The 144,179-nt window shown below is 40.0% G+C and overlaps 1 protein-coding gene across 6 annotated transcripts; it reads right to left on the reverse strand.

The window, feature by feature from the left end:
* Positions 1 to 22,608: 22,608 nt before the first annotated feature.
* On the reverse strand, positions 22,609 to 109,132 carry PAXIP1 (PAX interacting protein 1). Of its 6 annotated transcripts, none has more exons than XM_064275120.1 (21): positions 108,783 to 108,806; positions 104,098 to 104,232; positions 99,882 to 99,925; positions 97,436 to 97,499; positions 89,740 to 89,853; positions 81,970 to 82,596; positions 57,946 to 58,714; positions 57,364 to 57,458; positions 50,333 to 50,428; positions 48,527 to 48,664; positions 47,683 to 47,804; positions 47,016 to 47,200; positions 45,544 to 45,587; positions 43,097 to 43,167; positions 41,386 to 41,488; positions 38,330 to 38,498; positions 30,245 to 30,345; positions 28,918 to 29,052; positions 28,754 to 28,829; positions 28,601 to 28,665; positions 22,609 to 26,072 (listed from the first exon to the last, which is right to left on the reverse strand). In XM_064275120.1, exons 6-21 carry the CDS (start codon positions 82,300 to 82,302, stop codon positions 26,061 to 26,063), a joined length of 2,514 nt encoding a protein of 837 aa, XP_064131190.1. In that variant the 5' UTR covers positions 82,303 to 82,596; positions 89,740 to 89,853; positions 97,436 to 97,499; positions 99,882 to 99,925; positions 104,098 to 104,232; positions 108,783 to 108,806; the 3' UTR covers positions 22,609 to 26,060. The 6 variants fall into 6 exon arrangements, with proteins under 6 accessions (XP_064131190.1, XP_064131188.1, XP_064131187.1 ...); XM_064275118.1 differs by lacking the exons at positions 104,098 to 104,232; positions 108,783 to 108,806 and adding exons at positions 92,539 to 92,703; positions 94,048 to 94,111 and having other exon boundaries at positions 22,616 to 26,072; positions 99,882 to 99,927; XM_064275115.1 differs by lacking the exon at positions 108,783 to 108,806 and adding an exon at positions 108,925 to 109,129 and having other exon boundaries at positions 22,617 to 26,072.
* Between the last annotated feature and the right edge of the window lie 35,047 nt (positions 109,133 to 144,179).

Below are 144,179 nucleotides of genomic sequence, written 5' to 3' on the forward strand. Positions count from 1 at the left end.
TAGCTTCCAGACTAAGACACTAGGAAGACGGACCTGGCAGTCTACTTCTGAAAAGAATTAGCCAGTGAAAACCTTATGAACAGCAGTGGAGTAGCAGTGGAACATTGTCTGATATAGTGCCACAAGAAGAGCTCCTCAGGTCGGAAGTCACTCAAAAGATGACAGGGGAAGAGCTGCCTCCTCAAAGTAGAGTCGACCTTAATGACATAGATGGAATTGTACTTTCAGGTCCTTCATTTGCTGATGTGGCACAACTCAAAATGAGAAGAAACAGCTGCAAACATCCATTAATAATTGGAACATGGAATGTACAAAGTATGAATCTAGGAAAATTGTAAATCATCATAAATGAAATGGAACACATAAACATCAATATCCTAGGCACTAGTGAATTGGGTAGTGAACTGAAATGGACTATTATTGGCCATTTTGAATCAGACAATCATGGTTTCCTATGTCAGGCATGACAAATTGAAAAGGAATGCCATTGCATTCATCATCAAAAAGAATATTTCAAGATCTATGCAGAAGTACAACACTGACAGTGATTAGATAATATCCATATGCCAAGGAAGACCAGTTAACACTACTATTACTCAAATTTACCCACCAACCACTAAGGCCATTAAGGTTTGAAATTCATCAAACATCTTTGTTTTCAACACTTAAAAGAGGTCTTTTGCAGCAGATTTGCCCAATGCAATACATCGTTTCATTTCTTGACTTCTGCTTCCATGGGTGTTGATTGTGGATCCAAGTAAAATAAAGCCCTTGACAACTTCAATCTTTTCTCATCAAAAGCCCTATGGAGTACATTCTCCTCTGGCACACATGAGGTGTCCATGAGTTGGAACTGGCTTGAGGGCAACTGGTTTGGTTTTAGTGGCTGAAAAGAGCACAAGTGTATTATCTTACAGTTCTGTAGGTCAGTAGTCTGGTACGGGTCTTACCAGACTAAAATCAACTATCAGCAGCCTGAGTTCCTTTCCAGAGATTCTAGGGGAGAATCAATTTCCTGCTTATTTGAGTTGTTGCTTTCCTTGTGGTTGTAGGACACATGTCCCCATTTTTGAGCTGGCTGTAAACAAAGGGCCATTCTCAGCTTCTTTAGACTTAATTTTTAATTTTTTTGCCTGTGGCCCTTCCTTCATTTTCAAAGTCAGTAACATGGGTTGAGTCCTTCTCAAGTTGCATCACTCTGACCCACTTTTCTGCCTCTATTTCATGTTTAAAGACTCATGTGAGGCAGCCAATTTCACAAACAATATATGTATTAATTGTTTAATGAGAAGCTAATTTGCTCTGTAAACCATCTGAAGTACAATCAAAAATGTTAAAAAAAAAAAAAAAGACTCTTGATTAGGTTTGGCGCGCCAACATAATCTCCCCATCTCAAGGTCCTTGACCTTAATTATATTTGCAAAATCTCTTTTGCTATGTAAAGTAACATTTACAGGTTGTAGGGATTAGGATGTGAAAATCTCTGGGGGCCATTTTTCTGCCTACTGCAGATACAAAGATGGTACTTACTACCCCCGTTTTTGAGGCTTTATCAATCCAATGGAGAAACAGATTGCAAACAAGTAACTACATGCCTCTAAGGCATTTTTTACATAGTATCAGAGAGGGGTAAATAATCAAACAGAAGGAAGCTCAAAGAATGCCATCAAGAATCAGGAAAGGTGGGTGAAGCCAACCTGGCACTATAGACAGAAGCACCACGCGGTCCCTCCACAGCAAAAATACAAAAAACTAAGTAAAACAGAGACTAACGTCAATTCTGGAACCCTAAGTGTCAAATGAAGAGATGAACTCAACCAAGCACCAAATGGAATAAGAAACGGACAGAGAACAGAGAGTCAGGGGAGATACGAAATAGAGGTCCCCTATCAGCTAATGGGGCACAGATTTGCCATCTTGGATTCCTCAGCCACCCAGATCTGCAGACAGGAAAGTATAGGAAAGCAGCCTTACAGAGCTCCCAGCAGGAGACAGAGCACCCGGTAACCGGCGATACACACTTTCCCACTCCCCATCCTTGTCTCCCTGGTAGGCCTCTCAGCCATTTCCCAGTGGGCTGTGGTCGTGTGGCTGGGGAGACTCTGGCTCTGTGCCATTTGGATTCACCCCACTCACACTGTGGGGCTCCTTCAGTGCCATTTTTTTGTTGCTGTTGTTGCTTTTTTTGGCTTCTGGTTTCTTCTCTCCCTCTCACCTCCTTCCCTTCCTTTCTCTTGAACACCCAGCTCCGTGTGCTATCTCCGCTTCTTCTTGACAGGCTGTGAAGTGCAGCATGGATGGGGAACCACTTCCCTAGTCTGTGCTGCCACCCAGGGGGGATCTGTGGGGGGCATTTCTTTCATTTTTTTTTTCTTTTTTGTCTTCCTTCATTTCTCAGTTTCTCATCTTTCTCAACTTCCCTTCTTTTTCTATCTCCTGAATACTTGGCATTGTGTGCCATCTCTGCCCTTTCTAGATGGGCTGTGCTGCGAGGCTTGGAGCCACTTCCCTGGTCCATGCCACCAAGCTGGTGGGATCCCTGTAGGCATTTATTTATTTTCTTTTTCTTTTTCTTCATTTCTCGGTACCTCATCTCTCTCTCTACTTTCCTTATTTTCCTGTCTCCTGAATACCTGGTGCTGTGTTCCATTTCCACCCCTTCTAGATGGGCTGTGTGGTGCCTAGTGGCTTGGGAACCACTTTCCCAGTCTGTGCCACCAATCCAGTGGGCACCCTTGGGTTTTTTTTTTTCTTTGCTTGATTTTTTGTCTCTACCATCCTTCCCTTCTTTTCTCCTGAACACCTGGTGACATATGCCATCTGTGCTTCTTCTAGATGAGCTGTACTGTGCCACACAGCTGGGGAGCCTCTTGCCCACTCCATGCCACCACACCAGTGGGCCCCCTTGGCGCATCTTTTTTCTTCCTTTTTCCCTTGGTTTCTTGTCTCTCTCTACCTCCCTTCTTTACCCTACTCCTGAACACCTGGTGCTGTGTGCCATCTCCACTCCTTCTGGATGCATGGTGCAGTGCTGCTCAGATGGGGATAGCTTCTGGTGGCCTCACTTGGGGCATTTTTTTTCTCTTTCTTTTTAATTTTATTTTTTGGTTTCTTGTCTCTCTACATTCCTTTCTCCTGATCACCTAGCTGTGTGTGCCTTTCTCTCTCCTTTTAAAAAAAAAGTTTCTTATCTCTTGCTCCCTTCCTTCCTTTCCTTTCTCCCACCCATCTAGCTGTGTGTGCCATATCTGTCCCTTTTTGATGGGCTGTGCCTCACTGCCTGGCTAGAAAGCCACCGGCACATGGTTTCCCTGGATCTGTGCCACTCCAACAGCAGGCTCACTCAGCAATTTTTTTTTTTTTTTTGGCTCCTGCTTCTCTCTGTTCTTTCCCACACCCATTTAGCTCTGCACATCACAACCTCCACCCTCCCTCCTGCCTATCTGAACCATGCACTGAACATCACACCCCCAAGCAGCACAGGCACAGTCTGCTGGAACCTGCCCTGCACCGGCCCCCAGCCCCACCCTGTTGGCCCCAGTACGTGCCACAAACAACCCATCCCAGACCTTCCCCTTCTGCTGGACCTGCCCTGCTGCACCACAGCTGAGTGACTGGCCCTGCCCATTGGACAGGGTGGTGAGAAGTACTGTGCCCACAGATGAGCAAACAGTGAAGAACATCCAGCCCGCCTGCTCAGATATAACCAAAAAAACACAACAAAGCAGGACAAAACAAGTCTACAATCAATAAATGAAAAAAAACAAAACTACTGAATGTCCCAAAGACAGCAGACAATATCAAAACATTAAAAAAAAAAAAAAAAGGACAGGATAGTTTCAGTAGGCATCCAAAATAAAACACCAGATAACCTTTCAGCAGAAGAAAAGGCACTGGAACTACCTGGTAGGGAATTCAAATTTCTAATATTCAGAGCTTTCCAAGAGTTGAAGGAAAAAGCAGACAAAAAATGAGGAAAAAGTAGACAAAGTCATGGAAGACAGACAAAACAAAGAATTCAGGAAAATAATTTAGGAAGAAAATGTCAAAATAAATTCACAACTAGAAATAATACAAAAACAGCAATTAGAAATCTCAAAGATAAACGACAAGATTTCAGAAATGGGCAGTGCCATAGAAAGTTCAGGAGCAGGCTTGAAACAATGGAAGACAGGATCAGTGAAATTGAAGACAAATTCTTGGACACCACTTTGAGGAAAAATCAGAGAAAAGAACCAAGAAAAATGAAGAAATCCTGAAAATGATGTAGGATAAAATCAAAAGCAAAAATTTTTGAGTGATCTGAGTTCCTGATCAGGGAGAGAAAGCAGAAAACAGAGAGAGGATCATTGAAGAACTGCTGACAGAAAACATCCCTAATATCCTGAAAGATGAAAAGTTGACCATCCAAGAAGCTCAATGAACCCAATATAGGATAGACACCCCCCCAAAGAAAACCACCAAGGCATATCATAATCACACTCACTAAAACCAAAGACAGACAAAATCCTGAGAGCAGCTCAAGAAAAAGGAAAAGTCACAAACAGAAGGGAAACTAAGACTAAACTCTGATTACTTGGTAGAAACCACGCAGGCAAGAAGGCTGACATATATAAAACCTTGAAAGAAAAAAACTGCCAACCAAGAATAATATATCCTTCAAAACTCTCGCTCAAATATGATGGTGAAATTAGGACATTTCCAGATAAACAGAAATTAAGGGGATATGTAAGAACCAAAAGGGAGTCTTTCATTTTGACAGATCAATCTTGGCCCGTTGGAAAGCGGTGGAGGATGCATAGAAAGAAGAAGGGTGGTGGTGGGAAAGTGTGTATCCCTGGTTACCAGGTGCTCTATCTCCTGTTGGGAGGTCCATAAATTTGCCTTTCCGTACTCCTTTTCAGCTGCTCTTGGTGGATAAGGCCCAAAGGGACCTCCACTCTATAGCTCTCTTTTTTCTCTGTCAGCTTCTTATTCCATTCGGTGCTTGATCAAGTTCTTTATTCCTTCATTTGACATTGAGAGTTCCAGGATTGAGATTTGAATGTTTTACTCAGTTTTTTTGATCTTTGCTGTAGAGGGACAGCATGGAGCTTCTGTCTATAGTGCCATGTTGGCTCTGCCTCCTCAGATATTCTTAATACTCTCTCATGAGACCTCCATCCAATCCCTCATCCCCATTGTTGTTGTCGAGTAAACAAACTAGCTTCTGATTAAACAACTAGTACACGTAATGTTCTGTGACATTTGTTACCCCTTTAGTCTCACTGTTTTATGGACCTGTCTAATCTGAAGGCTGGAGGACAAACCTCAGGAGTGACTTAAATACTGAGCTGAAAGGGTGTCCGGGGCCACACTCTCAAGGTTTGCCCAGTCTTTGTCACGCCAGTAAGTCTGGTCTTTTTTTGAGAATTAGAATTTTGTTCTACATTTTTCTCCAGCTCTGTCCAGGATCCTCTATTGTGATCCCTGTCAGAGAAGTCATTGGTGGTAGTCGGGCACCATTCAGCATTGCCGGACTCAGTCTGGTGGAGACTGTGGTCTATCATTCCCTTGGACCAATCTTTCCCCCATGTCCTTGGTTTTCTTCATTCTCCCTTGATCTCAACAGGCTGAGACCAATGGAGTATCTTAGGTGGCTGCTCACAAGCTTTTAAGACCCCAGATGCTACTCACCAAGGTAGAATGTAGAACATTTTCTTTATAAACTGTGTTATGCCAACTGATCTAGATGCCCACCAAGACCATGGTCCCCACAGCCCTCGCCCCAGTAATTCAGCCCCTCAGGGAGTTTGGATGTATCCATGGAGCTTCCATGACCTTGCCCCAGACAAGTTGTGCTGGTTTTCCCAGTATTGTGTACTGTTGCACTCTTCATCAAAGTTACCATATATCTATTTTCTATATAGTGGTTTTCCATCCCCACCCCTCCCCTTCCTTGTAACCATTAAAGATTGTTTCTTTTTCTGTATAAACCTGTTCATGAGTTTTTATAGTAGTGGTCTCATACAATATTTGTCCTTTTGTGATTCACTTATTTCACTCAGCATAAAAACCAAACCAAACCCAGTGCCCTAGATTCAAACTCATAGCGACCCTATTTCACTCAGCATAAATTCACCAATGTTGTCAGATGCTTCGCAGATTCATCATTGTTCTTTATTGTTGTGTAGTACTCCACTGTGTGTATGTACCATAGTTTGTTTATCCATTCATCTGTTGACGGGCATCTACGTTGTTTCCATCTCTTTGCTATTGTGAACAATTCTGCAGTGAACATGGGTGTGTCTATGTCTATTTGTGTGATGGTTCTTCTTTATCTAGGATATATTCTTAGGAATGGGATTGCTGGATCATATGGTATTTCTATTTCTAGCTTTCTAAGGAAGTGGCATGTCATTTTCTAAAATGATTGTACCATTTTGCATTCCCACCAGAAGTGCATAAGAGTTCCAATCTCCCCGCAGCCTCTCCAATATTTATTATTCTCTGTTTATTTATTTATTTATTATTATTATTCACACCAGTAATGCCAGGATGAGATGGTATCTCACTGTGGTTTTGATTTGCATTTCTGTAATGGCTAGTGATCACAAACATTTCCTCAAGTGTCTGTTAGCTGCCTAAATGTCTCCTTTGGTGAAGTGTCTGTTCATATCCTTTGCCCATTTTTTAATTGGATTATTTGTCTTTTTCTTGTTGAGGTGTTACAGTATCTCGAAGATTTTACAGATCAGACCTTTGTCAGATTTGTCATAGCCAAAATTTTTTTCCCAATCTGTAGGTTCTCTTTTTACTCTTTTGGTGAAGTCTTTTGATGACTGTAGGTTGTTGATTTTTAGAAGATCCCAGTTATCTAGCTGATCTTCTGGAGTTTGTGTGTCATTAGTTATGGTTTGTATCCTGTTAATGCTGGGTATTATGGCTTCTAGCATTGATCCCACTTTTTCTCCTATGATCTTTATACTTTTTGGTTTTATATTTAGGTCTTTGATCCATTTTGAACTAATTTTTCTGTATGGTGTGAGGTATGGGTCCTATTTCATTTTTCTGCAGATGGACATTCAGTTACGCATCATTTGTTAAAAAGAGTGTTTTCTCCCATTTTTTGGACTTTGGGCTCTTGTCGAAGATCAGGTGACCTTAGGTGGTGGCTTTACGTCTGGGTTCTAAATTCTGTTCCGTTGGTCAATGTATCTGTCATTGTAAAAGTGCCAGGCTTTTTTGACTACCGTAGCTGTATAGTAGGCTCTGAGGTCAGGTAGTGCGAGTCCTTCTACTTTACTCTTCTTCTTCAATAGTACTCATTTATCCAGGGCATCTTCCCTTTCCACATAAAGTCAATGATTAGTTTTTCCATCTCTTTAAAGAATACTGTTGGTATTTGGAGAGGGATTACATTGTATTTGTAGATTGCTTTGGGTACAATTGACGTTTTCACAATGTCGAGTTTACCTATCCATGAGTATAGCATGTCTTTCCATTTATGTAGATCTCATTTGGTTTCTTACAGTAGGGTTTTGTAGTTTTCTTTGTATAGGTCTTTTACATCCCTGGTTAGATTCCTAAGTTTTTTATTTTTTAGGGGCTATTATAAATAGTATTGTTTTCCTGATTTCCTTTCCCTCTTTCCTTTATTGGTGTATAGAAATCCAACTGATTTTTGTATGTTTATTTTGTACCCTGCTACTCTGCTGAATCTATTATTTCCAGTAGTTTTCTCATGGAGTCTTTTGGGTTTTCTATGTATAGTATCATATCATCCACAAATAGGGACAGTTTTACTTCTTACTTACCAATTTGGATGCCCTTACTGCTCTAGCTAGCATTCCCAGCAAAATGTTATATAGAAGTGTTGATAAAGGGTATCCTTGTTTTGTTCCTGTTCTCAAGAGGAATGTTTTCAGCCTCTCTCCATTAAGAATGATGTTGGCTGTTGGTTTTGTATAGATACCCTTTATTATGTTACAGAATTTCCCTTCTATACCTATTTTATCGAGAATTTTTATCAGGAATGGGTGTTGGACTTTGTCAAATGCCTTTTCTGCATTGAGATGATCATGTGATTCTTCTCTTTTACTTATGTGGTGGATTATATTGATTGATTTTCTAATGTTGAACCATCCTTGCATACTTGGAATGAATCCCACTTGGTTGTGGTGAATTATTTGATATGATGCTGAATTCTATTGGCTAGAATTTTGTTGAGAATTTTTGCATCTATATTCATGAGAGATATTGGTCTAATTTTTGTGTGTGTGTGGTGTCTTTTCCTGGTTTTGGTATCAGGGTTATGCTGGATTCATAGAATCAACTTGGAAGTATCCCTTCCTTTTTCTATGTTCTGAAATAGTTTGAGTAGTACTGGTGTAAGCTCTTCTGTAAATGTTCGGTAGAATTGTCAAAGGAAGCCATGTGGGACAGGGCTTTTTTTTGGGGGGGGGGTGTTTTGTTTTTTAAATTACCTTTCAATCTCTTCTCTTGTGGGTCTGTTCAGATTTTCAATATGATTTTGTGTTAGTTTGGGCAGGTAATGTGTTTCTGGAAATTTTTCCATTTCCTCTATATTTTCAAATTTGTTGGTGTAGTTTTTCATAGTACTCTGTTATGATCCTTCTTATTTCAGGTTTTGTTTCTTCTATCTCCCTTCCTTTCCTTTTTCCTGCCCAGTTAGCTCCGTATGTTATCTTCACCCTTTCTTGATGGGCTGTTGCACACTGCTTGGCTGCAGAGACACGGCCACATGGCCTTCCAGGGTCCATGCCACCCCATCAGTAGGCTCTCTTGGTGCCATTTTTTTTCCTTTGGTTTCTTCTCTCTCTTCTTTTCTTTCTCCTACCCAGCTAGCCCTGTGTGCTGTCCCACTCCTTCTTAATGGGCTGTGCCACAGCAGTCAGCTAGAGAGTCACTGGCAAATGGCTTCACTGGGTCTGGCTCACCCCACTGGCCAAATCCTACTGCTTCACCATTTTATTATTTTTTTCTTTTGCCCTTTTTTTTCTTTTTTTGCTTCCGTTTCTCTCCCTTCTCTCTCTCACCCACTTAGCTCCATTCATCACATCTTCTCCCTTACCTCCTGTCTATCTGGATTGCCCACTGAGTGCCATGCTCCCAGGTGGCACCAGCATGGACCAACAGACCCTGCCCTGCACTTCCCCCTAGTCCCACCACATAGGCTAAAGCATGTTGCCAGAAACGATGCTTCCCTATCCCCTGTTGGACCTGCCCTACTGCACCACAGCTGAGTGATCAGCCCTGCCCACCTGAGCAAGGTGGTGAGAAGTATCATGCCCACAGACAAGCAACAAAGCACACCCAGCCCGCTTGCCCAGACATAACCAAATAAAATAAAAATGCAGGATGAAAGAAACAAATCATCAATAATCGAAAAAAATAATTCCTGAATGTCCCAAATACAGCAGACAATATAAAAACATATTAAGAAAAAAAAAAACAGAAAAAGATGGCTCCAGAAAGCAACCAAAATACCAGACATCCTTTTGGTAGAAGAAAAGGCACTGGAAATACCTGATAATGGAATTCAAAACTCTGATATCCAGGGCACTCCAAAAGAAGAAGGAAAATACATACAAAAATAACGAAAAACAGACAAAATTGTGGAAAATACACCCAGAATTAGGAAAAACACAGACAAAACAATGGATGAATTCAGGAAAACAATACAGCAACAAAATGTAAAAAATAACTAGAAATCATACAAAACCAACAACTGGAAATCTCAAAGATAAACAACAAGATGTCAGAAATTGATGGTGTCATAGAAGGTCTGAGGAGCAGGCTTGAAACAATGGAACACCAGAATCAGTGAAATTGAAGACAAATTCTTGGATACCACTTTGAGGAAAAATCAGAGAAAAGAATAAAGAAAAATTAAGAAATCCTGCGAATGATGTAGGATACAATCAAAAGCAAAAATCTGTGAGTAATCAGAGTTCCAGAACAGGGGGAGAAAAATGGAAAACACGGAGAGGATCACATCTGTCAAGATTTATTGACAGAAAACTTCCCTAATGTCGTGAAAGATGAAAAGCTGACCATCCACAACACTCAACAAACCCAATATAGGATAGACCCCAAAAGGAAGTTACCAAGTGTCTTAGGCTGGGTTCCCTAGAGATGCAAAACCAGTAAAGCTATGAATATATATACGGAGAGAGATTTATATCAAGGAAATGCACACACAGTTTTAGAGGCTGGAACATCCAAAGTCAGTGGATCAGGATAGGGGCTTCTCCTGATTCACACAGCCGCAGGGGCTGGCAAACGCAAGATTGCCAAGCAAAATTGCAGGTAAGCTGCTGGCTCAAGTCCTAAGAGCCAGAGGTCAGACAGACAGGAGCCATCTGCAGGATCCAGGGCAGGCAAAAGCCAGAACTTCTGCTTACATTTGAATGCAGGCCACATGCCCAAGGAAAACGCCCTTTCAACTGATTGACTACTCACAGTAGATCCCATCATGGGGGCCAATCACATCAGGTCTCAACAGAGGAATGGTCACAATATTATACGACTGCCAGAACACTGAGAATCATGGCCCAGCCAAGTAGACACACAATCTTAAACCATCACAGTCCACCCCTTGTCAACTTGTCACCTATACACATCTCCTTAAGCCATACATAATGTCTGAATAAAGACAATCATAAAGTCATACTTGCACCTAACCTGATATAATGAACATACATTCAACCCAAAATGCACTAGCCCCATTTACATTTTAGATTTTATAAGTGAAGAAAACAAAACATTTAATGCACATATACAAGGCAGAAACACACATAAAAATTACAGTCCTTGTTTTTTTTTTTTTTTTTTTTGTTTCTACAACTGGTCACATGACTGTAACTGGTATTTACAGCTACCTTCTTCCACCACCCATTCCCTATTCCCTTTGCCCTCAGCAAGCACCTTGGCTCGTCATGGTTTTTTACCAGGGGGTTTGACCCAAGACTTCATTCCTGAAGGATCTGGCCCATTAGTACTCACATTGGAATTGGGTTGTTGTAGTTTTCCATTGACTTTAATCACAGGGCATGGTAGTACTAAGAGATGCCCTAAGGGATCTCCTGCATTCCAGACATACTCTTCTTTACCACCATTATGTAATATCAATCTGATTTCCTCTTAGTAATCAGCATCGATCAGGCCAGACAGTATGGTAACTTCTTCTTTGCGTATTGATCCACAGGGACAAGGAGCCCCAAGTGGCCAGGTGACAATCTTTGCTTCCAATTCAATGAAATCAATGAAGTTTCTCCAGGTGGGAGCATTCCTCCCTTTGGAACAAAGACCTCTAGACCTACAGAACGTAAGTTTGCAGGGACAGGAAGCAAAAATCTTGTGAGTGTGTCACTACGGGTAATAGTGAGTGGTGCCACTCCCATTTCCACACCTTGATTCCTGGACCCATGAATCTTGGCTATGGGAGAAACAGCACCAAATATTGGATGCTGGTTTAGAGCATATACAGTCTCCTGGAGAACACTGCCCCAATGATGCAAGGCACTGCCACCTAGCTGGCACTGAATTGATTGTGTCTTTAGGAGGCCATTTCATCGTTCTATCAAACCAGCTGCTTCAAGATGATGGGGAACATGGTAAGACCAGTGAATCCCATGAGCATGGGCCCACTGCTGCACTTCATTTGCTGTGAGGAGAGGCCCTTGATCCGAGGCAATGCTGTGTGAGACACCATGACTGCAGATAAGGCATTCTGTAAGTCCACGGATAGTAGTTTTGGAAGAAGCATTGCGTTTAAGGAAGGCAAATCCATATCCAGAGTAAGTGTCTAAGAAGAACAAAACGCTGCCCTTTCTATGATGTAAGTGATCCAATGTAATATACTTGCCACTAGGTTGCTGGTTGATCATCGCTAGGGAGGGTGCCATATCGAGGACTCAGTGTTGGTCTCTGCTGCTGGCAGAATGGGCACTCAACAGTGGCTGTAGGAAAGCCGGCCTTGGTAAGTGGAAGTCCATGTTTCTGTGCCCGTGCATAAACTCCATCCCTACCACCGTAGTCACTTTGTTCATGAGCCCATTGAGCAACGATGGGAGTATCTGGGGATGGATGAGTGGTTTCCACAGAACATGTTATCCTATCCACTTGATCGTTAAAATCCTTCTCTGCTGAGGTCTCCCTTTGGTGAGCTTCACATGAGATATAAATATCTTCACTTCTTTGGACCATTCAGAGAGGTCTATCCATATACCTCTTCCCCATAAATCCTTGTCTCCAATTTTCCAATCATGTTCCTTTCTAGTCCATAACCATACAGTCAAACCATTGGCCATGGCCCATGAATCAGTATACAACTGCACGTCTGGCCATTTCTCCTTCCAACCGAAGTGAATACCTAGGTGCACTACTCGAAATTCTGCCCTTTGGGAAGATTTCCCTTCACCACTGTACTTCAGCAAGGTCCCAGAAAGGGGCCTTGGTGCTGCTGCTGTTCAAGTGGTGCCTGCATATGGGGCAGAACCATCTGTAAACCAGGTATTAGTTTTCTCTTCTTCAGACAACTGGTGATGAGGAACTGCCCATGAGGACATAGGCAGACTGGGAGATGGAAGGTAATGTGACAGGAGTGGAGACCATGGGAATTTGGGCCACTTCCTCATGCAACTTACTTTTGCCTGGAGGTCCTGCCTGGGCCCGATCTCAAATAAGCCACTTCCATTTAAGGATGGAGTGCTGCTGTGCACCTCCAACTTTATGGCTCTGTGGGTCAGACAACACCCAGTTCATGATGGGCAGCTCAGGCCGCATGGTGACTTGGTATCTCATGGTGAAGCATTCAGTCTCTACTAAGGCCCAGTAACAAGGCAAAAGCTAAGGAGAGTATTTATCTGCAGAGGATGGCAGGGCTTTGCTCCAAAAAACTAAGGTTCCGTGTTGTGATTCACCAATGGGGGCCCGCCTAAGGCTCCAAACAGCATCTCTATCTGCCACTGACACTTCAAGCTCCGTTGGATCAGCCAGATTGTATGGCACAAGTGGGAGCAGCTTGCACTATAGCCTGAACCTGTTGCAGAGCCTTCTCTTGTTCTGGCCGCACTCAAAACTAGCAGCTTTTCAAGTCACTTGATAAATAGGCCAGAGTAGCTACACCCAAATGAGGAATATGTTCCCTTCAAAATCCAAGAGGCCCACTAGGCACTGTGCCTCCTCTTTAGTTGTGGAAGCAGCCGGACAGAATAACTTATCCTTCACTACAGAAGGAACATCTCCACATGCCCCACACCACTGAACCCCTCGAATTTTCACCGAGGTGGAAGGTGCCTAAATTTTTGTGGGATTAATTTCCCACCCTCTAGCATGCACATGGAAACCCTGGTGGTGTAGTGGTTAAGTGCTACGGCTGCTAACTGAAGGGTTGGCAGTTCCAATCCAGCAGGCACTCCTTGGAAACTCTATGGGGCAGTTCTACTCTGTCCTATAGGGTCGCTATGAGTTGTAATCAACTCGACAGCACTGGGTTTGGTTTGGTTTTGCTTTAGCATGTGTATGTTTTACCAGTAAGTCCAGAGTCATTGACACTTCTTCCTTATTAGATCCAATCAGCGTAATGTCATCAATGTAATGGACAAGTGTGACATCTTGTGGAAGGTAAAGGCGATCAAGGTCCCTGCAGACTAATGTATGACATAGGGCTGAGCTGATGTAGTGCTGAGCCAGGCAACTGAAAGTGTACTACTGGTCTTGCCAGTGGAAGGCAAACTGCTTCTGATTGTCCTTCAAAACAGGTGTGGAGAAAAAGGCATTAGCCAGATCAATAGCTGCATACCAGGATATATATGAATTGGCTCAAGCAATGAAACATCTGAACAGCAGCTGCAACTGGAGTCAGCACCTGGTTAAGTTTGCAATAATCCACTGTCATTCTCCTAGATCAATCTGTTTTTTGCACAGGCCAAATAGGTGAGTTGAATGGGTATGTGGTGGGAATCACCACCCGTGCATCCTTGAAATCCCTTCAGGAATGCAATATTGCTTTTGGTTTATTATTTTCCTAGGTAGGGGCAGTTCTAATGGCTTTCACTTGGCTTTTCCTACCATAATAGCCTTTACTCCATTTGCCAGGGATCCAATGTGGGGGCTCTGCCAGCTGCTGAGTGTATCTATTCCAATTATGTATTCTGGAACTGTGGAAATCACTACAGGATGGGTTCAGGGACCCACTGGACCTATTGTGAGATGGACATGAGCCACGGCTCCATTAATAACATGACCCCCATATGCGCCCACTCTGACTGGTGGGTCACAATGATGTTTTGGGTCTCCTGGAAGTAGTTCAGAACCACTGTCCAGTAATCCTTGAAAAGTATGGTTATTTCCTTTTCCCTAATGAATAGTCACTCTTATAGAAGGCCGCAGATCCCTTTGGGGAAGGCTAGGAGATTAAAAGTATAAATTTTCCTCGAGGGGATACGGCCTCCGCTTCATTCAAGGGATTGTGGGTCTTTAAACTTGCTCTGGTCTGGGAGCTGATTGAGGGACCACGACTATTCTGGCGATTCAAGCTAGGCTGCTGTTCACCTGACCTGGAATGCATCTATTTGTAGAGATTAAGGAAATACTTAGATTTCTTACATTTCACTCCTAGGGACACCATGACTAAGTAGTCAATGTCTTATGTCCATATGAGTCAGACTATTCTGATCAGTGCTTTGACTTCACTGTGTATTACTGTAACCATGCTGATCTTGTCTTTGTCGACTGCGTGCAGCACTTGGCCCCTACTACCACAGGGTCCAATCAGTCCTATTGTAGTTCGGTGTCTTAGTTCAGTGAGGGCATTTCTCACTGTCAAATCTGATTTATATAAAATAACAATCACGGCGGTCTTTAAGGATGCTGGGATTCCCTTCAGAAATTTGTTCCTCAACAGTTGTGGCAAAAGGTGTGTCCTCTGAGCACTCCATGTGTGGGTCTGTAGGTCTAACCTGATAAAAACACTCTAGCATGCCAATCTGCTAAACCTTTGGATATCTTCTTCTACAGTATACCAAGGCAGGTCTGGCACTTCAACTAGATTTAGTGTGGTCCACTGTGCCATCCCGCTTCAGCAACCCAACCAAATAAACTACTAGATCCTTTCTGGAGCTGAAACATTGAATGAAGAATTTGTGCTTAGTGGACTCACATCAATAAACACAGACTAATCCATCTTTTATGTTCCTTACATCATTATCCCACAGCCTTAATAGCCATTCCCCCCGCATAGTTCTCAGGTTTCTGTTTGTACACATTAGAAAAGTCAAGCAGTTGTTTTGGAGCGCAGCTTATCTCCTTCTGGGTCACACTTTGTACTTCACCTTTTGGGGCTTGCTGAGACTTAAGTCTCATTATAGGTCTAGAGGGAGGCCAGAATAGTGTGGAATTATTTTGAGAACATTCAGCATTGCCTTGTAAAGCATCTGCCTCAGGCGATGTCTCAGGCAATGATTCAGACAAGGGCTCTTTAGAGGCAGCTGGGCTAATCTTATTAGACAGGAATGGAGAGGCTAAGGGTTTCTCTGGGCAGACAAACATGGACTATCTCTTCAGATGGGACTGATTCTGTTGGCAGGTGTGACTCAACATAATTTAGGGGCTCAGTCTTTCCAAATTCCTGATTATCTGCTCATATGTCCCCATCTCAAGTTTCAGGATCCCATTTCTTCCCAGTCAATGCCCTCACTTTAACTTCAGACACGTTTTAAGGTTGGCAGTTGAGTTGGTGTTGTAATTCAGCCACGCTTACAATAAGACTCTGGGTTTGGTTTTTGCAATATCAGCTCTGTTACTACAAGAAATAAGGCTTTCTTTCAAAGCACAAGTGGAAACTTTGAGGTCATTCATGCAGCACTTGAGCTTTGACTCTGAAGCCCTGAGCTTATCTCTTTCTTTCACCAGTATGTCTAGCGAAAGAAGGACCAACCAACCAGCTTCCTTATAATTCTCTTTATGACAAAACTGTAGAAAGATATCACACATGTGCTCACCCCAAGCCTCACCTTTCACCAATACCTCATCTATTGGTGGTGATATTTTGCATATTTGTACTGGCACCTCATGCCAGGGATTAGCAGCACCCTCTTTACTACTGGAAGCAGAGTCATCAACATCTTTAAGACTAACCGGACTTGAAACGAATTTAGAAAACTCATCCTCACAATTTTGTTTCTCTAGAACCATTCTTGGTACCAAATGTCTTAGGCTGGGTTCTCTAGAGACGCAAAACCAGGAAAGCACATAAATATATATGTATCAAGGGAATGGCTCACAACGGTTGTAGGGCTAGAACATCCTAAGACCATGGATCGGGATAGAGGCTTCTCCTGATTCACGTAGGTGCAGGGGATGGCAAACCCAAGACCGCCAGGTCAGAGAATAGCGTTCTTGCTCACAGGCTGTGAAGATTGATGAACCCCAAGATCAGCAGGCAAGACTTCAAGGGTTTTACTGATTCACATAGCTGCAGGGGCTGGTAAACCCAAGATCAGCAGGTCAGAAAGCAGGACTCTTGCTCACAGGCTGTGAAGATCAAGGATTTCCAAGACCGGCAGGCGAAACCACAGCTAAGCTGCTAGCTTAAGTCCCAAGAACTGGAGGTCAGAAAAGCAGGAGCGAGCTGCAGGACCCAGAGCAGGCAAAAGTCAAGACGTCTGCTTATATTCAGATGCATGCCACATGCCCAAGGAAGCTCCCTTTCAACCGACTGGCTACTCATACCTATCAATGACACTGAACATAAATGGCTCAAATGAACCCATAAAGAGACACGGTGACAGAATAGATTAAAAAAAACAGGACCCATCAATATGCTGTCCACAGGAGATACACCTTACAAACAAAGACATAAATCTCTTAAAAAACATCTCTTAAAAATTAGAGGGTGGAAAAAGATGTATCAAGCAAACAGCAACCAACAAAGAGCAGGAGTGGCAATACTAACCTCAGAGAACACAGACTTTAAAACAAAACCCACCATAAAAGACAAGAAAGGACATTATATATTTACGCAGAGGACAATCCAACATGAGGACATAACCATAATAAATATCTCTGCACCCAATGACAGAGCTCCAAAACGCATAATACAAACTCTAATAGCACTGAAAAGAGAAACTAACAGTTCCACAATAATAGCAGGAGACTTCAACACACCACTCTTGGTAAAGGACAGAACATCTAGAAAGAAACTCAAAAAAGACACAAAAGATCTAAAGCCCACAATCAACCAACTTGATCTCAAAGACATATACAGAACACCCACCCAACAGCAGCAAAGTACACATTCTTTTCCAATGCACATGGAACATTCTCCAGAATAGACCACATCTTAGGCCACAGAGCAACCCTCAACAAAATCCAAAACACTGAGATAATACAAAGCATCTCCTCTGATCACACCGCCATCAAAGTAGAAATTAATAACAGGAAGAGCAAGGAAAAAAAAAAATCAAATATATGGAACCTGAAAAACACCTTGCTTGAAAACCACTGGGTAATAGAAGAAATCAAAGATGAAATAAAACAATTCCTAGAATCAAATGAGAATGAAAACATATCATTCCTAAACCTTTGGGACACAGCAAAAGCAGCGCTCATGTCAATTTATAGCAATAGACGCACACATCAAAAAAGGGACAAAATCAAAACATTAGTTATACAACTCAACCAAATAGAAAGAGAATAGCAAAAGAAGCCCACAGCCACTAAAAGAAAGGAAATAATAAAGATCAGAGTAGAAGTGAATGAAATAGAGGATAGAAAACCAACAGAAAGAATAAAAAAAAAAAAAAAAGTTGGTTCTTTGAAAGGATCAACAAAATTGACAAACCAGGAAAGAAGGCAAATAACTCAAAAAAGAAATGAAATGGGGGCATTACAACAGACCCAACAAGTAAAATGGATCATAACAGAGTACTATGAAAAACTATACTCCAGCAAATTTGAAAACTTAGAGGAAATGGATAAAATTCTAGAAAACTACCTACCTAAACTAACACAAACTGAGGTCAAGAACGTGAAGAGACCCATAATAAGAAAAGAGATTGAAAAAGTAAAAAAAAAAAAAAAACTCGTGACAAAAAAACACCCTTGCCCAGATGGCTTCACTAGAGAATTCAACCAAACTTTCAGAGAAGAGCTTGTACCAGTACTATTCAAACTATACCAAAAAACAGAAAAGGAAGGGCTACTACTGAATGCATTCTGTGAAGTCAGCATAACCCTGATAACCAAAACCAGGCAAAGAAACCACAAAAAAGGAAAATTACAGACCAATATCTCTCATGACTATAAAACCAAACCCAGTGCCGTCGAGTCGATTCTGACTCATAGCGGCCTTCATGACTATAGATGCAAAACAATTCTTAACAAAATTCTAGCTAATAGAATTCAGCATCATATTAAAAAAAAAAGACCTGACCAAGTGGGATTTATACCAGGTATGCAAGAATGGTTAACATTAGAAAATCAATCAACGTAATCCATCACATAAATAAAAGAATCACGTGACCATCTCAATCGATGCATAAAAGGCATTTGATAAAGTCCAACACACATTCCTGACAATAACGCTCAATAAAATAGAGAAGGGAAATTCTCAACATGATAAAGAGCACCTATAAAAATCAACAGTCAACATCATTCTTAATGGAGAGATCGGAACACATTCCCCCTGAGAACAGGAACAAGACAAGGATGCCCTTTATCACCACTCCTATTTAACATTGTGCTGGAAGTCCTAGCTAAAGCAATGATGCACGAAAAAGAAATAAAGAGCATCCAAATTGGTAAGGAAGAGGCAAAAGTCCCTATTTGAAGATGATATGATACTATACATAATAAAACCCAAAAAACCCCACAAGAAAGCTACTGGCATGAATAGAAAGATTCGGCAGATAAGCAGGATACAAGATAAACATACAAAAACCAGTTGGATTCCTATACACCAATAAAGAGCACTATGAAAAGGAAATTAGGAAAGCAATACAATTTATAATAGCCCCTAAAAAAATAAAATACTTAGGAATAAATCTAACCACGGATGTGAAAGACCTATACCAAGAAAACTACAAAACACTACTGCAAGAAACCAAGAGATCTACATAAATGGAAAAATATACCATGCTCCTGGATAGGTAGACTCAACATTGTGAAAATGTCAATTCTACCCAAAGCAATTCACAAATGCAATGCAATCCCTCTCCAAATACCAACAGCATAAAGAGACAGAAAAATTAATTATTAACTTTATATGGAAAGGAAAGAAGCCCCGGATAAGTAAAGCACTACTGAAGAAGAATAAAGTAGGAGGACTCGCACTACCTGACCTCAGAACCTACTATACAGCTATGGTAGTCAAAACAGCTTGGTACTGGTACAATGACAAACTCATTGACCAATGGAACAGAATCAAGAACCCAGATGTACATCCATCCACCTACAGTCACCAGCTCACTGACAAAGGACCAAAGTTCGCTAAATGGGGAAAAAACAGTCTTTTTTAACAAATCGTACTGGCAAAACTGGATGTCCATTTGTAAAAAAATGAAACAGGACCCATACCTCACACCACACACAAAACCTAATTCAAAATGGATCAAAGACCTAAATATAAAACCAAAAAGTATAAAGATCATCGAAGGAAAAATAGGATCAATGCTGGAGGCCCTAATACATGGTGTTAACAGGACACAAACCATAACTAACAACACACAAACTCCAGAAGATAATCTAGATAACTGGGATCTTCTAAAAATTAAACACTCAGGCTCATTAAAAGACTTCACCAAAAATGTAAAAAGAGAACTTGCAGACTGGGAAAAAAAATTTAGCTATGAGAAATCCGACAAACGTCTAATCTCTAAAATCTTCAAGATAACTGCAACACCTCGACAACAAAAAGACAAACAATCCAATTAAAAAATGTGCAACGGATATGAACAGACACTTCCAAGAAGACATTTAGGCAGCTAACAGACACCTGAGGAAATGCTTGCAATCACTAGCCATTAGAGAAATGCAAATAAAAACTACAGTAAGATTCCATCTCACCTCAACACTACCGGAACAAATTAAAAAAAGGACAGAAGCAGCTGTGGGGAGACTGAACTCTCGTGCTTTGCTGACGGGAATACAAAATGGTACAACCATTTTAAAAACAATATGGCACTTACTTAAAAAGAAATAGAAATATCCTATGATTCAGGATTCCCACTCCTGGAAATACATCCTAGAAAAATAAGAGCCGTCATATGAATAGACATATACATACCCACATTCACTGTAGTATTATTCACAATAGCATAAAGATGGAAACAGCCTAAGTGCCCATCAACAGATGAATTGATAAACCATGGTACATACACAGAACAGAATACTACACAAAGATAAAGAACAACGATGAATCTGCAAAACATTTCACAACACTGATGAATCTAAAGGGCATTATGTTGAGTGAAATAAGTCAATTACAAAAGGATACACACTGTATGAAACCACTATTACAAAAGTCGTGAAAAGATTTCCACAGAGAAAGAAACAATCTTTGATGGTTACAAGGAGGGGAGGTGTGGGGAGGGAAAAACACTAACTAGACAATAGGTAAGTGGTGACTGTGGTGAAGGCTAAGACAGTACACAGTACTGAGAAAATCAGCACAACTTGACTAATGCAAGGTCATGGAAGCTTCATAGACACATCCCAACTCCCTGAGACTGACTTACTGGGCTGAGGGCTGGGGACCATGGTCTTTGGGGACATCTAGCTCAGCTGGCATAACACAGTTTAATAAGAAAATGTTCTACACCCTACTTTGGTGAGTAGAATCTGGGTTCTTAGAAGCTTGTAATTGCCGTCTAAGATACTCCTGTGGCCCCACCCCATCTGAAGTGAGGGAGAATGAAGAAAACAAAGACACAAGGGAAAAATTAGTCCAAAGGACTAATGGACCACAACCACCACAGCCTCCACCAGACTGAGTCCAGCACAACTAGATGGTCCGGGGTTACCACCACTGACTGCTCTGACAGGGATCACAATAACGGGTCCTGGACAGAGCTGGAGAAAAATGTAGAACAAAACTCTAACTCACAAAAAAAGACCAGACTTACTGGTTCCCAAACACCCTTTTAACTCAGCACCAATGTCACCCCTGAGGTTCACCCTTCAGCCAAAGATCAGATAGGCCCATTAAAATGAAACAGGACTAAATGGGCACACCAGCCTAGGGGCAAGGCGAGGAGGCAGGAGGGGACAGGATACCTGGTGATGGGGAAGCCAAGGTTTAGAAGGGGAGAGTGTTGACATGTCTTGGGGCTGACAACCAATGTCACGAAACAGTACATGTATTAATTGTTTAACAAGAAACTAATTTACTCTGTAAACCTTTATCTAAAGCACAATTAAAAAAAATACAGGAATTAAAAAATTAAAAAACCTGGCAAATGCTATGTTTATAACAAAATCTATGAAAACAACAAAATATTTTTATTAACCAACTGCCTGACACATTTCTATATTTTTTTACAAACATAATATTTTGGCTGCATAGTCTTCAATTGCCTCTTTAGAAGATAACAATGTTGTAACATTTTCTACAGAGAAAAAAGAACGATAACCCAGTCCTTCTATGTGAATCCTTGTTTCTCTACCACTACATATACCTGCATACTTCTGGTGCAGGATGCTGTAGGGCAACTTGTAATCCTAGTGTCAGAAGCCAGAAGAGTTGGCACAAGGGAGTATGGGAGGAAGGGTGGGGTGTTCATTCCTCAAAGCCACTCCTACACCAGGAAAGGTTGCAATCACGTTGCTATACATAAACGTGACTCTGGATCACATATAGATCCTATAAAACTTAAACTATGTATATCCTCAACTTTCCCTTAGCTGGGTCCTAAAATTGCTCAAGACCACTCTAAGGTGAAATGTGATGGAAAGGCAACTGAAGTGGAAAGAAACAGTGCTATTTCCCAGTTGGTCCACACATGCATTTCTGACACAGGCTATTGGTCTTATCCTGTGGTCTAGGTAATAGTTGCACTCAGTATTGGATATACTCTATTTTGTACACCTTGCTGCATGTGCCACCTAGCCACGACACACCGTTCCTTCTGTAAACAGAAGTCATGCCAGGATGTTACTAGAGTCTGTGTTTACCTTGCACTGGGTTAATGGCTTACCTTTTTGGTGAAACTTTGGGCTCCAAAAAATGGAAACACGACAAAATCCCATCCTCCTTACTCTTTTTAACTTAAAAAAAAAAAAAAAAAATTGAGGTATAATTCACAGATTGTAATTCACCCTTGAAAAATGTACAATTCAGTGGCTTTTAGTATACACAAATGATTGTACAACTATCACCACCTAATTCCGAAACATTTTCACATCCCTATGAACACTGCCCAGTCCTGTATCCTTCAGTGGTCAGTCCCAATGCCCCCAACTCCAGGCCTTGGAAACCAGTAGTTTCCTTTCTGCCTTTATGTATTTGACTATTCTGGACATTTCACATAAATGAAATCATACAAAAAAAAAAAAAAGGAATACTGGAAACATTACTTTTTTTTTTTTAAGCAGGAATGTGACAATCAGAATCTTATTTCAGAAAAATTACTCTTGCAACAGATTATAAAGGTTAAATTGAAAGAAGGATTAGAAGCCAAGAGACAAATTACAACCCTTGCTCAAGTATGAGGGAAAGAGCTGAAGGTACTGATAGTGCATAGACACGGGCACCCTGCAGGCGAATGAGCAAGCTAGGCAGCGCAAGGGAAGAATAAAGGGAAAAGTTGAAGATAACAAGATGTTTTTAGCTACAAGAACAAGATGGTCATTACTGCTAGGTGAGACAAAGGAGCCCTGGAGGTTTGAAGACTGCGTAAGTGGTGAGTATTTGGAACATATTGAAATTTATTTGAAAGTGTGGAAGAGGTAGCTAAATTTCCTATAAATTTAGAACTTAATTACACTTATTTTTTAGTTCACTGAAATTAAATAATTTGGAAGAGCTTTATGGGGAATTAAGTAGCACTTTTTTTTAGGGTCGCTGTGAGTCCGAATCAACTTGATGGCAGTGAGTTTTTTCAAGGGGTTTTTAGGTTTAAGAAGTTGATGATACAATTATCTTTCATTTAGCCACGTTCTCTTCTACGATAGAACAGTTTAAAGAAAATAAAATTTTGCGCAGCTACCCATTCAAATGTATTTTTTCTTAAATTAGCTAATATTTACAGGATTAAGACATATGCTGTTTTCCTAGTAAGATAATAAATGCCTAGAAAGCTAGGATAATCATTATTTCTTCCATATTTCCTCTCAACACCCAGCACCTACAAAGATAAGAACACACCTTCTGTGGCTGACCACATAGGGAAAGTAATTTCATTATTCTACATGAAGACAAACAATCCTCCTGGGATGGAACACATGCATTGTCATCACTGGCATTCACACTTCCTCTCATCCTTAACAGCCAAAAGTTTTACACATAATTGAGGGTAAAGAACTGAGACAGCATAATTCAGGCGGCTATTTATTTTCTGCAAACGTTACCAGCTAGACCTGGCCACAGAGCACTTGAGATGTGTAGTGCAGCTGAGTGAGGAACTGCATTTTAAAAGGTACTTAACGAGTAACTTTCATTTAAAAACGGACCCGTGATTCAGTTACTGGGAAAACACTTAAGCATGTTTCGAATAATCTGGGTATGTACATCACATCTACTTTTGCAACTATAAATATTATAAAGTCTAAACACAGAGCCAGTATTTCTAATGAAAATTTATTATCAGAATTGAGATGTGCTCTAAGTGTAAAATACAAACTGGATTTAAAGACTTAGCATAAGAAAAAAAGAATGTAAAAATATCCCACTAAGGCTTTTTAAAAGTATTGACTGTATTGAAAAATATTTGGGATACATGGGTCAAATAAAACAATTATTAAAATTAATTTTACTTTTTTTTTACTTTATTACTGTGGCTACTAGAAATTTTAAAATTGTGTATGTACCTTACCATTTTATTTCTATTAGACAGTGTTGATCTAGACAAGAGCAGCAGAATTAAAGTGGGATACCCCCGTTCTTACGAGAAATATTCTGATCTCGTCAATTTTCTAAAAAGCATTTATACTTGAAATCTTCATTCTTCTATGTTCATATCTACCCTGTTAGCCACTAAATCAATGCCTAACAGCTGGGCAAGCCAGTTGGCTTTAGACAGCTCCTGGAGTTTCTAAGGATTATTTCTTGGCAGCTTTAAAAAAGCACTAATTGAAAGGTTAATCAAATCAGTGATGCTTGTATGTTGGGTAAATAAACACCCTGTCTCCGCTGATGATTAAACAGATGCATTATACTTTACCCAGAAGGTCCATTTATTCTGTAATTATCTTCACGTTTCTAACTAGTATGACAGCACTTTGCACACTTTGGGAATCCAAATTTTATCCCAACTTAGGAAACTCTTCTGCGCTTCCAGGATTCCACAGAATTAAATATTTCACAGCAACAGACATTCCATCTGCGACAGATGAGGGAAAAGGTTAGTTTCAGAGATATGTATCTATAAGTTTGCTTAGGTACAGAGACAGGCTTAAAAGCAGACCTTGAGGCAGTTTGTTAAAAATACAAGTGCCCCCATGAAAATACTGACTTTGGGTGCATTTTTAATAACTCAAGGATTTATCAAGGGATAAAAATTTCTAATACACAACAAATATATATGTCAGTCACATTTATTAAGACGTGAATGTGTGCCCACATGGTTTCAGAGCACTGTGAGTACCACACAAGGTCAAGGGCCAGATAGGTACTGGGTAATGCTGAAGATATGGATTGTTCCTTAAATAAGTTGAAATTGTGTGTTGATGTCTGTAAAGTCAATTTCCTTTCCATTTGTGAAAACAGCTCCACTGCCCTACCAGAGTTGAGAGGAGTATCTGAAGTAATGATGTCTTGAATATGTAACAAACATTAATGCCCTACATGAATTCTGAGAAGTCCTATTAAATGGAGATCGAGTGTTAAAAACTTTTTAATACATATGCTCCACCGATACTGTGTTTTAGACTTAAATCGTCAAGATAGTGTAATTAAAGAATAAACTCTGAAATAAATCACAAATATTTCCAGGGAAGGCACTTCTTTCAGGAACATACCTGATGAGGAAAGTGATACGAACGCAATTCAACATCTATGACAATATCGGTCAACATGATTTTAAATGTATTAGCAGCTAATCCCCTAACTATTCTTTAAAACGTGGTTGCCTCCAGTTATTTTCTCGCAGCTACAATTCAACAGAGGCTGCATTAGAATCAAGACCTGGAATAGCAGCAGAGCCGACACGGGTCGTTTGGGGGCATCACTGCTTCTGAGTGGCTGACTCCTGTGCTGTAGCCCTAAGTATTTATTTATTATATTGACAGAAAATGGCTGCCTTCCAGAAATTATTTCTTTAGGAGAAAATCTGCTAGAAAATATTTTGGCTTGAAATAATGTGAACCAGTTTGATGCAAATCATCTAAGTTACACAAAAAATGTGGACCAATGAAGAGCGACTCAGTTTTAAGTACAGTTCAAAAGTACATTTATTTAAAATGTGGGCAAGATATCAATATAAAAGAAAACGGAGTATAAGAAATAAAAATAATCAAAGTACAAAACAGTTCATTTCTTTAACATCCATAATTTAAAGATAGCAAGGTCTTTATTTACACCATTTTACTTGTAGCTGAAGTTCCATAACAGTTTTGTGAAAACATTTAAAAACCTGGCAAATGAATCATAAAACCTAATGTGGGCTCTTAAATTCATATAATACAAAACATAATTTATGTTTTCTCAGAATAAAATCACACATCTTAATAAGATGCAGTTAATTTATTATATTTGTTTTCCTGCTTTAAAATGCTTGTCCCCTAAGAAAGCAGCCGGAAAACAAGAGCGTCTGCGGAAGCCCTGGGTGCTCTATCCAACAGCTCAAATGGCCAGATCTTGTGCTCCAGGACGCCAGAGGCACGCAGCAGCTTACATGCCATCAATTAAATTTATATGTAGGCTTGTTGAGGAAAACGATGTGCAAACACAAGGTACAATAGTAGGATTAAATAAAGGATTCTAATTTCAAATTAGTTAACTAGCTTCAAGTGGTGTTTAACAAGAATGTTACAGCATTTTTCTTATCCCTAAACCAGCTAGTCTGGCAGCATACCCAAATCACAGGAAGTGCACAGGTCTCACTCTGGTTAAGTAAACCTGGGTCTTTGGGGCTCAGACACAGGCAGAAGTACTTTTTCAAGGTACTCAAGTGATTTAGGAAACGCTGGTGGCATAGTGGTTAAGAGCTATGCCTACTAACCAAAAGGTCGGAAGTTCGAATCCACCAGGCACTCCTCGGAAACTCTATGGGGCGGCTCTACTCTGTCCTATAGGGTCACTATGAGTCGGAATCGACGCGATGGCGAAAGGTTTAGTTTTTATTTTTCCAGGTGATTTCAACATGTAGCCAGAGTTGAGATCCAATAATAGTGGGATTCTCCTTTAAACTAATATTTGCAATGCACAATACTGATAAGCTGATATCCCAAAGGCCCACCAGAAAGAAACTGATTCCTACCAGTATCAAGAGCACCTGCCAACCCCTGCAATTCTAAACCAGCCACTGGGGGTAAAATCAGGTTAATCTCAGGCTTATCTCAACAAAGGACCCTGTGGTAACACCCAGAAATCACCCACATAATTCTTAAAGCAATCTTTCCTTATGAAAGTAAAAATAGTATAGGATAGGCTTACACAAACAGATATGAATGGTAGAAAAAATCTGGAAAAGACATTAACAGTATGTATTGTATAAAACAAGGTGCTTGCCGCATATTTGCAAAAATCTGACAAGTCTTTTATCATATGTGTCTGTAACTCCTGCAATCATTTCTTAATATATGACGATATCAAATATAAAAAGCTGATATTAATGATAAGAACGCTGCCGCTCTACACGTCATCCCAACTAGGTAGGCTGCTACTGCTAAACATGACATTCGCTCCTGGCACTGAGGCAAACTTTTCTTTTTAAAAGTGCTTTGCTCCCAATAACATGTAGGTCTTCTACATAATACAGGTATCCCTTGCTTTCCCAAAGTTCACTTTATGCCACTTCGCTTTTATGAAAGACCTACAATGGTATCCGTTTTCACTAACCAAAGGAAAGCCAAAGAGGATTTGCACTTTTATGAGAAAAGGGGAAAAGCAGGAATAGCAGCGAGCTGTTAAAGAGGCAGTGCACGCCCTGAGCAGCGAGAGTGGGCCCGAGCAGCGAGAGTGGCGTCGCCAAGCTCCTTCCCTGGGAACTGCTCTCCGCATCGGCCGCCGTAGCTTTGAACTGTGTCTGTGATCACCTGTGCTTTATCTTGGTTTACTGTGTCCTCCCCTTGGGAAGCTGTGTCCTCAGGTATCAGAAAAGCCTAACAGAGCTTGTAAGGGTTTTATGTGTTATTTGTTATGACTTGATAGGGCATTTTTGAGTCTGGGAACGTGCAAAAAATTTTCCCATATAAATTAATGGTAATTGCTTCTTCGCTTTACACCATTTTGGCTTATGACAGGTTTCACAGGAATGCTCTACTTTCAGATAGCAGGGGAAACCTGTATTATAAACATAACAACTTTAAGGTTAAACAGCAAGTGTTTGCTAAATTTAATTAACTAGCCAAAATTGGTACATAAGAAGAAACAAAAGAACTGACTGAAGAAAGATGTCTTTCTAACCTCTATGACTTGCTCATGGAACAAAACCTGAAGTACTTCTATCCAAAGCACAGCACACGCCTCCTCTGCCTGAGGGCCAATCCAGCTACTGCTGATACTAGACAGTGGTCCACTTACAGGACAGGGGAAAGGGCTTCTGCTCAGGCCTGCCTCAGCCTAACTGCAAACGTTCTCCCAGAGCCACCTCTCTAGCAGGAATCTGTGTTCAAACATACGTTTTCTGCATAAGGACTTATGAGGCACACACTCTGCTTCACTGGTGGGCCATTCTCGTATTAGAGCAATAATTTAGAGATTTTGAATAAGGACTATAGATAACACATGGCAAACCTTTTTTTTTTTTTTCCCTGAATGCCAGAAACAGAAAAAAGCTTAAGTGTGTCAAAATGTATTATTCTAAAGATTTATCTTTGTATTTACCTACTGGCAATATATTAGTAAGTTATTCACTTTTAATGCTTCTACTAAACTGTGCTTTTATTTGCATATCTCAAAGTTCCTGAGTAGATGATACACAATCTAGATTTATTTTTGTACTTATTTTCTCTAATTGCCAATTACTTACATGAACTAGACAATACAGACCCTTTTTGATCAATATCACATGCTGCATCTGAATTCTCAGTAAGTTAAGAGAATATTTTTATCTAATACTCAAATGAATATTCTAAAGAGAAGGAATTGCTAACTACATAAATCATAATAAAAAGAAAGAAAAGATGGCTTGCAAAAACAGTAAAGCCATTGCTTCATTACTCTTGGAAATCCATTTTCACATTCAAGCCTTCCACTTTTCATTCTTTTTCAAAAAGGATATGATTCATAGTCCAGCGTTTGTGTAAGGACTCCAGTTAGAACAAACTCTGCATTATGAACATCTGAAAGGAACGAAAAGAAAAATTAGGGGCCCATGTGCTGCTGCCGTGTACACACACTTGGACAGAGAGCAAGGGCAATAAGCGGTACCTATTCCTCTGGCAAAGTATTCCCGACACAAGTGAAGGTCGTTTTCACACGATATTAAGATGATTTCTGATAAGCTCTAAGGAAGATAAAATAAGTTTTACAGTTAGTAAACAATCTTCTACATGACAATAACGACATCAACAGCTTATTTTAGTTCTATCCACCTTATTTTGCTTATGCTCCATGAGTTTCCGGAAAGATGGTTGTTTAGATAATACTTTTCCTCCTGCACATTCCACTATAGCTTTCATAGTTGAAAGACTTGGACAGATTCCAGGTGTGATATAAAAATATTTTCCCTAAAAATAAAGAAAAAATATATGTATAATGTTTTAAAACATGCTTTTAATTTTTAGAGTACATAGTTTTTCATACATCTATCCTGGTATTTTTGACAAAAGTCTACTTTCATTCAGTTAAAAGAAGGTCCTAGTCCTCAATTTGTCCCCAAACCTAAGGTGAGCCTGGAGGAATCTATGTGTGTAATCTATGTGTGTAGAGCTTAGAAATTGCTGAAGTACTTTCATACGTAGGTATGATATATAATTATTAAAAATAAGTAGAACTCAAGTTTCTGAAGAAAAAGACATGAATACTTTGTGATATAAGCAAGAAAATTAAAACATTTTTCACTATTTCTATAAAACTCTAAATTAGCATTATACATAACCACGTTTATCTGTGAAGCAACAGACTGGCAAAGCACAATTCCTGACCTGTATTCCTTTTAATACCTCTGTATTACTTGGAAATGATATTGATGGCCAAACGGATATTGACAGTTTAATTCTGTAACAACCTTGTCCCTAAGTATACCACGGAATACTATTTTGTTTTAAACTGCTCTCAGAAAAAAAATGCCAAACATTTAAAAAAATCAGATGATTTTAGGTAAAATATATTTTAACTCAGTATTGCAAATCATTCCTGACTGCTAGGCTGGCTCCTTAAGAAGTTTAAAGAATAGATTATTGATCTACTTAGCCACTCTTGGATTTAAAAAAAAAAAAAAAAAAGTGTTTCCCAACTGTTCTAATATATATTTTAAAATCTTTAGTTACAAATATTTACGCATGCACTCAATTACTGTTTTTCCAAGTATCTTCAGCTGAGTACAGCTAATGAGAACAGTATTAAGTATGTAATGTCCTCTTAACAGTTGTTAAAAGCAGAAAAATGAACTCTTATCAATTATTAATAAATATACCTTTGAATACCCAGATATTTTAAAACATATATCAATAGCAGATGTATTTACTTAACTTCTGTATCAGCTCTTTACCTTAGAGCAACTACAAGTACTCTAGCAGCACACTACACCTCACCAGGGGAAGCCCTCGGTAACGACAGACAAGGACAGCAATCGCGAATGGGAAGCCAGGGTAAGCCCAGCTCCTCCAGATATGTGCTCTCAGCTAACTCCCTATTGTCTTCAGTTGTACGCTCTTTTACATCTTCTCGGACTTATTTGATTTTTCCTTTAAAGTGTACCTTAAAGAGTGGAGAGACATGTGCCCTTTTTAAGGATTCTTCCAAACTGAAAGAAAAAAGTACTTCAGCCTCAGCATCTCGGAGAATGTAGTTCTGCTCATCTGGAGAACAAAACACCACACACTGTCAACTTTTCAAAAATTTCAGAAATGGGGTGTGTGCAACCCAAGCACAGAACTCTCCCAGTTATTCACGGACTTGTTATTCATGGCTTATATTTACCTGTAAAGTCCTCACGCGTTACGTTTCATGTTTCACTTATACCCCGCCCCCACCTCAAAACAGCCAGCCAGCCCTAAACAGACTGATACTCCTTCTGTATTCTCCAAGATCAGCAGTTCTTCACCTTTTGGGGTCATAAACTCCTTTTAAAAAATTTGCTGAAAGCTGTGAACCCTCTCTTGTTGCTGCACCATCCCCTCTGTCCCCAAACATAATTTCACACACAGTTTCAGGGAGTCTACAAACTCTGTAAAGTGTCCCAAGCTAAAATGTCTCATTCCACAGTTATCTTCTGCTACAATGATTTGAGGGACATGGGAGTCAATTAGCTGATAATCAATTGGGTGAATTTACCAAACTTGACAGATTTATAGCTGGTCTGGGCCTGAGCTCAGAATCCATCCTGACATATACTAACTTCTTTAACAATCAGTGACCCTGGTAAACCCACTGCTGTTGCGTCAATTCCGACTTACAGAGACCCTACAGAACAGAGTACAACTGCCCCATAGGCTTCCAGGGCTGTAATCTTTACACGAGCAGACAGCCACATCTTTCTCCCACAGAGTGGCTGGCAGGTTTGAACTGCTGACCTTTCGGTTTAGAGCCAAGCCCTTTAACCACTGAGCCACTGGTACGGAGCCCTGGTGGTGTGGTAGTTAAAGCACTTGGCTGCTAACAAAAAAGTTGGTGGTTCAAATCCACCAGCTGCTCTTTGGAAACCCTGGTGGCACAGTGGTTAAGAGTTTGAATGTTAACCAAAAGGCTGGCAGTTCAAATCCACCAGGCGCTCCTTGGAAACCCTATGGAGCTGCTGTGAGTCGGAATTGACTCGACAGCAATGGGTTTGTTTTTTGGTTTTTTACAGATTTACCAAAAGATATTAAAGTATATTAAGGTGTGTAGCAATTTTTAAGAGGATAGTTTTACCGCCTTTAAAAGACTGTGAATTTTAATTGACTGGTTTTTGGTTTTCACAGTGACATTTTAAGCAATGTCCCATTTGTCAAAAGTTAAGGACCACAAAGTGGTTTACTCTTACGGCTACATTTCATATTCATAAGAAGAATTCTTTTGCTTCCTCCTCCTCATCATAATTTCGTAATAATACCAGATGGCATAATGGATAGCTAAAATCTTGTAATATACTCATCAAAAGCATGAAGCTGGTAGGAAAGAGTCCAGAGCAAACGGGCCAGCCAGATAATACAATTTTAGGATTTGTGGGCCAGATATTGCCTTTGTTGCACATGTGTCGTCGTCTTCTTTTTTTAACAATGATTTAAAAATGTAAAACGTATCTTTAGTTGGTGGGTCGTAATCTGCTTGCCCCTGATGAAGACAAATCACATCACTGAAGGATGCTGAAAACCAGTCAGCCAATCAACAAACAAATAAGGCTGCTAAAGTGTTTTAAGTCAAAGAAGATAATAATGTCTAAAAATTGGAGAAATAAAAAAATGATGAATAAGTAAATATATTTAAGATAACGGAAGCCAGGTTTCTCACTGCTGAAAAAGGGATTTACAAACACGGGAAGGGAGAAACTGAAATGAACCTGTGGTATAGGATTAGCATTGGAAAGATACAGAAATATGGACATAAATTCCCACTAAGAGGGCATAGGAGTAGCAACACCCTGATAACATTTAGCACCCTGATACCATTCTCTACAGAAAGAAATCAGGGTTCCTTGGAAAAAATAGCTGATTCCAGAGAGCCAGGGCAGAAAAGCGTAAGAAAAGTCTGGAACATTTCTTACCGTGCCAGAAGCTAAGGAAATGGTGGAAGAATAATAAGGCATGTCAAAGGGTATGGAGGGCAACTTGAATCGTCCCCACTGGCTAAAGTGGGGACAATTCGAGCACCAATAATGGCAGTAATGGTAACAATCCAGCAAATAAAAAAGACAGAAAGCGTCCATACAAATAATTTGATTAAAGAGTCTATAGAAGAATTCCTATCAAAAGGGATAAAATGCAGAACAGAACTTCCAATTCTCCTGGAATCCAGACTTTCTACAGCTATGAAAGTTGGCTAAAGCGCCAGAACTACTGCCCTGAGATAATCTTCAAACTTTAAACCAAAAATATCCCTTAAGTCTTCTTAAAGTCAAACAATAGTTTAGCTTAACTAGTAAATATGCCTGCCTCGACCATGTGCTCTTTTAAAATGTACCCATATTAGATCAAACAGACAACAGCAACTTGAAAAATTATATAGGAACCTAGGGGGCAATGAATTTATGTTAATGGAGGAGGAACGGTTTGGAAAAGGAGGGTGAGATGGTCATACAACTTGAAGAATGTAATCAATGCTACTGAATTGTATATGCAGAAACTGTAGACATGCAGTATGTTCTGCTGTGCATATTCTCAACAAAAATTTAAAAAATTAAAAAAATGGATAAAACAAAACTGTGATGACGAACAGTATAGTTAGTTTCAAAGCACATCCCCACAAAATATTTATTAATAGTAAAAGAAAAAGGAGTAACTAGAGTGGAGGAGACTGGCAACATCATTTTAATCAAGTGATCAAAGTGATGGTCAGCAATGCGACATATCTAAATTGTACATCTGAGAGGATGCAATCAGAGGGACGCAGCATAGCCTCCGTAACAATCCTGCCAGAGATGCATAACCCGAATTTAATCATGAGAAAACTTCAAATAAATACAGATTGAGGGACATAATACGACATAACCAACCTGTTATCTTCAAAGTGACAAGCGAAACCGAGGAAGTAATCCTGACTGAAGGTGTCTACAGAGACATGGCTACTACATGTAACTCGTATTTCTGAATTGGATCTTTTTGCTTTAAAGGACATTACTGGGACAACTGGACATATCTGGATGGGGTCTGAGGGTTAGAGAGTAGTAATGGATCCATGTCATCTTCAAATTTTCATGGGTATGTCATGGTTATATAGACTATCCTTGTTTGTAGGAAACACAAATTAAGGTAGTCAGGGATTCCGGTGTATCACTTTGTCAACGTACTTTCAAATGGTTAAGGGAAAAAGGTAATTTGTATCGTACTTGCAACTGTTTTGTAAGTTTGTGGTTATTTTAAAAAAGAAAAAGAAAAAGGAAAAAAATTAAAATTAAAGGCCAAATTGGCTTTTAAAAAAAAACCCTAAATTGTGAAAAGATGGAGAAAAATTAAGAAATGAATCAGAAAGCAAAATGTCAGGTACTAATTGCTAGAAATAAACCAAGGCAAATAGTCTTCTTGAGAAATTTTAAGAAGAGTTTGAAAATATAAAATTTTGGCAAAACAGAAAATGCCACTTAAAAGTATTAAAAATAAATTATAAACTAGAAAAAATTCTCTTAGGAAATCCTGAAATATGTGGGACCAAATACGAAGTATGTTTTCTGAATATTAAATGTTTATAATTATCACTAAACCACTTTATAACCCTTAGAGATCGACAAAGCGAACACTTATTAACAACGCTCTAAAGAAATGAAAACCAGTCATCTAAAACCTCCCACTAAGTATAAACTGCTGTGAGCTTTATAAACAAAAGGATCAAGCTTTCACAAACTGGTAAGCTCAATAAGCTCAATATGTTCAGCAAATTGACCAGTCGCCCATTTTCAACAAATTGGCATGATTCTGGTCAAAAAGGAAAAAGAAAAGCAGTCAGAAAGTGACAATAAAGATCCTCAAAGCTGGGCAGCTTGCCAAGACGCAGCAAAAGGAACCAACGGTGGCTGGACAACTACAAGGCCCATTTTCCAGGCCCCAGTACATCGTTCCCACAGCAGACCCTAAGAAAAGGTATTTCCTGTGCCAGTTAAAGAATAAACTAGCTCATTCTAAATTTTATAACTCTACACGTTTTTTTTTATTTTTTACACATTACCCAGAATGGGGACTGAAATATAGATTTGTAGTAACTGTTTCTCCAGTTTCTTTCTTCAGTAAGTTTTTATTTCATTAACATATTTTTACTTAAGGAGAAAGCATTTCTAAAATTGCAATTGAAAAGAAAAATTCTAAATACTATTCAATATAGTACAGTCAGGGACTTAGGTTTTCTACTATATTAATTTTTTTCTTTTGTTTTATTGCAATAGAATCATGAAATTTTAAGTTTAGTTCTAACTTTGCTATAAATAGCAAACTTAAGTAATCTTTGTTTCTCTGGATCTTAATTTCTCATTTGTAAAATGAAACCATATGAACTTTAAAACTATATACTTTTTATTTCATTTATTTAAGCATAAGTGATTTATGTTATATCAGCTATCAATATTTTATAACACTGATAACAATGACTTCTACCCGGTAAGTGATAACTAAGGTTAGTTTATTCCATCAGAAGGACATGGTAACAATGCTCCCTCCCATCCCTGGCTTGTTCCATGGCTACACATCTTGCCCATGTCCCTTGGCAGCTGTATTATTCTACTGGTTATGGGGCAAGGAGCGAGTGGGCAGAGCTGAGAAAACATGAGCAGAACAGGGCAATGCATGCCAACCACTAGCAGAAAAACAGAAAAGCATGTGGATACCCTAAGTCAGAGAATGGTAATTAATATCACATGACGGGGTAGCAAGGGGGTTAAGTTTTATTTCACTATAGTTGGAGTAGAGAGATCAACCAAAAAATAACACTGACAAAGCAGGGAAGCTCAACACCAGGTCAGTAACTCTCTCCATCTCTACCTGGGTTCCCCTTTTCCATTAGTCTGGTTTCCCTGCTCCTTCCTGCCTTCTCATCTTTGCTTTTGGACAAACACTGCCCTTTTGGTAACGTAGAGTTCTCAGGAGCATATTCCTCATGGGTGTTATCGTTTACTTTACAGGCTTGTCTAATATTCGTATGAAAAGTGGTCTTCAGGAGTGGGTTCAGTTCCGCATTAGAAGGGTATCTTAGAGCCATAGTCTCGGCGGTTCCTCTGGTCTCTATCAGACCAGCAAGTCTGGTCTTTCTTAGGAATTTGAATTTTGTTATACGTTTTTCTCCCACTCTACCTGGGACCTTCTATTATGTTCCTGGTCAGAGCAGTTAGTGTGGTAGCCAGGCGTCATGAAGTTCTTCCAGTCTAAGGCTAGTGGAGGATGTGGTTCATGAGACCATCAGTCCTCTGGACTAATTGCTTCCTTGAGTCTTTGATTTTCTTCACCCTCCTCTGCTCCAGATGAGAAGAGACTAATAGTTGTATCTTAAATGACCACTTGCAAGCTTTTGGGACCCCAGAAGCTACTTACCACAACAGGATGTAGAACATTACCTTTATGAACTATATTACGCCAACTGACCTAGGTATCCCGAGACTATGGTCCTCAGCTCTCAATCCCAGTCCCTCAGTCCCTCAAGGTGTTTGGTTGTATCTAAGAAGTTTCCATAGCTGTGCTCCCATGTGCTCTATTACACACAGGAATATACATACACAGCACATATAAATATGTATGTAGAAACATCTACAACCATACCTATGTAGGTGCATGGATGTACCCCTATACGACCTCCACATCTATTTAGCATACATATCTACCTAGGTATCCAGTCAGAAATTATCGTTCGCTATTTCTGTTGTTACAGAATTATATACGCTATAGTATTTACTGTAGTCACCCTTTATTCTTGCCTACCTCTCAGTGTCTTCCTTTGCCTTAGTTATGTTGTGCTGACTTCCCCCACATTGTGTATTGCCTTTTCCTTTCACCAAAATTAACACGTCTACTATCTGGTTGTAGAGTCCTGGTGGTGAAGTGGTTAAGAGCCCAAGCTGCTAAGGTCAGCAGTTCGAATTCACCAGCCGCTCCTTGGAAACCCTATAGGGCAGTTCTACTGTCCTAAAGGGTCACTATGAGTTGGAAATGACTCGAACGCATACAACAGCTACCTAATTAGTGATTCTCCCTCCCCCCCCTTTCCACCCCTGGTAACCACCAAAGAATGTTTCTTTCTGTGTGTAAACATTTTCTTAATTTTTGTAGTAGCGGTCTCATACAATATTTGCCCTTTTGTGAATGACTTATTTCACTCAGCAAAATGTTCTCCAGAATCATCCATGTTGAGAGATGTTTCACAGATTCATTATTATTCTTTATTGTCACGTAACATTCCATTGTGTGTATGTACAATAATTCGTTTATCCATTTTTCTACTGATGGGCACTTAGGTTGTATCCATCTGTTTGCTATTGTTAATAATGCTGCAATGAACATGAGTGTGCTTATATCTGTCTGTGTCACAGCTCTTATTTCTCTAGAATATATACCTGGGAGTGGGACTGCTTGGTCATATGGTATTTCTATCTCTAGCTTTTTAAGGAAACGCCATACCGTTTTCCATAGTGGTCGTACCATTTTACATTCCCACCAGCAGTGTGTAAGAGTTCTAATCATCCCACAACCTTGCCAGCATTGCTTGTTTTCTGTTTTTTTGATCAGTGCCATTACAGCTGGGGTGAGATGGTATGTCTTAGTAGTTTTGCTCTGCATTTCTATGATGGCTAATGATCATAAGCATCTCTTCATTTGTTTGTAATCCACACAGATGTCTTCTTTGCTCAAGTGTCTGTTCATGTCCTTTGCCCATTTTTTAATTGGATTGGTTTGCCTTTTTGTTGTTGAGGTGTTCCAAGTTTCTATAAATTTTAGAGATTATATCCTTGTTAGATATGTTGTTGCCAAAGATTTTTTTCCTAGTCTGTAGGTTCTCTTTTTACTCTTTCGAGAAATCTTTTGATGAGCGTTATTTAATTTTTAGGAGATCCCAATTATCTAATTTATCTTCCGCTGTTTGCACATTTTTAGTTGTTTGATAGTCTATCTGTGCCATAAATTGGGCTCTCTAACTTTGTTCTTATGTTTCCTTCCATGAACTTTATAGTTTTATGTTTTACATCTAGTTCTTTGAACTGTAACCCTCATGCATTGCCTGATAGGAATATAATATGGTAAAGCCGCTGCTGGAAACAGTTTGCACTGCAGCACTATTCACAACAAAAGGTGGAAACCACCTAAAAGTTCAACAGATGAATGGGTAAACAAAATATGTTACATACAATGGAATATTACTCAGTTTTTATGTATGGTGTGAGGTATGAATCCAGTTTCATTTTTCTGCAAAAGGATATTCAGTTTTGCCAGTACTATTTGTTTTTTTTATTTGTTAAAGAGACTATCTCTTTCCCATTTAATGGACTTCAACCCTTTGTCAATGATCAGTCGTCCACAGGTGGATGGATTTACTCCTGGGGTTTCAATTCTGTTCCATTGGTCTATAACAATAAGCCTCTTGAACCGGCTCCCACCCAAGCAAGTGGCCAGATAAAGACTAACGATGCACTTTTCAAAAGGTTATAGATTCCTGTCCTAGATGGTGGGTTAGGAATACCAATTCTGCATATAAAGGATACCACTGTTATTTCTTCTGATAACAGTACGCACTACTTTGGCTATATAGCTTTTATGGGGAAAAAAATCATTTGGATTTTATATTCATTTTATACTTAGACAAGGCTCTAGAAACATTTAAGTATATTTATTTAACCAAAAAAACCATATTCTACAACAGAAAACAAAATACTGTCATTTTGCATCCACATTTCCAAACAAAATATATTAATAAGAAAACAACAAAACAAGGATACGGAGCTTATTTTTTTCCCCTAAAATTATTCAAACTACCAAAACTTTTATATTTCTAAGGTAAAGTGCAAAGATATCAATCAAATGAATAGCTGGGACATGAAATAAATTTATCAATTCCAATGGAGATTATCGAATACTTAAACAATAAACTAGATGTTTGTTGGGATGAAGACAGATACAAATTAGAGGAAAAAAGAGTTTACCTGGCATTAAAAATAAAAGTATTGAAGCTATTACTTACCAATGAATTTCTGACATTTAAAACATTCTTCTAACCATTCTGGAGTCACTATGTGCTTTACTACAGAAATCGCTGTCAGAAACTTCACAGTGCGGGTCACTTTGCTGGCAATAAGATGTGTGCATTTCTGCACAGACTCAGCAACCTCACCGCCAAGAATGTAGAGTTTCTAGAAGTGACACAGAATAGTTAGATCAGAAATAACAAAGTTAAAAATCTATAGGGCCATATCTATAATGAATGATGAATCAAGATCAGAACATGAATTCTCCACCACATAGAACTGATTACCTTTAAGAATAAATAACAACTCAAGAATGATGCCACTCATTTCATGGTAAAGAGTAAATATGCCCAGACTTGCTGCTATACTGAAACTGGTATTAATGAGGAACAATAACAAACTATCTCTATTTTTAAAAAATGATAGCATAAAAATTGACTGAAAAGACAAGAACATATTAAAAAAAGGCCTCTTAACAACTATGCTAAGATTTCACGGTAGAAAAATTAAATTGTACTAAATTTATAATAGCAGCATTTATAATTTTTTCTTTTCCTTAAAGAAAAAATCAGAAGCAAAGTATATGACATCCAATGTGATACAGGTCAGCACCCCCCCGCCCCCTCCTCCCCCAAACCCATACAGAAACAAAACATAATTCTACTATCTCTTGGGCTGTTATTTCAAAACATAAATTTTAAATTCTGTTCCCATTTATTCTCTAAACAAATAAACAACCCCCCTTTTGACCTAACCCTACCCAAAAAAACTATAGTCTAAACAGAACTCTAAAAGGTACAGTCACTCTTTTAGGCCAAACATGTTTATTAAAATGACATTCGAGTAGCTTTGCAAATGTTAGTATGACTACAAAGATAATTCTATTTATATTTAAAACACAGTCTACCCTTCTTAATCATATTTTTCCACTAATAAGAATGCAAGTAGTCAAATGGCCAAAGAGCACATGAAAAGATGATCAACATCATTAGTCACTAGGGAAATGGAAATCAAAACCATGAGATGCCACTTCACCCCATTAGGATGGCTAATATCAGAAAAACAGAAACTAACAAGTGTTGGTGAGGATGAGGAGGAACTGAAACTCTCACGCATTGCCTGATGGGAATATAATATGGTAAAGCCACTGCTGGAAACAGTTTGCATTGCAGCACTATTCACAACAAAAGGTGGAAACTCCCTAAACGTCAACAGATGAATGTGTAAACAAAATATGGTACATACATACAATGGAATATTACTCAGCCATAAGGAGAAAAGAAGTTCTATTACACGCTATAACATGCATGAACATGGAAAACATGCTGAGTCAACTAAGTCAGTCACAAAGGGTGATACGATTTCATAAGTTTCTAGGATAGTGAATGGGGTGAATATGTTTTACATGTGGCAAGGACATGAATTTTGGGGGGCCAAGGGTGATGTCATGAAGTGAATTGTGTCCCCCCAAAATATCTGTCAACCTGGCTAGGTCATGATTCCCAGTATTGCATGATTGTCCACCATTTTGTCATCTGATGTGATTTCCCTGTGCGTTGTAAATCCTATCACTGCGATGTTAATGAGATGGATTAGCCGCAGTTATACTGATGAGATCTACAAGATCAAACAGTGTCTTGAGCCAATCTCTTTTCAGATTGAGATAGATGAGTAGAGAGACATGCGGACCTCCTACCACCAAGAAAAAAGCACTGGGAGCAGAACACATCCTTTAGACCCACGGTCCCTGTGCCTGAGAAACTCCTTGATCAGGGAAAGATTGATGATGACAAGGACCTTCCTCCAGAGCCAAAAGAGAAAGCCTTCCCCTGGAGCTGACACCCTGAACTTGGACTTGCAGCCTACTAGACTGTGAGAGAATGAATTTCTCTTTGTTAAAGCCATCCACTTGTGGTATCACAGCAGCACCAGATGACTAAGACAAATAGGCCAATGTCTAGAGACCAAAGTTTATCAGCGGTTACCAGGGGCAAGAAAGAGAGGGGGGAAAGGGGAACACTGAGCTTCTGTTAAAGGGTGATGCGAAAATCTGGAAACTGATTATGTTAATTGTTGAACAACATGATAAACATAACTAATGCCAATGAACTGTACACATGAAAAATGTTGCCAAGGCAAATGATTTGTTACATATATATTTACCACAATCCAAAATATATACATAGATAGATATAAATGATAACAGTTTGGCAGTTCCTCAAAAATTTAAACACAGAATTATCGCATGATCCAGCAATCTCACTCTAGGTATATACCCAACAGAACTGAAATCGGAGACTAAAACAGATACTTGTATACCAATGTTCATGGTAGCACTATTCACAAAAGCCAAAGGGTAGAAATAGCCCAAGTGTCTGTGTACAAACAGATAAACAAAATGTGGTCTACCCATACAATGGAATATTATCCAACCAAAAAGAGAACTGAGTTCTGATACATGCAATGACAAGGATAAGGGTGGAAAACATTATGCTGAGTGAAATAAGCCAGAACAAATGGACATATTTTATATGATCCCACTTATATGAAATATCTAGAATAGGCAAATGCATAAAGACCAAAGTTTACTACTGATTACTGAGGGCTGGTAGGAGGTCGAATGGTAGGTATTGCTCAAAACGTACTGAGCTTCTGTGTGGGGTGTTAAAAACTTTAGGAAATGGACAGTAGTGATAGTTGCACAACATGGTAAATGTAATTACTGTCACTGAATTGTACACTTAAAAATGGTTAAAATGGCGAATTTTTGGCTAGGTATATTTTATAAAAATTAAGCTAAAAAAATTAAAAAAAGAAACCAAATATCTAAATATGAAATATAGCACAGAACAAGGTGGGAATATATTCACAATCTAATGTCTATTTATTACCTAAATACTACTACAAATACTTCATAAATACACACTATAAAGTCTATTTTAATAAGATATTCCTGATTAAACATTAGTTTAATAAACTGCTATCCCAAAGCAGATACACAGAGAAAGGTACACTGCTAAAAGTTCTTGTACGAAGTAGAATAAAAGCTCACCTTAATGTACTGCTGAACTTGGACAGGCTCAAAGCCAGTGAAAAGCACAAAAGGGGTCAATTCTGGTGTTAACTTTTTAGTGGGAGGTGGTATATCTTCAATCCTATAAAATAAATAAACACGATGATTTTATTATTCACCTAAAATAAAAATCTTATTTAAAAAACAAAGGAAGATTTTAATAAGCTTTAAGAACGTTAAGTGTGCATGGTTTTCCTTAGAGGGAAATCCAATGAGTTACCGGTCCTTTCTGTGTGATTCTGCACCATTTATGTAGTCATCCCCGGCCCCCCCTCAAAACAACAGTATATTTGAAAGCTCCAAGGGAAGTATTTAACTAGCTGCTGATAGAAGTTAGTACTCCCCTGTTCCTCATCAATCTCCCTCCCAATGAAGAGGAAAAACAGGCATATTGAAAAGAAGGCAAATATTAAGGTTAGCCTTTTACATTTCACTTATTTTGCTAGCTTAACCATTACTAGTAGCGACTCTTAACTTTTCCATCAAGTTTTTAAAATAATCTTTTATGACTTTACCCATTCCTTGCTCTGATACTGAACATCCCCATAATTGGTGATACAAGCAAGCTAAGAGGAGTGTCCCTACAGCATCCTGTACTTCCTTCTAGAATTCTAGCCTTTTGTCCTCCACCAGATGTCCAGGATAAAAGACACTGTTTTACTCAAGCATACATTTTAAACTTCTCAGTCTTTCATATTTACCTTGAATCTTTTCAAATCATATTTTTCAGCTTATATTTAAATGAGAAAGTGCAGATAAATTCTTTGCAAAAATTTGTGGCATTTTGATCATAGCCTTAAACAAATATAACCACATAATTAGGATCTGACAAAGAATCCAACAATTCCGTTTGTGTTCTGGATGCAGGGAACAGAAGGAAGGAAAGATAATGAGCAGAGAAGAGAAAAAAAGATGAGGAAACTTAAAAAAGATGAAGAAACTTAAATTTTAGGCAGTTAAACAGTACTGCACCAAATACAGTTTGGAATAAGACTTATAAAATCAAGAAAAGAAACAAAGCTTCTTTGATCTGTTCCTCTATTTGCCAAGCCTTACTAATTAAATTACAAGCAGGATTTCCTAACTAACTAGTCCTGGCCAACCACATCTTCCACAGCTGAGTGCACACATGGAGCTGAAGTCAGCATGCAGCCTGCAGTGTCGACATACCAGACTCCAAAAGGGTGCAGGCCTCCTTCCCACCACAGTTAGTGTGGTCCTATACCTCCTCCTCACCACACACTGGCAAATGGAACAAACCTGAGAGGATTTCCCACCGAGGACATTCTCTCAGCACACCTAGACTAGCAGTGTTTAAACAGTTGGCTGCAGAGACCTAGGGTTCCGTGGGATGTGTCAGAGCCTGGGATTCTAGACTTCACACACCATTTCAACCACAGCAGCTTATGTTTTACATGCTAGGGGTTCTGGGTAACATTCTACTTGAAGAAAAAGTTTCAAAGAAAAAAAAAGACATTGGCTTCTCATCATTCACCAGTTGTCTCCAGCAATAAATTGGGACATGATCACAATAAAGTTGTGAAGCAAACAAAAAGCAAATCCCTTTCAAATTCTAATTACTGTGAAAGTTTTAAGAAACTTTCCCCAGTTGCTGCCAGTTTTCTAAAACAGACCTGTGAAAGATAACCACTCATACAAAAAAAAAAAAGAAGCAGCTAATTTTTCATACCTGGCTCTTTTGGAAGAAGGCTGGATATTAGTTACTTCATTCTGTTTCAGTTTGGGAGGTAATCTTACACCCTGCAATTAAAGTATTACTGTTTATTGAAATCAGTAGTTTCCCAAGCAACGCAGTAGCTTCTAAAAGATTTATGTATAAAATAAACTATCTGGTCCTCTACAACAATCAAGCTCTTCATCAGAGAGAACTAGCACTTGCCTAAAAAGATGGATAAAGCAAGCCAGAACCTGACATTTATTCCAGTGCATCTCCGTTATCATTCTTTAGTCTTCCTTTCTATTTACCAAATCCTATCAATTTCTTCAAAATGTCTTCATCTTTTCCTTACCTCATGTTACATATTTACACCTCAACTCTGAACTTTTGAGAGCAATTCTACTTCAAACATTTTGCTTTATGTCTCAGTTTGGAACACAGAATCACTGCAATTACATCCTTCTAAAAAAGATTAATCCTGAACCAGAAATTTCTCCTTTGAGATGGCATAAAAGATATTACATGACAATCCGATCAATAACGTTACTAAGAGCAAAACAAGGTGCTGAAACCTACAACCTGCTTCTCAGCAACAGTGTCCATGTTCTGGAAACAGCTGGAAGCCCTGACCTGGGAGCAGAAAGCCATGGCATGCAAGAAAAAGATGGAAGGAAGAAGACAGTTCTGCCATGTAGGAACCTGGCAGTCAGCTTCTCCATTTTGCTCCTAGGCCTTGTTCATCCCTTCTGCAAATTTTAAACTCACGGTTTCTTTTTAAAAAGACATTTAAGTTGTATAAGTTTTATTATTTAAAATAACCACCTCTTGATCTTATTAATGTATCTTAGTTACCGCTTACATTTTCTAAATACTGCTGCCATATCCAGACAACCAAAATAAATATAAGCATATTTACATAAACTATCTAACATCTATTAACAGCTTCAAACATGGAGAATCAAGCTTTCCATAATTCGAGGGAAGGTTTATACCTTTTCTAACTACCACTTCTGCAAGAAAATCCCTGAACTCTCTATTTCAGCTAGGCTGGGCTCCTCCATACCACCAGAACGAGTCAAGCTTTTTTCCAGTTTTGTCAGGAAGCCTCTGCTAATACTCTTTTCTGAGAAATCTGAACTATCACATTTAGGTCACTGGCAGCAATGACAGAAGCCAATGGTGGGATATACAGAAAGGTAAATCAGCCTCTTAGTCTCTTAGATGTTCAACTTCAACTACAGACACAAAGTCACGAGAGAAATCAACATCCTCAGCCCCTAAAATGATTTCAGAATATAAGCCATGTGGTTGGGGAAAATCTCTGGTGACTACTTTCCCACCTTGATCTTGGAAGCTACCCTAAAATTTCTTTCATCCAAAGGAATTGGGAGAAAATTTGCTTTTACTGAAGTATCAGAGGTGGTCATGTTTTATCACAATCATAACTACTAGTTTATACTCGGAAAATACATATTACACTGTCGTTAGTGGTTAAGAGCTCGGCTGCTAACCAAAAGGTCAGCAGTTCGAATCCACCAGCCGTTCCTTGGAAACCTTATGGGGCAGTTCTGCTCTGTCCTATAGGGTGGCTGTGACTCGGAATTGACTGGACGACAATGGATTTATGCAAACTTAAAAAAACCCAGTGCCTTTAAATTACACTACTACCATATAAGCCATAAAAATACTACCGTTCTCACAAGGACGACGTGCAGTTAAATGGTAACTATTAACAGCAGAGAAATTCAAGGTGAAAAATTAAAAAGACTTAATGCACTACTCATTCTACTTTATAGATGAGAGTGCAGACAGCCTCTCCTCAAAAGACAGCCCTTATTTGTTAGTTTTGTGAATACCAATCAATGACATTCCAGCTTCCAGGATAGTCCAGAATAGCCTATCTTGAAAAGTTTATCGGAGACCGCAACCAATGTGATGTGACACCCAACTTGGGACACTAGGAAAACATGTCCTTTTCCTTAAATTAGATCTGATACCTCCTTAGTTCTAATCTGTGGTGCAGAGTGGGTAATGGACCACCTAAAGTAATTGATTGCTTCTAATGGTTGTCCACCAAGTTCTTGCCTCACTAATCCCATGCAAAAACAGAAAGTAGTATTAGGGTTTTATTCTGCTCTCCTATCCTTTAAGCAATCACACAATTCTGTCAAGTTCTCTAGAGAATTGCTAATAAGAGGGAAACTTAACAGGGGATTAAAAAAGCCTACTCCATCCAATTCTGCCCAAATAATATTTCTGACCGACTGCAATAATATCATCAATAATTAAGAGAAAAAAGCAGAGTATATTAAACATTTCATGACAGATGAGGAAGATATAGCCTTCATTTGTTATCCTGCTCACAAATTACCAAAAGAATTTTAAACTTAAATATACAATATTCCTACTGCGTTTTAGTAATACAGTAATTCCAGAGTAAAGTTATTAATTTGACATACCATCAACAACTCTGCTGACACTTTTAATGGAACTCTCCAAGCATCTAAAGAGAGAAATATGTTATTTTTACCGCAACACACCGTTTAAATAGAAAAGCCCTTTTGTAAAAGCCTTTCCTGGGGCTGGTAAACCTAGACACGTAGGTAATGAAGCTGACAACATTTAATAGGGATAAATGTAAGTATTATACTTGAGTTCTAAGTTTTTTCCCAGTATAATAAGACATCACAAGCTATCCCTATGAAAGCTTATTATCTATATGTAACACATTTTCTGTGTGAAGTAACAGTAAGAAAAACAACAGCAAACAACAAAGCAAGTAAAATATTATCTATATGTAACACATTTTCTGTGTGAAGTAACAGTAAGAAAAACAACAGCAAACAACAAAGCACGTGGCATATGCAAATCAGCAGTATTCATCATTCCATTGTGTGTTTTCTGGTTAGACCATTTCTAGAACATTGTGTCCAGCTCCGAATATCACGTAATCTGGCCTCTAAGAAACCAGTTAAGACTAGGAGTGGACACCATGAAGACAACACATTAAATAAGGTATGGCTGAGGGGACAGGCATGTTCACCCTGGTGGGGGAGAGTAGACACGATGAGCATATTTAAATACTTAAAGATGGATATCTATGAAAGAAGGACTGGTAGTCTGCACAGTAGTTCCAGAGTTAAAGTAAGACCAACAGGTATGTTAAAGAGAGCAGATTATGGGTCAAAATGAAGAGCTTTCTCATGATTAAAGCTGTCCAGCAATGAAAAAGTTGCCCTTAAAAGGGAGCTATTAAAGCTGTGCTTGAATGGTCATTTTCGAGTCATGTTGAATTCAGTAAATGCAGAATTAAAATTATGTGTTGTAGTGTATCCAACAAGGGTGGTAAAAGCTCAGGGAGGTTTTATATAATGGAAAGGAGTAGCAGGCACGCACACAACTACCTATCACGTACGGCATAAGGATACCCATGATGTAACAGCAATTCAATCAACATACTACAATGACAAAGAGGAAAAGACAGTAATTCTAATTTGAAATAGAAAGAGAGCAGGAAATGGGTTTCGCAGTGTAGGTGGCATTTTGTATGAAGGATAACTGGCTTGAGAAACAAGAGTAAAAAGGCTTCTAAATGTTCCGTCATCTTGAGCCTACTCAAAAACAAACAAAAAAACCCAACAAAAAGCCCTGGGCAGAATGGGGAAGAGGAAGAAAGAGTGTGAAAAGAAAACAAGAAATGAATTAAAAAATGATTGGAAAGCTAAAGCCAAGCTTGTTGGTTAGTGTATAAAAAAAGATGGTGGAAGCACTTCTAACACTTGTAGAAAAAGAACTGAAAAGGAGTCTTTTGTATTTCTTGAAAAGTTCAATAAAGTTTTACTTCAATATTGCTGCAACGAGAATCACTCCAGACATATCTGCAGTACCTTCTTATTTAAATAAAATGTACAGGATGTACAATTTCACTTACCTAGCAGATTTAAAACTAGCTGCTGAGTAGGGGCAAATGGATCCTGCAGAGTGAAAGCTGTGTAACGACTATACTGAATCTGTCTTAGTGCTTCAAAGTTTCCAAGAAGAATGTCACCAAGCCACTGAGCATTCACACATGGGATCCTCCATTCTTTGGCTTTTTCGTACTTTAACCCAGTTGGTCTTTTTTTTTTTGGAGAAAAAACATTTTTCAAATGTTAGTGTTGTCTACTGTTCAAATTTATATTTATTTTCAACAAAAGCCAATGAAAAATACTTTCTCATAATAGAAATGGCAGGCATATCTTAGCAAAGTCGACAGTAATCACTGCTTGGTAATTAAATGTACACTTCAGTCCTCACACTGGACTATGAGGCTACGTAAATACAATTTCTCTTAGTCTTATGTTTACCTTACTATTGACTTGTTTCATTAAATTTCCTTAATTCACACCAACTCATCTAATTTAATTAATACAAATGTTTTACAGGTATTTCTGCTAACATTACCATGAATAGCATTACCATTCTTTTAATAGATTTTTACATTAATATTTAAATTTCTACCACAAAACCACAAATAGTAAGAACTACAGAGCTGTTAAAAAAAGCCACAATATTGTGCATAAATTTAAGATTAAATATAGTTTCAAAATATCGCTTACTCTTTACAGATGAGGACTGTGTTGCTGCGGCACAGATAGCCCGTATATTTGGCACCTGCCAGGTAAGCCATTAACTTTAGGTCATCTCTGTCACTATCAACAAATCCAGTCACGGAAATAATCTAAGCAAAAAATAGGGTAAAAAACAAAGACAAATTCAAATCCAAGCACTACTTCACTTACTTTTTAGTTAATATATGTATCCTTCCAGGTTCTGTCAAGGCGATTTTAACTCATGGTGATCCCAAATGTGTCACAGTAAAACCGTGCTCCATAGGGTTTTCAAAGGCTAATTTTTCAGCATATATATATTTATATATATTCATTCTCTGGCATTAAGGGACACATTTAGTAATATCACCCTTAAGAATTTTAAGACCAAAATACTTTAATGGTTAAAATGTTACATACATAGCCCTTGTAGGGAGGGGAAAAAAAAACGAGATATCAAATGTAGGAAGGCCTATTCTGTATAAACATGACATTGCTGGATCATTTTAATGAAGTTATTTTGTTAAGCATATAGACAACAGTCAGTTCTTCATTCACCTCACTGATCCTAATTTTGACATCATTTGAGTGGGAGGACCCACAAGTATTGATAAAGTTGAACCTTACAGTGGAGAGTCAGTCAAATATCTTACTAGCTGCAGGATGCTGTGATTGTTACTGGGGAATAAAGGCAGTTAAGACAAATCTACTATGTTCAAGGCACTTAGAAACTGGGCCAAAATACACAGAAACACACTAACTCGGAAGATAATAAGAGATGTCAAGTCAGCACGTGATTATTTGCCAAAGAAAAATAATTATTAAAAAATAAAACTAAACAATTCTGCCTTACATGCTGTGAGCACGGCTTTCCTCCTGGTGGGAACGCCACTGGAAAATGAAGGGCTCGATGAGGCGGCACCATTTTCTTCTTTTTAAAGACTGTATTTAGCCAGTGTGCTGTGATACATCTCTTCCTTTCTCTTATCGCCTATGAACATAAAATTAGAGGTTTGTTCTTTTTTTGTGTGTCAGGATTAAATACAAAATTGTAAAGCTGTGTAACTACAATGCTATCTTTATTAGAAATCCCAGAAATAAAACTATTTCATGAAGTTTAACACTCAGTTTATTAACGTAACAAACTAAAACATGTAACTGGTTAATTTTAATACAGTCTCAAAATTTTATTATCTATATATAAGAACCAGCAAAAGAGTAAAAAAAGTAACAAGTTTTACAACAACGTTAAAAGTTACTTTAATTATAACGTGAGGTAACAGTTATAATCATGAAAACTGAAATTCTCCCATAAGCACACAGAAAGAAAAAAAAAAAGTTGCTGTCAAGTTGGTTCTGACCCACGGCCACCCCGTGTGTTTCAGAGCAGAACTGCTCTCTGTAGGGTTTCCGACGGCTAAGATCTTTAGAAGTAGATCCTGGACCTTCCTTCGGAGGCACCTCTGGATGGATTCACACAGCCAATCTTTTGGTTAGTACCTGAGCGCTCAACCGTCTGCATCACATAGGGACTCCTTAAGAACACAGAGGGCCCCATATATAACAAGATATAAAAAACATAGTTGTTGGCCTAAAATAACCATAGGGGAAAAAACCTCACAAGTATTTCTACATTTTTAGTTGGAAAGTGGATCCAGTCAATGGTTATATTCCTAAGAGTGGTCTCTCTGAGGTTGTTTATCACATACACGTTAACATCAGTCTGTCCACAAATAAGAAATTTTTAAGAGAAAAATGGAACTTCAGGGGACAAAAACCTGTTCCAAACCCATTGCTATCAAGTCGATTCCAACTCACAGCAACCCTACAGGACAGAGTAAAACTGCCCCGACTGGGTTTCTGAGGCTGTAAACCTTTAACTAAGCAGACTGCCACATCTTTCTCCTATAGAGTGGCTGGTAGGTTTGAACCGTCAAACTTTCAGTTCGCAGCCAAGTGCTTAATCACTATGCCACCAGGACTCCTTTACAGCGGATAAGAAGAGGTCATATTGAGGAGAAAGCTTATGTCCCAGGAGAGTTTAAGGGAAGCTCTGTAAGGTATCCTCCCCTTTCAGGTGCTTGCTCGCAAAGTTTCACAACAGTAGGAAATCTCACTTCTACCCACCATTTACTCAGTGCTTCTTTGACACTGATTGGAAAGAGTGTCTACCCAGGAATTTTTCCTTTCTTTCTCCATCTCTCAAAGACATAAAGGTCTGGGATCCACAAAGGTGTCTATCCTACCAAAAAATCAATGAAAATTAATAAGAAGCGATTTTCCTATTTTGAGAGATAGAATAAAGTCCTTTCCAAAAACAATAATCACGAGGATCTTAAGATTTTATATGAAAAAAGTATATCCTTGAGTATTGTGCTCTTTTAAGATCTGTCTATACGGGATCAAACTGACGACCCCAACTTGAAAGATTAGATAGGAAGCCTGGGGGCCGTGAGTTTACGTTAGCGGGGGAGGAACACTCAGAAAAGGAGGATGAGAATGGTTGCACAACTCAGAAGGTAATCAATGTCCCCGAACTGTATGTGGAGAAACTGACTTGCTGTATGTTCTGCTGTGTATATTCTCAACAACAAAAAATAAAGTGACAACTAAAAACAAAGACTTTGCTCAGAGTCACAGCTTAGACTATTTTGCTCACCTGTGCATACATACTACTGACTTGACTTTCACAAAGAAGGTGTGTACACCGACTAGTGAACGTGGGATCCACAGTGCCTCCGTGTGCTTGAATGATCTAGACATACAAAACACCCAAAGTTGTAATCAATTTCAAGTACTCAGGAGAAGAGTATAGAAGTATAATTTCAAATAAGACACCTATTAAAAAAAGAACCCATCCCGTATATATTTTTAGTGTACTTCCCCAAAGTATAACAAATATGTATCAGTTGTATTTACAGACTATTCTATCCAAAACTATAAAATGAACTCCAACCCTCATTTAATTTGAATTTACAGGAGGAAAGAGAACAAAGTTGGAAAAGCTCTTCTAAAACAGGGTTTCTCAGCCTCAACACTACTAACATTTTGGACCGGATAATTCTTTATTGTGAGAGCTGTCCTGTGTACTGTACGATATTTGGCAGCATCCCTGACCTCTACCCACCAGAAGCCAGTAGCACCTCACCTAGATGTGACAACTAAAAATGTCTTCGAGCACAAAGATTTGTTTTTAAAACAGATTAAGTTTTTAGGGGTGAGGGAGCTGTTTTGTATCCTGACTGTGGTTGTTATATGGCACTATGCCTTCATTAAAAAAAAAAAAAAACTACACCAAACAAAAAGGGGGGAGATTTTACTCTACGTAAGTTTTAAAATAAATTAATAAAAACCACCCAATACCAAAAAAATCAATTTGCTACTTTTTCAATTTTTCTTTTTTATTACAACTATTCATAAACAAGGATCCCTTGTAGCATAGTGGTTAACAGCTATTGCTGCTAAACAAAAGGTCGGCAGCTCGAATCTACCAGGCACTCCTTGGAAACCCTGTGGGGCAGTTCTACCGTGTCCTATAGTGTCGCTATGAGTCGGAAGCGACTCAACAGCAGTGGGTTTATTCACAAACATAGTTTAATAAGGTGTGACAAAATCAGCAGTTTCCTATCTTGCCCCATTTTTCATTCCCCAGAAGCAATCACATTCAGCTCTTTTTCTTGTATTTACTAATATAAATAGCATGTCTTATGCTATTTTTTATTTCAGTTTTATTGTTGTGTACTGTAGAGTCAATTTCGACTCATGGTGACCACATATAACAGAGAAGAACTGCCCTGTTGGGTTTCCTAGTCTGTAATTTTTATGGGAGCAGATCGCCATGAAGCTGCTGGTGGGTTTGAATAGCCAAACTTTCAGCTGAGTGCTTAACCACTGTACCACTAACTAAAAAACCCACGGCTACTGACTCAATTCTAACTCATAGCAACCCGACAGGACAGAGCAGGACTGCCCCCAGAGCGTTTCTAAAGCTGTAAATCTTTACAGAAGCAGACTGCTACATCTTTCTCCCACAGAGCATCTGGTGGGTTCAAATCATAGATCTTTTAGTTAGCAGCCCAATGCTTTCACCACTACAGTGCCACTTCTTGTTGTTAGCTGCCATCGAGTCAGTTCCGACTCACAGTGACCCTATCACAACAGAACGAAACACTGCCCAGTCCTGAGCCATACTCACAATCGCTGCTATGCTTGAGCTCATTGTTGCAGCGACTGTGTCAATCCACCTCGTTAAGGGTCTTCCTCTTCTCTGCTAACCCTGTACTCTGCCAAGAATGATGTCTTTCTCCAGGGACTGATCCCTCCTGACAACATGTCCAAAGTATGAAAAGATGCAGTCTCGCCATCCTTGCTTCGAAGGAACGTTCTGGTTGAACTTCTTCTAAGACAGATTTGTCCGTTCTTTTGGCAGTCCATGGTATATTCAATATTCTTTGCCAACACCACCATTCGAAGGCATCAATTCTTCTTCAGTCTTCCTATTCACTGTCCAGCTTTCACATGCATATGATGTGATTGAAAGTACCATGGCTTGGGTCAAGCGCACCTTAGTCTTCAGGGTCACATCTTTGCTTTTCAACACTTTAAAGAGGTCCTTTGCAGCCGATTTACCCAATGCAACATGTCTTTTGGTTTCCTGACTGCTGCTTCCATGGCTGTTGATTGTGGATACAAGTAAAATGAAATCCTTGACAACTTCAATCTTTTCTCCGTTTCTCATGATGTTGCTCGTTGGTCCAGTTGTGAGGATTTTTTTTTTTTTTCTTTATGTTGAGGTGCAATGCATACTGAAGGCTGTGGTCTTTGATCTTCATTAGTAAGTGCTTCAAGTCCTCTTCACTTTCAGCAGGCAAGGTTGTGTCATCTGCATAACGCAGGTAGTTAATCAGTCTTCCTCCAATCCTGATGCCCTGCTCTTCTTCATATAGTCCAGTTTCTTGCATTATTTGTTCAGCATACAGATTAAATAGGTATGGTGAAAGAATACAACCCTGAAGCACACCTCTCTTGAGTTTAAACCAATCAGTATCCCCTTGTTCTGTCCGAACAACTGCCTCTTGACCTATGTAAAGGTTCCTCATCAACACAATTAAGTGTTCTGGAATTCCCATTCTTCGCAATGTTATCCATAACTTGTTATGATCCACACAGCAGAATGCCTTTGCATAGTCAATAAAACACAGGTAAACATCCTTGTGGTATTCTCTGCTTTCAGCCAGGATCCATCTGACATCAGCAATGATTTCCCTGGTTCCACGTCCTCTTCTGAAACCGGCCTGAATTTCCGGCAGTTCCCTGTCGATATACCGCTGCAGCCGTTTTTGAATGATCTTCTGCAAAATTTTGCTTGTGTGTGATATTAATGATATTGTTCTGTAATTTCCACATTCGGTTGGATCACTTTTCTTGAGAATAGGCATAAATATGGATCTCTTCCAGTCAGTTGGCCAGGAAGCTGTCTTCCGTATTTCTTGGCATAGATGAGTGAACACCGCCAGCACTGCATCTGTTTGTGGAAACATCTCAATTGATATTCCATCAATTCCTGGAGCCTTGTTTTTCGCCAATGCCTTCAGAGCAGCTTGGACTTCTTCCTTCAGTACCATCAGTTCCTGATCATATGCCACCTCTTAAAATGGATGAACACCGACTAATTCTTTTATGGTATAATGACTCTGCATATTTCTTCCATCTTCTTTTGATGCTTCCCGCGTCGTTTAATATTTCCCCCATAGAATCCTTCACTATTGCAACTCAAGGCTTGAATTTTTTCTTCAGTTCTTTCAGCTTGAGAAACGCCGAGCGTGTTCTTCCCTTTTGGTTTTCCATCTCCAGCTCTTTGCACATGTCATTATAATACTTTACTTTGTCTTCTCAAAATGCCCTTTGAAATCTTCCATTCGCTTCTTTTACTTTATCAATTCTCCCTTTTGCTTTAGCTGCTCGACGTTCGAGATCAAGTTTCAGAGTCTGCTCTGACATCCATCTTGGTTTTTTCTTTCTTTCCTGTCTTTTCAGTGACCTCTTGCTTTCTTCATGGATGATGTCCTTGATGTCATTCCACAACTCGCCTGGTCTTCAGTCACTAGTGTTCAGTGTGTCAAGTCTATTCTTCAGATGGTCTCTAAATTCAGGTGGGATACACTCAAGGTCATATTTTGGCTCTCGTGGACTTGCTCTGATTTTCTTCGGTTTCAGCTTGAACTTGCATATGAGCAGTTGATGGTCTGTTCCACAGTCGGCCCCTGGCCTTGTTCTGACTGATGATATTGAGCTTTTCCATCGTCTCCTTCCACCGATGTAGTCAATTTGATTTCTGTGTGTTCCATCTGGTGACGTCCATGTGTATAGTTGCTGTTTATGTTGCTGAAAGAAGGTATTTGCAAGGAAGAAGTCGCTGGTCTTGCAAAATTCTATCATTCGATCTCCGGCATTGTTTCTATCACCAAGGCCTTATTTTGCAACTACTGATCCCTCTTCTTTGTTTCCAAGTTTCACATTCCCGTCGCCAGTAATTATCAATGCATCTTGATTGCATGTTCGATCAATTTCAGACTGCAGCAGCTGATAAAAACTTCTATTTCTTCATCTTTGGCCCTAGTGGTTGGTGCGTAAATTTGAATAATATTCGTATGAACTGGTCTTCCTTGTAGGTGTATGGATATTATCCTATCACTGACAGCGTTGTACGTCATGATAGATCTTGAAACTTTCTTTTTGACGATGAATGCAACACCATTCTTCCTGAAGTTGTCATTCCCAGCATAGTAGGCTATGACTGTCTGACTGAAAATGGCCAATACCAGTCCATTTTAGCTCACTAATGCCTAGAGCTCCGTTATTTCAGTTTTAGATATTATCTATTGCCTTCCTACTAAGAAAAGATTTAGTTTTTTCAAAGCCATCCTCCCACCCAACACACACACACACTCACTTCCCTGGTTCCCTTCCCCTAGGCTTCCTAAGTTAGTTATATCCCAATTCTTATTCAATCCCTCTTCAGTGATTTAATACAATGTAGCTTAGCTGCACAGTTTAATCTAGCATAATAAGATTAAAGCTCTTTTCCTGTACAAAGTTATGTTTTCCCTGGTGTTAATAATTGCCTCCTCCTCTTCCCCAAGCCTTCCCACCTGCCATCTTCTTAGTTTTCCATGTACCTACTATTTCATTCCCAAGCTCGTCAAAGAGGTGTACATGTGCTGCTTTAAAAACATGACCACAAATTCTCTGATGCTCCTCCCCTTAAGAGCCAGAGCTCTTAATTTCTCTAGCCTCTAGTATGGATTAGACCTAGTGACTTACTTTTAATGAACAGATATGGTGGGAGCAACGATGTGTGACTTCCAAGACTAAGTCATAAAAGACACTGTGGCTTCCTCTCTGCTCTCCGTTTTAGAACAGTCACTCTGGGGGAAGTTGCCATATCACAGGAGTACTCCAGCAGCACTACGGGGAGCCCAGGGGTGAGGAACTGAGGCCTCCTGCCAAGTGCCACATGAGTAAGCCTTCTAGGAAGTGGATCCTCCAGCCTGAGTCGAGCCTTTGATTACTGTGGTCCCCGCCAATACCCTGACTACCTCATGAGAGACTATGAGTCACAACCACCCAGCCAAGTCACACCAGGATTTCTGACCCAGGTGAGGTACTATGAGACAATAAATGATGTTGTTTTAAGTCAGTTAAGTTTTGGGGTAATCTGTTACACAGCAATAAATAACTAATACAGTACATTTCTTCTCAATATGTTAAAATATATCCAGTAATCTATCAGTATCATTTTTCACCTGTGCTATCCCTCGCAGAATTCTGTCTTTCTGCTCCAACTTTGACTGGCTATTCTCTAGTCCTACTGTCACATCTATTTGGGATTTCCCTTCACCTGCATCCTAGGAATTCCCTTTGCATCTGTGTCAGATCCCCCTCCTGGATACCCTGTCTTCCTCTTTTCTGGCACAATAGCTTCCCAAGAAAGGGTACATGGGAGGTAAGTAAATGTTTTGACCTTGGAATTCTGGAAATACCTTTATTCTACACTCCCGTTTGATTGGAAAGCTGGATATATTATTCTAGGTTGGAAATTATTTTCTGTCAGAACTTTGAAGAAATTACTTGACTGGCTTCTAGCTTCCAAGTATCTGTGTTTGAGATGCCCGAAACCATCTTGATTCCTGATCATTTAACGTTCTTCTCTATTGAGCTTTAGACATGTCTTTCCCTAAAGCGTCCTGAACTTTCACGGCACCTTGAAGTTGCTGTCTCTTCATTCCCTTCCACTCTGGAAACTCATGTCCTTCAGCTGTAAGCTATTTAGTTTCATAATCCTCTTACCTGTTTTCTCTGCTCCAAAACTCGTTTTTTAATGTTGGATCCCTTGAGCTATCTGTCTTTTAAAAAAACAACCAAAGAAACAGAATATCTTTTCTCTACTATCTTTCATATCCTTGACTTTTGTTCTACTTTTTAGGATAGTTTCTCAACATTACCTTCTAACATGTCTTTTTTTTTTTAATTTCTGCACTTGAATTCTCAAATATGCTTCTTTCCCCTCCCTCCTGTCAACAGTTGTCTTCTGGCCTCCCTCAAATTCAGTATTTCACTATCCAAAAAGTACACTGGACCACTTTACCCTTCCCCTTTCCTGTATGCTTTAAAGACTAGGGGGAGGAGAGTCCAAATTCTCTAATATGGCATAGACATAAGGCCTTAGAAGATCTGGTGTGCCTTTGTCTCTTGTCCCCACACCTCATACTCCACCACTGAGGAACTCATACCTCATCGCTCCCCCCCAGCAATTTCTTCCATCACATGTCTCTGCTTGTACTGCTTCTACACTGGAAAATCCTTCCACCTACCCTGGACTCCCATTTATCCTTTAACACTTGATTCAGGAATCACCTCTCCCAGGAGACTCTTCCCAAGCCCAATGGGTTAGTGAAAGTCCTTTCTCAGAGCTCTCCCAATATCCTGTTCCTATCACCATCCTTGCACCCACCATACTGCCTTATAATCACCTGTCTATAGTGTTCTCAGAGTGTCTGTTTAGTTGTATGTCCCCTCGGCCTTGCAGCATGCCTGGCACATAGCAGGGGTTCAAATGCCAGCTGGGTGAATAAATCCCTCAGCTTAACAAAAAATTTACAACATTCTGAATGTGCATTTAACATGTATTTGAAACATACTTAAACTCCATTTAAAAAAATTCAACTCAGTTTTGATTTGTGGTATTGTAAGGAAAACAATGCAAAATAACAGACAGACTTCAGTTCCACAACTGTACTAGAAAAATGTTAAGGTCCCTTCCAACCTCAAGATTCTGGTATTTTTCTAGCACTAGCCTTAGAGATTAAGATACATATAAGTTGATGGCTACTATCCTATGTCACTGAAAACCGCCAGTCATACACAACTAATTAGTACCCCTTAGCATTTCAGAGCTGAAAAGAATCCTAAAAATGACAAGGGCCAACATCCTTATATACCTAAGAAAACTAAAGCCAAGAAAAGAAATTTGCCCAAGGACAATGTTAATAATAAAAATGCCCACAATATATTCACAACACATAAATACGTCTCAGTGAGTGCAGCGGAAGGGACATGGTGAGCTCTACATTCACAAAGAAAACCTTTCAATCAAATACAACGGTTTACTTCTCCCAGGCACCATCTCACCCTTTTCCAGGTGGCCAGCAGCTGCTTGTCAGACATCTGCTCTGGGTAATCCGCAATTGCAAATACACAGCCCAACAAGAAGCCTTCTTCTGGAACTAGGATAGAATTGTGTTAAGAAGAAGAAAATTAAAACCCAAGAACTTGCACACATAAAAATAAACAGCGCATTCTGCTAAGTTAAATTGGAATTGATGAAGTTAATCATTCCTGACCATGATGTATCCTCCAGTGATGTCGGTACGTTGCTAAAAATAGGCTAGCTTGATTGTCTATGTTAAATAATCAGTAAAAAATAAAGCCAACATCATTTACCCCTGGCCATTAAATACTCTGGGCCGGCTCTGGTATTCGCCTCAACATTCTAGATAACACCAATATTCACTTCAGTATATGATGTCCCAAAGTACAAAAGTAAGTATAACTATCCCATTATAGTTACACTCTTTGTTAGGTATGGGATTCACACTCTCCACCTTGTAGTAAATATTTTGATATGAATCCTTACTCCGCCTCCAAATACTCTCAAAGCATTTATGGAAGTGTAAGTCAGAAGAGAGAAAGAAGAAAATCCACGTTACTAACTCTCCACTGCTGGATCATGCCCAAAAAGCTGCGGCTGCGGCTGCGGCGGCTGGTGCGGCTGCTGCTGGGGCGGCTGCTGGGGCGGCGGCGGCGGCTGGGGCGGCTGCTGGGGCGGGGCCTGAGGCTGTAGTGTCTGGGCCGTCTGACTCAAGTGCTGGGCCGTCTGACTTTGCATCTGCTGTTGCTGCTGCTGTTGGTGTAGGCGCTGCAGCTGCTGCTGCTGTAGCTGATGCTGGATGTGCTGCTGCTGCTGCTGCTGCTGGAGCAGGTTCTGCTGCTGCTGCTGTAGCTGTGCTAACTGTTGCTGCTGCAGCTGCTGTTGCTGCAGCTTATGTAACTGTTGCTGAAGGGCATGCTGTTGCTGGAAGGGCTGTAGCTGTTGCTGCGGGCGATGCAGCTGCTGCTGAGGGTGCAGCTGCTGCTGGGGAAACTGTAGCTGTTGCTGTGGAAACGGATGCTGATGGACTTGCTGCTGCTGTGAAAACTGATGCGACTGTTGCTGGGGGTAAGGTTGCTGAGAAATCTGTTGCTGCTGCTGCTGCTGGAGCTGCATGAGCTGCTGGGGCTGAAGGTGTAAGACCGGGTGGTGCGGCTGTGGGGGCTGCTGCGGCTGCGGCTGCGGGGGCTGCTGCTGCTGCTGTAACATGTGCGTCTCGGGAGTTGCTTTCACTTGGCTAAACAGCACTGCATTTGCATTTGTATGTCCCTGTTGGCTATGGTTCACCTGCTGTTCTAAATTTTTTGTAGGTGCTGAGAGAGACTGTAAGATCTAGAAAACAAAATCAGGCAAGGTCATTATCAACAGTTTCTGAAGGGTACTAATATTCTCTTAATCAAGAAAATAATAGTATATTGTACACATTTCTTTACTATTCAATTAAGCGGGAAACTTCAAATGACTGGAAGCTTCATAAGCAATGCTGTACCTGTCTTTCGTACTTATTAAGCATCACCAACATTAATAAAGCAACTAAGTAAATTCAGATTTTGAGACCACAAAATCTTGAAAGTGTATGAGTGAAATGGAGTAGGTTAACGAGTTAAAACTGACAAACACAAAAATGCATATGGTCCGTGTATCTTATAGGGGTTAGCAAAAAAAAAAAAAAAAAAACCAAGTTCCTCTGTCCTATTTATTTCTAGGTCCTTTGGGAGTCTGTGTCTCTGGCACTCCCTTGGGTACAGCCATGTCTTCACCAACCATTTCCCTTCAGTCAGTGACACAGACCTCCCTCTTGACCAAGGGATGCTCTGGTGAATAACAAGCAGTAAAAACACCTGGTAGTCACAGCCTGGGTCTGTTCCCCAAGTCTTCTATCCGGAGCTGCCATTTCCATTTCTTCCCGCCTTATGATCCAGAGCACAATAAACAAACTTCCCCGGTGAGTGTCACATATCGGGAATTCCTTCCAAATGAAAACCTGAGGCACAGCTATAAACCTAGGAGTCGCTCAGACAGCAGCTAACACCATCACAGTTACCACCCTCTTGTCTTCATCTACTATCATCTGGTCTTCGTATTGGCATGTTACTCAAAAGATGGACAGAAAAGACATTAAAAAGAGGTTTGTTTAAACGGTAAACATTCCCAACTAAAAAATCATTGCAGCTGATAAATGATCCTTCCTCAAAAGTGACTGAGCTCCTTTAGATAGGACAAAAATAACACAAGCTAGAGAAAACCACACAAGTCAGTCTGCTATATCCCTTCTTACTCATTCCGTGTCACAATGACAAGAACTAAGCTGAGTTACATACACGTCAAGGGGGTGGGAGAGAAAGGCTCAGTGAATCAGGAGATGCCCAACAAGTAGAGAATCAAACTGAAAGTTATTTTTATTATCCTACGCAGCACTGGATAAAGCAAAAAAGTACATGCCAATATGTTATACAACGGATTACATGTAACATAAACAACAAACATTGGAAGTCAATTTCTACAGTCATGGAACTTGTAACAATCAAATAGATTTTGCTCAAGTGCAGTCAATACAACTTAGCCCTATTAAAAGCATACTTATTATTTAAGTAAAACTCAAGAAATTAAATTTTAACGTTACCAAAACTATACTTAATCTAAAATATTTTTTTAACATATATTTTCCATCTAAATAAGCAGACTCCCAAATGCAAATGTTCTACTGTCTTCAAGATTAATTTATATTGGATTTAGTGATGAAATAACTGACCCTGAAATTGAAGTAAATCAAACCCAAGAGCTTGGGCACATCTCTATCTTTGAAATCACCTTATAAGTAAGATACCTTTATAAAGAGATTCTTTCAGAAACCCTTCAGTTGAATTTTTAAACAGAAAACTGTTACTTAAACAAATATGTAAATCTATACTTAAAAAATTATTAAAAATACCAAGTAAAATAGCAGGTAAAATCTAACCCCACCATACCAAGGGGTAGAACAGTACTTGGTACGCTAACAACTGTATAAAAAAGCGTATGTGGGGGAAAGGTGGTGGGGATGGGATACCTGCTTGTAGACATGTAGATCAGCTATGGGCCAATACACAAGCAACTGGTAACCACAGTGGCTGCCTCTTGAGAGGGTAAATGTGATTTAGAGGTGGGAGGAAGTTTGATTTTCACTTTATATCCTTTATTTAGTACCATTTGAATTATTTCTTTCACAAATCTATTATTTTTTAAACATCAGAAGTAAACAACCCACATAAATTTTAAGGGTAATAACAAAACAAACAACTGCTGCCACAATGAACAGGGTCAAGCCAATGATCTGACACATACTCCCCGCCTCTCTGCACCTGTGGACCCCAGATCCAAGGGGAGCTCTGGGCTGTACGCAGCAGTGCAGAGGAAGGCCCGAGTCAGGGCTGCTCCTCTCAGCACTTCCATTCCTGACTGGAGTGGCTGGGAACACGTCGGGCTGGGTATGCCCTCTGCTTAGGTGTCCATGATCTGACAGGGCCAAGGGAGACTGGGGGTAGGGGGTGACAGGAGGGCTACTGAAGAGCTGTTTCTATTATGGGCTTTGGAATGAAATGTTCAAAAGGGTTCACGGTGGATGTGGACATTCAGGACGAGAGCACCAGCCGGGAACACAGAATGGACAATCTGCATCTGCAATCAAGAGGGGGCAGGGATCTGAGGAACAAGTCTGGCTGAGCAGCTGGCACCCTGGAGTAACACCTTTGTACTCGCCTGATCATTCTTGAACCCCTGAACTTGCTTGCTGAAAACATACGTTAGTACTGGAGAATGTGAGAAAAATAACTTCTCAATCACATAATTGTGCCATCCTGTAAGCAATAACTTTGAATGAATGTCAAACTTGAATCAATTTTTCCTTCACAACTTTTGTATTTATTTAAATCACTTAATACTAAGTGTCACAATATACAAAGCATGATACACACCACACGGCTCCTAACCACCATACATGTGCAATTTAAACAAGATTTTCATGGTTAGCTATGTTTTCCTCCTGTTCTACCTTTAAACTAGATCTATATTTCTAAGTGAATTTTTTAAAAATAATTTTTATTGTGCTTTAAGTGAAAGTTTACAGATCAAGTCAGTTTCTGACATATAAGCTTATATACACCTTACTCCATACTCCCATTTACTCTCCCCCTAATGAGTCAGCCTGCTCCCTCCTTTCAGTCTCTTCTTTCCTGACCCTTTTGCCAGTTTCTAACCCTCTCTACTCTCCTATCTCCCCTCCAGACAGGAGACGCCAACACAGTCTCAAGTGTCCACCTGATACAAGTAGCTCGCTCTTCTTCAGCATCTCTCTCCAACCCATTGTCCAGTCCCTTCCGCGTCTGATGAGTTGTCTTCGGGAATGGTTCCTGTCCTGGGCCAACAGAAGGTTTGGGGACCATGACCCCCGAGATTCATCTAGTCTCAGTCAGACCATTAAGTCTGGTCTTTTGATGAGAATTTGGGGTCTGCATCCCACTGTTCTCCTGCTCCCTCAGGGGTTCTCTGTTGTGCTCCCTGTCAGGGCAGTCATCGATTGTGGCCGGGCACCATCTACTTCTTCTGGTCTCAGGATGATGTAAGTCTTTGGTTCATGTGGCCCTTTCTGTCTCTTGGGCTCATAGTTATTGTGTGACCTTGGTGTTCTTCATTCTCCTTTGATCCAGGTGGGTTGAGATCAATTAATGCATCTTAGATGGCCGCTTGTTAGTAAGACCCCAGACGCCACACTTCAAACTGGGAAGCAGAATGTTTTCTTAATAAAATTTATTTTGCCAATTGGCTCAGAAGTCCCCTTAAGCCATAGTCTCCACACCCCCGCCCTTGCTCCGCTGACCTTTGAAGCATTCAGTTTATCCCGGAAACTTCTTTACTTTTGGTCCAGTCCAGTTGAGCTGACCTTCCCTGTATTGAGTACTGTCCTTCCCTTCACCTAAAGTCGTTCTTATCTCTTAATCAGTAAATAACCCTGTCCCACCCTCCCGCCCTCCCCGCTCTCCTAACCACAAAAGAATGTGTTCTTCTCAGTTTACACTACTTCTCAAGATCTTATAATAGTCGTCTTATACAATATTTGTCCTTTTGCATCTGACTAATTTCACTCAGCATAATGCTTTCCAGGTTCCTCCCTGTTATGAAATGTTTCATAGATTCGTCATGGTTCTTTGTCAATGCGTAGTATTCCATTGTGTGAATATACCATAATTTATTTAACCATTCATCTGTTCATGGACACTTTGGTTGCTTCCAGCTTTTTGCTATTGTAAACAGTGCTGCAATAAACATGGGTGTGCATATATCTGTTCGTGTAAAGGCTCTTATTTCTCTAGGGTATATTCTGAGGAGTGGGATTTCTGGGTTGTATGGTAGTTCTATTTCTAACTTTTTAAAAAAATGCCAGATAGATTTCCAAAGTGGTTGTACCATTTGACATTCCCACTACCAGTGTATAAGAGTTCAAATCTCTCCGCAGCCTCTTCAACATTTATTGTTTCGTGTTTTTTGGATTAATGCCAGCCTTGTTGGAGTGAGATGGAATCTCATCGTAGTTTTAATTTGCATTTCTCTAATGGGTAATGATCGAGAGCATTTTCTCATGAATCTGTTAGCCGCCTAAATATCTTCTTTAGTGAAGTGCGTGTTCATATCCTTTGCCCATGTCTTGATTGGGTTGTTTATCTTTTTGTGATTGAGTTTTAACAGAATCCTATAGATTTTAGAGATCAGGCGCTGGTCGGAGATGTCATAGCTGAAAATTTTTCCCAATCTGTAGGTAGTCTTTTTACTCTTTTGGTGAAGTCTTCAGATAAGTATAGGTGTTTGATTTTTAGAAGCTCCCAGTTATCTGGTTTCTCTTTGCCATTTTTAGTAATGTTTTCTATTCTGTTTATGCCTTGTATTAGGGCTCCTAACGTTGTCCCTATTTTTTCTTCCATGATCTTTATTGTTTTAGTCTTTATATTTAGGTCTTTGATCCACTTGGAGTTAGTTTTTGTGCATGATGTGAGGTATGGGTCCTGTCTCATTTTTTTGCAAATGGCTATCCAGTTATGCCAGCACCATTTGTTAAAAAGACTATCTTTTCCCCAATTAACTGGCACTGGGCCTTGGTCAAATACCAGGTGCTCATATGTGGATGGATTTATATCTGGGTTCTCAATTCCGTTCCATTGGTCTATGTCCGTGTTGCTGCACTGGTACTACGCTGTTTTGACTACTGTGGCTGTATAATATGTTCTAAAATCAGGTAGAGTGAGACCTCCCACTTTCTTCTTCTTTTTCAGTAATGCTTTACTTATCCAGGGCTTCTTTCCCTTCCATATGAAGTTGGTGATTTGTTTCTCCATCATATTAAAAAATGTCATTGGAATTTGGATAGGAAGTACATGGTATGTATATGTGACTTTTGGTAGAATAGACATTTTTACTATGTTAAGTCTTCTATCCATGAGCAAGGTATGTTTTCCCACTTATGTAGATCCCTTTTGGTTTCTTGCACTAGTACTTTGTAGTTTTCTTTGTATAGGTCTTTTACACCTTTGGTAAGATTTATTCCTAAGTATTTCTTCTTCTTGGGAGCTACTGTGAATGGTACTGATTTGGTGATTTCCTCTTCGATGTTCGTTTTGTTAGTGCAGAGGAATCCAAGTGATTTTTGTACGTTTATCTTGTAACCTGATACTCTGCAGAACTCTTCTATTACTTTCAGTAGTTTTCCGGAGGATTCCTTAGGGTTTTCTGTGTATAAGACCATTTCCTCTGCAAATAGATATAATTTTACTTCTTCCTTGCCAATCCAGATGCCCTTTATTTCTTTGTCTAGCCTAATTGCTCTGGCTAGGACCTCTAGCACAATGTTGAATAAGAGTGGTGATAAAGGGCATTCTTGTCTGGTTCCTGTTCTCAAGGGAAATGCTTTCAGGTTCTCTCCATTTAGAATGATGTTGGCTGTTGCTTTTGTATAGATGCCTTTTATTATGTTGAGGAATTTTCCTTCAATACCTATTTTGCTGAGAGTTTTTATCATGAATGGGTGTTGGACTTCATCAAATGCCTTTTCTGCATCAATTGATAAGATCATGTGGTTTTTGTCTTTTGTTTTATTTATATGGTGGATTACATTAATGGTTTTTCTAATACCGAACCAACCTTGCATACCTGGTATAAATCTCACTTGGTCGTGGTGGATTATTTTTTTGATATGTTGTTGAATTCTATTGGCTAGAATTTTGTTGAGGATTTTTGCATCTCTGTTCATGAGGGATATAGGTCTGTAATTTTCTTTTTTTGTGGTGTCTTTACCTGGTTTTGGTGTCAGGGATATGCTGGCTTCATAGAATGAGTTAGTTAATATTCCATCATTTTCTATGCTTTGAAATACCTTTAGTAGTAGTGGTGTTAACTCTTCTCTGAAAGTTTGGTAGAACTCTGCAGTGAAGCCATCCGGGCTAGGGCTTTTTTTTGTTGGGAGTTTTTTGATTACCTTTTCAATCTCTTTTTTTGTTATGGGTCTATTTAGTTGTTCTACTTCTGATTGTGTTAGTTTAAGGAGGTAGTGTTTTTCTAGGAATTCATCCATTTCTTCTAGGTTTGCGAATTTGTTACAGTACACTTTTTTGTAATAATCTGACATGATTCTTTTAATTTCAGTTGGGTCTATTGTGATATGGCCCATCTCATTTCTTATTCGGGTTATTTGTTTCCCGTATTTCTTTTGTCAGTCTGGCCAATGGTTTATCAATTTTGTTAATTTTTTCAAAGAACCAGCTTTTGGCTTTGTTAATTCTTTCAATTGTTTTTCTGTTCTCTAATTCATTTAGTTCAGCTCTAATTTTTATTGTTTGTTTTCTTCTCATGCCTGATGGATTCTTTTGTTGCTCACTTTCTATTTGTTCCAAGTTGTAGGGACAGTTCTCTGATTTTGGTTCTTTCTTCTTTATGTATGTGCATTTATCAATATAAACTGACCTCTGAGCACTGCTTTTGCTGTGTCCCAGAGGTTTTGGTAGGAAGTGTTTTCACTCTCGTTGCATTCTATGAACTTCTTTATTCCCTCCTTAATGTCTTCTATAACCCAGTCTTTTTTTGAGCAAGGTATTGTTCAGTTTCAAGTATCTGATTTCTTTTCCCTGATTTTTCTGTTTTGATTTCCACTTTTATGGCCTTGTGGTCTGAGAAGATGCTTGGTAATATTTCGATGTTTTGGATTCTGCAAAGGTTTGTTTTATGACCTAATATGTGATCTATTCTAGAGAATGTTCCATGTGCACTAGAAAAAACACATACTTTGCAGCTGTTGGGTGCAGTGTTCTGTATAAGTGTATGAGGTCAAGTTGGTTGACTGTAGCAATTAGGTCTTCCATGTCTCTACTGAGCTTCTTATTGGAAGTCCTGTCCTTCTCCGAATGTGGTGTGTTTAAGTTTCCTACTATAATTGTGGAGGTGTCTATCTCACTTTTCAGTTCTGTTAAAGTTTGTTTTATGTATCTTGCAGCCCTGTCACTGGGTGCTTAAATGTTTAATATGGTGATATCTTCCCGGTCAATTGTCCCTTTAATTATTATGTAGTGTCCTTCTTTATTCTTTGTGGTGGATTTAACTTTAAAGTCTATTTTGTCAGAAATTAATATTGCCACTCCTGCTCTTTTTTTATTGTTGTTTGCTTGATATATTTTTTCCATCCTTTGAGTTTTTGTTTGTGTCTCTAAGGTGTGTCTCTTGTAGGCAGCATATAGACGGATCGTGTTTCTTTATCCAGTCTGAGACTCTCTATCTCTTTATTAGTGCATTTAGTCCATTTATATTCAGTGTAATTATAGATAAGTTTGTGTTTAGTGCTGTCATTTTGATGCCTTTTTATGTGTTGTTGACAATTTCATTTTTCCACTTACTTTTTGGGCTGAGACGTTTCTTTGTAAATTGTGTGTTTCTCATTTTCATAGTAGCTGAATTTGCTTGCTGAGTCGTTATGTTTTTCTTGGTTTTTATTTTGAGTAATGGAATTGTTAGACCTCTTTGTGGTTACCTTAATATTTACCCCTATTTTTCTAAGTAAAAACCTAACTTTTATCATCCTATATCGCCTTGTTTTCCTCTCCATATGGCAGTTTTATGCCTCCTGTATTTAGTCCCTCTTTTTGATTATTGTGATCTTTTACATACTGACTTCAATGATTCCTTGTTTTGAGCATTTTTTTCTTTTTAAATTTAATCTTAATTTGTTTTTGTGATTTCCCTATTTGAGTTGTTCTCTTCTGTGACCCTGTGTTGTGTTGGTATCTGATATTAATGATTTTCTGACCAAATTCCTTTAGTATTTCTTGTAGCTTTGGTTTGGTTTTTGCAAATTCTCTAAGCTAGTGTTTATCTGTAATGTCTGAATTTCACCTTCATATTTGAGAGAGTGTTTTGCTGGATATATGATCCTCGGCTGGCAGTTTTTCTCCTTCAGTGCTCTATATATGTCACCTCATTGCCTTCTTGACTGCATGGTTTCTGCCGAGTAGTCTGAACTTATTCTTATTGATTCTCCTTTGTAGGAGACCTTTCTTTTATCCCTGGCTGCTTTTAAAATTTTCTCTTTATATTTGGTTTTGGCAAGTTTGATGATAATACGCCTTGGTGATTTTCTTTTTGGATCAATCTTATATGGGGTTCGATGAGCATCTTGGATAGATATCCTTTCGTCTTTCATGATGTCAGGGAAGTTTTCTGCCAACAGATGTTCAACTATTCTTTCTGTATTTTTTGTCATCCCTCCCTGTTCTGGAACTCCAATCACACGCAAGTTGTTCTTCTTGATAAGAGTCCCACATGATTCTTAGGGTTTTTTCATTTTTTTTAATTCTTTTATCTGATTTTTCTTCAACTATACTGGTGTCAATTGCCTTATTCTGCAACTCCCCCGCTCTGCATTCCAACTGCTCCATTCTGCTCCTCTGACTTCCTATTGAGTTGTCTAATTCTGTAGTTTTACTGTTAATCTTTTGTATTTCTGAATGCTGTCTCTCTACGGATTCTTGCAGCTTATTAATTTTTCCACTATGTTCTTGAATAATCTTTTTTATTTCTTCAACTGCTTTATCAGTGTGTTCCTTGGCTTTTTCTGTAGATTGCCCTATTTCATTTTTAAGGTCATCCCTGATGTCTTGAAGCATTCTGTAAATTAGTTTTTTATATTCTGTATCTGGCAATTCCAGGATTGTATCTTCATTTGGGAAAGATTTTGATTCTTTAATTTGGGGAGCTGTAGAAGCAACCATGATCTGCTTGTTTATGTTGTTTGATATCGACTGTCTCTGAGCCAACTATAAGATACTATAATGATTTATATTTGCTCACTGAGTCTTGTTTTCTTTCAATATACGTAGATGGGCTACTAGATTGCACTGTCTTGATTGTTGTAGCCTTTGAATCACTTATGTCCTATTACCAGCTGGTTTTGGGCTGTTACCAGATATATAAGCCTAAGAGTCTATTCACTATTCTTGAGTAGAATCTGATTTTCAGTCACCAAGTGTGTGGTGTAGACTGTCACCTATTCACTTAGAGGAGTAGTGGTGATAGTTGTCTGCACCAGACTGTAGAGGTAGTAGGGGGTCACGCTCCGGGGGAGGGGCAGGATGCGGACAGGCTTCCCCCAAGTGCCAGTGAGGTAGGTGTTCTCTATTTCTAAAGCACTTTGGTGGGTGGGCTCTGCAGCTGTACCTTAGGCACCCAATGCATGTACCTCTACAGATTGGTAGGTGTCACTATCCTCAGACCCCTATGGCAGGAGGCTAGGTGGTTTGGGTGGAGCTTCAGCCCTCAGTTCCCTGTGTGGGTCAGTGAGGGCTCTGTTTAATAGGTAGAGATATCAGACCTGGGAAACTTGTCTTTCCAGTAATCAGCTAAAAGAATTACAGTCAGATCACTATTAGAATTGCCTTTGCATTATAATAGCCACCTTGTTGCCTGTAGGGATGAAAGACCAAGACTGTGGATCTCAAATGCTTGGCTGGAGCTGGTTCTGTATTTTTAGTCCAATTTCAGGAAGTCAGGGGAGGAGTTTTGGCCCCTGGGTTTTTTGTAGCTGCTTCTCTCAGGCCAAGAGAATGGGTTAGGAAAAGACAAAAACAAAAAAAACAAACCGCAGAGCACTTCACTCTCTGGCCCAGGAAATTCCAATGTTAATGAAGCCGCCTGGGAAGGGGAGGGATCAGATAGAGAGGAGAGGGTAGCACTCCGGAATATATACAAAGTTACTAATCTTGCTTGTTGCGGACTGTTTTATCTGGGATTCCCGAGGGGCGTGCAGCCTGTGTGTGTTGGCTGGGTAGAGACTGCCCCTGAGGGTCAGGCCTGCGTCCTGTGCTTGTGCTGTCTCAGAAGCCGTGGTCAGTTCCTCCGCTCCCAGTCCAAAGCCCAGCGCCAAGGTTTTATGACTGGGACGCTGGCTCCAGAGTCCGAAAACAGTCGCTGCTTCCCCATGATTGCTCGTTCTCTCCTTAGCTGCGTCAGTGTGCAGCCTGCTTGCACTGGCTGAGTCTCTGTCACTCAGGTTAACTCTTTAGATCTGTGTTTGATGGTCGGGGTTCGTAGACTGTCATGTATGTGATCGATTCACTTGTTTTTCCGAGTCTTTGTTGCAAGAGGGATCTGAGGTAGCTTCTACCTAGTCGGTCATCTTGGCCCTGCCTCCTCTAAGTGATTTTAAAAATTCGTTCTCTTTACATCTAGCAGCAAAATGTCCTAATATTCTCTTACACTGCTGAAAAACTCTCAGAACACAGCAACTGTTCTTATTAGTGATCAAGTCCATTCATTTACTAGAAGCAGAAGGAGTCTTCCTGTTTTTCTACCTTTACAGTACACAGCTGAGTACATGGCAAGTTCCTCTCATAAGGGTACCTTACGGACAAGATGATTTCAAAATGTGCCTACACTCTCTAGTGTACTCGCTTATTTCCAGTTGAAACTAGATTGTTGTAGCACTACATTCGAACACAAGCTGAGGAGACACAGATTTAAACCAACATCCACTGTATTGAAAAATACAGTAGAAATGACCAGCAATGGTGCTTTCTATACTGCAAATAAATGTAGAGCAAAGAACATTTTCATTCTATTTTAAATGGATGACTTTCATTCATAGTTTTGCAACTAAAGATAGAAAATAACAGTTCTTGAGGTGTCAGAGGATTTAGACATTATTTCATATATTCGAGTATCCTCACAACACCCAACTCTAATAGAAATTTTAGTCTGTGCACAAGCACTCCAAGTCTTGCAGTGCCAACTGCTCCTGGAGCAGGTCTAACTGCGTGCCCCAGGTCTTCTCCCGGAAACTCGCTCACCTTTCCCCACTGTGTTCAGTGGCATCACTACTCTTCTAGTCTCTTAGGCCAATTATTCTAAAATTATCTTCACCTCTAGCCCATCCTTCATTTCCTATTTGTTACTAAAGTCCTTCTGGCTTTCCAATACTACTTTCTAACCATCACTCCTCTGCCCTCTACTAACACTTCTGCTCCTTTAGAACTCTGTTATGTGATTTTATCACAGTGTAAAAATACATATATGTATATATGTATATTTTTTACACTTCCTGGGAGCTAATGTATGTGGACCAGCTGGACAACATGCTCAAGTGTTGGAAGACGTTGGTAACAGGTTCTTCTCTGCACTTCATCTTTTACCCTTAACTTAGATGACTTCAATACTCACGTGGAACATCCTCTGGACACCCCTGGCTTTCAGTTCTTTGACCACCTCGTCTCAACGGCCTTCTCTACTTTACCTTGGCCACTCATTCTCAATTATGCCCTAGACCTGTAGTCAGTACCAAACTCAAATCTGTCTGTAGTAATCTGGCAGGTAAAGTGTGATGGGAAGTAGAAGTAATCAAATAGGGAGTGGTGGGAATTGAAGCACATTCAACAGACCTAATTTAAAAGGGGCAGCTGCTCCTCCAGCTCCAAGAACTATTACCTTTCAGGACTTCAGGAATGTAAGCTCAATGCTTTATTAGATGATCCATCCCTCAAACATAAGGCAAAAATCCAACTTTTATGGAAAATCTGATTTTAGCAAATAAATTAAAAAATATATATATTTGGCCAAAATTAAAACGTAAGGCAGAATATGGCCTGTGGGTTACTGGTCTGCAACCTGAGTTCTTTATCTTCCATCACCCAAAGCCAACACGCCTCCAAAGTTGCTAATTCAACTATACCAGTCTGACCAAATCTTTTCCTTCTGGGTTGCCAGTGTAACTATTACCATTACAACTAGTCTTCCTCTTCATGGGAATTCTAAGCCTCTGATCCCTCCACTTTCCATCCAGACTGGGTTCCATGTATTCATTCTTGTTAACACCACCAACCTAAGCTGGTCCTAACTATGTCTAGCACTCGTGTCTTCCCAATCTCTACAGCAACTATTACAAAATCTTCTCATCTTTCCAAACCACCGACTACCTCCTCTCTCTTCTCCTAGGCTCTACCCATCTTGCCTCATACCATCTAAACTTTCTTCCTTCTAATATCTAAAAGATGTGTTTTCTTTTACCTCACTCTGTATCTCATGCCCTTCACCCTTCTCAAGAAACATGTACTACCAATTACACACTGCTCAACCTCTTTCATTAAAAAAGAAAGGAACGAAAGAAAGGAAGGAGAGAGGAAGGAAGGACTACCCCTGATTTGCTGTCTTCCACTGGCCACTATCATACAATCTCTTCCCTTTCATAGCTTAACTTTTTAAAAACTGTCTCCGTTTGTTGGATCCATTTCATCACCTTCTACCATAATTTCAGTTTGTCTTCAACCTCTACTGCTCTAATGACACTCTCTTGACAAGATCAAAGACCTCCATGTTTATGTACATAATACTTTCCAGTCTCTCATGTCCAAATCTGACCTATCAGCAGTACTGGACATAGTGGATCAATGTCTTCCCAGAAACACTCTTACCCCCGGACTTAGGTGATAATACACTATCTTTGTTTCCTCCTGAACTCCCTGGCTCCTTCTTCAAAGATTCATCTATTGACTATCTCTAAATCTTCAACTTTTTGAAAATTTTTCACATGTATGAGTGTTTGCCTTTGATTTCTTCAGATTAGTGACTCTCAAAATATGATCTATGGCCTATCCTCCTAGTAGACAGCAAACAGATCCAAAAATTAAGTTCTTTATTAATTCCAATAAAAGAATGACTAATAATTCTCTAGGCTTATTTTTATGTGTAACTAAGAGCAACTTCAGCCAGGCACTCCTTGGAAACTCTACAGGGCAGTTCTACTCTGTCCTATAGGGTCATTATGAGTTGGAATCGACTCGATGGCACTAGGTTTTTAGGTAAGAGCAACTTGAGGGGAACAGGATGGCTGACTAGGTAGAAGCTTCCGCTGATCCCTCTTGCAACAAAGACTCGAAAAGAGAAATGAATCGATTACATACATGACAATCTACAAACCCTGACCATCAAACACAGAACTAAGGAGTTGACCTGAGTACCAGGGGAGCGAAAAGCCGCGCACTGAAGCAGCAATCACTTCTGGAGCCAGCGTGCCGCGCCACAGCCTTGAGCCCTCACGATTCCCTGGAGCCGGTGTGGTGGTGCTAATCGTGGATTACTGAGACGAACCAAGCATGGGACGCAGCCCTAATCCCCTTGAGTAACCTTGGCGGGGACCCCTCCAGCACACACAGGCTGCAACCGATGCGGCTGACAGGAGAACGAGAAGCCACGGGGAAGTGACTGGTTTCGGAGCCTGGAGCGCAGCATCCCACCCAGAAAACCTTGGTGCTGGGCTTTGGACTAAGCGCGGAGGAGCTGATCATAGCTTCCTGATAGGCGTGAGCATGGGACACAGCCCTAACCTACGGGGGCAATCTCGACCCAGCCACCGCACACAGGCTACACACCCCTCTGGAATCTCAGATAAAACAGTCCTCACCAAACAAGTAACTTTGTCTATCCTGCCACACTACTCTCTCCTATCTATCTGATCCCTTCCCTCCCTGCCCCAGCTGGCTTCATTAACACTGGAATTACCTGGGCTAGGGAGTGAAGTACTCTGTGGGATTTTCATTTTTTTTTTCTAACCCATTCTCCTGGCTTGAGAGAAACAGCAATTAACAATCAGGGGGAAAAATCCTTCCCTGATTTCCCTAAACTGGAATAATAATACAGAACCAGCTCCAGCCAAGCATAAGAGATGCAGTCTTTGGCTTTCATCCTTACAGGGAACCAGGTGGCTATTATAATGCAAAGGCAATTCTGATAGAGATTTGACTGTAATTGTTTTAGCTGAGCAATGGAAAGGCAAGTTTTGGAGGTCTGATACCTCTCTACCTATTAAACAGAGCCCTCACTGATCCACAGCAGGGAACTGAGGGCTGAAGCTTCACCCACACCACCTAGCCACCTGCTAAAGGGGTCTGAGGATAGTGACACCTACCAAGCACTGGGTGCCTAAGGTACAGCTGTGGAGCTCAACCACCAGCATGCTCTAGAGAATAGAGACACTCCTACCTCACTGGCACATGGGGGAAGGCTGTGAGCATCCTGCCCTCCTCAGAGTGACCCCCTGCTGCTACTAGAATCTGGTGCATAAAACCATCACCACTACTCCTCTAAGTTAACAGGCGACAGCCTACATCACACACTAGGTGACCCACTATCAGGACACCTAAGCTGATTCTATTCAAGAACAGTGAAGGGACTCATAGGCTCATATATCTGGTAACAGCTCAAATCAGCTGGTAACAGGACATAAGTGATTCAAAGGCTACAACAATCAAGATAGTGCAATCTAGTAACCCATCTGGGTGTACTGAAACAAAACAAGAAGACTCAGAAAATATAAAATAAATCATTACAATATCTTATAGATGGCTTGGAGACAGCAGTCGATATCCAATCACATAAAGAAGCAGACCATGATTGCTTCTACAAACCCCCAAATCAAAGAATCGAAATCTTTCCCAAATGAAGATACATTCCTGGAATTATCAGATGTAGAATATAAAAAACTAATACACAAAATGCTTCAAGACATCAGGGATGACCTCAAAAATGAAAAAAGGCAATCTACAGAAAAAGCCAAGGAACACACAGATAAAGCAGTTGAAGGAAAAAAAAAAAAAAAAAAGATTATTCAAGAATATAGTGAAAAATTTAATAAGCTGCAAGAATCCATAGAGACAGGATTCAGAAATCCAAAAGATTAACAATAAAATTACAGAATTAGGCAACTCAGTAGGAAGTCAGAGAAGCAAAATCAAGGAATTGGAATGCAGAGTGGGGGAGAGGGAGGATAAAGCAATTGACACCAATACAGTTGAAGAAAAATCAGATAAAAGAATTTTAAAAAATGAAGAAATCCTAAGAATCATGTGGGACTCTACCAAGAAGAATAACTTGCGTGTGACTGGAGTTCCACAACAGAGAGGGGTAACAGAAAATACAGAGAAAGAATAGTTGAAGATCTGTGGGCAGCAAACTTCCCTGGCATCATGAAAAATGAAAGGATATCTATCCAAGATGCTCACCGAACCCCATACAAACAGATCTCAAAAGAAAATCACCAAGACATATTATCATCAAACTTGCGAAAACCAAATATAAAGAGAAAATTTTAAAAGCAGCCAGGGATAAAAGAAAAGTCACCTACAAAGGAGAATCAATAAGTTCAGACTACTCGGCAGAAACCATGCAGTCAAGAAGGCAATGGGATGACATATACAGTACACTAAAGGAGAAAATTTGCCAGCCAAGGATCATATATCCAGCAAAACTCTCTCTCAAATATGAAGGTGAAATTCGGACATTACAGATAAACACAAGCTTAGAGAATTTGCAAAAACCAAACCAAAACTACAAGAATCACTAAAGGAAATTCTTTGGTCAGAAAATCAATAATATCAGATACCAACAAAAGGTCACAGAACATCCTGATATAAACTCAGGAAAATCACAAAAACAAAATAAGATTAATTAAAAAAAAAAGCTTAAAACAGAGAATCACTGATGTCATTATGTAAAAGATTACAATAATCAAAAAAGAAACACTAAATACAGGAGGCACAGATCTTCCATATGGAGAGGAAACCAAGGCAATATACGACGATACAAGTTACGTTTTTACTTAGAAAAATAGGGGTAAATATTAAGGTAACCACAAAGAGGTCTAACAATTCCATACTTCAAAATAAAAATCAAGATAAACATAATGACTCAGCAAAAATAAATTTAACTACTTTAACAAAGAAAAACATCTCAGCACAAAAACGTAAGTGGAAAAGAGAAACTGTCAACAAGACATACAAAAAAAGCATCAAAATTACAGCAGTAAACTCATATGTATCTATAATTACGCTGAATGTAAACAGACTAAATGCACCAATAAAGAGAGAGTCACAGCCTGGATAAAAAACCACGACCCGTCTATATCCTGCCTACAAGAGACACTGCTTAGACTCACAAACAAAAACTCAAAGGATGGAAAAAATATATCAAGCAAACAACAATAAAAAAAGAGCAAAAGTGGCAATATTAATTTCTGACAAAATAGACTTTAAAGTTAAATCCACCACAAAGGATAAAGAAGGACACTACATACTGATTAAAAGGACAATTGACCAGGAAGATATCACCATATTAAATATTTAAGCACCCAATGACAGGACTGCAAGATACATAAAACAAACTTCAACAGAATTGCAAAGTGAGATAGACACCTTCACAATTATAGTAGGACACTTCAATACACCACTTTCAGTGAAGGATAGGACATCCAGTAAGAAGCTCAAGAGATACACGGAAGATCTAATTGCTACAATCAACCAAATTGACCTCACAGACGTATACAGAACACTGCACCCAACAGCTGCAAAGTATACTTTTTTTTCTAGCGCACATGGAACATTCTCTAGAACAGATGACATATTAGGTCATAAAACAAACCTCTGCAGGATCCAAAACATCGAAATATTGTGAAGCATCTTCTCAGACCATAAGGCCGTAAAAGTAGAAATCAATAACAGAAAAATTAGGGAAAAGAAATCAAATACTTGGAAACTGAACAACACGCTGCTCAAAAAAGATTGGGTTATAGAAGACATTAAGGAGGGAATAAAGAAATTCATAGAATGCAACGAGACTGAAAGCACTTCCTATCAAAATCTTTGGGACACAGCGAAAGAAGTGCTCGCAGGTCGGTTTATATCAATAAATGCACACATACATAAAGAAGAAAGTGCCAAAATCAGAGAAGTGTCCCTACAACCTGAACAAATAGAAAGAGAGCAACAAGTCTGTCAGGTACCAGAAGAAAACAAATAATAAAAATTAGAGGAGAATTAAAGGATTTAGAAAAAAGAAAAACAACTGAAAGAATGAACAAAGCCAAAAGCTGGTTCTCTGACAAAATTAACAAAATTGATAAACCATTGGCCAGACTGACAAAAGAAATACAGGAAAGGAAACAAATAACCTGAATAAGAAAAGAGATGGGCCATATCACAACAGACCCAACTGAAATTAAAAGAATAATATCAGATTACTACGAAAAATTGTACTCTAACAAATTTGAAAACCTAGAAGAAATGGATGAATTCCTGGAAACACACTGCCAACCTAAACTAACACGAACAGAAGTAGAACAACTAAACAGACGCATAACAAAAAAAAAAAGAGATTGAAAAGGTAATCAAAAAACTCCCAACAAAAAAAAAAGCCCTGTCCCGGATGGATTCACTGCAGAGTTCTACCAAACTTTCAGAGAAGAGTTAACACCACTACTACTAAAGGTATTTCAAAGCACAGAAAACGATGGAATACCCCCTAACTCATTCTATGAAGCCAGCATATCCCTGACACCAAAACCAGGTAAAGACTGCACGAAAAAGAAAATTACAGATCTATATCCCTCATGAACATAGATGCAAAAATCCTCAACAAAATTCTAGCCAATAGAATTCAACAACATATCAAAAAAATAATCCACCACGACCAAGTGGGATTTATACCAGGTATGCAAGGTTGGTTCAGTATTAGAAAAACCATTAATGTAATCCACCATATAAATAAAACAAAAGACAAAAACCACATGATCTTATCAATTGATGCAGAAAAGGCAGTTGACAAAGTCCAACACCCATTCGTGATAAAAACTCTCAGCAAAATAAGAGCAGAAGGAAAACTCCTCAACATAATAAAGGGTATTTATACAACGCCAACAGCCAACATCATCCTAAATGGAGAGAGCCTGAAAGCATTTCCCTTGAGAATGGGAACCAGACAAGGATGCCCTTTATTACCACTCTTATTCAACGTTGTGCTGGAGGTCCTAGCCAGAGCAATCAGGCTAGACACAGAAATAAAGGGTATCAAGATCGGCAAGGAAGAAGTAAAAGTATCTCTATTTGCAGACAACATGATTTTTATACACAGAAAACCCTAAGGAATCCTCCAGAAAACTACTGAAACTAATAGTTCAGCAGAGTATCAGGTTACAAGATAAACATACAAAAATCACCTGGATTCCTCTACACCAACAAAAAGAACACCGAAGAGGAAATCACCAAATCAGTACTATTCACAGTGGCCTCCAAGAAGATAAAATGCTTACAAATAAATCTTACCAAAGATGTAGAAGATCTATACAAAGAAAACTACAAGGTACTACTGCAAGAAACCAAAAGGGACCTACATAAGTGGAAAAACATACCTTGCTCATGGATAGGAGACTTAACATAGTAAAAATGTCTCTTCTACCAAAAGCCATCGATACATACAATGCACTCCCAATCCAAATTCCAAAGACATTTTTTAATGTGATGGAGAAACACATCACCAACTTCCTATGGATGGGAAAGAAGCCCCAGATAAGTAAAGCATTACTGACAAAGAACAAAGTGGGAGGCCTCACTCTACCAGATTTTAGAACACATTATACAGCCACAGTAGTCAAAACAGCCTGGTACTGGTACAACAACAGGCACATAGACAATGGAATGGAATTGAGAACCCAGATATAAATCCATCCACATAGGAACAGCTGATATTTGACAAAGGCCCAGTGTCAGTTAATTGGGGAAAAGATAGTCTTTTTAACAAATGGTGCTGGCATAACTGGATATCCATCTGCAAAAAAATGAAACAGGACCCATACCTCACATCGTGCACAAAAACTAACTCCAAGTGGATCAAAGACCTAAACACAAAGTCTAAAACGATAAAGATCATGGAAGAAAAAATAGGGACAACGTTAGGAGCTCTAATACAAGGCATAAACAGAATACAAGACATTACTAAAAATGCCAAAGAAAAACCAGATAAATGGGAGCTTCTAAAAATCAAACACCTATGCTCATCTTAAGACTTCACCAAAAGAGTAAAAAGACCACCTACAGACTGGGAAAACATTTTCAGCTATGGCATCTCCAACCAGCACCTGATCTCTAAAATCTACATGATTCTGCTAAAACTCAACCACAAAAAGACAAACAACCCAATTAAAAATCCTGTTCAAAGGATATGAACAGGCACTTCACTAAAGAAGACATTCAGGCGGCTAACAGATACATGAGGAAATGCTCTTGATCATTACCCATTAGAGAAATGCAAATTAAAACTATAATGAGATTCCATCTCACTCCAACAAGGCTGGCATTAATCCAAAAAACACAAAACAATAAATGTTGGAGAGGCTGTGGAGAGACTGGAACACTTATATTTTGCTGGTGGGAATGTAAAATGGTACAACCACTTTGGAAATCCATTTGGCCTTCCTTAAAAAGCTAGAAATAGAACTACTATAGATCCAGCAATTTCACTCCTTGGAATATATCCTAGGGAAATAAGAGTCTTTACACGAACAGATATATCCACACCCATGTTTACTGCAGTACTGTTTACAATAGCAAAAATATGGAAGCAACCAAGGTGCCCAGCAAGGATGAACGGATAAATAAATTATGATATATTCACACAATGGAATACTACACATCCATAAAGAACAGTGAAATGTGAAACTTTTCATAACATGGAGGAACCTGGAAAGCATTATGCTGAGTGAAATTATTCAGTTGCAAAAGGACAAATATTGTGTAAGACCACTATTATAAGATTTTGAGAAATAGTTTAAACTGAGAAGAACAAGTTCTTTTGTGGTTATGAGACGGGGAAGGGAGGGGGGGTGGGAGAAGGATATTCACTAATTAGATAGTAGATAAGAACTCCTTTAGGTGAAGGGAAGGACAACACTCAATACAGGGGAGGTCAGCACAATTGGACTAAACCAAAAGCAGTTTCCTGAATAAACTGAATGCTTCAGAGGTCAGAGAAGCAGGGGCTGGGGTTTGGGGACCATGGTTTCAGGGGACATCTAAGTCAACTGGAAAATACAATATATTAAGAAAAATTCTGCCATCTCACTTCGAAGAGTGGGCCATCTAAGATGCATCAATGAGTCTCAACCTACCTGGATCAAAGGAGAATGAATAACACGAAGGACACAAGGTAATTACGAGCCCAAGAGATAGAAAGGGCTACATGAACCAGAAACTACATCATCCTGAGACCAGAAGAACTAGATGGTGCGCCCAGCCACGACCGATGACTGCCCTGACAGGGAACACAACAGAGAACCCCTGAGGGAGCAGGACAACAGTGGGATGCAGACCCCAAATTCTCATCAAAAGACCAGACTTAATGGTCTGACTGAGACTAGAAACATCCCAGCGGTCATGGTCCCCAAACCTTCTGTTGGCCCAGGACAGGAACCATTCCCAAAGCCAACTCGTCAGACATGGACTGCACTGGACAATGGGTTGGAGGGAGATGCTAATTAGGAGTGAGCTACTTCCATCAGGTGGACACTTGAGACTGTGTTGGCATCTTCTGTCTGGAGGGGAGATGGGAGGGTAGAGGGGGTTAGAAGCTGGCAGAATGGTCAGGAAAAGAGAGACCTGAAGGAGGGAGCGGGCTGTCTCATTGGGAGGAGAGTAACTGTGAGTATGTAGTAAGGTGTATATAAGTTTATACGTGAGAGACTCACTTGATTTGTAAACTTTCACTTAAAGAACAATCATTAAAAAAAAAAAAAAAAGAGCAACTTAGGAACCCTGGTGGTACAATGGCTAAATGCCTGGCTACTAACTGAAGGTTTGGCAGTTTGAACCCACCCAGAGGCTCCACAGCAGAAAAGCCCTGGCCATCTGCTCCTGTAAAGATTACAGCGTAGGAAACCTTATGGGGCAGTTCTACTCTGTCACATGGGGTCGCTGAATCAGAATTGACTCAAAGGCATACACCAACACAAGAGCAACTGTGGATAAGCTATTCAGTAAAGGGGGGGTGCTAAATTCATAAATTCAGTTTTTTCAGTAAATTTGCCAACAAACGATTCAATAGTCTATCAAGAAATCTTGCTACCATGCAACGTTTGACAACGTTGCAAAACTCCCGTCCTAGTGTGCAGGCATACAAGCAGACAGAATTCCTGTAGGTTTCTTAATGTAATTTTGAGTTAGTCACTGCTTTCCTGCTTCAGGTTACGCCATTAAATTATAACTAAACATGTTTTACCTTCACCATTTTCAATTTAGTTAGCTATGGATTGGCTAGCCTTACACTGTATAAGGATGTATATTTCAATAAACTAATTTTTTGTCTATAATGTTCCTACAGTTGAGCTTTAAGGCATGTGTGCACTCAGAATCAAATAGCTATCATTCACATTCACATTATAAATGTGCTTCTATGATGACACGTTATAAACATCAAGTCCTTTTAGCGAAAGCAGGAATCTGTGGAACACTGGGCCACCACCTCGACTTGTTCCTATACTCTATATAGCTGTTTTTCTGGGACTCTATACTGTTACTCAAAAAATAAGAAATATGAAACGGAAAGTTTGCCAGAGCAAGGTGAGCCTGCAGACTGATCCTAAGAGCTAGATGGGGCGCTCCACTGGCTCTGAAAGGTCAGGGATCCTTACACCTTTGCCCTAGACTCTCTTCTTGCTGTGCCCTCTCTGCCAGATCCATGCTTCAATCAGCATCGTTTTGGCTAATTGTGCCTCTAGCTGAGACCTTTAACATGAGAGCCAAACACATAGGCCCAACTACTTATTAGACATCTCTACTTGGATTTATCAGACACCTCAAACCCAACTCTCTAAAAAAAGGAACTTAGGGTCTTAAAACCTGCAGCTCTTCCAATGTCCCTTTTTTCTGAAATGGTATCATCACTCAACTGCTCAAGACAGAAAGCTGGGTCCTATCCTTAACTCTTTTTCTCTCAAACCCCACACCAACAGTCTCTTAAGTGGTCTCTGCTTCGATTCTTTCCCCTCTACAATACATTCTCGACACAACACCTATCGGATCTCATCTCATCCCTGCTCAAAGCCCCCCAGTGGCTTCCTTCCCATGGACTACAAGGCCCTCACTACATCATTCCTAGCATTCATTCACCTCATTTACTAAGCTTAAGTCTCCTTAACATTCTTTTGTTAGAACACAACAAATTCATTCCCACTCTGGGTTTCTGCAGTTGCTGTTCCTTTTGCCTACAACTCTTTGCTCTCAGTTCTTCCGCTGATCTCCTTGTCATCTAACCCTGACTTAAGTCACCTCCTTTATGAGAACTTCTCTAACAACCAAATCCAAAACAGCATTCCCCCACCCCTTGCTATTATACAACCCTTTATTTTCTTCAAAACATTTATAACTATCATTTTGTTGATATTTGTCTGCTTATTGTCGGTATTCTCCACCTAAAATGAGAGCAGGAAACTTGTCTTTCTTATTTACTATTTTATTCCCAGTGCCTAGAAAGTGCTTGGCAAACAACGGTCCATCCATATGCTACCTCAACTACCCTTCTTTCTATCTTAAATTGAGAAGCACTACTTGAAAATTTTAAGATCTATCTGTATCAACACATTTCATGTCATAAACTTAAAACTGAGATAAAGGCTTCTTTGGTGAATAAATGAACTTATTTATTTACCATGAAGTTCATTACAAGCAAATAAAAAATAACCAAAAAAGAAAAAAAAAACCCAAACCTGCTGCAGTCGCATCAATTCTGACTCACAGAGACCCTACAGGACAGAGCAGAACTGCCCCATAGGGTTTCCAAGGAGCAGCTGGTGGATTTGAACTGCCAACCTTTTGGTTAGAAGCCGTAACTCTTAACCACTGCACCAGCAGGACTCCAAATAAGGAAGAGCTGATAAATTTCTTTCTTCTCTTGGCTGCTACCGCTAATTTCAGACTAAGAGTGGAAACCCTTTTTCAAGGGAGAGCACTTTATCACTGTTACCCTGCTTCTACTCAGCTGTGTTAGGTCTTCAACCTAAGTGCACATTGCTCACACTGCTATCTTTTTTTGTGATAGAATTCATTACACATCAAAAATAGTAAGACTATAAAATAGATTCTCATTACTTCACTGACACAAATGAATATTGCTTATAAGTTATTTAGTCTGAAGCAGAAAATAAAAAAAATTATACTGAAAGAGATTATACAATCCAATATATAAATGTTTGCTTTCTGAAGGTGACTTACATGTGCTACATTTGACGGCCGGTTCATCTGCTGAATGTCAGCATTATTAGTAATGTTTCTCAATGTCCGCACAGCTGGACTCCAAGAAGCTATCATTTCTGATCTTTCAGAGCTTTGGAGATTTTGTCCTGAAGCCATTAAATTACCCCGGACATCAGGAGGCAAAATGTTACCTGGGACCGGTGGGACATTGGCACATAAATTAATTAATCCAGGCTCCTTTCCCTGAGGTAGTCTGCGTTTTGCCGCAGCTAACTGTGGGACTTCAGCTGGGGTCCAGTTTAAATTCCTCTCTTGTTTCTCAGGTGATGAATCTGAAGAATCATCAAACATCAATTCCCCTTTAGATTTTTCAGTGTTTGATTTGGGTGAAAACTGTTGGTCACCTGAAGGCGATCCTTCTTGAGAACTAGCAGGGCTTGATTTTTCATCTGTACTAGCCTCGTTTTGAGAATCCTGTTCCTCGTTTTCCACCTCCTCTTCCTCCTCTTCTTCCTCTTCGTAAATAATCAGGCGAGGGTGGTAAAATGCTTCATCCTTTTTAGTTTTATCAGCTATGGAATCGAGGACCCAGTCAGGTGTCACAATTCTAATACTTGCTCGCTTAAAAGCACATTCGTATTTTTCCTGTGAGTAAAGCACAGACAAAACCAAAGCTGTAAATTTTATCAGATTTCCCAGAATCACTGTGTATTAAAAAAAAAAAAAAACTTTAGGAGAGGGATGCAGTTGAAAAAGTTCAGCAATTGTTATTGCCATTATATACAAAAGAAAAGCTTAATCTCCTTTTACGTAGAGGACATTGAGCAAAAAAGTTGACATGAACCATTACCAATGATCACTGGAAATGTCTCCTCTGCAATAGTAGTCCTAAAAGAGTCTGTTTATAAATTATATTTTAAATTCAAAAGTATAGCTAGGAATTTTTTGGAAAATTCTGTTAGAAAATCACTTACTGATAGTGTTTGCAAAGCTGGTTTTTCAGGGTAATGGAATCATGGGGGTGGAGTACCTTCAAAACATACACAGTGTGGATGACTTTTCATGGGGATCCTCCCTTAATCAATTATCTTGTATTTACCGGCACTTTCTATATGCCAAGTAATACTAGGGGTTTAGGAGCCCTGGTAGTGCAGTGGTTAAGGGCTGCAGCTGCTAACCAAAAGGTTGGCAGTTCAAATCCACCAGCCGCTCCTTGGAAACCCTGTGGGGCAGCTGAGTCAGAACTGTCTCAATGGCACCCAACAACAACTAGGGGTTTGGAGACACAAAGCATGCGTCTCTGACCTAGAGGTTCACAATTCAATTCAGAAAAGCAATTAAATATGCAAGGAGACTATAATATAAAACCAAGTGTTAAGTGACATGGTAACAAGATTGCAAAAGGATTTTGCCAGTGTGAGCTACAGGACTCAAGGAAGGCCTCACTGAAGCGTGAGATATGCCTGAGCCATGAAGATAATTTGCATGGTAGAAAAGGGGAGGAGAAATATGGCACAACGGAAAAAATGTGCATGGCGCATATCACGAAGTGTGCTGACAGGTCAAGGACTCTTCCACTGGTATGTGTAATGTGAAAGTCAAGATGGAATCAATACCAAAGGAAAAAGGAAGTGAATGTAAATAAAGTAGCTTTAAAAAAATGATTTGTAAATACGGTTCAGTTAATTCATAGAATCTCACCCACCAGCTTCTAAAAGCTCAGTATGTAACAGCAATTGTCTGGCAAACACATAATTATGGCTGTAAACTTAAACCTATTTCCTGTTGTAGAGACCAAAGGTGACATTTGTTGTTTATGGTCAGGGTAAGTATTATGCTCTACAGGGCAGTACAGGAAGTAGAAGGATATGGAGTTACTACTTTTAGCTGTCTCGTTCTTTGGGGACAATCAGTGTTAATGTGAAGTGCTATAAAACTAAGAGACATCTCTTGGGAAAGAATAAAGCTATACATAAGGCAAATGATTTCACTTTCTGTTATTTTCGAGGATGTTCTTTTTTAAACATTTTAAAACCGCAAGCAAAACGCAGACCTGAAAGAACACTTATGAATAAAAAGCTAACCAAAAGGAAAATGAGCATAATCATAATAATTACACTGACTGGAAATTACCACACTTAACATTTTTAGTATATAGTCTTAATTTTATATATATATATATATTCTTCATTATTTATCTATGATAAATTTCTAAATTTTGGTCGCAGGTTTGAAAAGTAAAGAGATTTAAGGCTGTACATTTATAACTACACTTCCCTCTAAAGACACTATTCCAATTTATACTCACACCCCTGATAATAAAATATTTTATTCCTTATCCTAAAAAAATCACATTTCACTCAAGTTTTCTCTCACTTTCCATAAATAGCTTTTGTCACTTAAAGACAGTTACTTTGTCAAAAACAAACAAACAAAAAAAGACAATTACTGCTTAAACAACTTTAAGAGCCAAGCAATTTTTACACGCCTTTGCCTGAGCTAATTTACCAGCTAAATTATTCTAATTCTTGTATCCTCAAAATGATAAATTACTACATGTAATGGACCTTAGGAGTCAACAGTGATAAGTAAATGTACCCGTGCAGTCTTAGCACAGTCGAGGGCATAACCAGTGACGTGCTAGGGTTGGCTGGTTGTGCCTATCTTTCCCAATTTCAACTTCCTGTTTGATGACATCAGGTTGGTAGCTTGTAATTAGCCACGCTGAGAGTATTTACACTCAGAAATGTGCAAATGCTACAAACTAACCTTCTCCTGCCAATAATTAAACATTGTTCTGTTGATCTTAAGGTAAAAATTCCTGTCTTTCTCAATTGAAATTAAAATGTTTTATAAACTGAAGAGTATAAAAGGTAGTTTCTTTACGCCAGTTACACATTTTCTTTATGCACTCATTAACAAAATGTAAAAACATTAATTTACTTTAAAAAGAGATGCCATTTATTTTCATATGTAGTCAGCTAGTCTCTTCAGCACTAATACAATTCAGATTGTAAACTGTTTAAGATTGTTATTAGTACCTTTAAAAACTTATGTCTGAATACAGGTAGCCAACAGATACATGAGAAAATGCTCCCGATCATTAGCCATTAGAGAAATGCAAATTAAAACTACGATGAGATTTCACCTCACACCAACTAGACTGGCATTAATCCAAAAAACACAAAATAATAAATGTTGGAGAGGCTGCGGAGAGATTGGAACTCTCAGACACTGCTGGTGGGAATGTAAAATGGTACAACCACTTTGGAAATCCATCTGGCGCTATCTTAAACAGTTAGAAATAGAACTACCATACAACCCAGAAATCCCACTCCTAGGAATATACCCTAGAGATACAAGAGCCTTCACACAAACAGATATATGCACACCCATGTTTATTGCAGCTCTGTTTACAATAGCAAAAAGCTGGAAGCAACCAAGATGTCTGTCAACGGATGAATGGGTAAATAAATTGTGGTATATTCACACAATGGAATACTACGCATCGATAAAGAACAGTGGCGAATCTCTGAAACATTTCATAACATGGAGGAATCTGGAAGGCATTATGCTGAGCGAAATGAGTCAGTTGCAAACGGACAAATATTGTATAAGACCACTATTATAAGATCTTGAGAAATAGAAAACACGGAGAAGAACACATACTTTTGTGGTTACAAAGGGGGGAGGGAGGGAGGGAGGGAGAGGGCTTTTTATTGATCAATCAGTAGATAAGAACTGCTTTGGGTGAAGGGAAAGACAACACTCAATACAAGGAAGGTCAGCCTAATTGGACTGGACTAAAAGCAAAGAGGTTTCCGGGATAAAATGAAAGCTTCAAAGGTCAGCGGAGCAGGGGCTGGGGTCTGGGGAACATGGTTTGAGGGGACTTCTAAGTCAATGGGCAAAATAATTCTATTATGAAAACATTCTGCATCCCACTTTGAATTGTGGCGCCTGGGGTCCTAAATGCCAACAAGCGGCCATCTAAGATACATCAATTGGTCTCAACCCACCTGGAGCAAAGGCAAAGGAAGAACACCAAGGTCACACGACAACTAAGAACTCAAGAGACAGAAAGGGCCACATGAACCAGAGACCTACATTATCCTGAGACCAGAAGAACTAGTTGGTGCCTGGCCACAATCGATGTCTGCCCTGTCAGGGAGCACAACAGACAACTCCTGAGGGAGCAGGAGACCAATGGGATACAGACCCCAAATTCTCATAAAAAGACCATACCTAATGGTATGACTGCGACTAGAGGAATCCCAGAGACAATGCTCCCCAGAACTTCTGATGGCACAGGACAGGAACCAACCCTGAACACAACTCATCAGGCATGAAAAGGACTGGTCAGTGGGGGGGAGAGAGATGCTGATGAAAAGTGAGCTAATTAAATCAGGTGGACACTGGAGAGTGTGTGGGCAACTCTTGACTGGAGGGGGGATGGGAAGATAGAGAGAGAGGGAAAATGGCAAAATTGGCACGAAACGAGAGACTGAAAGGGCTGACTCAAAAGGGGGAGAGCAAGCGGGAGAAGGGAGTAAGATGTATGTAAACCTACATGTGACAGACTGATTGGAATGGTAAATGTTCACTTGAAGCTTAATAAAAATTAATTTAAAAAAAAAAAAAAAAACTTATGTCTGAATAGATTTAAGTACATCCAAAATGACCAAACCTCAGTCTTTTTAAAGGGCTTTAATCTCAAATATTATAGCAACTTAGTTCTATGTCAAAGATAAAATCATGAATTAAGAACATAATGGCTAATAATGATGTACATTAACTTAAAAACATTTTGTTTTTATAAATAGAGTATGCCAGATCATATGGTTGCCTCCAGCTCTTCTGACTGGGGATTCTTGTCCTTATAGGAGAGGAGGTGGAGAATCAAGGAAGAGGTGAGTTGAAGTAAGAAATCATCAACCTACAAACTAAACAAGAGGAGGCAACATGGTCTATCATAATCTATTTGTAAAATATCTCAAAAGTAACAATACCATCCTAGATACAGACGGCAGACAGACCTGCTTACAAATTTTAACTCCATTACTTTTTAGTTCTGAGACTTTGGTTAAAATTATTTAACTCAGCAATTCTAAACACACGGTTACTCTTCCCTAGACAGTTTTGGGTATCTGTGAGGGCATTGTTTCGTCTGTCACAAGAACCAATGGGCACAAGGAGGTGCCAGGGATGCTAAGTTCTAGAGTGCTCCAGAAATCCTGTACAGTTCAAGAGGTATCCTGCATACCATGTTCTGATGTACCACCAGACATTCAGAGATAAATACATGCTGGTATATACATTAATTTTCTAGGAAAGCAGCTACCAAAAAAAATAATAATAAAATAAATCAAAGGATGATTGATTCTATTTTGTTCAAAAATTTACTAAGAGTTCATTGCCATTTTGGAAAATCATGTCACTGAACAATGAAAACCCTATGGAGTACAGTTCTACTCTGACGCGACTCTACAGCAAGTGGATATAGATGCCCATGTATAGATCCATTTATATATACATTTGTATTATATATACATGTATGTATTAAACAAACAAACAAACAACACATTGCCTTCAAGTCAATTCCAACTCACAGGGGCCCTACAGGACAGAGAAGAACTGCCCCAGAGTTTCCAAGAAGTGCCTGGTGGGTTTGAGCTGCTGACTTTTGGTTAGCATCCATAGCTCTTAACCACTATGCCACCAGGGTTTCCAAAAATATATATAGCAACATATATATAAACATCTTACTATTTCATGACATCTTCTAGTATAGCTGTACTTGAGCATTCAAATATTATCATACATACATCTTACCATTTTTTTCAATTTATTTTACAAGTGAGTGTTATGATTTCTTAGAAATTATTTAGGAACAATAAAGTGTATTGTAGAATATTTGTTACAGAAAGAAGATGTCTGTGTGTCAGTTTCTTCATGGTGATAGGAGAACTTATTTCATAACATGCTATGAATATTACTAGCATTTAGTAAGTGCTCAATAATGAATGTTTATTACCACTATTTTTATTAAGTTCATAAATCTGGTTTTAACAAGTTTTTAATCATTGGAGAAGAAATGCAGTTAACACTAAAATATTAATTCCTTTTTCCCTATATTGAGTTAGTTCTTTCAAAACTGAGAAATTAAAATTGGAAAAGCAAACAAGGCTTTTCTTTCTTTTCTAATAAATAATATAAATAAAATTAAGCATTAAAATGAAATAAATTGCTTAAGAGAATATTATAATTCCATTACAGACTTAGATAAGATCTCTGTGTATGTGCATATGTACATACATCTTGTTTAATATCCATGTAACTAAAGCATACTACTTATCACTTAATTGGTTAAATTGTTCTGCAAAATAGTATGCGAAATACAAATTTTTTACTTAAAGAATCACACCATAAACTTTCCCAGAGGAGGTTTCTTTTTTGATTGTGTGGCTTAATAATACCAAGTCACAACCAAACTCACTAGCTCAAATTAATTTTATTGTCAGGAAACTAGCATGATGAACAATATACAATTTAAATTGCAGGACTTATCAGTAAGGACCACAATTTACACGTGACATTTATGGATCGCTTCTGTACAGTTTCCAAGTTTCTATAAAATGGAACAGACTCTTGGCTGGGCAGGTTTTTTTATCAGTCTTCCACTCTTTTTTACTTCAGTATCTTTGCCATAAACGGAAAACTCCTTTCTTCTACTTTTGTGATTCTGTGTGCTAAGGTGAAATAATATGGTAACAATGTTGATTCAGACTGAAGGCAACAACAACAAAAAGATGATGGCAATGACTGACAGATGGAAAAATTAACTAATCAAAGGCTGTCATATATTATACTTGGTTATCAAAATTATATATTGGTCATGGAAGGGAATTTGATTTCCACAAAACCAAATCCATTGCCATCGAGTCGATTCCGATTCATAGTGACCCTATAGGTCAGAGTAGAACTGCCCTGTAGAGTTTCCAAGGGAGCACCCAGTGGATTTGAACTGCCAATCTTTTGGTCAGCAGCTGTAGCACTTAACCACTACCCACCAGGGTTTCCTTCCATAGAACAGTAGTTCTCAAAATCTAGTACACAGCAGAATCACCTGGAGGGCTTGACAGACCAGATTGTTGGGCTCCACCCCGCAGAGTCTTAAGATTTAGTAAATCTGGGCTGGGGCTGGAAATCTGCATTTCTAACAAGTCCCCAGGTGATGGATGCTGCTGAACCAGGGACCATATTTTAGGAACCAAAATCCTTGTGGTCATACCAGTGCATAGGGATAAAAGCCTTGCTCTTATCAAGATAAATTTAGTTTTTACTGTTATAGATTACTAAAAGAAGAAAATGTATTGAAAACTTTACCAAACGTATGTAATTATATCCAGCACAAGGTCCTAAAAAAAACTATGAAGACTAACTTCATACATTTTTTCCATACATAAAAATGAACTGAAGTTTTACTGGATTTGAAAGAATAAACTACAGAGTTCAAAAAAGTTTCCTATTTCCCCCATGAAATAAAGCCAAAGTTCTTTGTATTTAGAAGTTATATTAGGCTTATAATGTAACTTACAATGATCTCACATCCTCTGTGAAATGAAGCCGGGTATAAATAATGAAAACTGACAGAATCAGCTTCTGCAAGTGGAATCTAATAATTAATTTAAAAGGAGTTTAAAAAAAAAAAAAACAAAACAACAAGACAGCTGACTTCTGTAAACACTTCAATGGCCTACAAAGACAGGGTGTGTATGAGGTGCTTACCCCCTTTGGTTCTGGGACAATCAAATGGGTGCACTTCCTGTTGAGGTTCAGCTGGCACTCCCCTCCGTGGAATGTAACCAAAGCCCACAGAGCACTTCGGTCTTCAGATGACACCTGGGAGAAGCGAGAAAACAGGGCTTTCATCATACGTCTTCATCTCTGCATGTTTATCTTTTTACTTTATTATATTAGAATACATTGTGATATCCTAACTATTCTGCTTTATCTACTTTTCTGTTTTATTAAATGAAATCAACCTAAGGACCTGAGTAGGAAAAATAAATAAGTTTTTAGCAATTATTATAATAAAAACTATATTTCTGTCACGATAGTTTTATAGGTATCTTTTTTTATCTTGCCACCAAATGAATAAAAAATACTTATATTCATATTTCAAAGACCGAATGGAGGATTCAGTCTGTAACAAAAATGATGCAGAACGGGGAAGCAGAAAGAACCAGTACATCATTCCAGCTTCTATGTGTGTAATTTCTGAAACTTTAAATACAATAATAGCAATATCAAAACCACATTTAAGGAGCTCCTTAATCACTAATGGAAAACAAATAAATACTAATCATGAAATGGGTAAATAAAAAGATAAAAATACAATTGTAAGTGCAGGGGTAAATGTAAATATTATTTAACATGAAGAAAGAAAAGACAAGCATAAAAGGAGTAATTTCTTATGCTTGCATAATGATAAAGTAAAGACTCCAGATATGATGGTTTGTTTTAAAACAGGCTTTCACTATAATGATAAAAACAGCTACCATTTATTGCCTGCCTACTATGTGCCAGGAACTGTGCCAAGTGCTTTATCTATATTCCTAAATCCTTACAACCACCACGGGAAATAGGAATCATTAGTCCAATCTTAAAGATAGGACACAAACTCAGATTAAGTAATTCTCTCAAGATTAGTTAATAACTGGACAAGTTGGCTTTTAAATCCAGGTCTGTCTAAACCCGGGTCTAACTCTAAACTGTCTCTTCCCACTGTTCTATGCTGCTTCTCTAGGGGTCACTACTAGCAAATCGAAAAATAATACCTGCAATTAAAACTTCAGAGTCTGAAAAACAGAAGAAACACTTAAGAAAAATAAAGGTGTGTTAATTCTAAGATAATCATTTAACAAAGTGATTTTTTTCTCTGGATAAACTTTTATTATAAATTGAGGATTATGCCTGTTGAAGAATCTTGAACTATCTTACCAGTTTTAAAAGTATTAATGGGTTAATTTCTTTTTAATTGCCATTGTTCAGTTTGCCAAAATTCTGACATACATCTACTCTCATCCTTCTTACAAATTTTTCAAGAAATGATTTCACATTCCACACTACTCTAGGAATACTAAGATCACGTTATAAAATCACCTCTAAAAATATTATTATTATTTTTTTTTATTTAGTAAGGTAACATCACATTTCAGGAGATTAGATCAGGTTATTATTTCATTAGAGACTTGAAAAAACATTTATATCCTGCAGCATCTGGACAGCTGAAACTTAATTATGATAATATAGGTTAAACTAATCAATCATTATCTAACCTTTATCAAAAATGAAATTAAAAAACAATCTAGATATGCCTTTATTACCAAGATTTGGCCATAAGTCAGTTAGATATTTTTATTTTACTGACTGCAGTAAATATAGTCCTATAACATAGTTGGCCTATGCCATAGGTGTAGATCTCAACAGGGTGCAAGATGTTGCTGTGGAAAGAACACTAGGCAGGGAAGAAGAAGGGGACCTGGGAGGCAGTACTGTGTCTCCCATGACAAGCTCATTATGTTAGCTTGGAAAACGTCCGTGAACCAGATTCTTCATCAAAGTACGTTTGGATTAAATGACCTCTAAAAACCATACCAGCTCAATAAATCAGCATTAATTAATAATTAGGAATGCTCTTTCCACACCAAAATGTTAACAATAGTTATCTAGGGTGATATAATTATGGGGACATTGTTATTTTCATTTTTATACTTTTCTGTATTTTCCAAATCGTTAATTTTAAAATTGGGGAAAAGTGCTTTTCTTTTTTTAAAGCAATCTTTCTAAAACACAAATCTTATCATTTTGGCTAACAAAGCTTTGATGTCTCCTCAATTCCTCAGGGCTAAAATCTAAAAAGCTTCAAAATGGTGTCTAAGGCCCTTGCTGTCCTGGCTCCTGACCACCTCCTTGTGCTCACTACTTCCCCACATGCACCTTCCACTACAGCCATGTTTAACGGCATTCCTCAGACATGCTCTGCTTTCTGTCTCCACCCAAAGCTTAGCCCTCAGCTCCCTGCTCCTCTAGGATTCGGCTCAGGTATCACTGTCACTACATTCCCATAGCATGTTATACAAAACTCTAAATACTCATCCAGCTATGTAACTGTATACACATCTGCCCCCCCCCCCCACTGCACTCTAAGCAACTCTGTTCCCCCTGTTAAACACATGCTTTCCTTTATACCAATCAGGAATGTCCTCCCTTCTCCTTCAGATCTCACCACCCCTAATAAAACCCTCCCTGATTCTAACATACATACATGGATTTCTCCTTCAGTATCAGAAACTACAATGCTACTTATTAAAGACTGAAGTCTTGGATAAAAATTACATCTTAAAAGCCTGGGTATCTTTCACAGTACCTAGTACAGTGCAAGGCACATGGGTAGGCAGTCAAGAAACACATGTTGATTGAGATACAGAAATGGAAAGGACTTTTATTTTTCATTTTCTAAGTTTAAATTATGACCCTGGCCAGGCTCTCCATTACACTCTTGACCTATTCCCAGAAACCTACCCAGCACATTACAACAGAGGGCCTCGGCCTGCATCAATACCGGGTCAGAAGAAGGCAGATGGTCTCTGTGCTTTCCAACTTCTGCTGGCACAATCTCCCTTCCCTACCTCTCCCTGGGAGATCTCTGGAAGACTCCAACAAAGAGCTCCAGCTTGTATCAACACCCTGACAGGGGAAAAGACAGAAGGGTCACTAAGAACCACCAAGCAAACATTCCTTTTTTAAAGGTGGAGTCCTGCCTGGTAATGCATGTATGCGTGTGTGCGCACATAGGTGTTCTAGCGTTCAAAAAAAGGTACCAATACCTCAGACAGTCTCTAACAGTGCAGAGAACAGAGCAACGGTTGACCATCATTTTCCAACCCTCCTCTGTATTAGTTCTATACCTTGTACCCACTTTTATTTTTGTACATATTACAATATATTGTATTTGTTCACATGTCTATCTCCCCTTATAGACTGTAAGTTTACTGAGGGGAGAAATCGCATCTTTATTTGTATCCTAGCGTTGTTCCTGACACAAAGGAAGTATTCATCAAGTATTTGTTGAACCAAAGTCCCTTAGCTACACACTATACAGATGTTTGTTAATATACCTTATAAAAATTAATGAACACTTGTTAATAAGCACAAAATATTACTGCCTCCCAATGCACTTTCCTTAAACTAAAATTTCCAGGGTTCTTCATATGAACTACTGTCAGGTAAGATCCTTCCCATCCATACCTGAACAATCTTTCTGAATGCGAAAGCAGGGCTTCATTATTTTACCCTGTTAAATTACACACTGGGGCCTTCAATTCATCATAAATGATGGACTAGGATAATAAGTGTAATAAACGATCCACAAAGACCATATCAGATTCTGATTTTTGTTACCCAACAAAATTATTCACACTAAATTCAAGTTCTTTATGTCCTCCATAGACCCAGCTGCTCCCCTCCATGATTTTAGCACCTACATAAAATTCTACTTTTCAAATGAAAGCTGGGGAGCCGTATCTTCACCCAATGTGTCACCAGCAGGGTCACTTCCCAGACCTCATAATCATATGACACTATTCTACCTTCAAGAATCTAGACATGTATGTTCTCTGGCTAGTTTCCTCACCTGTAATGTTTTCTTCATGGGATGGTCATTCTCTCCTCATCCCCTGCTAACTATACTGGTGTGTCTTCTCAGCCTAGAACCCAAGATCCACTTAGACCCCTAAGTATGGTCACCAAGTCCTGTGCCCTTTTTCATCATTCTTTTTTTTCCTGGGTTTTTTTTTTTTACAGAACAGGACTGAGAATACATGGAGCTATGTATACCTCTCTCCTACAAATTCATGCTCTGAAACTTTACCAGCAAATAAAAATAAAAATGATTAAGTCTGACTTTATCTTTGGCTTCTAAAAATAAAATTCTACTTCTCTAATTGTCTCTATTTTCAAATTCCTCTCCTTTTCCAATCTCCGTAAGTATGTATGTTACCCAAAGCTCTATTCCTGGTGATCTCCTCTTACCTCTACTATCCTTTGAAGGAATTAACAACTCTCAGCACCTTCATGCCACTGTATCTTCAAATCCCTACAAGAAATTTCCATTTGGATAGCTGATCAATACCCCAAATTCAACAGGTTTCAAACTGTTTCTAGTTTCCATTTTATACCTTCATTTACACTGTGCTTGCCTTAATCCAAATCTTCTTCACCTGAAGTCTAAAAGACAGCAACTTTCCATCTTGCCAAAACTCCAACCTCTACTCTGCCTTCATGTCACACTGAAGTTCCATGACCAACCTGACCTACGAGGATCACAGGTGATTCGAATTTTTTTTTTTCCTGTGTTTTCTAAATTTTCTAATGTAAACATCTGTAACTCAAAAATAAACAAAGTAAGGAAGCATCCTGCTGACTACTTTACCAAGCTCAAGCTCACATACCTAGGTTTCAAGGTCTTCCATATTCTCTATCCACCTACCTACCCAAGCTTTTGGCTCTATACCCAAATATATAACCTCAGCTCTGACATCAGTCTCCTAACAATGAGCCACGTGTGCCTTCCTGTTTTTTCCTTCTATTTTTCTCTACATGGAATGCCCTCCCTCCATACCTTATTCTTACTTTGCCTATTCTTTCAGATCCAATTCAAATCCTGCATCCTCTGTCAAGTCTCCCCTAAGCTTTCCAGCTCATGTTAATGCCTTCCTTTTCTGAACTCATATATTAATACTTATGTCACTAGATTGAGCATATCACATAGTACGTGTTATATATACTATAACCTTATATCTATACCATATAATAGTCTTTTGTAAATGGTTAATGCACTGGACTGGTTGGAGCTCAAGTCCACTCAGAGGCATCTCAGACAAAGTCCTGGTGATCTATCTCTAAAAAATCAGCCACTGAAAACCCTGTGGAACACAGTTCTACTCTGACACACATGGGGTCACCATGAGTCGGAAATGACTCAATGGCACCTGGTATAACCTTTGTCAAATGTAACTACTAGTTTTTTTCTCTCCTAGAATACTACTAGGTAATATTCTACCTAGTGCTAAACTCATAGTTAGTATTGAATTATATCTAATTACCTAATTTAAAACCCTCTAATTACCTTATTCTCACATATTTTTTATTTTATTATTTATTTCTTCAAGTCAAGTCTGCTAATCGCCATGTCACTGTGGCCTAGACCCCTGAAAAATATCCAGTGCTCCTCCGTACCCACCCCAGCTCTCAATGGCCCATCTTTCTCTCCTGCTTTCTCATTCAATTTGCATCCTCACTGGATAGTGGATTTCTGAATCTGAAACCCAGAAATCCAATCAATATGAAACATAATTTTTAAAAATTCACATTTTAGCCAAAGTACATTGTGTTTATGCATATACGATATAGGAATAAAATGTTTTCAATTTTAACACTTTTCTGATGTTTATTATAAATTTGGAACATACAGAGAAGTATAAAGAAAACAATAAAAATTACATGTAACCATAGCACTTAGTGATAAAAAAAATTTTCACTTTAGCCAACTTTAAAAATCATCATCACGTAAATACACATTTATAACAGATACGAAAAACACTGAAAAATACAAATACCAACAAAATTCCTGTTCCTAAGGGGGGGAGGGGAGTCAATTTTGCTTCTTTAAGAATCTCCACCAAATTTATGTAGCAAGAAAAAGAAAAAAGAGGATTTTATCATTTTAAAGAACTTCCAAAATTTATGACACAAAAAACAAAAGCATAGTAACCAGAGTTAAACTTACTGACTTATTGCTTGCACAGATGGGATCAAACTTAGATTGGTAATATCTGTACTAAAAGCTGAGTCTGGCCAAAACTCTAACAGTGCTAAAGTAAATAAGGCCTGGTTCTATAGCCCTCTAATGCCAAAGAGGAGCAAAAACAGAAAGACACCAATCAAAGTCATTTTCATGGTATGCCCTTTCTCAAAGCTTTCAGAGGGGATAGAGGACTAAACACTATCTGAAAAATATCTTCTTGAGAATATCAAAATTATAGATTGGGGACCCGGCCTGTGTCAAAATGGTAGCACTCTATGTTGTGGTTTTTCCTGTCCAATAACCACTCATTTTAAATGAATTGTCCTACGCAATTTTAAAATGAGCTTAACAGTACAAACTTAGTTTTTTAAAATAGTTTCTATGGTTTGAGTTTTTTTTTTTTTTTAACTAAGGGTTTGGGAGAACAGAATAAAAAAAATCAAATAATCACTTCCCTCACTACCCAGAATTAACCACTGTTAACATTTTGGTCCCTCCTTTCAGACATCTCCTGCTTGTAGTTGATATTATTATAATTATTTTATATCGTGCTTTTGTCTCCACTTAAAACATTTTCAATGTCTTTACATATCTTCATAAAATATAATACAAAAATGGCTATACAGCTAGACTCTTGTATAAGTGTATATAAGGTTTCTTAACCTTTCCCAAATACTGGATAATCTTTTCATTTCCAGTTTTACCCTCTTGTATAATGATGCTGTGCTGAACACTTTCATGCATCAATCTGTCTTTATTTCAATCAACCTGGGATAGATTTCTGAACACACGAGAACTGCAGAGGAAAACAGAATGAGTACTTGCAGGCTCCCGATTCTGCTAAACTTTTCTAGAAAACTGTTACACTGATTTGCACTCCTGCCAGCAGGAGGTAGGCGTTTTGTGGTAGATGTCTCCGCCAGTATTAAGTACAATGTTACCAATTTGATAGGCAAAAATCTTGATCTCATTGCTATTATAACCTCCATGTCTTTGATTATAAAAGTGTAGCAAGTGTTTTGTTATACTTATTTGATATATGTGGTTTCTCTTTAAAACCCAAAAACCCAGTGCCGTTGAGTCGATTCTGACTCATAGTCATCTCATAGAACAGAGTAGAACTGCCCCGTAGAGTTTCCAAGGAGCGCCTAGTGGATTCGAACTTTCCATCCCTTGGTTAGCAGCCGTAGCACTTAACCACGCCACCAGGGTTTCCTTTATGAACTGTAAATTCACTTCTTTAACTTATCTGCTGAGATCTTTATTATTTTTTCTTATTGATGCATATAATTTACTAGGAAAATTAATTCCTCACCTATAATTCCGACTGAATTTTCTTCGTCATCTTTTAATTTCATTTTTAACACTTTTTGTGTTCAAGTTTTAAAACTTTGTAATTCTTCAGATTTAGAAGGACTGTTCTCACCCATTAAAAACTTTAAATCTTAAAAATAAGCATGAATATTTAAATAATCATAAGTTCATATTGAATATGCAGTCACAGTTTAGTCAACAACTTCTTTAAAACTGGTTAATAGGTCATAAATCCAATCATACAAAACGTCAGAAAGTGTTACGTGTAAATAATGCAAGACTAATTATAATCATGCTTACCTGAGAAAGGCAGGCAGTAACTCCAAAAAAAATCTGACATGACTCTGGAGAAAAACCATTTACTCTGTTTTGTAGTTATTAAGATTACAATGGAACAGAATTAGTGCAACCTGTCCTTCACTAACAGACCATCTTACTTGACCACGTGAACATTACCTGCTTTCCTCCCACCTTCCTCCCTCCCTCCCACTCTATCCATTTACGAAAGAGACAGCCTTAAGTTGACCACAGAATAATACAAAGGAGACTGGAATAAAGAGAAATAGGCAGCACAAAGAGGACTGAGAGGTTTTCTATGAAGTACATTTTAAAATCCAATCTCTCCACTCATCTTCAATAAAATGGGCATAATACAGTTACAGGGAAAAGCACTTGGCCTCTGATAGCTTGCTTATGACACACACACACATGGTATAACAACCACTTTAAAAACAAACATAAAAAAGTTTTTTAAGCTTATTTTAGAATGGAAGGGTAATGTGATTACTTCTGTGACATAGTAGAAAGAATCCTTTATGAAAGAATTGAGGTTCTAGATTTATTACCACTAATTTTGTGAACCTGGGCAAGACACCTCTGAGCTTCAGTTTCCTCTTCATTAAAAAAAGAGGTGGAATATGTAATTCCCAAGATCGTTTCTAGTTCTAAAGTTCTGATTTTTAAACTCCATTCAACATAACTACTGAAAGCTTACTATGTACCAGACCCCAGAACATGGCTATAAATAGACATGGGCTCTATGTGCCTATATTTTATAGTCTATTCAAGACAAACACAATGACTTTTTTAAAGTTTGGAGTGTCTAGAATTCAAAATGGCTTAAAGGCTTACTTCTATTTTCTGACTGGTGAAAAGTGTATATATCAGATGGGTGAATTAAGAAAAACATAACAGACTGAAAATTCTATTGCAACTCTGAAGTCTCCTATACAGGTATACTGACAAATCTTACAAAGATCTGAACACTCCCTGAATAAACTGTAGACTCAACATGACTCAAACTGCTCCATTATCCCAAGACTAGTGTCAATCTTCCTACTAAACGGACCATGGATTTTATAATTCCAAAGACTTGGGGGAAACATTAGCAAAGGCAGATCTCAGCGTATGTTGTCTACCAGAGTCCTGGAGGTTCCCTCCTCTGTTTCCTTTAGGCTTCTTTAGGAGAGGCAAGTAACAGTTCAAAGGAGATGACAAGTTCTGAAGGAATTCTTGTGTGGAGAGTTAATGATCCAGAACAGGAAGAACTACCCTCTTCAAAAATACCCATTCTACTCCTAACCTTTTTTTACTTGCTCTTATAAAACAAAAAAACACAAATAAACCCCTCACCCTACCCCGAGACCTCCACTTCAACTCTCTAGGCTGCAGTTGAGAAATCTTAGAATACATGAATTGGAGTTGCTCATGTTCTGCATATACTCCAAGAACTGCATTTAAAGGGTATTTTCTCTGTCCATTTGAGGTCCCCTATAAATATTTAATTATAGTAAGATTCCTTCCATCTACATTACTTTCATAGGTAATAAATGCATTCAAAGGAACTGCCTTGCACAGCTGCAAAATAAAATAGGGTGAAAGAGAGAATCTCTCGCCCAAATCTAAAATTTTACCGTCATGACTGTATGGTATCAGGTACTGTTAAAAAAAAAAAAAAAAGATTTCCAAATTCAGGTTATGCTAAAGAATATATCTCCAGAAAATGAAGATTCGTATTTTCATAGTGAAACAGGAGCCATGAGACCCAGAACAGTAAACAGCAGGCCTACAGAAAGCCTCATTCCTAACATCTAGCACAGTCCCTGGGGCAGAATCACACTCAAGAAACACTGAATGAATGAATGCATGCATATATACAAGAAAGCGCTCTGGGAGCAGAAACTATGTCTTGCCTGCCACTGTATTTTCAGCACCCAGCCCACAGCAGGTGTTAAACGTGTTTACTGAATTAATAAACCTTCTATCTGGTATTATTAAAAAGAATAACAGTGTGCGTTATAAAACTAAACATTTTCCTCTGATGTTCTCTTCCCCAATCTACCCTTTGAATATTATTCATGATTTGGGTCTAATATTTTAGAAATATACTGTCCAGCTAGACACCATAAAAGTTATCCTTTTCAGATAAGAAAACTAAAGTTCAGAGAAGCAGATTGCCCAAGATTTTAAAGCTGAGTAGTGAAAAAAAAAAAAAAAGACCTAAAATTTGTGCCTCAGTGGTCCTAGCCTAGAGCTATTTCCACATAGCCGGCCCTTCCCTTTTTACACTAGTAATGATAAGGATCGGTTACATAAAATTTGACACAGGATAGAAAATAGGAGAGATACAGAGTGGAGACAACACAATTCACCTAACTAATAAACTCCCTTTTCACTCAGTAAGTATCACTTCAGTTTTATACTAGGAGTTACCCTTTCCTTCCTCCCCTCCCCCAAAAAAGGATACGGCAGAAGAGCTCCACACTGAACGGATAATATCACCCAAGAAGGCTGAAAAACAAAATATTAACTTGATCAAAACGTATTTTCAATTTATAATCAAAGTGATGTTACTTTAGCAGCATTGCTCATAGAAATGAAAAGACTCTATTAGAATTGATTATAAAACATCCAGGTAACAATTGTGAATACTCAGGTAGCAGGAATATCACAGTCAAAGGTTAGTTTATCAATGCCCAAAGTGAAAAATCCAACTAAAGAATTAAGCATTACTTGACTTTTTAAAAAAATTACTCCATATAGAAATTTAAATTCCGGGTTTATGCACTTATAACTGTGTGGGCCTCTAGGCCAGCAGGGAAACTGTCCTCAGAAGCAGAGGGACAGGGGCATTGCTACCCAGCCCGCCCCCACCACCAGACCCACTCCGCCCATGGAATAGTCAGCTCTCTTAAGTTCCCTTCTTCAATCCTGAATTCCATGAAGTGTAAATTCAGGAGATTTCTGGGTTTTTTTTAGCAAAGCCAAGTAGATAAAATGTTTGTAAAACACAAAATTTATTCTGTCTGGTAGCCATTTTATGAATTTCAAAACTAACATTAATTATAAAGCCTCAGATTAATAACTACCTTTTCAGGTAACCTATATTTTTTAAAAATTAGCTCCTCATCTATTTTCACATTTAATTTAAAAAACCACACTTGTAATTTGCTTCACAAAATTATCATGTAAAAATATAGTCATGTCCCATTGAGCTGGCTGGCTTCCAGAAATTTCACTCAATTGAAACAGGTATCTATGTACTTGTCACTCATCCATCAGCACTTAAGGTTTCTATCCAGGTGTTTTATCCAATATATCTTAACATTTTTTTTGGTGGTTCTGGAGACACTCCAGTTAAACGTAGGCGAACTGGCCAGCACATCTCTGTATGGGCCAAGGTCTATTGTTAACTGGAACACACACAGAAGTCCCTCAGAGTTTCAAGTTTCATAACCAATCACACTGGGGGAGGCTTTTAGGAAACCAGTATTTCCAATGATCCCTTTGGTGTCCGGGGAGATCTTCTCAGGCTAGGGCAGTGAGGATATGCCTTTTCTTGGGTAAACTGGTAGGAGGGCTGTTGTGACCACAGGTATACTCTCAGGCAGTTTTAGGAAGGACCGCATAAAGAAACCGATCCCTGCCCAGTGATCCATACAGCATACACCTTGGTAAGTCTCCCCTCCAGAGGCTGGGGCGGGAGTGACATTCCACCAGTTTACATCGTTGGTCTAGCCGTAATAAAGTCCAAGCAGAGTATAGTTACCCTAAGGCCTTCATTCAGATAAAATAATGCAAAATTAAGAGGCAGAACACACTAATAAAGCAGAAATGAAAAACTATAAAAGCATGGTAATAAGGTGCTATTTATCCCAAAGGCAAATAACAATATATAAAAATAAACTCACTACAAGTCAGCATAATTAACATTTTCAATGATGCCTAAAGGCCGGTGAGAAAAACATTTCTATAAAAAATTATTTTAAAAATTTTGGTGCCTAAAGAAGTAAGTTTTAAAATCTATAAAATTCATATATGTAAAATCCCTCATTTTCTATAAATGATGGATAAACTGTCATCATGCATAAGGATGCCTTATTTTAAAAATGCATTTGTCAAATTTAATATCAAGGCAAAGGCCAAGGGATATACCCCTAGGGAACCAGGCTTCACCCTTCAGTCAAATTCAGACTCAATTCCTAGCAGAGAGAGATCCAAAATAAGACAGGCCTATTAGGTTAATTCAGATTAAGAACATTAGGGTCTACTTATCATGGAATGAACATAAACTGTTAGGTCAGCTCCGAAAAATTATATAACTCTACAAAGTAACACCACAGCCACTGGACTATTACACAGGTATTGCCACAAATTAAAAGCAGGCTGGGATGCTGAAATATTTACAGACCAAATGGTATATTTGAGATTGATTTTAAAATACCACAGCCAAACGGGGGGAAAGTGGGATATTAAGCTAGACAGGCAAAACACTGATAACTACAGAAGCTGGGAAGTGTGTACTTTTATACAGCTTTATTATACATTGACTTTTCCAGGAATGTAACTACTATATAAAACCAAAGACTGTTTTGTTTAGTTCAGAACTTTACCAAGGATTGTTCACCATTGTGAAATGTCACCTCACAGCTGGCAGCTCCATTTGTGGGATACAAGGATCGGCCTGCATTTGCAGCAGTCACGTTCAGTGATCCTATATATAGCGGCATCTATTTTCTCATGTCCCCTAGCATAGTTGTGCCCAAGTATTTACATATTGAAACATGTACTTATTATCTTTTATTTCTTTACATTTCATATATTTACTTCACACTTACATATATGCACAGCTGACATTATGTGGTAAATTATCTTACATATGAATTTCATTTCTGCACAATGAGAACAAACTAGTTATTACCAAAAGCGGTTCTGGGGTCACAGAGGTTAAGAATCACTGCTGTAGTGGTCTGCCAACAATGATCTGTGCGTGTTGTGTGTTGTCGAGTCGATTCCAACTCATAGCAACCCTACAGGGCGGAGTGCAACGGCCCCATAGGGTTTCCAAGGAGAGGCTGGTGGATTCGAACTGCCAACCTTTTGGTCAGCAGCCTGAGCTCTTAACCACTTCGCCACCAGGGCTCCTAGGCCCCCAAAATTTGTTAATAAGGCTGCCCTTTTAAAGTTCAATTGTGTAATCTATCCAAGACATGCAAAGTTACTTTAATGAGACAACAGCTTGAGAGAAAGTCTGCAGTCAGGGAAAGGACCTGAGGTCTAGTCCCTATAGCTAAGAATGGAAGCAAACCAGAGATAACCCCCCCCGTAGCAAGTCTATCTCTTTCGCAAAGCGGCATCACACAGCAGACCAGGAACCCTGCTAACAGTCTTCACAAACGGATCTGCATCGAGAGTGAGAGCGAGATGGTCCCGCTAAAATAAGCATTCTGCGCACGCCAGTCTCCCGAGAGTCTTCAGAACCATCTCTTGAGACAGATCCACTTTCAGGTTTATTTTCAAAAACCAAGTTATCTAAGCCTGCAAAGCAGAGCTTAAGACCCTGGATATTGGTGAGGTTCACCACTTCCCAGCAGCCAGCTACTTCTCTGCCACCAACCTAACTTCGCTCTATTACTAAATCATACTGACTTTTACACTGGTTATTTTTCCCTAAAGCAAAGCACTTAATAGCATGAAGAAGAGAATAAAAAAAGGTAGTGCTATAGAACTGTTTCTAAACAAATACATAATCCCCAGACCCGCTGCCGTCAAGTCAATTCTGACTCATGGCGACCCCATAGGACAGAGTAGAACTGCCCCATAGAGCTTCCACGGAGCGCCTGGTGGATGTGAACTGCCCACCTTTTGGTCAGCAGCCAAGTAGCCCTTAACCACTACACCACCAGGGTTTCCCAAATACATAATACAGAAAATTAAAACAAAAAAGAATAAAATTAACAAATGTTAAGAACACTCATTTAATGACAATCAACTCAATTATCAGCGATAAAAGCAGCACAGTAAGTAGATCAACAAAATCTGAATGCGCCCACCAGCTGAGATCCCCCAACTTCCTACCATAAATGCTGCACAGGTCAAGCTGGATAGTATTGTAGGTGGCCACCAAGTGGACAGTGTTACAAATGATCATGGTGGACCTTGTCAGAGATGCGAGTGCTCTCTGTTACTTAATGAGGTCGATGCAAGAACTCAGTAGATGGGAGGCAAAATCTCCTTCGACTATTCTAGCCGGAAATCAGGACCACTTGCCACAATCAGAATGGAAAGTAACCGTGTTCCAGGAGTTACTTCTTGACAGGATTTAGCCTCCTTTTGTACTCAAATGCGTTCTTATGAGAGAATTTGCCAATGCCCACTTGATTTGAGGCGATAGATCCACTTCCTACGACAAGTTTCCTCAGCTGAGAGAGCTTAGAGGCAGTGATAAAATGGAATCACTCCTACAGCAAGTATACAGGATGATCTAGAATACTTAGCATATACAGGCACCTTGCAACTCTGTGACACAGCTTAAAGGGCCTTAGTTAAGATGTTAAAGGGATTCATTAATCTGGCAACTTTCCACAGCAAAGACCACAAGACGAGTTACATCAAAATTTCTACACGTTTGCTTTCAAGATCCATGATGAAAATATATAAAATTATAATTTTTTACTCCTGACCTTTACAACAGGTAAATCGAAGACTTCCCGGGCTTCTCCAACCTCTGGGTTGTCCCCATCTTCTGAAATGATGTGTGAGGCTAGGGCATTGTAGGAGACTTCCTTAGCTTTTCCAGCTTTTAGAAGCTGAATAACCTAAAGAAAAAACCCAAAGAAATTAAAACAGAAAAGCTTATGTTTTATTTTTGACTTATATGAATAATTACTGTGAACAATGGGAATTTTCACTTAAAACACACCATTATCCCCACAAAGCATCGGTAAACTTCTACTCCGAGTAATATGCCAATGCAACATTTGGGGACAATAAAAAGTTCAGCAATGGTGGCTCCTGAGAACCAGGTACCAGATATTGTCTCTGCCCTCAAGACAAATGAACCATACAAACAACACCCAGCGTGGCTGAGCGCTAAACCTGGGTATGCACATGATACTGGATCTCAAACTTAAAGGCTTGGGGATGGGTGGCACCACAATTAGGGCGCTTCTGGAAGAGGGGCCATATCAGCAGAATCCTTATGAACTGACAGGAGTTAGCCAGGCAAAAACAAATGTACTGGAGGAAGGAGCAATGTTCAAGGCACTGGGCAGGTGACTAGTAATCAGCCCACAAATGATCTTTCTCATATGCCATGCAAAAAAATAACCTTGTATTTTATTCTCTGGAGGAAAGCCACTGAAAGATTTTAACCAGAGAAATGGCATAATCAGATTTTAGTTATAGAAAAATTACTGTCAGCAGTAAGAATGGATTGGGCATGACTGGAGACAGATTGGTTAGGGAGCGACCAGGATAATCGAGGTGAAAGAGGCAGGTAACTGAATATCATTAGGGATAGCAAGATGAAGAAAGATGTGAGAGAATAAAGAACATGTGGCTACTGAAAGGGGTGTAAGTACAAGTGAACCATCAAGAATGAAATGCTGAGGAATACATTAGAAGAGCAAAGGACAGGGGGAAGCAAGAGGAAAACTTTTAGTTTTGGCCACTCCATGTCCTTTAGGTGCCACGTGTAAAATCTAGGAAGAGATTTGGGGCTCACCTGATCAGGAATCCTCAGTATATATACACAGATGGGGGCTAAAGCAACAAGAGTGAATGAGACGCCCCCGAGTCTAGAGTGGAAAGTGATCTGGAGACTAAACACTGGCAATAAAGAACATTTTGGGGACAGGTAGGTGTAAGGGCAGAATCAAGGGCGAGTAGTGTACATAAAAGCCAAGGAAGGTAAGGGTTACAGAATGGTCGACAGAGTCAAACGCATCAGACAAGCTAAGTAATGTAAGAATTTGTACCAAGTATGAAATTGGTAAGGTTGTCACATAGCAAATTTTACTCACAACTTGGACAACTTATTTTATTAGTCATTAATAAAGAAGAACTATTACACAAACAAAAACCCAAATCCATTGCCACTGAATTGATTCCAACTCACAATGACCCCATATGTTACAGAGTAAAATTGCTCCATAAGGTTTTCGAGGCCCTGACCTTTTCAAAGCAGATCGCCAGGCCTTTCCTCTGAGCTGCCTCTAAAAAAAAGCCATCAACCTTTTGGCTAGTAGTTGAGCATTTAATAAATGAAAAAGCAATGGCCACTAGATGTGAACCACAACTTTCCTCCTTTGACCTTCAAGCATCTTTAACTTCATATATCTATTCCACTTGTCTCACAGAAAAACACTCCTTTATCTACCCTTCTGTGTTTTTGGTCCTACTTTTTATGAGTCTTGAGAAATTTCAATCTCTCCCCTCTATAACTATGTTCCCTCAACCTATAAATAACGAAGTCTCCCACATCCTATACAACATGCCTGTGCAAGTAAACATCCACCCATCGGCCCTATAATGACAAATTTCTTGAAACAACAATCTGACCTTTGTGTCTTCACTCCCTCACTTTGTATTCACTCTTCAACTCACTGCAATGCAGTCTCTTCTACCAACACTCTTCTGAGACTTATTCAATGTTCACTGACTTTGAGGATGCCAAAACCAATAACTTCTTTTCAATCTCCATACTACTGAACCTCTTTCTTACCAGATTTCCTCTCCTGTCCCTCCTTCGTCTGCTCCAGGTACCTGTCTGAAGTATCATCCCAAATGTGTTAATGCCTCCATTCCTGAGCATATACACAGTCCACTTGAAGAAAATATCTTTCACCCTCTTCTTAACTTTTACTTAGCTCAAGACCAAACTAAAATAGCACCTAGTGACATTTCAGTGATGCCTTCTCCTATGCACCGTAGGGGGAATCTGTCCTCTTACAGCACCGACTACCTTACACTACAGGGGCAGGGGTGGTTCAGTGCAAGAATTCTCCACTTCCATGCAGGAGACTGGGTTCCATTCTAGGCAAATGCACGTCATACACAGCCACCATCCATCAGTGGAGGCTTGCATGTTGCTATGATGTTGAACAGGTTTCTGGGGAGCTTCCAGGCCAAGATAAACTAGGAAGAAAGGCCTAGTGATATACTTCCGAAAAATCAGCCAGTTAAAATCCTATAGACCACGACAGTCCCATGCATGACTCGGGGGCCAACTCGATGGCAGCTAACTACAACTTTGCACTGTAATATGTTCAGCTGTGCTCCCCTTCCCCACTGGTGAGGTCCTCAAGGTTAGGTAGTATGTTTTGTTCATCTTTATATTACACCAAGTACTTAGTCCAATGTTGGACACATAATCAACGTTCAAGGCATGTTAACTTTCTGAATCCATATTTACAAGGTTCAGAAAATCAGACGTTCTGGCTCTCAGGCTTTTAGAAAATATACTGTTTCATATCGAAGTGGTTTGCCAAGGACATTTTTAAGCACTTAATTTGATTCATAGTTGAGCAAATATGATTCCAGTTCATCTTGTTCCAGGTTTTAAGTAACATTTGGTTCAAGTCCCTTATAAAAGCCAAAGTTCCATAATGAAAAGCAGAGGGGAGGGGAAGAAAAGGGGTGAGAGAGAAGGGGAACAATGGTGGACAGTGGGAGAGAGGGAAATTATCAATACTAGAAAAAGCTTCCATTATTACAAGCACTCATTTTGATCATTCGGGGTTCAGCGCCTGTTTAAATTCAAAGCCAAATGTCTCTTCACCTTAAATTTGCAGTGAAAAAAGGATCCGTCTTGGGGGTCATCCAACTACTAATTTAACCACTAAGGTACTAAAATACAAACCTCTAGAAGGCCAAGATCAGCCAGCCTTCCACAATTCCTTTTACACAATCCAAGTTCATTTGCTGAGTATTCATCTCCACCCTCAGAGACCTAAGTTCTGATCATTCCGCCTGCAGCGCGGAATTCCCCCCTCCCCCAGGTTTGGCACTACTGCTGTGATACTGACGTGACACTTGAAGCAATATAATTCCACCGTTAAACTTGACAAGAGTAAACACTTCGAAGATAAATTAAAAAAAACATTCAACTAGGATTCATCCCCACCTGGAATAATAACATCCTAAAGACTGAACGAACGTTAGTACTTGGGAAAACCCACAATATTCTTTAACAGCAGCCCGAAATACGAAATCATAATAGTAATATAACGGTGTCACCAGCGTATTTCCCACATTTGTTCCACATTAACTCCCCCAATTAAGAACATGAAGGAATACAAATCCAACCCCCATCCCATGAACGAACACTTGTGCTGAACGAAGTGCTTCTCAGATCCGCATAAATGACCGAAGCCAAGCGGGCGGAGATGTCCAGAATCATCGGGCTGGCCGAGCTAGGAGCATAGCTAACTTTTCCCGCTTAGCTGCCTGGAAACCGGGTCCCTAAGCGAGCTGCATCGGTCAAGGCTCCCGGACGCTATCTCCGTCATCTCCTCGGCCCTCAGACCAACTATTCCCGGAGCCGAGGCTCCGGAGCCCGGCAGGCTGAAAGGATGCGCTCCCTGCCCGAACCCCGCTGCTCCACGCGCGGAGAGCGGCAGCCGGGCCGAGGCGGCGGCACGCCGGCCGCCGGGCTGGGGGCTTACCCTCCGGTCAGCAGGGCGCCGGGTCCCGCCACCCCGCCGGGGGCATGGTGACAATCGGCCCTCGCGGCGCTAGGCCCGGGCTCCCGGTTCGCGCGGGCGGCGCGCGCGGGGGCGCCCGGCCGGGGACGCGGCAGCGGATGCACACGCGGGGCCGTGGCGCAGAAGCCCTGCCTGTCCCCGTCCCTCCCGCGCGGCGCCGGCGTGACCGGGCCCCCTCCCGGTGTCCACCTCTCCCCGGCCGTGGCCACGCGCCCCCGCCCCGTCGGCCGGCTGCGGCGGGCGCGGAGCGGGCGCGAGCCCGGCCCTCGCGCCTCCGTCAGGCGCCGGGCCCCCGCGCCGGCGCACCGCCCTGCCCTGTCCGCGCAGCCGGCCGGCGCGAGCCCTCGGCGGCGGGGACGGCGGCGCTCGGGAGCGGCTGCTCGGGGCTGCAGGAGTGCGCCCCGCGGCCGGGGGAAGGAGAAGGCGAGGCGGGGAGCGAGGAGCCCGCGGCCGCGGTACCTTGGGATCGATGTCGCCCACCGCGTAATATTTGACCTCTTTGAACATTTCCTCAGGAACTTTCAACTCCTGGTCCGACATGATCCCGGCCGCTCGCTGGCGTCCCTGGATCCGGAAGAATCCACGATGGCACCCACCCCAACCCCACCCACCCCCCACCCCCCGGCGAGGCCCACTTCGGCCGGCGCGCCGCGCGCCCCCACCTCCCCCGCGAACGGCCCGGCGAGTCCGGTCCTGGCGGAGTCTTTACGAATTGGGGTCCGGTCCCCCTCCCTCCGCCTCCTTCCCCCCCGCCCTCTCGGAACGGCCAAAGCGCGGGAGCCGCGCGCGCCCTGCGGGCCGCACCATTCCTCTGCGGGCACCGGGGGAAGCGACGAGGAGGGCATCTGGCGCCCGGCGCCGTGCGGGGACTCCTCTCCGGCCCGCAGCCCCAGAAACACGTTCACCGCACATTCTGCGTTTGAGGCCGGAGGTCTGGGGCTCTCCATCACTCTGAGCAGGGGGCCCCGGGACTGAAGTGAACGCGCCACCCCCCTAGTAGGCTACGAGTGCGTAGGTCCCGGGGAAAGTCGGGAGCGGGGAAGCCCCTCCCATCAACACTCGCCGCCGCTGGTTGGGGCGGTGCCTGCGCGGGGCGGAAGGGGCGGGGCAGCCCCCCGGCCAGGGCGTCCGGCGGCGACGGCGGCTGTGGTGGGGCCTGCTTCGCCGGGGACGGCGCGGTTCCGGCGCCCGCTGGCCGCTGGCCTCACGGAGGGGGTTTCCCGCCCAGGGCAAGAGCGGTCCGCGGCAGAAGAGTTCGCCGGCCGCAGTGGAAGACCTTGAGCCTCACCAGACCGAGGTAACGCCACAGAGACTCTCGGGCTGAAGGAGGTGCGTGGCTTCCAGACTGAAGCCCGCGTTGGAACCCGCTTTTGGGAATTCCGGAGTGTACGAGGCCTCTCCGCGACCAGTAGGAAAAAACTGGAGAGAAAGGCGCGGGAGCCGCCGTCGCGCCCTTGGTGAAAAGAGCGCCAACTCTTGGGCGCCTTTCCTCCAGGAAGCGAGCCAGTGGCGTCTCCGGGACGACACCCGTTGGCGACGCCGCCTGTGGCTCGCGGGCCTCGCTGGGCAGCGCGTCCGGGCGCGCTTCGCCAGCCTGTCCCTGTGGAGACCTGCCACCGCTCGGGGGCCCTTTGGTCCGCTTGCTCCAGTGACAGTGATGAACAGTTCACTTTGTTGTTGTTACTGTTTTTTAACGTGAGAGGTAGGTGACTGGAAAAAGTCTCGATTTGTGTCAGAAGACTGGAAAACAGAGACTTGCGAAGTAATTCTGTTTCCCTGAGTTTTCCCGGTAAATAGTCGCTCCGGGCTCATTTCTTCCCGTTTAGCCCAGGGCGCACTTTGCACGTAACCAACCGCACAGCCGTTACTCTTCCACTGTCCTGCCTTAGACGTACTGCACAGTCTGCTTATTTCTTTCAGGTGCTTAACATTTTACTCTTTCCAAGGGGCATGGGTTATTCAGAGTAAAATGTATTCTCCTGTATTCTAAATTCCCAATGGTATTTCCGAATGCATTACAATTTAGTAATAACTTTGTATTCTGACATCATCTGAATGCTGTGTAAGGTTTGTCTATTGTGATATAGTGTCCACTTTAGAATTATTCTGGAATACAAACCACACTTCAGTAACTTCAACTGCCTTTTAACAAAGACACTATATATTTTATAAAGTATAATATTTGGCAGGTTAATATCTTACAATGGTGATTTTAATTTGTCATTGTTTTAGTTACAGCTATTCTCCCTTAACTCGTCCACAATCACAAAACAGCAGAATGACTAGATTCACCTTCACAAAACACTTTGATGAAAAAAGCTGAGAGGTGGAATAATACCATAATAATAAATGCAGATTTACACCACTTGATTTCCAATTTCACAACAAATCGTAGACCAGAAATTCGTTAATGAATGATCAGAATATTACGCAGTCCATTTTTGAAAATCACCTTGCTAATGGAATATGCATTAGGCCGACAATTTCTTCCCCGTGTCTTAAGTCATCCCATGGTTCCCGTTACCTGCTGAGCAGATAAATCATGTCTAAGTAAAGGTTAGTGAAATTAACTTAAAAAAAAAAATTAAAGTTCCAAAAGTAAAAGTGATTCATTTGTAAGGTTGTAATGTGCACTGACTTGTAATTCAGGCAAATACAGCCTTGATTGTCTTTAAATTCCTATGTGTACAGTAAGTGATTTTAGTTTGAGCAGAAAGTAAATGGCACACATCAAACTTTTTGAATATATTTGATGTTTCATCATTCGAATGTTTTCTATTTTTTATCTTTTTCTTTGGTCTCTTGAACAATCCGAAACACCCTGTTCTAAGGTTAACATGTTTCTTTTGCAAATAAAAACAGTGCTTTCCTGAATAAGAGTTTTCAGCCCCCTTAGGTGTGGAAACCTTTGAGTGCCCAAGAACATGCTTGGTGTTCAGTGTTAAGAAAATGTCAGTGTGGTAAACCATAGTTCTAAATACAAAATGAAAATTAACCTGACCTTTTATTGGCCTGAGTGAGGTAACATTTAGCCTTTTTTTCTCCCAGGTTAAATGCAAACTAAAGATGTAGCTTTATGCTAAAAGACTTAAAGCTTACCTCAACCAGGTCTTTTATAAGTTAAAAGTCAACTTGTAACACTCAGCAGGATTAGTTACCGTCCTGTGACTTCTGATACTCAGTAAGGCAGAAGTCTTAGTCACCATATCTCGTGGGATTAAGAAATCTGATATTTAAAAATCTCATCAACCTGTCGGAAGTTGTAAAATCTCCATGTGAACTGTGCAGGGTCACTGTGGGGCACAGGTGTCAGCACACAGTCAGGCATCCCAGCATCAGGAAGGACCAGAGTCGGCATCAGGCAAAGAAAGTACTCATTAGAGTCTACCAGTCACTTGGCCAGTAAAAATCTTTAGATGAAATCTAATTTCCTTTGGAATATGGATAACCCGTGTATGAAAGGACTTGAAGATAGCAATTTGATTTTTCAAAAATTATTAGTAAAACTCAAAAATTATCTTCACAAAAAGGTTAATTTCTATCATGTAAAGTGTCCATATGCAAAGTTACAGAAAATCCCACGTTGAGGCTGCTGTGTTTTATTCATGGATAAGTAGAGAGTTCTCATTGATTTTTGTGATGCTTAGAGGATGACTAACTTTAAGGTAACGTCAGTATCAGTTCACCAATTAGAAGCTTTGGGTTTTCTTTTTTACGGCTTTGATGCCTGTACTACTGCTGAATATCACACTCTGAGCATTAATATTTTTCGGTTTCTCCCAACTAAGTTCTAAAGGGGTCATTTGTTGATAATACAACTTCAGAAAATAAGCAGCCTCCTTAGTGCTGATGTTAATTTGGTGAATATGGTCAAACATTTCTCATTTTCTGCTTTGTAGAATAACCTGAGGCTAGAAAAAACAAAGTTAAATATGAAATTAGAAAAAGCAAAAGTAGAGCTGGGAATATGTAACTCAAATTGTGTCTACTGGTGGAAACTTGAGGCAGTTGTATTTAGATAAGCCTTTCCAAATGGCTTTTTAAAAACACCTTTATATTGTGTATGAGAATGTCAGTTTTGTTCTCATATTGTGTTCTGTTCAGTTACCTAGTAGTACAGCCTTTAGTATTAGTTAACCTTTAGTTTGGGGCCAGAATCTTACCTCAGGAGAAACTGTGAACCCAAAGGGTAGTGTTTCATTCTGGGAAAGATTAAGCCAAATCCTTACCCACAGGAAACAGTTGCCAACAATCTAGCTATTCAATGTAGAAAAGCTAGAAAAGATAAGTAAGCAAAAAATGTAAATGACCCCAAATCCTATATCCAGAAGCAACTATTATTAAAAGCCTTCCAGATACTGCCCCATGTAAGTGTATATTTTTACTTAAAAGAAATCCTAACATGCTTTTCTGTTGCTGCTTAAAAAAAAAAAAAAATCAAGAATGTTTCCATGTCAGTAAATATAGATCCATATCATTTAATGGATAAATATCCTGTTATTTGAATGTACTGTAATTTATTTAACCCTGTGTTGCACGTTTGTTATGACCAATTTAACAATTACCAACAATGCTGCAATGAAGCAGTCGTCATATAATGGAGATGTATGTGTAATGTACTATTCTGTTCATGTTTTAAGATCATCCAGGCCTGATACCTATCTCATGGCTCTGAGCACAGTGCCAAGCACACAGCTAGTATGTTAGTCAAGAGGGCTTAGATGTCAGTGGCTCTCACGGTGAGGCAGTTTTGTCCCTCAGGGGACATTTGGCAACGTCTGGAGACATTTCTGGTTGTCACAGCTGGGCTGGGGAGGGGCTGCTAAACGTCCATGGAGCTGCTAAACATCTTATGTTGCACAGGACAGACTCCCAGAACAAAGAATTACCCTGCACAAAATGTCAACAGTACTACTGTTAAGAAACCCTGGCTAAGATTATGTTCTGGTAAGAAACTAGATTAAGTGATTTATAACACTGAAGGTTTCGTGCACACAATTGCTGCATGGCTTGCTAGGATAGCTCTTCCAAATAGGGACTTGAGGCTTCTGTCATTTGTGGCTGTGCTATCTCAGAGCCATTTGCTTCTAGCTATGGAGAGAGCATGTGGATATAAAGCAGGAGGTTCTATGGACAGGCCTAGAGATAACATACTTCACCTCCAACCACTTCTATTGGCCAGAACCTTGTCTTGTGACCCGAACCTACACTGCAAGGGAGGCTGGGAAATGTAGTCTTTTTATGTCTCCAGGAAAAAATGTGATTGTTGAGCATTTAGCCCGTTTCTGTCATTTTGAGTTTTCCAAAAAAAAAAAAATTCTCTAAAATTAAAGAGTACAATATAGCATAAAACTAAAAATTCTCAAAGACAGTTTCAAAAAAAAAAAAGTGCTTGCCAATGGAATACTACGCATCAATAAAGAACAGCGATGAATCTGTGAAATATTTCATAACATGGAGGAACCTGGAAGGCATTACGTTGAGTGCAATTAGTTGCAAAAAGACGAATGTTGTATAAGACTACTATTACAAGAACTTGAGAAATAGTTTAAACTGAGAAGAAAACACTCTCTTGTGGTTATGAGGGGGAGGGAGGGAGGGGGGAAAGGGGTATTCACAAATTAGATAGATAAAAACTAGGTGAAGGGAAAGACAATACACAATACAGGGGAGGTCAGCAAAATGGGACTAAACCAAAAGCAGTTTCCTGAATAAACTGCTTCGAAGGCCAGCGTAGCAGGGGCAAGGATTTGGGGACCATGGTTTCAGGGGACACCTAAGTCAATTGGCATAATAAAATCTATTAAGAAAACATTCTGCATCCCACTTTGAAGAGTGGTGTCTGGGGGTCTTAAACGCTAGTAAGTGGCCATCTGCGATGCATCACCGAGTCTCAACCCACCTGCATCACAGGAGAATGAAGAACACCGAGGACACAATGTCATTACGAGCCCAAGAGATAGAAAGAAAGGGCCACCTGAATCAGAGACTACATCATCCTGAGACCAGAAGAACTAGATGGTGCCCGGCCACTACTGACAACTGCCCTGACAGAGAACAGAGAACCCCTGAGGGAGCAGGAGAGCAATGGGACGCAGACCCCAAATTCTCATCAAAAGACCAGACTTAATGGTCTGACTGAGACTGGAAGAACTCTGGTGGTCATGGCGCCCAGACCTTCTGTTGGCCTGGGACGGGAACCCTTCCTGAAGCCAACTCTTCAAACATGGATTGGACTGGACAATGGGTTGAAGAGGGATGCTGGTGAGGAGTGAGCTTCTTGGATCAGGTGGACACTTGAGACTATGTTGGTATCTCCTGCATGGAGGGGAGACGAGAGGGTAGAGGGGGTTAGAAGCTGGAGAAATGGATATGAAAAGAGAGAGTGGAGGGAGGGAGCGGGCTGTCTCATTAGGGGGAGAGTAATTGGGAGTATGTAGTAACGTGTAGATAAGTTTTTATGTGAGAGACTGACTTAATTTGTAAACTCACATAGCACAGTAAAAGTTAAAAATGTGCTTGCATATAGCTACTCAATAGATATTGTTGAAATTGGGGTTATTAGCTTTATATGAAAAGGGTTAATACGGTAGAGTCCTTTTTTCAAAAGCAAACACTTGAGGTGCATTTACGCAATCAGGCGTCTATTGAAGGCTTGTTGATGGATAAGCTGGATGTCTTTTTCCACTCCCCACCCTCGGATCTATGCTCCATCTTTCACCTTGTCCACTGAACTGACTGTTTTATATCAATAGACTTCCTTGCACTCTGACTTCCAGTTGAACTTGGTCAATGGGGAACCCAGCAGAAAGCTGAGGGTGGGGGAAAGGAGGAGGGTAGGATTATGGTATTTATTTCCCAGTTTCCTAATGAGGGTTCCTTGAAATTGGCAAGGTAACCTGTTCTACATGACTCTCTCCTTCCGGGTCTGGTAACCTTTCCTTCCTCTCATCCTTTTGGGCCTACGGGTTGTCAGGGCTCCCCTGTTTCTCACCCGTTTCCTTCACTATCCAGACCTGTCTATAACTTGGTAAGTAGTCCCCTTATAAATAAACTTCCTCAAATACCTTATATGAGTGTACCGCTCCCTGTTGGGACGCTACCTGATGGACTGAAAACCAGATAGGAATGTTGAGATTTTTTTTCTTTTAAATACTGTGCCTGACCTCAGAAACAAGTCTAACACTGGTGGAATTAGTCATAAATGCAGCAGAGATTTAGAGTAGCTGGGGAAAGCTTTTTAGGAGTGGATATGAAGGGAGTAGTTCCTGAAGGGAGGGGAGGAAACCACAAAGATAAAAGGTGTTGGAGTCAGAATACTGGTATTGCTGAATGAAAAGTTGCACATTTTAGATATTAAATAATTGTCAATTTGATGCCAGGTGAAACCGGGAAATAATAAACAGGCTATGTCTAGTATATGAAGATCCTTGTGTCTCCATCAGAAGTTGTTGCATTTGGGACGGAGTCATCCTGTAGCTGTGGAAACAGAAAAGAAAATAGCTTAGTAGCAATTTAAAGTTAAGGACTTTGTGACAGACTGCCTGTGGGAAATTAACTGTTTACTCAGCATCTCTGAAGGATGGCCACCAGGCTTCTACATTTTTTAAAACTTAAACAATCTTGATAAACAGCCGCAGTTGAGAACTTCTACTTTAAGTGCATATGTTTGTAAGTATTCAGTTTGCTCACAACATTTGTAGTTGGGTAAAGTGAAGAACACCTGTATAAGCACGTTTTTTAAGGGATGGTGGGGTGGTAGTCAAGACAAAGCTAAAAATGAAAATGTCAGGCCAGGTTTGGAATTAATTTAAGCTAAACAGCATTCTTTGTTGTTGTTAGCTGCTGTTGAGTCATTTCTAGCTCATGGTAACCCCATGTGTGCAGAGCAGAACTGTGTTCCATAGGTTTTCAAGGCTGTGAACTTTCAGAAGCAGATCGCCAGGCCTGTCTTGCGAGGTTTCTCTGGGTGGGTTCAAACCTCCAACCTTGTGGTTAGTAGTTCGGCATTTAACCGTTTGTGCCACCTAGGGACCCCCTAAACAGCAAATAAACCCATTGCCGTTGAGTTGATTTCAACACATAGCATACTATGCCCTATTAAAAATGCATTTTGGGAGAAATTACAGCCTAAGACTGATTTCAGGATTTTGTAACTGACTTTTAGTGCCCAGCTGCTAACCAAAAGATGAGCAGTTCGAATCCACCGGTTGCCCTTGGAAACCCTCTGGGGCAGTTCTACCCTGCCCTATAGGATCACTATGAGTCGGAATTGACTCAACAGCAGCGGGTTTGGTTTTTGGATTTTTTAGTGCCAAAGAGCTATGTGATGACTCTTTAGATAAAATGACTTCAATTCTTCACTTTATTTAACATGTTTTCTATTTTTTTTTTCTGTTGACATCACATAAATCCACTGGTCATTTGGAGGCTGGATGCATCTATTGACCAGCTTTCGCTAGGCTGTGATAGTCCCAATCTCAGTAGCTTACTGGCTTACTGCAAAGTTGACTTCTCACTCATAATATTGGCTGCAGGACCACCGTGGCTGTGTTCCACATGTCTTCTTTCTGGAACCTAGGTGGAAGGGACGTGCAGCTGTAGTAACCCAGGGAAAAGAAAAATGGCAGAACCGTGTAATAGCTCCTAAAGCTTCTCTTTGGAGTTCATTTCACTCACTCTGTTTGTCAAAGTCAGTCTCCTTTCCAAAGCTGATGTCAATGAGGCAAGAAATGTAATCCTTCACAGGGAGGCACTGCAAGCCCATATAATGAGCAGGGATGTATTAACCTCTAGGTGGGAATACAGCAAATATTAACCTACCACAGTCTTCCCTCTTGATCACAAATGTAAGTTTCCATCTCTTCTGTACTCAAGATACACTTAGCCCTTTTCCAGGGAAGAAACCTCAAAAAATCACTCAATCAATCACAGCATTAAGCTGAAAATCCAGGATCTTGTGGGAGGCTCTACAGCCTCTTGATCAAATAACTTGTGAATTACTGGTCCCATCCCCCAACACCCAGTGGTGGAAGTGGGACAAGCTAGCTGTGATGAACATTCCCATTTAGAAAGAGAAAGAATGGGAGGCACACAGCAGTCACTAGTCCATAACCAGAACCAAACCTGCCGCCTGTCAAGCTGATTCCGACTCATAGCCACCCTATAGTACAGAGTAGAACTGCCCCCATAGGGTTTCCAAGGCCTTAAATCTTTACAGAAGCCAACTGCCACATGTTTCTCACACAGAGTGGCTGGTGGGTTCAAACCACCAACCTTTTTGGCTTGCAGCCAAGCGCTTTAACCACTGCACCACCAGGTCTCCTCCACTGGTCAATAGCAATAAGGAAATCCTTTGGAGCTGATTTTGAAGGACTACCTTCCTGGGGTTTGGGGACTGTTCCTCTGTGAACCAACCTGCATTATTAGTAACTTTCACTAAATTATGTTGCAGCAATTCCCAAATTCCAGTGATCTGTATCAGGAAAAGGACTGTGGATCCTGCTGTGCTCACAGACCCAGCACAGAAGTGCAGAGGAGTTAGCCAGAGTCGTTCCTGATCACTGAGGCTGAGAGCCTGTGAATGGAAGCTTTTTCTCTCCCCCACTCCACCCAAGGTTTGAGACACGTTTCACAGTGCTCCTCATAAGGTCCTTGTGGGATTGAGTGTGAAAGTCCCATGTAGTGGCTGATTTGGTTACAGATTCCCTCCCTCCCTGTTTTACCCGCCCCCCCCCCCCCGCCCCCAGCAGCATTCCTGCTGCCTGGGATCACTTTCCCAATTACGCTATTTGTTTTTGTTTGTTTTAATAATTTTTATTGTGCTTTAAGTGAAAGTTTACAAATCAAGTCGGTCTGTCACATATAAGCTTATATACACCTTACTCCATACTCCCACTTACTCTCCCCCAGTTACAGTATTTGTACACAAGCCTTTGTCTCAGGCCCTACCCCAGTGATGGGTGAGTTTGGGAAACCAGACTAAGACACATTCCATTGGCCAAAATCACACGGCCAAGTCCAAAGTCAACGGGGCAGGGAACTATAATCCACTTACAGGAAAGGCATTGAGTAATTGGGAACAATACACAACAACCTACTGTAATGGAAAGGTGGTTTTCCTTGTTTTTTTTTTTTTTTTTTGGTTATGTTAAAAGGCATAGTTCATGCCCAGAGAGCATTTTAAGGTTAATGGCATAGGTCTTAGTACATCACGATAGTCTTATTAATTTATTCAAAAGTGTATAATCTACCTAGCGAGGTATTCATTCCCTCCAGGAATACTTTCTCGGAAACTATTTTCACAGGAACAACTTTCACCAATTGATTGAGCTTTAAAGTTAAATTACTCTTTGCTCTATAGGAGGCGGATCTTGTCTATGCAATTTTAGTTACTCTGAGTATTTTACTTTGCAAAAATAAGTGAGCAATAACTTCAGTGGCATTATTAGGTAAAGCCGAGAAGTTGTACTTAATTTAAATCCTGCATAACCAGAGGCGAGAGAACTGGCATCGTGACTCATACATTTATCTTATCACCAAGAAGAATGCCTTGTTGTGCGCCACCAAGTCACTTCTGACTCACAGACCTTATATTACAGAGTAGAACTGCCTCAGGATTTCCCAGGCTGTAATCTTAAGGAGAGCAGATCGCCAGCTCTTTTCTCCTGAGGAGCATCTATTGGTTTCAAACCACCAACCTTTTGATTAGCAGCTGAACACTTAACCGTTGTGCCACGAGGGCAAATAAGTATGCATACTAGGTGAATTGGTTCTTTCAGGAAGTACTTTGTTTAGACCTAACAGACATTTTCATTTTAGGTCTATCATTAAGACTGAAAAATCCAAGGGCTGAAATTAGGATACATACCTAGGAAATGTTAAAATACATTCCAAATCAGAGATGGCTAGCTTATGATATAAGGGTGATTTAAAAATCATGTTGCTTCATTTATGGCCTTTGAAATATGTGAAAATAAAATTGTTATGAATTGTATTGCTAACCCAGCCCAGTGCCGTCACGATTCGGACTTTGTATTGCTAATTGGATTAAAAACCCCTAGCCTCGTTAACATGTCAAGGAATTAGGAACATATTTGTTTGTAGTTATTAAAGTGAGCGAGTTATAACACCTTGATCAGATTGGCTACACTTAATTTCTATCTGTTAACAGTCACCAGGTACAGGAAGTACATACTGAGGCAGGACAGCCTTGAAATTTGGGAGGTTCGCTAGAAATTGGGGCTACTCAACTTTCCTGTAGGTGAGAACAAGCATCTGTCAAAGATCTCTCCCAAGAAGGCTTTTGGGAATCTGTATTAGCTTACCTCCTGAGTGGAGTCCACAGAAACCTTGACCACAGTGTCCCATGCCCTTGTCAATTGCACTTTGAGTGAAGACAATGGAAAAAGCCCTTAAGGCCCTGAAATTCTTAGCAGGATACTTTCTTAGATATTTTTTAACTTAGGAAAACCTTTTGCAATGGCACTAAGCACCACTGTTGCAGCTCTGAGACTCTTCCCAGAGGTTAGAAATTTATATCCAAAAATAATGTTGAGAGGTATGGCAGTTTAGGGTTGTAGAGAGAGATGGGCTTGTTTGTAGAAAGCATCCTTGATTTTATCTCAGGCAGCTCACGAACTAATGAAAGACCCTAAGCTAGGATCTAGTTCTGTTCTATACCACACTGACAAAGGTTTTAACATCTCCCCCCTACACACACACTCTCTAGCTTCCTGGTATGTTACTCTCATGTAAGTCTATTCCATATCCAAGATAATGTCAATCTCATGACTTTTATAAAGTGTACTAAAATGAGAAAACTGAGGTCCAGAGAATTTAAGTGACTTGCTCATCGTCATAGTTACTAGCAGAGTTTAACTTAAACTAATCTTTTTGGACTTAGTTTAAATTTTTTCTTTAAAAAAAATTAAAAGGAAATAGTTTTAACTTCATATATAATAGAAGAAACATGGTGAACTATCAAAATAATATACTATGGAAAATTTAACTTACGTCAGTTCAAAATAGCCCACTGATTTACATTTTTGTAGCTAATATGTATTCCTCTTTTGGAATTCATTGAAGCTGAAAAGACAATTGTTAGACCTAAATTCAGAACTTACTGCTGATTTTAATGTCTTGTGTCAGTTTTAATTTTCTGATTTAATTAGTTTCCTAGTTAGAAGGGGTTAAATTAATTAACCTCATTATTTACTATATATTTAATGATTCCTCCTCTGTAGGGAGTTACTTAATTTTCAATAATTGGATAGCTTACAACAAGAGGGAATATTGCCAAGTTTTACACTTATTGCTTTATGATCAGTGCCAAGAACAAGACATATGTTAAAGTGAATGTAGGTGAGATCGGATAGATACAAAGGTTATTTCTCACTTGTTTTGAAAGATGGCATATGTAAAAACTTGGGCTGGGATTTAATAATTTCTATTAAATTAGAAGCTAATGGGTGTATCCTTTATCTAAGTTTGAAAGGTATCCTAGAAGAAAATAGGATTTCAGATTATAAGAAATAGCTCTATTACATGATCTTAGTTATAGACAATAAAATAATCATGAAGCCTTGAATAATGCTAAATAACCACAATGAAAATGACAGTTTGTAAAATTATTACCTGATATAAATGGGTGGTGCAAATAGATAAGCATTCAACTGCTATCTGAAACACAACCCTAATGTATTTGGTAAAATTAAGTGTTCTGAATATAGGAAATAGGCTTTAGTTGAGCAAATATTTAAGCAGTTAGGTGGATTGTTAATAGGTCTTGTTTGGCAGTCAAGAAGCACACAGAATGACCGACTTGTGTTCCATCCTCAAGGCAGCATATTTGTTGTCAACCTGAGTAAAAACCTGAGTAGCATAGGATAATACGGTTAAAGTAGGAAAATATTGTGGGGAGTGGAATGATCAGGGGCCTCTTTAAGGAGGTGACTAGAGAGCTGTAAGGGAAAAAGGAAGGAGGAGGATGCACATTCCCGTTTGGGGGAACAGCCTGAGCAAAGGCTTGGGCCTAGAAAATAAACTGGTGGGGTGGCAGGCCTGGGAATAGACTCCTGACTGCAGGAAAACGTGGTAGAAGTATGGAAGACAAGTATTATGAAGTAGGTGGAAAACCTTCAGGGAAAAGATATGTGTGAAGAAACAATAAGTGCTCATATTTTTCGTGAATTAGAACCCATTTATTAGAAATTCTCATCAGAAATTTATAGGTTGAAATAGAAATAGTAGACACTGGGTCTTCATTTGAATCCATTTGGAAAATAACTCACAACTGGACCAACAAGCAACATCATGATAAACGGAGAAAAGATTGAAGTTGTCAAGGATTTTGTTTTACTTGGATCCACAATCAACATCCATGGAAGCAGCAGTCAAGAAATCAGATGGCGCATTGGGCAAATCTGCTGCAAAAAACCTCTTTTAAGTGTTAAAAAGCAAAGATGTTACTTTAAGGACTAAGGTGTGCCTGACCCAAGTCATGGTGTTTTCACTCACCTCATATGCATGCAAAAGCTGGACAATAAAGAAGATGGGAGAAAACTTGACGCCTTTGTAATTATGGTGTTGGCAAAGAATATTGAATATGGCATTGTGATGGTTAAGATTGCATGTCATCTCTGCTGAGCCATGATTCTCAGTGTTTATATGTGATCACCTCCATGATAGGATCTACTGTGAGTAGCCAGTCAGATGAAATGGAGTTTCCTTGGGCGTGTGGCCTGCATCTGAATATAAGTGGACATTCTGGCTTTTGCCTGCTGTGGATCCTGCAGCTGGCTCCTGTTTATCTGACCTCCAGTTTTTGGAACTTGAGCTAGCAGCTTAACTTCTGATTTTGGGATTTGTCAATCTTCACAGCCTGTGAGTAAGACCCCTGCTCTCTGACCTGCCAATCTTGTGTTCACCAGACCCTGCGGCTTTGTGAATCAGGAGAATCCTCTATCCTGATCCAAGGACTTGGTACATTCCAGACTCTACAATCATGTGAGCTGTTTCATCGATATAAATCTATATATATATATTTATACACTTTACTGGTCTTGCTTCTCTAGAGAGCCCAGCCTAAGACATTTCATAGCAGGAGTGGGGTGCTGCTCTAACAGACACCTAAAATATGGAAGTGGTTTTGAAACTGTGAATGGTAGAGGACTCAGAAGGAAATGAGGAGAGCTGTTACACTGGAGAAGGCACAGATGGTGAGAATCAGCAGAGGACCAGCAGCGGCAGAAGACTGGCAGTGGCAGAGGATCAGCAGCAGCAGAACTAGGAGACCAGTGTGAGATGATGCTGTAGTGAACCCATGGAGGTAGAGAGCCGAGTGCCTGTGTGCAGGAGGCTTCCTGGCAGAGTGGGGTGCCTCCCAGCATTTATCAGTGGAGCTAGGCTTGCTGACCCATGGAGCAATAGGGCTGAGTGCCTTCTGGTCGAAGTTTACTGGCAGAGTAGGTGCCTCCAGGCACATACCAATGGAGCTACAGAGCTTTGGAACACTTGCTCCAGCAGGGCAGAGTGGGCAGTGTGGCCCGAGGGGCCAAGAGGACAAGGACCCAGGAAGCAGAAGCTGAAGAGACAAGGAACACAGGAAGCCCAGCTGCCTCAGTCTCAAAAGGTAAGGCCACAATCTCTGGGGTCTCAAAGGGTGGAGCCATAGCCTCTGGTGTTTCTGAGGGTGAAGTTGCCACTCAGATGGACTAGGAGAATGGTGCACCTAAAGCCTAGGGAGCAGAGGTGCTGTCCCAGTGGGCCAGGAAGGCAGAGCTGAAGCCCAGGGCTGAGGGGCCTCCACTCAGGATCTGGACAGTGTGGCCAATACCTAGAGTCTGGAGGGCAGGGCCATTGTGTAAATGTTCTCAGAGAACAAAGGATTATTTTCAAAACCGTGGGCACTAATAGAATGTGTTCGTCTGACTTGCTTGGTGCCAGTTATGCCTTATTCCCTTCAATTTCTCCCGTTTGTAACGGAAACGTCTAGCTTGTGCCAGTTCTGCCACTGTACTTTGAAAGCAGATAACTCGTATTTTAGATTTCACAGATGAAGAGAAGTTTTTGGATTTTGGACTTGGAGTTGATTTAAGACTTTTGCTGTGACATGATGGGGTGAATGTGTTTTACATATGGCAAGGACATGAAATTTGGAGGGGGGGCCAAAGGGTGGAATGTCATGGATTGAACTGTGTCACTCAGAACTGTCTGTCAACTTGGCTAGGTTGTGATTTCCAGTGTTGTGTGATTGTACACCATCTTGTCATCTGATGTGATTTTCTTATGTGTTGTAAATTCTATCACTATGGTATTAATGAGATGGATTAGTGGCAATTATGTTGATGAGATCTACAAGATTAGATTTTGTCTTAAGCCAAACTCTTCTGAGATATAAAAGAGAGAAGCGAGTAGAGAGACAATGGGACCTCATACCACCAAGAAAGCAGCGCCGGTTGCAGAGCACATCGTTTGGACCCAGGGTCCTGCACTGAGAAGCTCCTCGTCCAAGAGAAGATTGATGACAAGGACCTTCCTCCAGAGACAAGGAGCCGACGCCCTGAATTTGGACTTCTGGCTTACTAGACTATGAGCAAATAAGTTTCTCCTTGTTAAAGCCATCCACTTTTGGTATTTCAGTTATAACAGCATTAGATAACTAAGACAACCATGAACTGCGAAAAGAACAGACAAATCTGTCTTGGAAGAAGTACAGCCAGAATGCTTCTTAGAAGCAAGGATGGTGAGACTCTCTTACATACTTTGGACATGTTATCAGGAGGGATCAGTCCCTAGAGAAAGACGTCATGCTTGGTAAAGTAGAGGGTCGATAAAAAAGAGGAAGGCCCTCAACAAGATGGATTGACACAGTGGCTGCAACAATGGGCTTAAGCATAATGTTTGTGAGGATCCAGGCAGTGTTTTGTTCTGTTGTACATGGGATAGCTATGAGTCAGAACTGACTTGAAGGCACCTAGCAACATTCAGTTTATAGCAGGTGTTATTGATTGAATTATGTTCTCCAAAAAGATATGTTGAAGTCCTAACCCCTAGTACCTGTATTTGGAAATAAGGTCTTTGAAGATGTTATCGGTTAAGGTAAAATGTGGTCATACTGGAGTAGGGTGGGTACTAATTCAATCTGAGTGGTGTCTTTATGAAAGAGAAGAGACAGAGGAAAGACATTCAAGTGAAGACAGAGTTACACTGCAGCTGCAGGGCGAGGAAAGCCTGGAGCTAGCGGAAGCTGGGAGAGATAAGAAGGGATCTTCCCCCGAAAACTTTGGAGAGAGCTTGGCCCTGGAACACCGTGGATTTGGGCTTCTAACCTCCAAAACTGTAAGACAATAAATTTCCATGCTTTAAAGCCACCCACCTTGTACTAAAGGCATCCATAGGAAACTAACCCAGCAGACAGAGTAGTCCCACTCGTTCCATAGTGTCCAAAAACGTGCTCACATTGCTCTGGCCCCAAAGCTTTCAGTAGATTCTCACTGCTCACCGAGCAAAGTTCAATGCCCTGAACATGCCAGTCAGTGAACTCCATATCTTCTATTTTTCTCCTTCATACTCTCCACTTATGTACTCCAGAACCAGAGCACCCCAGGCTTATCTCCTGGCACTCCTCTTTACCCACCAAACTGAACTACTGGGCTTTGTCCAAACACACCCAGAAACTTCCCACTTGCATGGCTTTATACATACTGTTGATTCCTCCATCTGAAATGACGTAACTTTACTTCCTATGCCCAAGCTCAGTGCCTATTTCATGATGCATTTCTGATGCCTAGAGATAGAATTTCTTGAGTTTTTCTTCTCTTTATGATTATAAATAAATTATAAAACTGGAAGCTCTTTGACATGGATCAAGGATGACTAATCCAACTAAGTGTGAGGGAGTTCATCTCAATCCAGTGGCTGGTATGATGCTTCTTTGAACCATTTTTAGGGGAAGAAGTATAAACAGGCTGAAGGGGGCCTAAAATGTGGACGTGTGCCTTCACCCCAATAATTTAAATTTAAAATGCCAGAAAGACTTTATTTTAAAATATTTCTCCATCTCACCCATCCCCCCTTAACAATTAGCATGGTGCCTGATGCTAAGTTGATAATAAATATTTAAGGGGAGGATCAATGGATGCACTTTGGATGAATTAACATCACTACTAGGGATTTTTCGTCTTAGTTTTAACGCATCATCAAAGATAGTCCTCATTATGCAAATTTAAAACTTAATCTCTTCTAATGAAGTTGCTATGTTGTTGACTATTGATTGCATTTTATTTTTCAGATTGAAGGCCATGTAGAAAATATTTTAGGCATGGTAGTCCATAGTTTCTGTCATGACTACTCAACTCTGCCTTTGCAGCATCAAAGCAGTCATGTTGTTCGTTGCTGTCAAGTCAGTTCTGACTCATGGCAACCCCATGTGTGCTCCATAGGGTTTTCAAGGCTCTGACTTTTCAGAAGCAGATCATGAGGCCTTACTTTCAGGGCGCAACTGGGGGAGTTTGAACCACCAACATTTCAGTTAGTAGTCTGGCACTTAGCCATTTGCCTCACCCAGGAACTCCTGAAAAAAGTCCTAGACAGATAGTAGGGCAGATTTAGCCTGTGGGCCTTGGTTTGCCATCCATGGGTTGGGGCTTTCCAAGGTCACAAACTAGCAAGTGGAAGAAACTAACACCCAACATGTGCTAACTAACTAACAGGTCTCTTGACCCCAGTACAAAACTACTTCACTGTGATAACTCTATAGTCTCAGGAGGTCTGTCTGAATGCTTGACCATTAGGAAATCAAGGGAATTATGGCTAATTAATTAGTCAAGGCTTTGAAATCCATAGAGAAAAGGGCCTCATATTAAGTGCAAACTATCATCCTCAGTAATATATTTGTGGCACTTTCATTAAATTTTCTCTCAAATCTTTAAAACTATGTATCTCCTGGCTGCCAAGATTTTCATCTTAGTATAATTATGAAGCCTCCCCAAATAATCATTTTTCAGTTTGTGATACTCAGTGGGGTACAATGCCAGCTGCTGAGAGTCGATGGGCTGTTTAATTTGAGATTTATTAGCACAGCACAGGTGAAAATGAATAAAGCCTTAATGAAATTGGTTCATAGTATATCAAATATAAATGCCTATTGTTTAGTGACACTCATAGAAAAAAGACAACTACTAGTCTAAAAGAAGTTAATTCGTTGTCTATCAAGATAAATATAGGGACTATGGGACATTTTCCAAAGGTATTAGTAAAAGCCGTTTTTATTACAAAAAAGGCAGAAGTATCAATATGTGGTAAACGTTTTTATGAACAACACATTCAGAAAGAGAAAATGGTGGCAAGATTAGGCATGGAGCTCCTTAAAAAAAAAAAAAAAAATTAGGTGAGTTAATTTTTAGTCTTCTAATATGAACAAGTACTTGAAGCTTTAAAGGGTATCTATAAGTCATCTTTGTTTATGAACATTCTATTCCCAGTCAGTTCTGAAGACACATTTTCTAAGATATTAAAAATTCAGTGACATAAAACTTCTAATACTGTACTATATTTCATGAACAGGGTTCACAAACAATCCTCTCAGTTGTAAGTCAGACCATTTTCTTCACTTAAAAACATACTGTTACCAATTGCCAATCTCACACAAAGGGTCTTTGTCTTTTCCCAAGTAAGAATACACGCGAAAGACAAACTTTATCTTCAGCAAGCTTTATTTTGCTTGAGTCAAGCAAAGGAGGCAGTGGGGATTTCAAGCCTCTCCAAAAGACTGACTCAAAAAGGGAAGCAGGGCTAGGGCTTATATGGGTTCGGTGGAGACAACAGAGTAATGAATATTTAGTGGGCTTCTTTCAAGCGAAGGGTACTTCTCAGAATGGCGGTGCATGTTAATTAGGTTGCGCATGCATCTGGAATCCAAGATGGAACCCGCTGATATTCAAGATGGAGTCCTCTCATCAGCCCTTGGCATCACTTATTATGGGATACAGCTCAAGGGCACTGATCTTTGACACTACATCACCATCTTCGGAGGGCTAAGGAAGGTTAAACAGCGGCCACACTTTGTTCTACGCATGTGGGAGCCTGTAAAGGGGGAAGGGACTAGAAAAACATTAAGAAGGAAATAGTAATTCATGGGTTGTTTCAACCTTATCTCTTGTTGACAGGGTGTAGTTCCTGTTTACCTAACTTCTAGACAGTAATCTTTTAACAGCTCTTCTGTTCCACCAGCATAGTTAACCCTATCTATCTCAATACTGCTCCCTAGAAAGATCCAGAAAATTTACTGATAGGTGTTCAGTTGATTCTGACTCATGGCGACCCCATGTGTGCAGAGTAGAGCTGCTCCACGGGGTTTTCAAGGCTGTGACCTATTGGAAGCAGATTGCTAGGCCTTTCTTCCTAGGCACCTCTGGGTGGGTTTGAACTGCCAACCTTTTGGCAAGTAGCTGAGCACTTAACCATTTGCACCACCTGGGGACTGTTGACAGAGAAAATAGTAAGAGTGTTACTAGTTAGGATTGTAGGGAGTCATACTCCTATATGGATGGATCAAAAGGAAGCTAACATGAAAGAAACAAATCATAAATTTTGATTGGGTGACACTGACTTTCTGCTATTTTAACTGTAATATAAGAGAAAACTCACCAGGGTGAATGTTAAGAATATTGCTGCTCATCTTGCTTCTCTGTTACTTATATGTTTATATCAGAGAAAAGCTCTGCTCTATGCCACCAGGGCTCCATACCTTGGAAAGAAAAATGAGACCACGTAAAGCAAAGAACAACCTCAATGAACATAAAAGCAATTTATTTTTAGAATACTTTGCCCTGGCAACCATTTCAATGATTAAATGATTTAATAGAGTTTTGGATAATTCTAATATGTTTCTAAACAAGAGAGTTTAATGTATTGGTCCATATGACACAGCTTTGAGAACATCCACGTGAGTATAAAAAAGCAGGCGAATATGCAGATAGGATTGCGTTCTGTTTCATTCCTGTAGCAATTTTCATTGTATTGGAGGACACGTGTAAAAGTGTATCGAGGGAAACATCATAAAAACTGAACTTTTACATTTAAGTTTTATAATTAATGTACTTTATTCCATTTGTTTACAACATGTTACTAAATCAGAGAAAGAAACTTGATGTATACTTTTTTTTAGCAGTGGCATTTACATAGAGATTAGCATACTTGAAACTCAGTCCATCAGTGTTTGCCTAATATGCTATTCTAGGCGGTCCTGTCTTGGAATTCATCCCAGACACAGTTTTTTATATCCTGAAAGGGATATTTTCAGATATGAGATTATTAATCCTAGTCTTCTAGAATAAAAGTCTAAGACTGCAAATAAAAATGCGACACTTTGCCAGGGACTTTGACTAATCAACATCAAGATTTTCCTTTTCTTTATTTCTTCATATTTTCTTTACAACTTTTCTGTTTTGTTGTTGTTTTTCCTTTGCCCTCCTTTTTTTTTTTTTTAATAATTTTTATTGTGCTTTAAGTGAAAGCTTACAAATCAAGTCACTCTGTCACATATAAGCTTATGTATACCTTACTCCATACTCCCACTTACTCTCCCCCTAATGAGTCAGCCCGCTCCCTCCTTCCACTCTCTCCTTTCGTGACAATTTTGTCAGTTTCTAACCCGCTCTGCCCTCCTATCTCCCCTCCACACAGGAGATGCCAACACAGTCTCAAGTATCCACCTGATACAAGTAGCTCACTCTTCATCAGCATCTCTCTCCAACCCTCTGTCCAGTCCCTTTCATGTCTGATGAGTTGTCTTCGGGAATGGTTCCTGTCCTGGGTCAACAGAAGGTTTAGGGACCATGACCCCCGGGATTCCTCTAGTCTCAGTCAGACCATTAAGTCTGGTCTTTTGATGAGAATTTGGGGTCTGCATCCCACTGCTCTACTGCTCCCTCAGGGGTTCTCTGTTGTGCTCCCTGTCAGGGCAGTCATCGGTTGTGGCCGGGCACCATCTAGTTCTTCTGGTCTCAGGATGATGTAAATCTCTGGTTCATGTGGCCCTTTCTGTCCCTTGAGCTCATAGTTATTGTGTGACCTTGGTGTTCTTCATTCTCCTTTGATCCAGGTGGCTTGAGACCAATTGATGCATCTTAGATGGCCGCTTGTTAGCATTTAAGACCCCAGACGCCACATTTCAAAGTGGGATGCAGAATGTTTTCATAATAGAATTATTTTGCCAATTGACTTAGAAGTCCCCTTAAGCCATAGTCCCCAAACCCCCGCCCTTGCTCTGCTGACCTTTGAAGCATTCAGTTTATCCCGGAAACTTCTTTGCTTTTGGTCCAGTCCAGTTGAGCTGACCTTCCCTGTATTGAGTACTGTCCTTCCCTTCACCTAAAGTAGTTCTTGTCTACTAACTAATCAGTAAATAACCCTCCCCCACCCTCCCTCCCACCCCGACTCGTAACCACAAAAGTATGTGTTCTTCTCAGTTTATACTAATTCTCAAGATCTTATAATAGTGGTCTTATACAATATTTGTCCTTTTGCCTCTGACTAATTTCACTCAGCATAATGCTTTCCAGGTTACTCCATGTTATGAAATGTTTCACAGATTCCTCACTGTTCTTTATCGATGTGTAGTATTCCATTGTGTGAGTATACCATAATTTATCTAACCATTCATCCGTTGATGGACACCTTGGTTGCTTCCAGCTTTTTGCTGTTGTAAACAGAGCTGCAATAAACATGGGTGTGCATATATGTGTTCGTGTAAAGGCTCTTATTTCTCTAGGGTATATTCCGAGGAGTGGGATTTCTGGGTTGTATGGTAGTTCTAGTTCTAACTGTTTAAGAAAACGCCAGATAGATTTCCAAAGTGGTTGTACCATTTTACATTCCCACCAGCAATGTGTAAGAGTTCCAATCTCTCTGCAGCCTCTCCTACATTTATTATTTTGTGTTTTTTGGATTAAAGCCAGCATTGTTAGAGTGAGATGGAATCTCATCACAGTTTTAATTTGCATTTCTCTAATGGCTAATGATCGAGAGCATTTTCTCATGTATCTGTTAGCTGCCTGAATATCTATCTTCTTTAGTGAAGTGCGTGTTCATATCCTTTGCCCACTTTTTGATCGGGTTGTTTGTCTTTTTGTGGTTGAGTTTTAACAGAATCATATAGATTTTAGACATCAGGCGCTGGTCGGAGATGTCATAGCTGAAAATTCTTTCCCAGTCTGTGGGTGGTCTTTTTACTCTTTTGGTGAAGTCTTAAGATGAGCATAGGTGTTTGATTTTTAGGAGCTCCCAGTTATCTGGTTTCTCTTTGTCATTTTTAGTAATGTTTTCTCTTCTGTTTATGCCTTGTATTAGGGCTCCTAACATTGTCCCTATTTTTTCTTCCATGATCTTTATCGTTTTAGTCTTTATGTTTAGGTCTTTGATCCACTTGGAGTTAGTTTTTGTGCATGGTGTGAGGTATGGGTCCTGTTTCATTTTTTTGCAAATGGATATCCAGTCATGCCAGCACCATTTGTTAAAAAGACTATCTTTTCCCCAATTAACTGACACTGGGCCTTTGTCAAATATCTGCTGTTCATATGTGGATGGATTTATATCTGGGTTCTCAATTCTGTTCCATTGGTCTATGTGCCTGTTGTTGTACCAGTACCAGGCTGTTTTGACTACTATGGCTGTATAATATGTTCTAAAGTCAGGTAGAGTGAGGCCTCCCACTTTCTTCTTCTTTTTCAGTAATGCTTTACTTATCTGGGGCTTCTTTCCCTTCCATATGAAGTTGGTGATTTGCTTCTCCATCACATTAAAAAATGTCATTGGAATTTGGATAGGAAGCGCATTGTACGTATAGATGGATTTTGGTAGAATAGACATTTTTACTATGTTAAGTCTTCCTATCCATGAGCAAGGTATGTTTTTCCACTTATATAGGTCCTTTTTAGTTTCTTGCACTAGTACTTTGTAGTTTTCTTTGTATAGGTCTTTTACATCCTTGCTAAGATTTATTCCTAAGTATTTTATCTTCTTGGGGGCTACTGTGAATGGTATTGATTTGGTGATTTTCTTTTCGATGTTCTTTTTGTTGATGTAGAGGAATCCAAGTGATTTTTGTATGTTTGTCTTGTAACCTGAGACTCTGCCAAACTCTTCTATTAGCTTCAGTAGTTTTCTGGAGGATTCCTTAGAGTTTTTTGTGTATGAGATCATGTCATCTGCAAATAGAGATACTTTTACTTCTTCCTTGCCAATCTGGATGCCCTTTATTTCTTTGTCTAGCCTAATTACTCTGGCTAGGACCTCTAGCACGATGTTGAATAAGAGCGGTGCTAAAGGGCATCGTTGTCTGGTTCCCGTTCTCAAGGGAAATGCTTTCAGGCTTTCTTCATTTAGGGTGATGTTGGCTGTTGGCTTTGCATAGATGCCCTTTATTATGTTGAGGAATTTTCCTTCAATTCCTATTTTGCTGAGAGTTTTTATCATGAATGGGTGTTGGACTTTGTCAACTGCCTTTTCTGCATCAATTGATAAGATCCTGTGGTTTTTGTCTTTTGTTTTATTTATATGGTGGATTACATTAATGGTTATTCTAATATTAAACCACCCTTGCATACCTGGTATAAATCCCACTTGGTCGTGGTGGATTATTTGTTTGATATGTTGTTGAATTCTATTGGCTAGAATTTTGTTGAGGATTTTTGCATCTATGTTCTTGAGGGATATAGGTCTGTAATTTTCTTTTTTTGTTGGGTCTTTACCTGGTTTTGGTATAGGGATATGGTGGCTTCATAGAATGAGTTAGGTAGTATTCCATCATTTTCTATGCTTTGAAATACCTTTAGTAGTAGTGGTGTTAACTCTTCTCTGAAAGTGTAGAACTCTGCAGTGCAGCCGTCCAGGCCAGGGCTTTTTTTTGTTGGGAGTTTTTTGATTACCGTTTCAATCTCTTTTTTTGTTATGGGTCTATTTAGTTGTTTTACTTCTGATTGTGTTAGTTTAGGTAGGTAGTGTTTTTCTAGGAATTCATCGATTTTTCTAGGTTTGCAAATTTGTTGGAGTACAATTTTTTGGAATAATCTGATATGATTCTTTTAATTTCAGTTGGGTCTGTTGTGATGTAGCCCATCTTGTTTCTTATTCGGGTTATTTGTTTCCTTTCCTGTATTTCTTTAGTCAGTCTAGCCAATGGTTTATCAATTTTGTTAATTTTTTCAAAGAACCAGCTTTTGGCTTTGCTAATTCTCTCAATTGTTTTTTCTGTTCTCTAAATCATTTAGTTCAGCTCTAATTTTTATTATTTGTTTTCTTCTGGTGCCTGATGGATTCTTTTATTGCTCACTTTCTATTTGTTCAAGTTGTAGGGACAGTTCTCTGATTTTGGCTCTTTCTTCTTTATGTATGTGTGCATTTATCGATATAAATTGACCTCTGAGCACTGCTTTTGCTGTGTCCCAGAGGTTTTGATAGGAAGTGTTTTCATTCTTGTTGCATTCTATAAATTTCTTTATTCCCTCCTTAATGTCTTCTATAACCCAGTCTTTTTTCAGCAGGGTATTGTTCAGTTTCAAGTATTTGATTTCTTTTCCCTAATTTTTCTGTTATTGATTTCCACTTTTATGGCCTTATGGTCTGAGAAGATGTTTTGTAATACTTCGATGTTTTGGATTCTGCAAAGGTTTGTTTTATGACCTAATATGTGGTCTATTCTAGAGAATGTTCCATGTGCGCTAGAAAAAAAAGTATACTTTGCAGCTGTTGGGTGGAGTGTTCTGTATAAGTCTATGAGGTCAAGTTGGTTGATTGTAGCACTTAGGTCTTCCCTGTCTCTGTTGAGCTTCTTACTGCAAGTCCTGTCTTTCTCCGAAAGTGGTGTGTTGAAGTCTCCTACTATAATTGTGGTGGTGTCTATCTCACTTTTCAGTTCTGTTAAAGTTTGTTTTGTGTATCTTGCAGCCCTGTCATTGGGTGCATAAATATTTAATATGGTTATATCTTCCTGGTCTATTGTCCCTTTAATCATTATGTAGTGTCCTTCTTTCTCCTTTGTGGTGCATTTAACTTTAAAGTCTATGTTGTCTGAAATTAATATTGCTACTCCTGCTGTTTTTTGCTCGTTGTTTGCTTGATATATTTTTTTTCCATCCTTTGAGTTTTAGTTTGTTCGTGCCTCTAAGGTGTGTCTCTTGTAGGCAGCATATAGACGGATTGTGTTTCTTTATCCAGTCTGAGACTCTCTGTCTCTTCATTGGTGCATTTAGTCCATTTACATTCAGCGTAATTGTAGATAAGTATGTGTTTAATGCTGTCATTTTGATGCTTTTTTATGTGTGTTGTTGACAATTTCATTCTTCCACTTACTTTTTTGTGCTGAGACGTTTTTCTTTGTAAATTGTGTGTTCCTCATTTTCATCATATTTGCCTTTATGTTTGCCTAGTCGTTAAATGTTTTTTTGGGTTTTATTTTGAGTTATGGAGTTGTTATACCTCTTTGTGGTTACCTTAATATTTACCCCTATTTTTCTAAGTAAAAACCTAACTTGTATTGTCCTATATTGCCTTGTTTCCCTCTCCGTATGGCAGTTCTATGCCTCCTATATTTAGTCCCTGTTTTTGATTATTGTAATCTTTTACATATTGACTTCAATGATTCCCTGTTTTGAGCGTTTTTTCTTTTTAAAATTAATCTTAATTTGTTTTTGTGATTTCCCTATTTGAGTTAATATCACAATATTTTGTGACTTGTGTTGTGCTGGTAGCTGATATTATTGATTTTCTGATGAAACAATTTCCTTTAGTATTTCTTGTAGCTTTGGTTCGGTTTTTGCAAATTCTCTAAGCTTGTGTTTATCTGTAAATGTTTTAATTTCGCCTTCCTATTTGAGAGAGAGTTTTGCTGGATATATGATCCTTGGCTGGCAGTTTTTCTCCTTCGGTGCTCTATATATGTCATCCCATTGCCTTCTTGACTGCATGGTTTCTGCTGAGTAGTCTGAACTTATTCTTATTGATTCTCCTTTGTAGGAGACCTTTCTTTTCTCCCTGGCTGCTTTTAAAATTTTCTGTTTATCTTTGGTTTTGGCAAGTTTGATGATAATGTGTCTTAGTGATTTTCTTTTTGGATCAATCTTATATGGGGTTCGATGAGCATCTTGGATAGATATCCTTTCGTCTTTCATGATGTCACGGAAGTTTTCTGCCAACAGATCTTCGACTATTCTCTATATTTTCTGTTATCCCTCCCTGTTCAGGAACTCCAATCACACGCAAGTTATTCTTCTTGATAGAGTCCCACATGATTCTTAGGGTTTTTTTTTTTTAATTCTTTTATCTGATTTTTCTTCAGCTATATTGATGTCAAGTCCCTTGTCCTCCAGATCCCCCACTCTGCATTCCAATTGCTCGAGCCTGCTCCTCTGACTTCCTATCGAGTTGTCTAATTCTGTAATTTTACTGTTAATCTTTTGGATTTCTGAATGCTGTCTCTCTATGGATTCTTGCAGCTTATTAATTTTTCCACTATGTGCTTGAATAATCTTTTTGATTTCTTGAACTGCTTTATCAGTGTGTTCCTTGGCTTTTTCTGTAGATTGCCTTATTTCATTTCTGAGGTCATCCCTTATGTCTTGAAACATTCTGTAAATTAGTTTTTTATATTCTGCATCTGGCAATTCCAGGATTGTATCTTCATTTGGGAAAGATTTTGATTCTTTAGTTTGGGGAGTTGTAGAAGCAATCATGGTCTGCTTCTTTATGGGATTTGTTATCAACTGCTGTCTCCAAGCCATCTCTAAGATATTGTAGTGATTTATTTTATATTTGCTCACTGAGTCTTAACTTGTTTTGTTTTCTTTCAATATACGTAGATGGGCTACTAGATTGCGCTGTCTAGATTGTTGTAGCCCTTGAATCACTTATGTCCTATTACCAGCTGGTTTGGGCTGTTACCAGATATATAAGCCTAAGAGTCCATTCACTATTCTTGAGTAGAATCTGATTTTGGGTCATCAAGTGTGTGGTGCAGACTGACACCTATCCACCTAGAGAAGTAGTGGTGCTAGTTGTGTGCACCAGATTCTAGTAGCAGCAGGGGTTCACACTCCAAGGAGGGGCAGGTTGCTGACAGGCTTCCCCCAAGTGCCAGTGAGGTAGGTGTGTCTCTATTCCTAAAGCACTTTGGTGGGTGGGCTCTGCATCTGTACCTTAGGCCCCTGATGCAAGTACCTCTACAGATTGGTAGGTGTCACCCTCCTTAGACCCCTAAGGCAGGAGGCTAGGTGGTCTGGGGGGAGCTTCAGCCCTCAGTTCCCTGTTGTGGGTCAGTGAGGGCTCTGTTGAATACACAGAGATATCACACCTGGGAAACTTGTCTTTCCAGTAATCTGCTGAAACAATTACAGTCAGATCCGTATCAGAATTGCCTTTGCATTATAATATCCACCTTGTTCCCTGTAGGGATGAAAGCCCAAGACTGTGGATCACATATGGTTGGCTGGAGCTAGTTCTGCATTTTTAGTCCCGTTAGGGAAGGATTTTGGGGCCCTGGGTTTTTTGTAGCTGCTTCTCTTAGGCCAGGAGAATGAGTTAGGAAAAGAGCAATAAAAAAGGATAAACCAGAGTGCACTTCACTCTCTGGCTCAGAAAATTCCAATGTTAATGAAACCACCTGCGAAGGGGAGGGGAGGGATCAGATAGCTAGGAGAGAGTAGCATCCTGGAATATAGACAAAGTTACTTATTTTGTTTGGTGATGACTGTTTTATCTGAGATTTCCGAGGGGTGTGTAGCCTGTGTGCGTTGGCTGGGTCAAGATTGCCCCCGAGGGTCAGGCCCGCGTCCCGTGCTTGTGCTATCTCAGAAGCCGCGGTCATTTCCTCTGCTCCCAGTCCAAAGCCCAGTGCCAAGGTTCGCAAGCTGGGATGCTGCACTCCAGGCTCCAAAACCAGTCTCTGCCTCCCAGTGACTTCTCCTGTCAGCTGTGTCACTGCACTGCCTGTGTGCACTGGCTGGGCTTCCCATGAGGTCACTTCTGGGGGCTAGGGCTGCATCCCATGTTTGCGCCATCTCAGGATGCCTGCTCAGCTCCCCTGGGCCCAGTCCAAAGCCCGGTGCCAAGGATTTCTGACTGGGATGCTGGCTCCAGTCTCCGAAAGCAGTTGTTGCTTCCCATGGTTGTTCATTCTCAGTCTCTGTCACTCAGGTCAACTTTTTAGATCTGTGTTTGATGGTCAGGGGTCATAGATTGTCATGTATGTGATCGATTCACTTGTTTTTCTGAGTCTTTGTTGCAAGAGGGATCTGAGGTAGCTTCTACCTAGTCAGCCATCTTGGCCCCACCTCCTGTCCTCCTTTTTTAATCTTCTCGTATGTCTTGCTTAACTCAATATAAGTCTTCCTTTTTATTTCTCTAGTGCTGAGGTGGGAGACTTGGAGAAGTTTGAGATGGTGAAGTAAAACATGCTACATGAAGGTCTGAATTAGGAGAATTTAACGTGGATACAAAATTATTTTTACCCTGCATCTTGCAGTGATAATTTGGTTTGTAGTAATTAAACATTTTTTTAAGATATCTGCTGTTATTGGTGAAAAATTCTTGCCTATCCACACTGGCACTCCTGTCCCTGTGGGCCTCTATCACCTCTGTTAACCTTGCATCAAGTTCCCAGACCTGTTTTTCTCTTAACCTAGATGCGCAGAGAAACACCAGAAATTAGTGTAACAGAACATCTTTATTGTGAGCAGATTCTATTCATACTGAGCAACATCAAGTGGAAAGTATCAGGAAGGTCCACCTAAGAAGGGACAGTGAAAGTAGGTTATATAGGTGGGGTCTGGGCAGGGTAGTCTCCTGAGGGCCATTGTAAATTTCTTCCAGGCTGGTTTCTCAGAGCACGTGCAAGGCATCAGAGTCAGTCAGTTGTAAAAACAGAGTCATTAAGGACATACCATGTTTTCTAAAACACAGGTTCCAGTCAGACCCTGAAGTCCCTGCTTCTCAAACTGACAACAAAACCAAAAAACCAAACCCAGTGCTGTCGATTCGATTCTGACTCATAGCAACCCTATAGGACAGAGTAGAACTGCCCCATAGAGTTTCCATGGAGCACCTGGCAGATCCGAACTGCCAACCCTTTGGTCAGCAGCCATAGCACTTAACCACTACCGCACCAGGGTTTCCTCTCAAACTGACAGCACATAGATAATTCTCCCAAAAAGCCCAATGCCTAAAGCGAAATGGGATCCACTAAGCTGCTTACTAGGCTATTGTTTGACCTGAAGGTGACTCCAGGAAAACCAGCTCCTTAAAGGCTCAATTTTCAAAAGGACACCTAAGGGCAAATGTCCTGGATGGGCCACCCCAATCCACGGTCCCAGAAATCTGTACTCCAAGAGAATTAAAATGATTTCTCACCCTCCAATAATAACCCTAGGTCATCTACTGCTGCCTTATAGCTGATGTGAATATTTCCCTTTTTACAACTCCACAATCCTATCTGGAACGCAAGGATCCTCTTAGTACGCCTCTCTGTGACTAAAGTGACTAAAGTCAATGGAAAACTTCAATAGCCCGTGAGTAGCTGAGATGCTTCCTGAGGGCCAAGGAAGTATGGAATGGGTAGTAGAAGACCGGGAGTCCCTATGTGGTGCAAATGGTTAATGTACTCTGCTGCTAACCAAATGGCTGGAGATTTGAGTTCACCCAGAGGTACCGAAGAAAGGCCTGGTGATCTACTTCCAAAAAATCAGCCATTTAAAACCCCATGGAGCACAGTTTTACTCTGACATGAGACTCAAGAGCAACTCGCGACAAATGAAAAAACAGATATAAATTCTATCTATGACTATAACCGAATGCCACTTCGGTTCTTGTCCTGTCTTATTAGGTGATTGAAATAAGATGGTCACTGATTGCAAAGGAAACAGAAAGTGGCAAGTTTATTGTCTGCGCATACAAGGAGCGCATGGGGTCTAGTGACCTTAAGGCCATGTGCTCACTCACTAAGGGGGGTGGGGAGCTTTTTGTTTCCAATGGCGTCAGGGGGTTCAGTTTGTTACCTGGAATTTTCTGCCTTTAGCCCTCCCATGCCTATATTTGGGGGTGGGCGGGGGGGGTCAGTTGAAGGATGTGACTTCAATCTGTGCATGCTTCAAGGTGTAACTAGGGCTAATCAGTGGACAGAGCCACCACCTGCTGTGACTTCCTGCTCAAAACAAGCTTGTGGTCAGCAAGACAAAGGGGGGGGATGGGGTGTTGATTGGGGTTTTCAATATGGCTGAGCAGCCTGTTTCATGACCACGTGTACAGTAGCAGAAACAATGACTAAGAGCTGAGTATTTTGTGCTTATTTTGATATAAATATATTTATGTGCGTATTAAGTGATACTTTTTCTCTTCTCCCGTTTCATCCTCCTGCCATCTAACACAACATGTTTTGGGATAAAAACTCAATTTGGCCTTTCATCTTTGGCTTCTGAAAATAGCCCTTGGAATTCCCCCGCAATCCAAGGTGTATAGTCAGCCCTCTCTATCCACAGGTTCTGCATCCACGGATTCAACCAACCACAGATTGAAAATGTATATTAAAAAAAGTTCAAAAAGCACAAAACTTGAATTTGCTGTCCACCGAACACTGTGCTGAATCCACGCAAATGAAATGACGTGTGGGCATCCCCTGCTGTAGCCTCCACCATTGCACGGATTCTTAGTCTCTCTCCAGCACTCGTCTGAGCATTGTTCACCTCGAGTCTTGTCACTATTCCCTAAACAATGCAGTAAGACTACTATTTACATAACATTTTCACTGTATTAGGTATTATAAGTAATCTAGAGATGATAATAAAGTATATGGGAGGATGTGTGTAGGTTATATGCAAATACTATGCCATTTTATACAATGCACTAGAGCATCCTTGGATTTTGGTATCAGTGGCTGGTGGGGAGTCCTAGAACCGATCCCCCACAAATACCAAGGGACGACTCTACTTGTTTTTCTAAAACAGCTCAAGGACCACACCTGGTGAACTACCTTCAGGAAAAGAGTGAGGAGGTGGGGTATGAGGGAATCAGTCATGCATATTCAGTGATTCAGTCAACTATTGACTATGCATTAAGACCGGAGTCATGCATATACACTAAGCCCCAGTAACTATTATAAAGGACCCAAGGCCTTGGAGCTTCCTTTTGAGCTTCTGGATTGATGATACACATGGAGGACTGGCACATCTCTGAGGATATGAAGCTCAGTGCATCTCTTTGTGCATATCCTTTTGTGGTTACATTTAAGTGGTTATAGTGCATATACTACTGTCTGTGAGTTCTGTAAGTCAATCTAGCAAATTATCGAAGCCACCAGGGTCTGTGTGGCCCAGCAGGGCCTGGCATCTTGTCTATTTGTCAGTTGATTAGAAGAACAGAGTCAATACTTGGAAGACCCCAGCCTTGAGTGGCTGGTGGACAAAAGAGGGCAGTGAAGGCAGTTGTTTGTAAAGACATATCCTCTGGGTAGTCCGAGAAAGAAAACGTGCTGTATGGTTGGCTGGTGTCAGAGATGGAGAAGTGGGAAGGCGGGATGTGAGTTATCTTTGCATTTTAGGGATTGGCCTTGTGTCCATTATTACTATGTACATGTGTAAAACAGTTAACCATGCATTTCAGTGTTTAGGTTACAGGATATCAAAGGGAGGAACGTGATTCAATTAGAAGAGGAATCAACATCGTCTAAAGTTGGATTAAGTGTCTTTGTATCTAATTTGGGGAAGAGGATTATCATGTTTTCAATTGGAAGGATAACTGCTTTATGTCAAAATGATGGAAGCATGATATTGCTACAGACTGTATTTGGGGATTAAGTACAGTTAGAATTGATATCTCTGCATGCCACGGTGATAAAGGGTGGACTGTGGTGGAGTTGCATAGCGTCAATTTAGCTAAGTAGGAACTACATTTCCCAGAATTCTCTTTCCTGCATAATTTGGGGTTAGCATAGGCAATAAGGGAAACCCTGGTGGCGTAGTGGTTAAGTGCTACAGCTGCTAACCAAAGGGTCGGCAGTTCAAATCCACCAGGCGCTTCTTGGAAACTCTATGGGGCAGTTCTACTCTGTCCTATAGGGTTGCTATCAGTCTGAATTGGCTCGACGGCACTGGTTTTGGTTTCTTTTATAGGCAATAAGAAACACTTGCTCAAGAATTATAAGGCAGAAGTGGAAGAGCAGCCATTATTATGCTGTGAAGGCTGTTACAGAGGCATGAGGCTCTGTTACAGCTCACACATAATTGTCCCTTCTCTGCTGGCTCACAGGGTTGTGCAGGGCAGCACCTGGGCCCACTGATCTTCCAGCTCCTGCTGGGTCCTCCTTCAGCATCTCCACCTTTTGGGCCAGGTGTGTATTAAAGTCCTGCAGCTTCTCCTTCAGGTCACCTCCATTATGGAAGCTGGAGAATTGGAGACGGTGAGAGACTAATGAGCGTTCCAGTTCAACTTTGTGGGTTCCAGCTCAGCCTTGCTTCCCACACTTTGCTTTAATCCTATCATCCTAACTACCTACCCAGCAGACTTCAGGTTCACAGCCACAGAAACAACAGCCTCACAGCCACAGACAACAGCCTCATATGGACTGTTTAATCAGCTTCCACAGCTGTGTAAGGGTCAATTCCTATAATAAATCCCTTACATATCTCCCAGTTGCTCTGCTTCTCTGACTGAATGTGGATTCAGGGTTTGCTATACACCAACTTGCCTGCATATGCAACTTCCTATCCTCATTCCAACTCTCTAAAGCTGTAAATCTTATCCCATCTGCCTGCCATCTCAGGGACCTATCAGTCATTCCTTCTCTCCCTCGTATACTCAACCTCCCTAAGCTGAGTCCTCCAAAAAGCTTTAAATAAACTCATGCTTTTAAACAGTTCTAATTAAAAAATTTCAAACCCTCCCTCCACTCCAAACCTTCTTCCAGTTTTCACTCCTTTTCTTCATAGTCGTACTTCCTGAAAGAATTACTTGTATTTAATGTTTCCACTTTTTACTTCTAACTCCACAACCTATTCTAATCTGATTTCCATTGCCCACTGAAACAGTTCTCAGGGTCACCAGCGACCACCAGGTTATTGAATCCACAGACATTGTTAGTCCTTGTTTTACGCCTCAGCAGCAAATGATGCTGTGACCTCTCATTGAGACATTCTTTTTCCTTGACTTCCATGACACAGTACTCTTGTGGCTTGCTGCCTCTCTGGCTCTCAGTCACCTCCTCTGTCCATTCTGCAGATATTTCATTCTCTATACAGCAAGGGCTCAGTTTACGTTTTTCATTCTCTCAGATACTCTCAACTCAAACCTCTGTGCTCCAGTCCTATTTAACTTACTGTTAACACATCCTGTTGGATGTCTCAGAAGCACCACAAACTCAGTGTACTCCAAGGTGAACTCATAATTTTTATGCCAAAACCTGGCCCTTTCTAGTATTTTCCATACCAGTGAAAGGAGCCATCCATCCAGTTATGCAGGCCAGAAACATAGGAGTCATCCGTAACACCTCTATCTCTCTCACCTTCCCTGGCCTATATACCATCTATTCCTAATAATTTTATCCCCTAAATATAACTAGAACAGTGGCATTGCTGGGGGGGGTGGGGTGTGGAGGGTGTGGACCACACCGGGTAACACTGTCAAAGGGGGTGACACCAAAATCACTGTCTATAAATTTTTATGCGTTGTTTCAGCAGAAATTTATTTTTTTATGAAAAACTATATCCCCATAGTTATAACATCAAAAATTTTCACAAGCCCAGCTTACATGTATCAATATACCCATAAGGCTAAAACTCTATGCTAATTTACTTTTTGAACCTTCTAATGCCCTTGGGTCAAAGCGGTCATTGTTACCCAGTTACAATGACACTTCGAATCACGTTTTGTTTGCATGCACTGTTTTTATAGTTGCTGATTTTGTCAAATTTTCTGGTGTTTTAGCTACAAAATATTGTAATTAGCATGGGGGGATGACACCATGAGTTATCACAATGGGTGACACCAGACCTAGTGACACCACTGATCTGGAATGGTCCACTTCACCCCATCCCTACCCTACTCCATGCTATATCTGTCTTAGTTACCTAGCACTGCCATAACAAAAATACCACATATTTTGGGGCACACAATTCAATCCATAACACTAGCATAGTCCAAACTACCATTATCGTAAACCTGGATGTAAGGACAATGTCATGAACTAGAATCAGCATAAGGCTGGTTCCTGTGGGGCGGAAGTCAAATGTATCTCTGCCTTCCCACTTCTCCATTGTTTCACTCTGTTTCTCTGTTGGGTTTGATAATTCGCTGCAACGGTCACGCAGAACTCACAGACGTTACTTATTAGGATAATGTAGAAGTAGCAGGATACAATTTGAGATGCAACTAGGGTAAACATCAAGAACCTTGGGATATAGCCCAGGGAAAGGTATACGGGCGAGTTCTGGGAAGGTCTCTGAAGATGAGAGCGTGTCTCTCTCTCCCTTAGTCAGCCGGGGCAGCTTCAGATAAGCTCCCCAATGGAACAGATCTTTCTCAGGGCCATTCTTGGGCAGATTTCTTCTCTACCAGGACCTCTCTGCCCTCAGGCTCCAGCGTTTTTATAAGCCAGCCCATGTACTCCTTGTCAATTATAAGGTGGGCTCCTTAACCAATCTAGGTAAAGGTCAGCTACTGATTAGGGCTCCCCAGCCAATTCTGGTAAAGCTCAATTACAGGGTGGGCCATAAACTGACCAACCCTTGCAACCCACTTATGCAGATAGTAAACCAACCTATCCCTTGTAAGACTGCAGTTCGACCAGTCATTTTGGGAAGACCAGAAAGCCATATAAAAGAAATTCATTACATTGGACTATTGCAATAACCTTCTGACTATTCTACCTGAGCCCACTGTCACCTTCTTCCAATTCATTCTTCACACAGAACCAGAATGGTATTTTCAAAACACAAATCTGATTATGTCACTCCCTGCTTTCAAATACTTCCTCTATTGTTTGGACCAAAAGGCCATGTGTGAACTGGCCCCTACTCACCTCATCTCATGTCCTCTATTTCCATTATTTGTTTCATTCTAGCCATATTGGCAAGGAGCGTTGGTGGCACAGTGCTTACATGCTCAGCTGCTAACCGAAAGGTCAGCAGTTTGAACCTGCAAACTAACTGTTCATGCATCCGTATTGGCGTTCTTTATAGTTCTGATGTCTATCATGCTTCTCCCATTCCTTTTCTCACTGCTAGAGACGTTCTTTCCTTCCTTTTTTACATAGTTAAATCCTAGTTATCTTTCAGATTTCAGCACATGCACTTGATCAGGGAAAATTTCCTCAATTTGGTTAAATTCCCCTGAGCTTTCACAGCTCCTCAACTCCTAGTACCTACCACCATTGTAACTCTTCATTTACTAGTGTGATGATTTCTATAACGTCTGCTTACCTTTAGATGATAAACCAAACCCAGTGCCGTCAAGTCGATTCTGACTCATAGCGACCCTATAAGACAGAGTAGAACTGCCCCATAGAGTTTCCAAGGAGTGCCTGGCAGATTCGAACTGCTGGCTGTTTGGTTAGCAGCCGTAGCACTTAACCATTACACCACCAGGGTCTCCTCTAGATGGTAAGGTCTATGAAAGTAGTGATAGTGTTTTATTATCATTGTGACTGTATCTTCAGCACCTATCTCAGTGTCTGGCACATAGTAGGGCCTTATATATCACTAAAACAAATTCTGGCTTATTCTAAAATTGAGTATGTTTAAGAAATACTGAGTATCTGATGGGTCCTGTCCTTGGCTACAGGGTGAAGGCACTTTAATTCAGAGTTGCATTAAGACTTCACACAAGGGATGGGTAGGAATAGAAGTGTTTCCTTCAAGGGAATTGAAATGCAGTTAAGAAGAAGGAATAGATATTGAATGGATTCTTTACTCGAATATTTATTGAATGCTTAAGTGACTTGACTCTTTCTGTTTTCCCTTCGCTCTAGTATAAATCATAAAGCAATCTCTCACTCTCTCGCTTTATCCAAGAGATTCCCC

This window comes from Loxodonta africana, chromosome 22 (genome assembly GCF_030014295.1).
Source record: "Loxodonta africana isolate mLoxAfr1 chromosome 22, mLoxAfr1.hap2, whole genome shotgun sequence".
Classification (NCBI taxonomy): domain Eukaryota; kingdom Metazoa; phylum Chordata; class Mammalia; order Proboscidea; family Elephantidae; genus Loxodonta; species Loxodonta africana.

Excerpts from the sequence above, each read along its gene's own strand:
- PAXIP1 (XM_064275115.1), bottom strand. The coding sequence starts at position 109,032 with ATGTGCGGTGAACGTGTTTCTGGGGCTGCGGGCCGGAGAGGAGTCCCC. Across the intron at positions 99,926-104,097 it reads TCGATTTACCTGTTGTAAAG|CCTTCTTGGGTGATATTATC; the intron begins GTCAGGAGTAAA and ends TTTGTTTTTCAG. Across the intron at positions 48,665-50,332 it reads TCAGTAGTATGTATGCACAG|GCGATAAGAGAAAGGAAGAG; the intron begins GTGAGCAAAATA and ends TTATGTTCATAG.